Here is a 129,882-nt window from a genome sequence, read left to right on the forward strand (position 1 = left end):
CCGTGGGGGTAGGACTCTGGGTGGGATTCCATTTGCACGTCAGCCTTCCATTCTGTAGGCCCGAATAATATGAGGTGGGCAATCCATTTTCTACCGCTGAGAAAATTAGAGGGAAAAAACAACCACCAGAAACCGACCGCAGAACATTAACGCTGAATTTGAGTAGTGCTCTTCTTTGCAGACACTCAAAGCATTTCCCACCTCTTGGCTTCTAAATTCTCAAACATTCCTAGCAGGTGAGATGGGCCAGGTATTCTGATTCTCCCCGCCGCCCCCCCTTTTTTAAAACAAATGTAGAAATTGGGACCAAGTGCCTTTTTCCAAGCAAGCGGAACCAAACACAGCCGGACATTCTGGCCGATGACTTTTTCCACCGCGGTCTGTCGAGTAGCTGCTTTCCACTGTTTCCTTTTCAAAAGTTCAAAAGGTAACCCCTCCCACTCCCCCCCACTCCCCCAAATGAGAGAGAAAACAACTTAAATGCTTCATAGCATTTTTCTCGTTCTTGAACGTCCCACAGACCCTATGGCTCTTCGCTCCTGCTATTCCACAATCTAAAGATTCTCTAACATGGGAAATCGCAGAACATTCATTACTCGGGAAAGGGAAAGGTAGTAACAGCGGTGAAGGCATCAGGAGAAAAGAAATGTAAATAATGAAATCATCTTAAAAAGGACCCTTTATCGTGAATGACCAATTTGACTTGGATTTCTTTTCCCTTAAGTCTGTTCCACCCCATCATTCATTGTCACAGTTCCTTCAGGCCACTTCCATTTTATGAAGCTAAAAAATGCACGGTGGCTAATTACGGACGAGCTAGAAGGCTGATCTTCTCTGAACTGCATGTAGAAGAGATGGAGACTCCATCTGCTTAGTATACACTGCTGTAACAGTAACATGTTTAAGAGTTATTTATTTACAAATTGGTTAAAGAATCGCTCTCGTCTAAAGCCTCACATTCCCGTTACGATTCTTTTAGCGAGTTGATCCGTGCGCAGATTTTCAGGGCGGGTCCCAGCTTGATGTTCATCGCGCTCATTAGGTGGTCTTCCTTTAATAAGAGAAGAGCTTGGCCGTCAATCTCCTGTGCTCGGAATTCATCCGCAATGTCTTGACAACCTACGACGGGAGAGCACAGGGCAGGTATAGGAAAGGTAAACAGATTCCGTTCTTCCAGGTCTCGTTCCACCGTCATCAGGGAATTGCTAAAATCTTACTGCCCGCGTCTAAAACCGACAGCTAAAAATGGGATGAAATAGATTTAACTGTCCTCCAGCATTCACTTCGGAAAAAGGGTCCCAGAGATGAGAACTGTGCCAAACGCCAATACCCAGGAAAAAGTAAATGAGAGCGTCCGGATTTCTGCGAGCGTTGCTTCGCAGCCCGTACGCCGGAGCGGAGGAAGCGTGCTAAGGAGGCGATCCACCGCCGCGGGTTAGCGCTACGACATCGGCTGAAATTTCTGTTCTCGTAAGAAGGTGGCTCCTTGGAGGTTGCGCCTCTTGTGCAAACTGATGAGCCGTGAGAGCCGGAGGCTAGTAGCGGCCCGACGGGGATGACCTAACGTTTACCTCACAGGAAGAACTATTCCTGCCTCTCCCGTGTGCCCAGCAGTGGGCCAGTAAAAAGCTTAGAAGAAATATTAGCATATAATAGGGAGGCAAACATTTCACTAAAAATGACCACCATGATATTTTAAAGAAACTTCATTACCTTGTACCTAGACAAATTTTTTTTTAAATTCGACATTTTTTTCTTATATCGAATCCGTTTAAAGAGAGCAGTAACCATCTCTACTCTCACCAATTCTGAAATTCCTCTATCCAACCGCAACCTCCTCGCCTGCCTTGTCCGACTTCACACACCCAATCCCCGCAAACTCTCCCTTTCTTCCGGAGAGATCTCTGATCATTTGACCCCTTCCAATCGTCTAAAGTCGTAATGCCCCATCTGGTCTCCAAACCCCAACTACCTTCTCTTCATTCACAGATCAATGCCCTTAACCACACCTTCTTCACCAAACTCAATTTCCTCGTTCCCCCTCCCTCTGCCGATCTCGTACTGCCAAGCTGCAACACCGCACCGTCTCTAGTGCACGTCTCCTCTGCTCCTGGATACGAGCTGTGGAGCGCTGCTCACAGACATCCATTCATTCAATCGTATTTATTGAACGCTTACTGTGTGCAGAGCACTGTACTAAGCGCTTGGGAAGTATAATTTAGCAACAGATAGAGACGATCCCTGCCCACCAAGGGCTCACGGTCTTTCCAGACAACTGGCTGGGCCTGACCATCTCAAATTCATCCCCACTTCCTTTAATTCTGCTCAGTAAAAACACTTCTTCATCCTTATTGACTCCCTTATACTCACTGCCTGTGCCAACAGTTTCAGATGTGTAACTCCCTCCTCAAACCCCCATCCTTCCGCCCCATCATCTCTTGCTCCAGTGACCTGGCCACCTACTTAATCGATAAAACTGAAACCAACAGGTGCGAACCACTGGAAAATCTCTCCTGCTCCTGTGCAGTCCCTCCCTGCTCCTGCCCCCTTTTTGACTCTCCCATCCTTCCCAGCAGTACCTCGAGGAGATCTCACGTCTCCTCTCAAAGTTACCCCCTCCACCTGCGCCTCCAACCCCATTCCTTGGCACCTTAACCAAACACTGGCCCACCCCCTTCTTCCCTCCTTGACCACGTTCTTCGACTGTCCACTTTCCAGTGGTTTCTTCTCCACTGTTTTCAAACATGCTCGCATATCCCCATCCTACCCCTCAGGGTCCCACCTGGAGAGTTTCCAGTCCTCTCCCAGTCTCGACGACGGGAGGGAGAGTCAAACAGAGGCCTGTCCATTCCATTCCTAGATTGGCCGGGGGCTAGCGACTGGATGGCAATCTGCTACAAGTCCAGACTCCCCTGTGCTGGGCAGCGGCGGCACGGGAGAGAGTTGAGGGTGGAGACTCAAGTTTACTGTGCGCAAGGAGGCAATGGTCAACCGCTTCCAGATTTTTACCAAGAAAACTCTCTGGATCCACTACCAGAATGATTGCAGATGGAGAGTGGGGCGTTCTGGGAGAGATGTGTCCATAACGTCGCTAAGGCTCGGACGTGACTCGACAGCATAAGACAAGATCCCCATCCTACAGTAACTTTTCCTTGACCACAACTTCAGGTAACGCTCCATCTCCCTCCTGCCTTTCCTACCTTTGAGGAGTACGGAAAGTACTCCTCAAGCGCGTTGCTGACACCCACTATCCCCACTTCCTCTCTTCGACCCCCTTCAATCTGGCTTCCGATCCCGACAATCCATGGAAACTGCCCTCTCTAAGGTCACCAATGACCTTCTTGTCAAATCCAACAGCCTCTACTCCATTCTAATCCTCCTTGACTTCTCGGCTGCCTTTAACACCGTGGACCACTTCCTTCTCCCAGAGACCCTAGCTAAACTTGGCAATACTGACCCTGCCTACTCATGATTCTCCTCCCCTATCTCTGGTTGCTCCTTTCTCAGTCTCACACCCCCTAACTTTGGGAGTCCCTCAAGGCTCAGTTCTGAGTCCCCTTCACTTCTCCAATTACAGCCACTCCCTTAGAGACCTCGTTCGCTCGCACAGCTTCAACTATCACCTCTACACAGACGATTCCCAAACCCAGAATCAGTGGTATTCATTGGGCATTTACTGGGTGCAGTACTAAGCGCTTCAAAGAGTACAACATAACAATATAATGGACACATTCCCTGCCCACAAAGAGCCCTACCTCTCTCCTTCAAACAATCGTCCAATCGATCGTATTTATCACGCACTCAGTGTGTGCACGGCACCGAAATAAGCGCCTGGGAGATTACGGTGTAACAGAGTTGGTTCCCTGCTCACAAGAAGTCGGCTTTCGGGACCTCTCTACTGGATGTCTCACCCGACACCTCTGACTTAACATGTCCAAACCAGAGCTCCTCATCTTCCCCATTCTCCTGTCACCCCAGATTTTACCATCCACTATCCTCTGTCTCATGTGTCCGCGACCTCGGCCTTATCCTTGACTCATCTGTCTCATTCAACCAGCATATCCATTCTGTCACCAAATCCTACCGGTTCTACCTTCAAACCACTCTAGAATCCTGCTACCATGCCGACCCTAGCTCTTCTATCCCACCTTGACTACTGCATCAGCCTCCTTGCTGACCTCCCTGCCTCCTGTCTCTCCCCACTCCAGTCCATCATTCACTCTGCTGCCCGGATCATTTTCCTAAAAAAATGTTCAGTCCATATCTTCCCACTCCTCCAAAACCTTCAGTGGTTGCCCATCCACCTCTGCATCAAACAGAATCTCCTTCCCACCGGCCTTAAGGCATTCAATCAGCGCGCCCTCCCGTACCTTACCTCCCTGATGTCCCAGTACAATCCAGCCCACACTCTTTGCTCCTCTAACACCAACCTACTCCCTGTACCAACATCTTGCCTGTCTTGCTGCTGACGCCTTGCCCATTTCTTCCTTCTGGCCTGGAACACATTCCCCTCTCCTATCTCACAGGACTCCCCTCTTTCAAAGCCCTACTAAAATCACACCTCCTCTAAGACGCCTTCCCTGACTAGGTCCTCATTTCTAGGCCCAGATTAAGCCCCACTTTTCTTCATCTCCCCCTCTCTTCTGCATCGCCCTGACTTGCTCCCTTTGCTCCCCCCCACCAACCCAGCCCCACAGCACTTACATATCTGTAATTTTATTTATTTACATTGATGTCTCCCCGCCCCGCCTCCAGTCTGTGAGCTCGTTGTGGGCGGGGAGTGTCCCTGTTTATTGTTGCACTGTGCTTTCCCAAACGCTTGGTACAGTGCTCTGCACACACTAATGGCTTAAGAAATACGAAGGAATAAATGAATTTCTCCCATTCGCCCGCCCTTCTACATTGCCTATGTACTTGGATCTGTACCTCTTAAGAACCTGCTACTCATCCCAGCCCCACAGTACCTAAATATACACCCCCACACTCTCCTATTCCCCCTCGGTAATTTATTTTAATGTTTATCTCCCCATTAAGAGTATGGGCTCTTTGTGGGCAGGGAGCACGCCTACCAACTCATTTGTACTGTTCTTTCCCAAGTGCCTTGGTGGCACTCAAAAAATTCACACTGATTGATTGATTATATGGTGTAATAATAATAATTAATAATAAGTGTGGTACTCGTTAAGCACTTAGTATGTGCCAAGCACCGTTTCTAAATACTGGGCTAGATACAAATCAATCGGGTTGTACACAGTCCCTGTCCCCTCATGGGGCTCACACTTTTAATCCTCATTTTACAGATGAGGCAACTGAGGCCTAGAAAACTGAAGTGACCTGCCCAAGGTCACACAGCAGACACGTGGCAGAGCCCGGATTAGAACCCAGGTCCTTCCGACTCCCAGACCTTTGTTCTATTAAGCCACACTGTATGTATATTTGTAAGTCTATTTTTAAAAAAAAATGCTTCTACCTATTTCTCCTGGTGTTTGCTTTTCTGGTCAGGAATTGGAATCCTTTGTGTATTTAGTCTTACACTTGCAAAATCCTAACATTTATGGGCACAGGGAATTTTATAATGCTTTCTACATAGATAATAGAAGCATGAATGTTTCATGTATCTTGGGATTTTCCCCATCTCCCCCCCCAGAAAAGGATGGGGGAAGCTCAGCTGACAAATTTAACCTTACTAATGCCGGTTTGCAGTCTGCACCTCATAACCCTGAGCCTACTACAGTGCTCTGCACATAGTAAGCGCTCAATAAATACCATCGATTGATTGAGGGCATGTTTAGGGATCTGAAACTTGAGAGAAACCTTTTTTTAAAAAATATGGTATTTAAGCGCTTACTATGTGTCAGGCACTATACTCAGCATGGCCTAGTGGCAAAAGCACGATCTTGGGAGTCAGAGGACGTGAGTTCTAATCCCGTGTCTGACACTTTTGTCTGTTGGGTGACCTTGGGCATGTCACTGAACCTCTCTGGGCCTCAGTTACCGCATCTGGAAAATGGGGATTAAGACTGTGAGCCCCACGTGGGACAACCTGATTACCCAGTACGTGGCTTAGTGGAAAGAGCCCGGGCTTGGGAGTCAGAGGTCGTGGGTTCTAATCCCGGCTCTGCCCCTTGTCTGCTGTGTGACCTTGGGCAAGTCACTTCATTTTTCTGTGCCTCAGTTACCTCATCTGTAAAAATGGGGATTAAAAAATGAGAGCCCCATGTGGGACAATCTGATTACCCTATATCTACCCCAGGGCTTAGAACAGTGCTCTGCACATAATAAGCGCTTAACAAATACCATAATTATTAATTATTATTATTATTAGAATCTACCCCAGTGCTTAGAAGAGTGCTTGGCACATAGTAAGTGCTTAACAAATACCATCATAATGACCTTGTGATGGTGTGACAAGGGGCTCACAGTCTCAATCCCCATTTTACAGATGAGGGAACTGAGGCATAGGGAAATCCAGTGTGCTGTGACCCAACGTCACACAGCAGACAAGTGACAGAGCCGGGATTAGAACCCAGATCCTAGTGCTCTATCCACTAGGCCAGAGGGAATGGAGATTTTTAGTATATCTTTAAGTGCAAATTGAGTCACACCACTCCCCCCAACATCGCAGAAGCCTCCGTGGTCTCCCAGTTGTTTGTGACAAAGTAAAACCTTTGGCCCAGAGAATTAGGGCCAAATTTCATCTGCCTCTTCCACTTATCTATGTGCCCTTTTTACTCAATAAATGTGTGTATTTGTGTATGTGTGTGTATATATATCTTTATATATATGTATTTATATATATGTGTGTGTATATATATATGTATACATATAAATATATCTAGCTATATATCTATGGATATCACATCTGCTCCTGGCTTATACTTTCTGTTTCAGTCAAGTTGAACTATTCTTCATTCTCTAGATCCCTCCACCTGAGGTGCTTCTTCCTCCTCCACCCAAATCGTCCCCCTTTCCTCCTCCAAATCAGTCAACGGTATTTATTGAGCATTTACTGTGTATAGAGCACTGAATGTAGCTGCTTGGAAGACTACAGGAGTTGGTAGACACGGTGCCTGCCCTCAAGGACCTTTCGACCTAGCGCTGCCAAAAACCCATCTTCTCCATGAAGCCTTCCCAGACCATCCCCACTTGACTCTGATCACTCCAGATTCCCACTACCCTTCGTAGCTTATATGTTTCTGCCATTTTGTATAATTCCTTATGTTCTCCAATGCTATCGCTTGCACTTCACGCCTATTTGAATGTTTTTATATTTATGTTGGCTATTCCTTCCTCCTCCCCGCCCCCCTAATTAGAGTATAAATTCCTCCAGGATAGTAGATCGATCAATTCACGGTCGGACAGTGACTGTGGCCGCCACACAGTCTACTTATAAAGTGAGTGCTCATTCTCTGCCGCTGACTAAAAGAATGCTTTTGTTTGAGATGGAAAAGAAAAGCTGGAGGAGAGTCGGGAGACTCAGATTTTCTAAATTAGGCTAAAGTGTGAAAAGAAATATAAAAAATAGTTTGATCCTCTAGAAGTTGGTGCATATTAACAACATTTGGAGGCTACACACACCTGAAGAGTTGACGGGAAAAAAAAAACTGTGCCAACCCACAGGGGACACGATTGCCACTGACATTACAGATCTGTACTTTACTTAACTGTTCCAACTCTCTCTTTTGTGAATCCCATTCACTTTCCCATAAAGTGGTGGAAACTATATTTTCTAGTGTCCTCCTAAGTTGCCCTCCTTGTCAGATAGTCGTTTTCCGTACCGCATGTTCTAGCTGGACTTCCTCCCTTCTCTTCTTTTGACTTGCATAAGTTCTCAATGATAAGACTCTCTCTCCCTCTCTTCAGCACCCACCGAAAAAAACAACTGATGGCGTCCCCCCAGCTCCAGATATACAGTGAAAATGGGATTACTCACCACGGAGAAGTCCCTGTTTCCGTTCTCAGATGTAGCTCTCTCAACAAAACTGGGCAGACAGAAACTGACTAATCTTGCATCTAGTTGTGACTTCGTCCTTCATTTTAGGAAAGAATGAATATTCTTCTCTCTTCGGTCTTCTTTACAAAAGCACAGGAAAGAAAAGAAGAGAGAAAGACGGAATAGGACCCACACTTTCATCCAGACAGCAGGGCCAGCGAAAGGTCTGGAAGACTGTAAGAGCTACATTTGGGAATAGAAACGGGGGGCTCTCCATAAAGAGAAACACTACCTACCCAGCTTGATTCTGTACTTGCTCCTCTGCATACACTGATTACGGGTGGATGTGCGTAAAACAGTCAGAAAAATGAAGAATGGAAACTAAAGAAGATGAATTCTGGGGAAAAGCATGTTCTGAAGGCCATATTTTACAGCAGCGCCTTGTCTTTGGAACTACAGGGCAGAGCTCCTTTACACTAAGCACGGAGAAGAGTAATATGATGCGTATGGATCGGGGCAAAAGTGAAAATACCATAAACCTGCTTTCTGAGAATCAAGATTATTGCCCATAAGAAACTAATTATGGAAAAAGGGGTTTCAAGAATTTTGGTGTGCTTACAACACACAGAACAGGTGGCCAACAAAACTCAGATTTGACACCGGTGCCCCGGTCTACCTGCAGGTATAAACTTGCCTACGCAATCACTCCGCATGGAGCGCCTTATCCCCACACTGAAAATTCCGCTTTCTTGGCTCTCTGCCGTTATAAACTAGGAATGTGATAATTCTGCAAATTGGCAGTGCAGGAGAGAAATCTAATGACCACACGGATCCACCAAACTTTGACAAACCACTCAATCAATCAATCAGTGGTATTTACTGAGTGCTTCCTTTGGGCAGAGCACTGTGATAAGCCAGAAGTCACAAATAGACAGAGAAAGGGATAGAAATAGAGAGATAGAGAGATTACTCGACTCTGGATATAGCAGACTAGACTGTAACTGGATGTAACATTCAAAAGCTTCACCCTGCTTAGAATAAGATATTTTTACACAAGCCAACCAATTAATATACACATCTGCGGAAAAGATCACTAGCTCAGTATCTGTCTCCGCTCTTCCCCTTGTCGACGGTCCGGTCAACTGGTTTTGGGTCCAGTGGGTTCACGCTGGGGGATTTCAATCGCAAGCTAGGGATTGCTAGTAAAAACAGCTTTGAAAAAGATGTTTAAAAAGAAAGCTTTCAAATCATTCAGAGTCAACCAAAGCTTCCTGCCTCAAAGTACTCCGACAATTATAGTTGAGAAGATAGAGCGACGTTTGATACACACCTGTGTTCAAATAAGAGAGGCAAACCCTAGGAGAGAAGCACTTGGATTGCTCGGTGCTCAAGGGAAGCAGAACATACTGAATTCCAAGGTTGGATAGACAGTTCAGAATGTTTCCTCCTCTAGGAAGAATTTCGGGAGGAGAAGGGGATTTGACAAGACAACCGCTTGGAAGGGAACTTACTGTCTCAAATGTGGTCCAAAAGGAAACTAAACCAGAAGCAGGAATGATGAGAAAGACCGACATTTTGAAGTAAGATATAATGACACAAATCTGGGTGCTCAATGTCCGGGCCAGACCTCTGTGAGGTGAATCAACGGATTCTACGGGGAAAGGAAGGGAAGATTTCACAGTGGACTGCCAAAATGGAATTAGACCCACTCTTACTGACTGACCCCTCTTTTAAATACGAGGGAGCACACGAAATGCTCCAAGTAACACGATCTGGGAAAACCCTTCAAACTATTGCCAGGGGTATCGCATTTTCTATCCAAAAGGAAATTAAACGGACGAAAGAACAAAGCAAACGTGCCTACTTTAGCTTTTCTCCTAATGGGGCAGCTCAATTACTCTCCCAATACCAGCAGCAAGATCTGATATTAGAACTGGAGGGTCATACAAAGGGAAAACATTCCCATGTGTGATGATGTATAGGCATGAAAGTATTGAAATCCCCCCAAAATACCTCCTGGACCTGTTCAAGAAGGAGGAAAAATACCTAATATGTATTACTTTGAAAATGTAACTCGGAGTTTCCCTTAATTACTAATGTACTCCACGTGTAAGCTCGTCGTGGACGGGGAACTCGTCTACCAACTCTGTTACTTTGTACTCTCCCAAGCGCTTAGTACAGTGCCCTGCATACAGTAAGCGCTCGATAAACACCATGGCCTGATACTAACAATTCAGAAGGCTGAGGTGATTTGGGAGAGTGACACCAGACTGAAGCTAGAAACCAGACGGTTGGGACAACTGCCCCTATCTAGATGCCCAAAGTGATTCCCCAAGATGTCTATCCATGTTGAAACTACCCTCGAAAATACATTCTTAAATATAAAAATAACGCCCTCCTACAGAGACTCAAGAGCCTTCTCTAAGCCAGTTGGTTTCAGAGCCAAGATCTCTAAATCTGAATGTCAGACGGTTCTTCTCTCAGACCTCACCTCAGAGGAATCTGATTGTCAAAACATGTACATTGTCTATCAGAGATTTATTCCTCCTAGCAGTTGAGTCTTGCTTTAACTTGTAACTCGGGTAGGAGGGGCCCCAAAGTCAGGGTGAGAAGTGTCTGTGGCCCAACCTGATCGATCTCTGTTGTTGATTCAAGGGGCGGCCACCCTGGGAAGGCAACAAAAAGGTCTTCCCCAATTCTCCCGATGTCCCAAACGGTAGCGTTTTGACCTTGGTCAGTCCCAAATCAGATTAATTAGCAAACTCAGAGGATAATGATTCTCCTAAAGCGGTCGGGATGAGAGGCATTTTACGACGGCCCCGAATCTGAGAAGAGAGGAAAACACCAAGAGGAAATGGACTCTGGTTCACCACATCCAGAGGGGCACGTGAGCGGTAGGATTTACTCATCTTCTTTCTGATCTTCATACAGTGAGGCAGTTCCTCCCACCACCTCAATCGAGGAAACAAATGAACTAGCGTCCCAGGGAAAGCGGACGTGAAAGCTTGCGGTGGCCATTAAAGAGTAAGAGCAAAATGCATTCCAATTCAATCAGTCCTACGGCTGATGCAAGAAAACGAAGCTAAGAGGAAAGTACACTTGCCTTAAGCCTTAAAAAGGAAAACATTCCAATTACCCCTGGATCTTCTGTTTCAAAATCATCGTTTTCGGGGGCACTCGGAATAAGGGAATCGGGCCCTCTAGAGATGAAAAGGTTTTCCTTTAAAAACAAACTCCAACTTTTTATATTCTGAAAGTTCCTGAATATTCATTTGACCAAACTGCCGAAGAAGGAAACCTCTTGTCCTTTTCTTTCCAAAGAGGAGAGAGGGAAGAAAGAAAAGAGGGAAAGAAGGGAACAGACAAAGACAGACGAAGAGTAGAAGGGAGGGAGTGTCTGATTCGATCTCTCTACGGACCTCTTGAGAGAAGTCAGATTGGAAAAGAGGCGAAAAGATTAATTGTGTCCACCGACTTGGGGCGGGGGAGAAGGGGGACGGGGAGGAGGGGGTGGCGGGGTCACAGCAGAAGCAGGACTAGTCAGTTTCTATCGGATTCGGGATGGGAGGAGATACCCAGTTGTGCTGAGGGAGCAAGTGAGAGGAAACAAATCACATTTCAATAGCGACAGCCGTTTCTTCCGCTAAGCCCTGTGCTAGGCGTCCCTCCCCCCATGCCCCACGCCACCAGGGGGGTAGGTTCAGAGCACCCCGGCAGCAGCTGCACAACGAGAACCGGGGCAGGCTAAGCGGAGCCCTGAGCTACCTACCGGGCAGATTGTGGATGAAGGCCCAAACCTCATCAACCGTCCAAACCGACGGGTCTGTTTGCGCAGCTGGCAGCAGATCCATGTTATCGGGCATTTTCCGGATTCTCAGATCCCGAAGTTCCCGTTCCCTTTCCCTCTCGCTTTGCCTGCGCAGGCGAGTTGTCATGGCAGACGGCACTGTGTCTTCACGAGGGGTCAAGTCTTCTTCTGCAGATGGATAAGTAATTGGAAGCTGGAAAATGTAGTACAAGTAAAATACAGCATGGCGCTTTCCTTGCGTGTCTGAAAAGGGCATTGAAGGTTGAAGCGAGCTTTCTACAGACCTGCCTAAGGAAGTGTTCCCTCGTCGCCCCGTCCGGGCCGCTCGGCCGCCGACCTCGGTGGCCGAGGCTTTGGTTCTCGGGCTTCCGGTTCCAACGGCTGAGGGCGAACTTCTTGGAACAACTGACGTTGTACCTGGAAGGGATGCAATAACGCGAGGGCGGGGGCTTAGCTGCAAGTTCAGAAATCCCACCGCCGTTTTCCGGACAACGAATGCTCTATGGGGAAATGGGGGGGAACAAAAAAAGGACCAAGGTAATCACACGGTCCGCGTTGGAAAAAGGGGATTTCGAGCAATGATCACCTTTGCTTTCTTTGGCTGGAAATCTGTATTGGTGGGAGCCGAGAATTGGGGGAGTAGGGAAAGAGAGGGGCAGTACCTTTGAAAAACGGCCATTTTTACATGATGGTGAGATAATCTCATTTTTAAAATGTAGTGAAATGGGCACAAAACCCCTTCCTACTAGTAGATTTCTCAAAAGTCATGCTGCAACTAGGAAATGGGAACGCCACACCTTGATTTCCAAGTGGCACCTACTTTGCCCATCCCTGCTAAGAGGCAGGCGTGGTAACGCAGCAAAAAGTCACCTAGGCAAATTCTATTTTTGGACGCTTAGTCAGAGTGCCCTTTTCTGCCTTCACCAAAGAGATCTAATTGAGAGAAAGATACAAATACCTGATTTGATTCTTTCTATCTGACTACAAACGCAACTTTAGCAATTATTACTTCTGTGCTACCTAAGCCCGTAAGGACTCACAATCTCCCATACCCTATTACTTAAACATCGATTCGAACATGTAATAAATAGTTGAGGTATACTGGCACTTATATATAGTTATAATGATGATGGTATTTAAGCCCATACTCTGTGCCAAGCACTGTTCTAAGCGCTGGGGTAGATACATGGTACTATCCCATGTGGGGCTCACGGTCTTCATCCCCATTTTACAGATGAGGGAACTGGGAACCACGCTGCTTCTCTAATAGTTGGCACTTACTATATGCCAAGCATATTGTACATCCTCCTATTTTCCTTCTGTAATTTATTTTAATGCCTCTCCTTCCTTAATAACCCCTTGTGTTCTGCACTCAATAAAGACAGTGGACCGATAGAGAAGCAGGAAGGCCGAGTCAAAAGAGCAAAGGCCTTGGGGTCAGAGAACCTGGACTCTAATCCCGGCTCTGCCGCTTGCTTTGCTCGCTCAACCGCTCTGTGCCTCAGTTCCCCCAGCTGCAAAATGGGGATTCAATACCTGTTCTCCCTCCTACTTAGACTGTGAGCCGCATGTGGGGCCTGATTATTCTGTACCTATCCCAGTGTTATTATGGTGCTTGGCACATAATAAGCACTTAATAAATACCGCAAGCTTTATGATTATCCTTCAGTACTCGTCTAAATGAGTCTAAATGAGAAGCAGCGTGGCGCATGAGAAGCAGAGTGGCGCATGAGAAGCAGCGTGGCGCAGTGGAAAGAGCACGGGCTTTGGAGTCAGGGCTCATGAGTTCGAATCCCAGCTCTGCCACTTGTCAGCTGTGTGACTGTGGGCAAGTCACTTAACTTCTCTGTGCCTCAGTTCCCTCATCTGTAAAATAGGGATTAAGACTGTGAGCCCCACGTGGGACACCCTGATTCCCCTGTGTCTACCCCAGCGCTTAGAACAGTGCTCTGCACAGAGTAAGCGCTTAACTAATACCAACATTATTAAATATTCAATTTCCTAAATGTGTGGAAAGCTCGCTCCGTCTCCCAGGCTCAGGCTGGCATAAAGGGGCATGAGAATGGCCCCGGCTGCTTAATTTGCCTTTAGCCCAGAGGAGAGTAGAACAAGCTTTCCCTCCCGCAGCAAGTCTAAGTGTCCCTGCTCTGCATCATTCGACACCTTTAACACCGAAATTGGGGGCGGCCCTGGGAGGGGCGGTGATAAGGGCAGAACGATGACCATTCCAGCCATCAGATCCATCTGGTTCCTGCGTTCCGGTCCCTGAGGTAAGCGCTGCGGCATTCCCCGTAGCCCTGAAGCAAAACCCAAGATAAAGGGCTATCTGCCTCTCTCACATCTCATCCTTTTGCATTTTACTCTACACTACTAGAACACAGTTTCTTTCACGTTTTCTTCTACGAGGAGCAGCGTGGCCTAGCAGATTAAGCGGGGGCCTGCGATTCAGAGGACCTCGGTTCTAATCCCGGCTCCGCCACTTACCTGCTGCGTGACCCTGGACAGGTCACTTCACTTCCTCTGTGTCTCAGTTCCCTCATCTGCAAAATGGGGGTTCAATACCTGTTCTCTCTCCTACTTAGATTATGAGCCCCACGTGGGACTTGCTTATTTTGTACCTACACCACTGTTTAGGACTGAGCTGGCCCTTAGTAAGAGCTTAACAAATACCATGATGATAATGATGATTGTAATAACCATAATAATGTTAGTGGCGTATCCTATTAAAAGCAGTATACTCCACTTACGAAATAGATTGCTTTCCCTTCACCTAGATGGCCATTCGGGAACCTAGAACTTATTACTACCATTGAAAATGACTCAGTACCCATTCGAAACCACCGTGCACCGAAGAAAAGCTGTGTCTTTCCAGAATCGCTGGTTTTAGTAGTAAATTGTTTCTTCCTACTTGAAGCGATATTTTTTTTTTTCCCTCAAAAGCAGTCTCCCTAACTGAGGTTCAGGTCTCACTACACTCAATCACTCACTTTCTCAACTGATTCTTTCAAGTTGACTTCATTACTAAGAGACTAGATATATCAGCTGCTCTGTGACACCTCTTTGGTATCAGGAAAATTGTCATTTTGAATACCCAACAATCAATGACATCATACAAATGTGATCATTCAAAAAACCCCAAAAGATTCAGATCCCAACTTTAGGTTCTAAAAAAAAAAATCCCCTCAAACATCATTATTTTTGAAGCTCTATGATGTCCACTGCAATTGCTTCCATCATTTCAGATTAAAGCTCTGTTTTAGCCAAATAAAATGTTCAGTGTTCTTCTGTATCAATTTATAGACAATATCGCACATGCAACTTTCACAAGAGACTGATGTTGATGCTGCTGACATTTAATATTGACAAAACCATGAGCATGGCTGAACTTTAGAATTAATTTCACATTCTACTGCGATTTGGACGTACCAAAATCAGATTCTCTGAAACCAAGTAAAACCTACATTTACTTGATTGCTTGTTTATGCTAAGTAATTGCTCTACGGCCAAATGTAGTATTTGGAAAGTCTAAGGAGCACCAGAAATCCAATTCTGAAATAAATTATTGCTCTCCTCTCACGGTGCAAACCAGAAACTTTTAATTCATACCTATTCAAACCTTGAGAAACATCAAGAATTGTGAATACCTTTTGGCACAGGACATGGTGCAGAATCGTTTTGACCGTAGGAACTCATTAGCATATCCCATCTTGCCACAAAATTCACACTTCAGCAATTCACTGTCCATTTCCTCTAGTCCCTCTAAAAAAAAAAATGCAAAGACTGAATTATTATTCATAAATCCCAATTTATCCCTACGGGATGTTTCAAGTCAAAATAACAGACAAGTCCCCTTCTCCCCCGCTCTTTTAAAAAAGGAATCTTAAAAGGCATCAACCTGAAATTTGGCATTAAGGTAGAGGAGGCCGGAATATTGGGAAATTTCATTAACCACAACCACTGAAACACATACAAAACTTCTAAGGGATCTCCTGGGTGTCATTTCCTGAAGGGTTGAAAGTTAATGTCTGCGTTTTACTGAAACCGTTCTTCCCTAGGAATTTGGGGACTCATAATAATAATAATAATGGCATTTGTTAAGTGCTTACTATGTGCCAAGCACTGTTCTAAGCACTGGGGTAGATACAGGGTCATCAGCTTGTCCCACGTGGGGCTCACAGTCTTAATCCCCATTTGACAGATGAGGTAACTCAGGCCTTGAGAAGTGAAGTGGTTTGCCCAAAGTCTCACAGCAGACAAGTGGCAGAGCCGGGATTCGAACCCACGTCCTCTGACTCCCAAGCCCGGGCTCTCGTCACTAAGCCAAGCTGCTTCTCTGCACTGACTCATCTTTTGGTTTGTATACAGAGTTGGCCCTCAGGTTACCAAGGGGAAAAGACCTTTACTCGACTACGAACATTCCTCATCAAGTCTGAAATACGTTAAAGTCGGTACAAATCGGTTGGCCACCAGAAATCGGAGGGCCAGGCCCAAGAAGGGAACGATGTCACGGCACGATTTTCCCCCATCCCCCCGCGCAAGAAAATGAAAAGAGCCCGGAAAAGAAGTACCTTGGTCAAACGGTATTTAGAGTGCTCACTGTGTGCACAACACTGGATCAAGTGCTCGGGGAACATACTCGGGGAAGTGCTTCGGGAGATGGAAGTTGTGGTCCCTGCCCTCGACGAGCTACCACTCCTGTGCAAGTACTAGAAAGGCTTACCCAGGATGCGTAGGCCCCTTTTGGTGAAATGTTTGCTTTGGACCCTGAAGGATCCTCGGGTGACCCATAACTAAGCTTCTCTGTTTCAAATGCGACAGGCTCGGGCATGGGTCTCTCATTCTCACGCTGCCCAATTCATGTTTCTAAGCAGCCAGGCACCCTGAAACCGCACCAATCTTCATTCAATAGCATTTATTGAGTGCTTACTCTGTGCAGAGCACTGTACTAAGCGCTTGGAATGTACAATTAGACAATCCCTGCCCAATGATGGGCTCACATTAAACCTCTCACCCAAGGTCACTCCACCGGGAAATAAAAGGAGAGAAGCCACTTGAATTGGACTGATCGATGGCGTCTGTTAAGCGCTTACTATGTGCCGGGCACTGTATTAAGCTCTGGGTGGATACAAGCAAATTAGGTTGGACAGAGTCCCTGTCCCCCCCCAGGCTCACAGTCTCAATCCCCACTTTACAGCAATCTTTCACGTACGAGTCTCCTTTCAATTACTCCGTCTTTCAAAAATAACTTAAAACTTACCCAGAATGTAGAGGAATTCCAAAGGGGTTTTAAGAAAGCAGTACGTCGAGAAAATGAACCTAGGGTTCTAGTTTGCTTTAAAGTAAAAGCCACAATTGTATCTGGAACGATGAGAGACTTAAGGAAACCGGTCCACCTCATTTTACGTCCTGTTTTGCCAAGAGCTACAAGTTAGTGAGACAGGGGGTCACTGTAAATGCTGTTTCAGGGAATTGGTTCCTGGGAATTTTGTCAAGCTGAAAGCGTCTGTGGTTTAGAGTGGGCTAAAATAATAACTCTTTCTTTATTATCTTTCTCTTGCCTTTTTTCTCTCCCCTCCCAGTATTTCCCTCTTCTCTTTCCTCCGGGTAGTATATAGTAGCATGGCCGAGGGGGTAGAATACGGCCCTGGGAGTCAGAAGGTGGTGGGTTCTAATCCCGGCTCCGTCATTTGTCAGCTGTGTGACCTTGGGCAAGTCACTTCGCTTCTTTGGGCCTCGGTTCTCTCATCTGTCAATGGGCATTAAGACTGTGAGCCCTATGGGGGACAGGGGCTGTGTCCAACCCGACTATCATGTATCTACCCCAGGGCTTAGAACAGTGCCTGGCACACAATAAGTGCTTAACAAATACCATCATTATTTTTATGCTATATATATATATATAACAACATAATATATTATTAAATGCTATCGATGTCCGTCTACTTGTTTTGTTTTGTTGTGTCTCCCGCTTCTAGACTGTGAGTCCGTTGTGGGGTAGGGATTGCCTCTATCTGTTGCCGAACTGTACCTTCCAAGCGCTTAGTACAGTGCTCTGCACACAGTAAGTGCTCAAATACAAATGAATGAATATTATCAGTACTAGTAAAAAAACACCTGCTGGGGTTTCTGATCCCAGCTCCAGCCTTAGGACGAATACCATTGAATGAGCGACCGGGGGCAACTGTAGGAGTGGAGACAGTATTTATTGAGCACTTTCTAGGTGCAAAGCACTAAACACTAGGAAAGAAATGCATGCATGAGGTGGAGACATGAGAAGCAACGTGGCTCAGGGCAAGAGCTCGGGAGCCAGAGGACGTGGGTTCTAATCCCGGCTCTGCCACTTGTCTGCTGTGTGACCTTGGGCGAGCCACTTCACTGGGCTTCATTTCCCTCATCTGTAAAATGGGGATTAAAGACTGTGGGACAACCTGTTGACCCTGTATCTACCTCAGCGCTTAGAACAGTGCTCGGCACATAGTAGGCACTTAAATGCCATCATCATTATGGTCTCTGGCCTCCAAGGGGCTCGTAATCGAACATAAGGAGGGAAGGGAATAGTTGAGAACGGACAAAACTCGAAAGACAAGGTTAACGGTAAAGACGGAGGGAGGCGCGTGAGGGCCGGCGCCTCACCGTCAGGCCCACGGCAGACAATTCCCAGCTGCGGTTGTGGTGCCGACCGTCTTCGCGTTCCAAACCTGAGAAGGCCCCAAACACCCACGCTGCCCCTGGACGCGTCCTTCCCCACGCACTGGGAAGCAGCACGGCCTAGTGGATAGAGCCCAGGCCTGGGAGTCGGAAGGACCTGGGTTCATTCATTCACTCAGTTGCATTTATTGAGGGCTTATTGTGTGCAGAGCACTGTACTAAGTGCTTGGAATGCACAATTGGGCAACAGAGACAATCCCTGCCCAACAACGGGCTCACAGTCTAAAAGGGGAGACAGACAACTAAACAAAACAAGCAGACAGGCATCACTACCATCAAAATAAACAGAATCAGAGATATATACACATCATTAATAAAAAAGAGTAATAAATATGTACATATATGCACAAGTGCTGTGGGGAGAGGAAGGGGGTAGAGCAGAGGAAGGGAGTCGAGGCGATGGGGAGGGGAGGAGGAGCAGAGGGAAAGGGAGGGCTCGGTCTGGGCAGGCCTCCTGGAGGAGGTGACCTCTCAGTAGGGCTTTGAAGGGGGGAAGTGAGTTAGTTTGGCAGATGTGAGGAGGGAGGGTGTTCCGGGTCAGAGGTAGGACGTGGGCCGGGGGTCGACAGTGGGACAGGGAGGAAGTAGGCCCAGTGAGGAGGTTAGCAGTGGCAGAGGAGCGGCGTGTGCGGGCTGGGCTGGAGAAGGAGAGAAGGGAGGTGAGGCAGGAGGGGGCAAGGGGATGGAGAGCTTTGAAGCCAAGAGTGAGGCATTTTTGCGTCATGCGAAGGTTGATAGGCAACCACTGGAGGTTTTTGAGGAGGGTAGTGACATGCCCAGATCATGGGTTCTAATCCTGGCTCTGCCGCTTGTCTGCTGTGTGACCTTGGGCAAGCCACTTCACTTCTCTGGGCCCCAGTTCCCTCATCTGTCAGATGGGGATTAAGACTGTGAGCCCCATGTGGGACAGGGACTGTGTCCAACCTGATTATCTTGTATCTACCCCAGCGCTTAGAACAGTGCTTGACATACAGTGAGTGCTTAACAAATACTATTATTATTATGCAGTGTACTAAATGCACGCGAAATACTAGGCCAAGAAGAGACCGTTTCTTGCCCACATGGAGTTTACACCCTACCGGAGACAGACATAAAAATATTTACAGATAGAGTAACCAAAATAAACAACTGAGTAAATACTTGACTAACACAGGCAACTAAATGTTGAGGATGGGTATAAATAAGAGCATTAGTACAAGATATGGTCGATGGGTTTATACAGCTTGGGATTCTGGAAATCGATCGAGGAAGGCTTGTTGAAGGGACTGGGGGTTCCATAGGGCCTTGGGCATCGGATGGTGGCTGTGGTATACTGTTCTCTCCCAAGCGCTGAGTACAGTGCTTTGCACAAAGAAAGTGCTCCATAACTACGACCGACTGGTTTGTCAGATTTTGTGGGGAGGGAGTTCCGATGGGGGGAGCAAGGGGACAGAGGCAAGAGAGTCAAGAACGAGGAACGGTCAGAAGGTCGGCTTGGAAGAAAAGAGCGCGACTTGGAGAGTAGTAGGTAAAGACAGCGGCTATCTATGACGGGATATGGAAAGCTTGAAAGGAGTCTTAGCTTGAAGCGGACAGACACAGGGAGCCAGTGAAGGGATTCGGGAACAGAGGCGACGTGCGCCAACCGATGCTTCTTTCGATGCTCCTCATTGAGCGCTTCCTGGGTGCCAAGAACTGTACCAAACATTTAAGAGAGGAAAATGCAAGAGAGCTGGAAGCCCTGGGTGCCGAGAACTGTATTCAGCTTTTGAGAGAAGATAATGCAATAGAGCTGGAAGCCGTGTCCCTTGCCCATAAGGGCATTACAGTCTAGGGGCGGAGAGGAAGATCGTCATGAAGATCATGAAGATGATCTGTGCACCTGCATGGGATAGAGACTGGAGAGGGGAAAGGATGGAGGCAGGGAGACCAACGTAAAGACTGGCACCCTAATTTGGCCGGATGAGGCGCAGGGCTTATACCCAAGTGGTAGCCGTCCAGAGGGAGGGGTGGGATCAAGAAGATGTACAGGACACATTGGCATGATCTGGCAGACTGGTTTGACTGACTGATTGACTGACTCACACAGTGAGAGCTGGAGGACAGCAAGGAACCGACAATGACTCTAAGTTTGTGGGTTTCTGGGTCAGGGAAGATCAATAAATCCAGGGTATTTATCGAGTGCTTACTGTGTGCAGAGCACTGTACTAAGTGCTTGGGAGAGTATAGAGAACAGCGCGGTAGGCACGTTCCCTCCCCACAACGAACTTTCGGTCTAGAGGGGGATGACGGTTTCCTCGACCGAGAGGGAGAAGTTAGGAGGTGAAGTGATTTTAGAGGGAGAGATGAGCGGGCTTTTTGATTCATATGGCGTTTGAGGCGCCAGGGAGGCATCCAAGAGAGGTCCTGGAGGCATGAGGAGACGCGGGATTGGACATTACATGAAAAGTGGTGACTAGAGAGGAAGATTTGGAACGTGTTGGCACGGAGGAAGTAGCTGAAACCAAGACAGTGCATAAGCTCCCCAACAGAGTCCGTGCAGGGCGACAGGCTACTGTTCCCCCAAACTGACATTCTTCCTTTAGTGTGTTAGGCTCATCTCCCAGATAACTCCCAAATCTGGGTTCTAATCCTGACTCCGTCACTTGTCTGCTGTGTGACCTTGGGTGAGTCACTTAACTTCTCTTGGCCTCATCTGGAAAATGGAGATATTATGAGCCCCACATGGAACATGAACTGTGCCCAACCTGATTATCTACCCCAGTACAGTGCCTGGCACATAAAAAGCCCTTAACTATGATCAACTTCTATAGCCTTGGTATTTCTTGAGCGCTCACTGGGTACATAAGCACTTGGGAGAGTGCAATAACAATATAAGAATTGGCAGGCGCATCCCTTGCCCACAAGCCTATAATCCTGAATCTCCTCTTGCCTCCAAGACACATCCATTTGGATCTCCGCCGGCACCTCACCTGCAGTGACACGTGTTCAATGTTTTTTTTAACATTAAGAATTCCAAAGCCGTAATGAATTCATAAAAAAAGATCCCCTATTGAGAAGCAGCTTGGCCGAATAGAGCACGGGCCTGTGAGTCAGAAGGACCTGAGTTCTAATGCTGGCTCAGTAGTTTATCTGCTGTGTGACCTTGAGCAGGTCACTTAACTTCTCCATGCCTCAGACATCTCATCTGTAAAAACTGGGCATTGAGAGTGTGAGTCCCATGTGGGAAAGGGACTGTGTCCACCCCATTTGCTAGTATCCACCCCGGTGCTTAGTACAGTGCCTGGCACACAGTAAGCGCTTAACAAATACCACAGTTATTTATTTATCAGATCTAGCAGGGTAACATCTTTGGTTGGGATATGAGAGTGATCAATGGGGACAGGGCACGGGGGAGGTGCCCTCTCTCCCCTTCCCCAACTGAAGAATGAAGCTCCTGAAATTCCTTGTGGGCAGAGACGACGCCTACTAACTGTATTGTGCCCACCAGAGTGCTTAGAAGAGTGCTCTGCACCCATTAAGCGCTCAGTAAATACCGAGCAAGGATAAGTAGGATTAGTACAGTGCTTTGCCCACAGTAAGTGCTCAATAAATTCGACTGAATGAAGTACCTCAAAGCTGCTAGTCCGGAGTTTCTGCCTGATGCAGAGAAAAACGGGTATATTGAGGAGTGGAGAAATGTGTGCAAAATGCCATTTTAGAAAATGGATCTGGGTAGTAGGATGTGGTGGGGACTAGACAAGCTGAAACAGGAAAGTCAGAGAGGAGGCTGATAGAGTAGTAGAGTCAGGAGATGACAAGTCCTTGGACCAGGTGGGAGGCAGTTTGGATGGAGAGGAAGGGGTGAGTTGTTCAGATGTTGTGAGGAACTGGCCAAGATTTGGTACCTGACTGAACATGTGGGTTGAAAGAGAGGGGAAACAAGAATAATGCCAAGATGTGGGCCTGAGAGATGGGAAAGATGGTGGTGGTGTCAACTGTGATGGGAAAGTTCTGAGGAGGAGAGGCTACGGGCAGCAGGAAAGGGGGAATGACGAGTTCCATGTTGGGCATGTTAGTTTTAAGTTGCTGAGAGAACATCCCTGTAGCAATGTCCTGGAAGCAGGAAGAGCTGTGAGGTAGGAGAGAGGTTAGCGTTAGTGAGGTAGATTTCAGAATCATCTGTGTTGATGTGGTAGCTGAAGCCATGAGAACTAATGAGCTCCCCAAGGGAGTGGGTAGAGATTCTAGACGGTAAACTCGTTCATTCAATCAGTTGATCATATTTATTGATCGCTTACTAGGAGCAGAGGATTGTACTAAGCCCTTGGGAGAGGAATAATAATAATTATGGCATTTGTTAAGCGCTTACTGTGTGCCAGTCACCGTACTAACCGCTGGGTTAGATCTACATCTCCTTCCCTGTTCTCTCCCCCTCCCGCCAGGCTCGTTTCTCCTCCTGCCTCCAAGACATCTCCACCAGGATGTCCGCCCGCCACCTAAAATCCAACATGTCCAAGACTGACCTCCTTATCTTCCCTCCCAAGCCCTGTCCTCTCCCTGACTTTCCCGTCACTCTGGACGGCACAACCACCCTTCCCGTCTCACAGGCCCGCAACCTTGGGGTCATCCTTGACTCTGCTCTCTCATTCATTCCACACATCCAATCCGTCACCAACACCTGCCGGTCTCACCTTCACGACATCGCCAAGATCCGCCCTTTCCTCTCCATCCAAACTGCTACCTTGCTGAAACAATCTCTCATAATATCCCGACTTGATTATTCTATTAGCCTCCTTTCTGATCTCCCATCCTCCTGTCTCTCTCCGCTTCGGTCTATACTTCACTCCGCTGCCCGGATTATCTTTCTAAAGAAACACTCTGGGCACGTCACTCCCCTCCTCAAAAACCTCCAGTAGTTGCCTATCAACCTCCGTATCAAGCAAACACTCCTCACGAATGGCTTCCCAGCTGTCCATCCCCTTGCCCCCTCCTACCTCACCTCCCTTCTCTCTCCAGCCCAGCCCGCACGCTCCGCTCCTCCGCCGCTAACCTCCTCACCGTGCCTCATTCTCGCCTGTCCCGCCGTCGACCCCTGGCCCACATCCTCCCGCTGTCCTGGAATGCCCTCCCTCCTCACATTCGCCAAACTAACTCTCTTCCCCTCTTCGAAGCCCTACTGAGAGCCAACCTCCTCCAGGAGGCCTTCCCAGACCGAGCCCTCCCTTTCCCTCTGCTCCTCCTCCCCTTCCCATCGCCCCGACTCCCTCCCTCTGCTCTACCCCTCCCCCTCCCCACAGCACTTGGACATATTTGTACATATCTATTACTCTATTTTATTAATGATGTGCATATATCTATGATTCTATTTATTTTGATGGTATTGATGCCTGTCTACTTGTTTTGTTCTGATGTCTGTCTCCCCCTTTTAGACTGTGAGCCCGTTATTGGGTAGGGATTGTCTCTGTTGCCGAAGTGAAGTTTCCAAGTGCTTAGTACGGTGCTCTGCACACAGTAAGCGCTCAATAAATACAACTGAATGAATGAATAAATGAATACAAACATATCATGTTGGACATAGTCCTTGTCCCACGTGGGTCTCACAGTCTCAATCCCCATTTTACAGATGGGGTAACTGAAGCACAGAGAAGTTAAGTGACTTGCCCAAGGTCACACAGGAGACAAGCGGCAGAGTCAGGATTAGAAGCCATGACCTCCTGACTCCCAGCGCCATGCTCTATCCACCACACCATGCTGCTTCCCTACAATACAGCAATAACCAGACACATTCCCTGCCCAGAAGGAACTTACAATCTAGAGGGGGAGAGTGGCATTAATATAGATAATAAAATTGCAGATACGTACATAAGTCGTATGTACATACGTCGAGATCGTGGGCGCCATAAAATGGCTAGGAGGAAGGGTTTCAACACTTTCAGTTCCGCTCGTTGCGGACCCGGAATGCGTCGGTCAATTCTGCTAAACTGTACTTCCCCAAGTGCTCAGTACAGTCGTCTGCTCGTAGTACGCGCTCAATAAATGCCACTGATGATGATGATTGATGAAAATGGAAAGGGACCCAGAATTGAGCCTCGAGGGGACACAGAGGAAGAGCTGGAGAAAGAGGCTGAGAATGAGCGGCCAGAGAAGTAGGTAAAGAACTAGGAGAGAAGTGTGTCAGAGAAATAAGACAGGATCACGTTTCCAGGAGAGGGCTGCCAAGAGGTCGAGGAGGATTAGGGCAGAGTGGAGACCATCAGAATTGGTGAGGAGCCGTTCCAGTGGAGGGGAGGGAGGTGCGGAAGCCAGCTAACAGAGGTTTAAGAAGGGAGGTGGAGGAAAGGAAATGGAAGCAGCAGGTGGGAGCATTCGGACTGCAATAGCGGAGCGCATCCTGCCGCATTTCTCCCCACCTGCAGAAAGCCCCCGCCACCTGGCACCGGTCATCGATAGGGTTTTCCCACTGGACAAGGTCGGGGAGGCTCACAGACACATGGAGGACAATGGAAACACTGGCAAAATCGTCTCGGAAATACCTCTACCATCTTGAGGAGGGGAAAAAAAAGCCAGACACGGCAGGAAGACCAAGAAGGTCAGCTGGGGTAATTGATCTCAAGAAAACTACCTCATTTGGGGGGGGGGGAAATAGTTTTGTTTTATAAGATCTGAAAAATAAAAGCCACCATAAGCTCCTTGAGGGCAGGGAAAGGTGGCGGGCTTCTGTCATCATTGTTATTATTATTATTATGGTATTTCTTAAGTACTTACTATGTGCCCCGCACTATACGAAGCGCTGGGGTAATAATAATAATAATAATAATAATAATAATAATGTTGGCATTTGTTAAGCCCTTACTATGTGCCGAGCACTGTTCTAAGCGCTGGAGGAGATACAGGGTCATCAGGTTGTCCCACGTGAGGCTCACAGTTGATCCCCATTTTACAGATGAGGCACCGAGAAGTGAAGTGACTTGCCCACAGTCACACAGCTGACAAGCGGCAGAGCTGGGATTCGAATCCATGACCTCTGACTCCCAAGCCCGGGATCTTTCTTCCACTGAGCCACGCTGCTTCTCCAAGCAAGTCAGGTTGGACACAGTCCGTGTCCCACACTGGGCTCACGGTCTTCATCCCCATTTTCCAGATGAGGGAACTGATCTATTGAGGGAACTGAGGTATTGACGCCTATTTGTTTTGTGTTGCTGTCTCCCCCTTTTAGACTGTGAGCCCATCATTGGGCAGGGATTGTCTTTATCTGTTGCCGAATTATACATTCCAAGCGCTTAGTACAGTGCTCTGCGCACAGTAAGCGCTCAATAAATACGACTGACTAAATGAATGAATAGGAAGAGGGGAAAGGGGAGATAACTGGATGGTGCAGTGGGACAGAGGAAGGTTTTTGGTTTGTTTGTGGGGTTTTTTGGAATAGGAGAACTCTGGAGCATGTTTCAAAGCAAAGAGGCAAGGAACATGAGCAGTAGTTCAGTTTTGGAAAGGCCCAGTTTGATATATCCTTGCCACATGAATTCCCCAAGTGTTCATTTGTAAATTATCTTTGTGCGTGAAATTTTAGCTGGGGACACTGTTCTTTCAAAATGAAAGCTATGTAGGAAAGACAATAATGAATTACCGAAACAACTTGAGCTACAATTTTCACACGTTTTTGGAAAGGAGTAAAATGGAAATATGCAACCCTCGACAATCCTCCAATAACTGCCCAAAAAGAATGTTATCGGTCGAACTGTTTCTTTTATTCCCCTTGGGTACACATTTTGATGAAAAGAATATTTTTTATCCTTAGCCAGTTTTACCGAAATATTTTGATGAGGTAAATGTAAGCACGACTAGTCTTGTTTAGCAGAAAAATATATGGAAAAAACAGTTTATGGTACTTACTGAGTGATCACTGTACGAAGCGCTTGGGTGTAAACAACAGTCATTACACACCATCCCTGCCTTCAAGGATGTGTGGTGAGTTCTGTTTCTAAATAAATGCCCACTGTACATGAATTGATTTTTCAAGGCAATCGCAGTAGTGGTTATTAATACTGCAATACACGCTGCACTTCTGCTATCTATTTTTTGGAGATACAAAATGAGGCGCTTTCAAAACCGCTGTAGAGTAAGAACAATAATTTAGAGGAGTTGGGGGAGGAGGGGGTGATTTAATAAGGCGACTGACTGGCGCTGAGCCGGAAGGAAACGGTGAGGTACTTCAGAGTATCATGAGTCACGTCTGCATGAAGCCACAAGTATTTGAGGCCCAATTTGAGGCCCAAGACAGACCTTCCTCGGTATTAAACGAGAGGTGCCGGGGAGCGCGCTGAGCACATGCAGCTCATTCATTCAGTCAAGCATGTTTATTGAGCGCTTACTGTGTGCAAAGCGTGGGAGGGCACAATATGTTTCTGGAGCCACAGACCACTTGTTCCCTTTCGAACCCACCCAAGGGATTCGGGCAGCGGCGAGTCTGCCTGAACGACGGATTTCCCCAGCCCTGGAGGGGAAGGGGAGAGAAGAGGGCAGAGGGCGGCCCGTAGAAGCCGGACAGGTAGGCACTGGGGGAAGCGACGCAGAATCGCCAACACCTGTGGGCAACTTGGAGGCAATTCCCAGGACCTGCTCTTAAAATAGTAGTAATACCACCGATGAGATATTCTGAGTGCCTACCGGATGATCTGTACCTTCCAAGCGCTTAGTGCAGTGCTCTGCACATAGTAAGCACTCAATAAATACTATTGAACGAATGCAATACACTGTGCTAAGCCCTTTCTTCTTACAAGGGAAAAGACCTTTTCTGCACATGTTCGGGCTCATCCATGCTGAATTGTGACAAAAGGTTTCATCTGCAAAGCCTTCTAGAAGCAGCACTGCGCAGTGGCTAGACCGGGAGTCAGAAGGTCACGGGTTCTAATTCCAGCTCTGCCACTTGTCTGCTGTGTGATCTTGGGGAAGTCACTTCACTTCTCTGGGCCTCGGTTCCCTCATCTGTAAAATGGGGCTTAAGACTGTGAGCCCCATGTGGGACAGGGACTGCGTCCAACCTGATTTCCTTGTACTACCCCAGTGCTTAGAACAGTGCCTGGCTCACAGTAAGCGCTTCACAAATACCATCATTATTATTATTATTCTAACATTAGCTAATGAGATCATTTTTATGAGCGCCTATAAAGGGCAAACTTCTCCTTTTGAGCAAAGGTGGGTTGTAATGGATCTTGACAGGTTCCTCAGGTGTGGTGCTGGAGATCCCAGAGACCACAGTCAGAGAATCCCAGAAAGACAACCAGACTGACTTGAGCTCAAACCGAGCCCTCCCTCTCCCTCTGCTCCTCCTCCCCCTCCCAATTCCCCTTTCCCCTCCCCACAGCACTTGTGCATATCTGTATATATTATTTATTACTCTATTTTGTTAATGATGTGCATCTATGATTCCATTTATCTTGATGATATTGACACCAATTTTGTTTTGTTTTGTTGTCTGGCTCTCCCGTTTAGACTGTGAGCCCACTGTTGGGCAGGGATTGCCTCCTTCTGTTGCCGAATTGTACATTCCATGCGCTTAGTACAGTGGTCTGCACATAGTAAGTGCTCAATAAATACGATTAAATGAATGGATGATTGACAACCAGAAAGAAACAGCTGATAGACACCATCCCTGCCCACAAAAAGCTTCCAATCCTATTACAATTCAACATTGCTCTTCTCCCACCAACCTACTCACCGTGGCAGGCCTTGTTCTCTTTATCCTGCCAGTGACCTCTTGCTCCCGTCCTCCCGCCTTCACATCCGGCAAAACCCGACTCTCTCCATCTTCAAAGCCCTTCCAAAGCGCACCTCCTCCAAGAGGCCTTCCCCGATGAATTTCTCAGCACCCCGCCCTGAATATCCCCCTCCCACCACTCCAGCATTTCTGCCTCACATAAGCACATGAGAAGCGGCACGGTGTAGCGGATAGAGCACGGGCCTGGGAATAAGAAGGTCATGGGTCTAATCCCGGCTCCACCACTTGTCTGCTGTGTGACCCTGAGACAGTCATTTCACTTCTCTGGGCTTCAGTTAACTCAACTGGAAAATGGGGATTAAGACTGTGAGTCCTATGTGGGACAGACACTGGGTCCAACCCGATTTGCTTGTACCCACCCCAGTGCTTAGTAGAGTGCCTGGCACTCTCTCCCTCTCGCCAGTCTTGCATCTCCTCCTGCCTTCAAGACATCTCTACTTGGATGTGCTCCTGCCACCTCAAACTTAAGCCCTACACAGAGTTCCTTATCTTCCCTGTCCTCCCCATGACTTTCTCATCACTGTAGACAGCACCGCCATCCTTCCTATCCCACAAGCCCATAACCTTGGCATTAGTTTTGACTCCTCTCTCTCATTCAATCCACATATTCAAGCCATCACTAAATCCCGTCGGTCCCACCTTCACCACATCGCTAAAATCGACCCTTTCCTCTCCATCCAAACTGTTACTAGGTTGATACAATCACTCCTCCTATTCCTCCCGGATGACTGCATCAGCCTCCTTGCTGACCTCCCGTCTTTCTCCACTCCAGTCCCTACCTCACTCTGTTGCCCGGATCATTTTGCTACCAAAACGTTCAGGAACTCCTCGTTCCTCGAAAACCTCCAGCGGTTAACCATCCACCTCCGCATCCAACAAAAACTCCTCACCATTGGCTTTAAAGCAGTCCACCACCTTGCCCCCTCCTACCTCACCTCGCCGCTCTCCTTCTACAACCCAGCCCACACACTTCGCTCCTCTAGGGCTAACCTTCTCACTGTGCCTCCATCTCGCCTATCTTGCCGTCGACCCCTAGCCCACGTCCTGCCTCTGGCCTGGATCACCAACCCTCCTCAAATCCAATGGACAGTTACCCCCCCCCGACTTCAAAGCTTTACAGAAGGCACATCCCCTCCATGAGGCCTTCCCAGACTAAGCCCCACCTTTCCTCATCTCCCACTCCATTCTGCGTCGCCCTGACCCGCTCCCTTTGCTCTTCTCCCCTCCCAGCCCCAAGCACTTCCTTACATATCTCTGATTATATTTATTTGTATTCATGTCTGTCTCTCCCAGCTAGACTGTAAGCTCATTGTGGGCAGGGCATGTGTCTGTCTATTGTGGTACTGCACTCTCCCAAGCACTTAGTACAGTGCTCTGCACACAGTAAGCACCCAATAACTACAACTGAATGAATGGCACATAGTAAGCACTTAATACCATAATTAGTATTATTATTATCACTCACCCTCTGGTAGCTCTTAGTGACACAGTTTTAAACTCTGTTGTTTCCCCCTCCTTGTAGATTATTTGAACACTCGCTCTCCCGTCAGATTTTTCGGTCATGGAGGGCTGGGATCACGTCTTCCAACTCTTCTGTATTCTCCCCAAAGCACTTAGTATAGTGTTCTGCACAAAGTAGGTGCTCCAAAAACGCTCCTGACTGAATACTCAGTATTAGTTTTTGCAGCCCTCCTCGTCCCTTCCTCATCCTCTTCCTCATCCTCCGGCACGCAGGATACATCCAAGCCGCTCAACTTTAAACAACCCTTCGCATAACAAATGACCATTTGACTTTTAGGAGATTTCTGGAGAGACCTGAGGGGCAATGTGGCCTAGTGGAAGGATCACAGGGCTGGGAGACAGGAGACCCGGGTCCTACTCTCAGCTCAACCCTGGCATGCCGTGTGGCAGACAGCAGCGTGGCTCGGTGGAAAGAGCCCGGACTTGGGAGTCAGAGGTCATGGGATCGAATCCCGGCTCTGCCACTTCTCAGCTGTGTGCTGTGGGTAAGTCACTTCACTTCTCTGGGCCTCAGTGACCTCATCTGTAAAATGGGGATAAAGACTGTGAGCCTCACGTGGGACAACCTGATTACTCTGTATCTACCCCAGCGCTTCAAACAGTGCTCTGCACATAGTAAACGCTTAACATTATTATTACTTCCCCTGCCCATCGGTTTTGCCTTCACTGGTAAAATCAAGATGAGGTTCACCTACTCTCTCTATTATATTGTGAGCTCTGTGTGGTACATAAACTCCATTTGATCAATCAGTCAATCCTATTTATGGAGCATTAACTGCATGCAGAGCTCTGTACTAAGCGCTTGGGAGACTACACTGTAACAGAACTGGGGGATGCATTCCCTTAGGTTAGAGAAGCAGCGTGGCTCGGTGGAAAGAGCCCGGGCTTGGGAGTCAGAGGTCATGGGTTCGAATCCCGACTCTGCCACTTGTCAGCTGTGTGACTGTGGGCAAGTCACTTCACTTCTCTGGGCCTCAGTGACCTCATCTGTAAAATGGGGGTTAACTGTGAGCCTCACGTGGGACAACCTGATGACCCTGTATCCAACCCAGCGCTTAGAACAGTGCCCGGCACATAGTGAGCACTTAACAAATACCAACATTATTATTATTATTATCTACTCTATCTCTTCTATTGTGAGCTCTGTGTGGCAAATGAACTCTATTTGATCAATCAATCGTGCTTACGGAGCATTTACTGGGTAGAGAGCACTGTACTAAGCGCTTGGGAGAGTACCATATAACAGAATTGGTTGACACATTCCCTGCCTTCAGTGAGCTCTTATCTTCTATCTACCCCCCTGCTTAGCAAAGGGTTGGGGCATTGAGTAACTGCTTAATCCATTATTAAACTATGAATTCTGAGAATATTAAAACACTCCACTTAGGTGGATAAACACACGCATGAATGCAGCAATCTCATTAGGCAGCATGGTGAAAAAAAGATCCATCAGGTCAGTGAGAGTAACTGAGCTCTAAACTGTAAGCTCATTGCAGGGAGGGAAAGTCACAGAAGCAGCACGGCTTAGTGGAAAGAGCCCGGGCTTGGGAGTCAGAGGTCGTGGATTCTAATCCCGGCTCCACCACTTGTCTGCTGTGTGACCTTGGGCCAGTCACTTCACTTCTCTGTGCCTCAGTGATCTCATCTGTAAAAATGGGGATTAAAAAATGTAAGCCCCACGTGGGACAATCTGATTACCCTGTATCTACCCCAGCGCTTAGAATAGTGCTCTGCACATAGTAAGCACTTAACAAATACCATAATTATTATTATTATCAATAAAAACCACCAATGAGAAGCAGCGTGGCTTAGTTGCAAGAGCCCAGGCTTGGGAGTCAGAGGTCATGGGCTCTAATCCTGGCTCCATCACTTACCAGCTGTGTGACTTTAGGCATGTCACTTGACTTCTCTGGGCCTCAGTTACCTCATCTGTAAAATGGGGATTAAGACTGTGAGCCCCACGTGGGGCAACCCGATTACCCTTTATCTACTCCGGCACTTAGAACGGTGCCTGGCACATATTAAGCGCTTAACAAATACCATCATTATCATTATCAGGACATGATTCCTGGAAATGCGCCTGGAAATTTACAATCACGTAGCACTAAAGATTTGTGGGGGGAGGTTGGCTATTGTATTATATCGAGAACGACCAAGGTCCAGGGACACATTTGGCGGAACCACCCCACTCTCCCTACCCCCTAGGGCCCTGCTGCCCTGGAAAAATCCCGTGCAGGAGTCAAGAGATGAGGGGGGCTCGGAAGATCCATGCCGTTTAGTAAAAAGAGCACCGGTCTGGGGGTCAAGGAACCTAGGTTCTAATCCCAGCTCCGCCATACATATGCTATGGGACCACAGGCAGGTCACTTAACTGCTCTGTGCCTCAGTTTCCTCATCAGTAAGATGAAGGGTCAATACCTGTTCTCCCTTCCCCTTGGACTGGGAGCCCCACGTGGGAGAGAGACTGTAGCCAACCTGATGATTTTCTATCGACCCTGGTGCTTAGTACAGTGCTTGGCACGTAGTAAGAGCTTAAATACAACAAATGATGACTAAGTAAAAGTTCAAACTTTCTTCGAGTTTGGGGGGAAACAAGCGTGAGTTCTTTATGATAGTTCTTCCACCGATCTCTCTTAAGCAATCATAAAAAGGAAACAAAGAGAACAAAATAACATTCTGGAAGAAGACATTTCATTTTGATGCACAATAAGGTGTGGATATTAAGATGCTGTAAATTTAAACAAATTCTGCCGAGAGTGAGTGAATTTGATAAAAGACAATAACTCCGGTAACTCTCCCGCCGTAAACCCGGAAAAAGAGACGTGTGTCGGAAACAGATTACAGAGTGGCTCAAAACCGCGAGCCAAAAATCCATCTTCCAATGGGTGTATCGGATAAAGCCCACTAACCTTCGGCGATCATGTCTTCTATCTCTGTGTCGGATGAGTTGTCAGCGTGCTTGGTATTATTCTGGAGTTCTGGCTGGACACACATGGTAGTCATGACCTGACTTTCCAAGAGAGGCCTCTTTTTCACCGGCTGTTCTACTAGCAAAGACGAACGACTTACCTAGAAGGAGGATGACATAAATGAGGGACAGATTTCTTTCCTCCCCAAAGGATCATGCAGAGATAACCTTAAAAGTCCTCAAAAGTCGGGTAGCATTTGTTTTCTAATCGGGCAAATCCTGCCAGGATTTAACTAGGTATTTTAGAAGGTGCCTTCATCTTTTCGGATAAACCACCCGGTAAGTCACAGAGTATTCAGTTTTTAGATGTCTTCTATCTCCCCCGTCCCATTATGAGTTTATAAGCTTCTTGTGGGCAGAGACCACATTTCCTGCCCAAGTGCTTAGTACAATGCTGTTCACCCAGAAGGCGCTAAATTACCACTCCTACTACTATCTGGATGAGTCTAAAAGAATCAGTGCTTCTTCCGGGATGTTGAATTTACTCCCGGGAAGCAATTTACCAGAAGAACCTGGTCAGATAATGGTAAGATGTAATTTGTTACTTGTGGTCAGACTTACTGACAGTCCCCAGACCATAGTGAGCTTCATTCAATAGTATTTACTGAGCGCTTACTCTGCGCACAGCCCTGTACTAAGCGCTTGGAATGTACAATTCGGCAACAGATAGAGAGGATCCCTGCCCAATGACGGGCTCACATTAAACTTCTCACCCAAGGTCACTCCCCTGGAAAATAAAAGGAGAGAAGCCACTTGAATTGGACTGATCGATGGCATCTGTTAAGCGCTTACTATGTGCCGGGCACTGTATTAAGCTCTGGGTGGATATAAGCAAATTAAGTTGGACAGAGTCCTTGTCCCACATTGGGCTCACAGTCTCAATCCCCACTTTACAGATGAGGTAACTGAGGCATAGGGAAGTGAAGTGACTTGCCCAAGGTCACACAGCAGACAAATGGGCAGAGCTGGAATTAGAACCCACGGAATGACATGATTTTTTTTTTTTGAAAATGTGTTTACCACCTAATTAAACGGAAGAACTCTTCAGCCGCATTAGGTTAGCCTCTTGTCTTCTGATCATATTATTGCCCTCTTAACCCCGGAAAACTTCTTCAGTCATATTTACTGAGCGCTTACTGTGTGCAGAGCACCGTACTAAGCGCTTGGAAAGTACAATTCGGCAACAGATAGAGGCAATCCCTACCCGACAACAGGCTTCAAGTCTAGAAGGGGGAGACAGACGACAAGCTGACGGGCATCAACAGCAAAAGCAATTAGCAATTATCTTTTTCCTAAGAACACACTATGTCCAATCGGGATGGGCGCACACATATTATCAAAAGACCTTCCAGATGCAAGTCTGTTTAAATCATTAGGAAAAGTGGGCAGTTGCCCCGAGCACCTTGACCCCAAGGGTCCATCACAGCCTCCGAGCAGGTTCATCTCTGTCCCTATCTCCTCCATCCTTGTGCCAAAGTTAAAATAGCCAGAGAAGCAGGATGGATAGAGCCCGGGCTTGGGAGTCAGAAGGACCTGGGTTCTAATCCCGGCTCCGCCCCTTGTCTCCTATGTGACCTCGGGCAAGTCACTTCACTTCTCTGGGCCTTAGTTTCCTCTTCTATAAAATGGGGATTCATTTGTTCCTTCAATCGTATTTATTGAGCACTTACTGTGTGCAGAGCACCGTACTAAGCGCTTGGAAAGTACAATTTGGCAACAGATAGAGACAATCCCTGCCCAACAACGGGCTCACAGTCTAGAAGGCGGAGACAGACAACCAAACAAATGTGAGGCCCGGGGGGACGAGAACTGTGTCCAATCCGATTATGTCGTGTCTTCCCCAGTGCTTAGTACAGTGCCTGCACATAGTAAATGCTTAAATACTATAAAGAATAACTTATGGAGGAAACAGTACGCTCGCTGGGGAAGAGGGGGGGGATGTGTGCAGGGGAGGGGTCCTCCCAACTGTGGAATCCCCAGGCTTTCACTGCCCAGAGGCCAGCAGGACTCTGAGGTGAACTGCCCACCTGTCGGGTGGCCTCTAACAATATCTGATTCAGACTGTGACCCCAAGCGGAGAAGGGACTGTATCCAACCTGATTATCTTGCCTCTAGCCCACTGCTTAATACAGAGCCCGGCACGGAGGAAGCCCTTAACAAATACCACCATCACTATATCCTAGTTGCGCTTTCGTGTCGCTCATCTTATTTTTGCCCTCACGACGACCCTTTGAAGAAGATAAAAAGCAGGTATTATTTTCCTCATTTTGCAGATGGGGAAAAAAAAGAAATTTGGAGAGGTTAAGTGACTTGCCGAAGGTCACAGGCGGAGGGAGGACAGAGCTCGGACTTGAACCCAGGCCCTCCGGCTTCCAGACCGGTGCTCTTCCACAACCCTATCCTGGCTCCCCTATTCTGTGTCTGTCTGCTCGTCGAGGGCAGGGATCAAGTTCACGATTCTATTGCACTGAACTTTCTTAAGAGTCCAGTACAGTGCTCCGAACACAGTTACTCCTCCATAAATACCACTGATTGATCGATTGATTTTCTATGGGGAACCAAAAAATGCTGAATTGATATCTTCCTCTTTAAATTCAGAAGAAAAACTTTTAATTGTTAAAAAAAGATCTTACTTCTTGTAAATTTTCTGGGACAAGACAGTAGGAGGAGTAAAAGTTAGGTTAACAAAACAGAGGGTCAATTGAAAATGAAGGCAATAGAAGATGATGAAATGACCTACTGAGTGTACAATTCTCCAAGACAAATATTTTGAAAATGAGGAGGTCCAGAAGACTTCAAAAGAGCTAACTCAGCTTCCCATGAGCGTATCTACTATATATAGTATTTCTTAAGTGCTTACTATGTGTTCAGCACTGTTCTAAGCACTGAACTTGTATGATTTTTGAAAACCAAGGAAACCACATTCCAGGTCCGTGAGCATGCTCTATCTGCATTTGGCCTCAACTCCGGGATTACTTCAAAAAGTGCGCACATGTGCGATTTGGGGATCGCCATCTTATAATCATTTCTTCTTTAGTCGCTGGTCTAAGATGGTTAATCAGTAGTCTCTCTGAAAGGTAACCGAAGAGCTGGATAAGAGATATCAGGAGAAAATCACTTATTGGTTTTAAACCATCTGTTGTTTCAAGTTTTCGTTGTGTGCACTCATAATTATAAAACACGCATTCCAGCTCCTGCTCCAGATACCTGAATGAGAAACCGAGCAACATCATTCAGGTGGATTTCATGGACCCCACCTTACAATTTATCATGAAGGGCAGAGAGAAACTGCTCTATTCTCAAGCAATAGTTTTTCAACGTTTGCTCAATAAATGACGGTCCAACTATTTCATAAATTCACCTGACTTGGTACCGAAAAGAAGCATTAATTCAAGATAAATACTTGAGAAATGTTATCTAAATAGACTAGGCCTACTGGACCGAGCACGGGCCTGGGAGTCAGAAGGTTCTAAACCCAGCTCTGCCACTTGTCTGCTGTCTTACCTTGGGCAAATCAGGTCACTTCTTTGGGCCCAATTACCTCACTGGCACATTGGGGATTAAGACTGTGAGCCCCATGTGGGACACGGACTGGGTTCAACCTGACTAGCTCGTACCTACCCCAGTGTTTAGGATAGTGCCTGGCACACAGTAAGCGCTTCACGAACATGATTAACAATCACCTGAATTAATCCTTCACATTACCTAATAATAATGTTGGTATTTGTTAAGCGCCAACTATGTGCCAAGCACTGTTCTTAGCGCTGGGGTAGATAAAGGGTAATCAGGTTGTCCCACGCGAGGCTCACAGCCTTCATCCCCATTTTACAGATGAGGTAACTGAGGCCCAGAGAAGTGAAGTGACTTGCTTAAGGTGACACACAGCTGACAAGTGGCGGAGCTGGGATTAGAACCCATGACTTCTGACTCCCAAGCCCGGGCTCTTTCCACTAAGCCACACTGCTTCTCGTAATAACACACCTGAAGATTCTACCCACAAAGTATGATCAGGTAATTAGGAGAATGCAATCACTGCCCTTGTCTGCTGGGTGACCTTGGGCAAGTCACTTCACTTCTCTGTACCTCGGTTCCTTTGCCTGCAAAATGGGGATTTAATACCCGTCCTCCCTCCCGGGAGCCCCGTGCGGGACTATCTCGTATCTACCCCAGCGCTTAGTAGAGTGTTTGGCACCCGGTAAGCACTTAAATGCCACAACGATGATGATTACTTCTTCTCCCAAAAAAAAAAAAACCCTCACTTTTAAGAGTAACTTTATTTGACACTTACAGGAAATGGCTCCAGCCCCTCCTGAATCACGAAGCCCTCGATAACGTGGGTCAAGATCTGTGGTTTGACGATAGCCTGTGGGGGTTTGTTTTCTAGGCTTGGAATGCTATTAGGCAGAGATGTGCTGTTACTCCTCGTTGCGGCAGCTGGAAGCAGGAGAGGAGGAGGCGGAATGGAGGCATGCGAAGGATCTGACGGAGACTTAATCACCGAGGCGCTGACCGATGCCACTGCGGGAAGTTCCACTTGGTCTAGAAAAGGCAACGCATTTATCTTTAGTATTTACGCCCAGGCATGTCCTATTGCGCGGTAAAATAGAACAGATGCAGATAAGCGCCTATTGAAATCAACTTCCCCAACAGGATTGCCCCAGAATAAATTCCTGGAGGCTTAGCCAACCCACAGAGAATAATTGCCAAAAGGCTTCTTTTTCAAACCACAGCAGAAGCTCCCCCATATCTAAGCATTTTGCTTTAGAGAAACCAACACGAGGGTCACATTTTAGGACCCGATTTGAGAAAAATCAAGTGATGTAAATCTAGTGGGTGGAAGATTCTTCGTGACTCATTTATTTCATTGATACATCTGATAACGGGCAAGGCAGCCCTGAACACCTCAGAGAAATCATGTCAGAGTTCGCTTCTTAAGAACTTCAATTAAGGAGGGTTTGGGTACAAGAACAATGAGATTGGTTTACAACTTTCATTCTTATCTGGATTTATCCAACTGGGTCCAACCAAACAGAACATTAGAAGAGGGCAAATGCCATGACCAGGAGTCAGAGAAGGGTGGACCAGACGGGAATGAAGCAAAAAGGTATTTCAGAGATGGCGTGAACTGGTCGCCTCCCCCTTCGCTCTTAACTGCCTTAAAATTTGAGCCAGGGTAGGTAGGAGCAGTGGGAAAGGGAGAGAAAAGAAGGGAGTTCCATAGGGTCAGGGGTTCTCGGGCTCAAGCCTCTGGAATATTCCACAGCTGCTCTATTCAAGCCCGGAAAGTGGAAAACCCGGCACATCCTGTTGGCTTCCAGACCCAACACAAAATGGCCCTCACCTTTACAGTCTCGTTCTGGGTAAGGGAACGTGTCTACCATCTCTGTTGAATTATACTCTCCTATGTGCACGTGTAATACGGTCTTCTGCATACAGTAAGTGGCCGATAAACACCACTGATGATATTATGGCTGCTCAGCTAAAAATAAGTCCTCTACGTGGAGGGGAGGGAGGTGACAGTCTGTTCACCTTCCTTGTCTGAACCAGGGCTATCCGAAGCTACGAGGTGCCGAAGAAACAAATAGAGATGTGGCCTATGGAGAGAGTAAGAAGTACTTTTTCCTATTTTTGGAATCACGAAGTAGCCCTGGGGGGCAAGGGTCGGGTGGGGCAGAAAGGGAAGGGTTTCTCTTTAAACACTACCAAATGCCCACAGGAGTTCAGCCCATAATGTCGGGAGCCCCCATAATCTTCAAGGCCGAACTAGGGCAATATCGTTACCCGAGTGAAAACGAAGACTTCTCTGACCAGCCATGGCGATATTCTATAAAATGCCAAAATGCCAAAATCTCACTAGAACTTTTAGGCCTTGGTATGACTGTGGAGAGATCAAAATACATGTGTTTACCCCCAGATACCTAGGCACTCAAATGCACTCAATTGGTTAGGCAAAACAGTGAAACCGATACTCGAGAATTTTTAATCCATGCCTCTAGCAAAAATTAGTGAGATTTATTTTATCTACTGCTTGGAAAAAAAAAGTATTAATTGTAGTAGTCAGTTTAGATTGCAAAAAACTCTTTGGAATGCCAGATATTTACAGAACAGACTTTTCTAAGCCCCTGAAAGAAAAATATTTGAACAATTCAGATTTAGTGCCAGTAATAAACAGTTCTGACAACCGAATCTATATATTATAGAGTTACACATGAAATATTCCCAAAGTCCTAAACCGTCTGAGCTCTATTTGGGGGGGGCGGGGGGATTACAAAAAGAACTTTCATCACTGACTACTGAATTAGAGAATCGCAAAATTAAAATCTAGAGCAAGCAATTTGACGGGCCAAGTTTCACGTTTGTAATGGTCCAGTGGAGGTCACTGGGCTCCCTGATTATTAGGTGCATGGTAAAGAAATAGATATCCATAAGTCCTTCCATGATAGACTATATAAACCATCTCCACTTGAATGAGGTTTAAGGCTTTCCAGAAAAGTGACGTGATCCAATCTTCCACAGTAATACTAACAATGGGAGACTTGCAGAAATCAGCCTTGCCCTGTGAAGTGCTGGCCTTTTTTCTCCCTCCAATATTTAGGTTTGTGTTTCCCACTATCGGCTTTCCTGATGATGCCTCAGTTAACTCATCCCCATCTAAAACAGGGATTAAACCAGTGAGCCCCACGTGTGACAGGGGGTGTGTCCAACCTGATTATCTCCCCTCTAGAGTGTAAGACCATTATGGGCAGGGAACACGGCTGCCAACTCTGGTGCACTGTACTCTCCAAAGAGTTTAATACAGTGCTCTGCACATAGTAAACACAGTAAATACCACTGATGATATTGATGAAAGCACTACTTTACACTGAACTGATAAATGAGTCTATCAAAATGACAAATGTTTCAAGGAAAAAAAATAAATTACTAGGTCAAATGAATGACAAATTATTTCTGCCTGGTTGTGATTTTTTTCGGTCAAGATAAATTCCAGTTTCAGGGGTCTTAAACGAAATTTCTTCTGGACCGACACACTTTTTTCTCATCAGAAAAAAAAACAGTGCCACAAATCAAGCTGAAAAACTGTCTCATTCCAGGCAACTTGGACATTCACCTAGCAAAGGATCCTCAGGAGTCAGATCCTCTCCTCTTCCTACAGTTATAGCCGCTGGGGACAGGGTGGGGGGCGGCGGGGTTCTGTCCATCCGGGAACATTCATCCGACTCTTCCGGCATTTCTTCCTCACACACATCTTCAACTTGGTAAACCTGCAAAAGGAGAGCGTTGCTTTACAGTGATTTCTAGGTGACTTGTACAGATCAGATGAATTACGTTTCCTCAAAACCAAATTCTACCCGTTTGAAATACAAATCTCACACTTCCCTCCATTGTGATGGGTGGAAACCGAAAGGAACGATGACTGACGAGTGAATTTATGGGAGGATAATTCACTAAAAACAGAGTTTTTGCTGGCCGTGCTGGAATGCGCTGTGGTTGCAGAAAAGATGATGGTCAATGCAGCACACGCCAATTTGCAAACCTTCATTTTACTAAATATATTGAGAGGTGAAAGATTTTGGAGTATTGTGCTGAAAACCCTCAGTGACTTCAGATGTGAAAAGTGGATTTCAAAAAAGAAAAAATACTTTCAGTTGTGAATGTCAAAACAACCGTCTTGGTAAATTTTTCTTTCTGAGTAGTTTTTTAAATTGCCCCCTTCTAAATTATGCATTCATTACACATGCAGTTTAAAATACAGTTCAGAGTAGCTGTCCAACACAGAAACTCTCGGCACTACCTGACATAAATCGTGGAAAAAAGACTTTTCAGGAATGCTGGGGAATGGATTTAGAGGATTTGGGAGTCTAAATGTGAAGTAGGAGGTTAAGCAGTAGCTTTTAAAATTATAAATGAAATACTTGAGCATTTACAAAAATACACACTTAAATCTATAACCTCTAAGCACTTTGATTCTCACCCCACTCCCACCAAATTTATGAACACATCCTTATAATCTGCTGCTTCCGCTAACTGGAATTGATTTTAATATCTGCCTATTGCACAACACTAAAATTCTTGATGAAAGGGAGTGTAGAGAAGCAGCGTGGCTCAGTGGAAAGAGCACAGGCTTTGGAGTCAGAGGTCATGGGTTCGAATCCCGGCTCGGCCACTTGTCAGCTGTGTGACTTTGGGCAAGTCACTTCACTTCTCGGTGCCTCAGTGACCTCATCTGTAAAATGGGGATGAAGACTGGGAGCCCCACGTGGGACAACCTGATTCCCGTGTCTCCCCCAGCGCTTAGAACAGTGCTCGGCACATAGTAAGCGCTTAACAAATACCAACATTATTATTACTTTCCAAGTGCTTAGTACAGTGGTCTGCACACAGTAAGTGCTCAATAAATACGATTGAATGAACTCTACTGGCCTCTTCAAAGTAGGTAATATAGTGTTCTGCTCACAACAGGTGCTCAGGAGTTGAGAAGCAGCGATGGTCAGGGGAAAGGAGCCCGGTTTTGGTGTCAAAAGGACCAGGGTTCTAATCCCAGCTCTGCCACCTGTCTGCCGTGTGACCTTGGGCAAGCCACTTAACTTCTCTGTGTCTCAGTTACCTCATCCGTAAAATGGGGATTAAATCCTCCTCCTTTTGATTTAGACTGAGAGCCCTATGTAGGACAGGGAGGGAGTCCAACCTGATTAGCTTTTATCTACCCCAACACTTAGAACAAAAGCTTGACACACAGTAAGCGCTTAACATATACCATTTAAAAAAAAAGACATAGATTGGCTGATTAATTGACAGCAAGGCCTTATATATGAACTGTTCGGGAAGCAGCGTGGCCTACTGGACAGAGCACGGGTCTGGGAGTCAGAAGGGCCTGGGTTCTAAGGAGTCAGAAGGGCCTGGGTTCTAATCCCGGCTCCACCACTTGCCTGCTGTGTGACTTTGGGAGAGTCGCTTCACTTCTCTGTGCCCCAGTTTTCCTCATCTGTAAAATGGGGATTAGACCGGGAGCCCTATGTGGGACAGGGACTGTGCTCAACCTGATTAGTCTGTATCTAACTCAATGCTCGGTATAATGCCTGGCACGCAGTAAGCGCTTAAACATCATAAAAACAAAACAAAACAAAAAAACCAGTCATTTCTTTCTTTCGCTTTCAATGATTTAAGGGCAAAACCTAAGCATGTACTAAACACATATCTGCGTGAAATATGGGGAAATACAAAGTGATCTGTCCTTTGAGCCACTAAGGCATAACCTGTGCAACTCAGTTTTTTGAAGTTGTAACGGATTTATTGTGAAAAGCTATTTAATCCATCAGTGGCATTTACTGAGCGCTTACTGTGCACAGAGCACTGTACTAAGCGCTTGGGAAAGTACAATGCAATAGTGTTGGTAGACACTATTCTGCCCACAAGGAGAAATGAATTATAGGTAGGGGAAAGGCCTTAAAGCCTTTTGTTACTTTACAGTTTGATTTTAAGAGAGCTGTTAAAGAATTAGTGGAGAGAGATTTGGGGGGGCATGGATTATCCCGTGCTCTATCCAGTAGGCCATGCTGCTTCCCATACATATATAAATAAGGCTTAATATATATGAACAAGTTCATATATAAGGCCCTCCTATCAATTAATTAACCAATCCATGTCTTTTTTTTAATGGTATATGTTAAGTGCTTACTATGTGTCAATATGGATTATATTCAAAGATGGCTCGAGGAGAATGGAGGTATATGACACTTCGAATACCAGACTCGTGGCTCTTCCATAAACGTGTGTTTTCACTATGTGTTTTGCAGGGAAGCGGTAAAGGATTTAAGAAGCATTCTTCTGAACGTACCCTCCCTTCCTAACTCACACGACGATATCGTCCAGGAGGGTTGTGCACTTGACTACTGCAGTCAAGGCACGCGCTTCTTACGGGCAGGGAAGGTGTCTGCTAATTCTGCTGTACTGTACTCTCAGCGTGGCTCAGTGGAAAGAGCCTGGGCTTCGGAGTCAGAGGTCATGGGTTCGACTCCCGGCTCTGCCACTTGTCAGCTGTGTGACTGTGGGCGAGTCACTTCACTTCTCTGTGCCTCAGTTACCTCATCTGTAAAATGGGGATTAACTGTGAGCCTCACGCGGGACGACCTGATTACCCTGTATCTACCCCAGTGCTTAGAACAGGGCTCTGCACATATTTAGCGCTTAACAAATACCAACATTATTAGTATTATTATTATTTAGTACAGTACTCTGCACATGTGAAGCACTCAAATCATGGTTTGACTGACTGATACAATATACCAGATTGTACTGTATCAGATGGATACAATACAATCATACCAAAGTATGAGTTTTCCTTAATGCGGGTTTGTCCAAAAAAAGGCAACCTCCCGGGATGAAGGAGAATAGACTGAACACCACTAATTCATGCTTCAACTGATGTGCTTAAATAGGGCAATTTCATTATTTGATACGCTGCTAATATTTAAATCAAGTTTGAAATCAAGACTTATTTCTCCAGACTCCGTTTAATTTATGAACACTGGCCTGTCGATGACCTCAAACCTACATGATGATTCCTTCCCAGGTGGCCTATAAGCACGATTTACACACAAACAAATGAATCTTAATTAATTCTTCTTAAAGCCGACCAATACAAATGCATCCTTTCCAAACCATACCTATCTTCTAACTTACACGACAAGCCCAATCTGCACCAAAATACACTTTTTAGAGGAGATACACAATCTCTGCACTCAAAGAAATATTGTGTGGTCTTTGACAAACACAAGATACGTCACAAAGTTCTCCAAAGATGATGAATACAAAATCCTCAAAAACAAAGCTTTCAAATTTTAACAGATAATGATGGCGCATACTTCTAATACATGCCCTAACGTTAGGCCTTTCCGTCATTTTCTTTCCCAAAGAAAGGTGAAACAACCCAAGTGTTTCTGTAAATTGATTTACTTAAAAAAGAGAGAAAAATTATTATGAAACCCCAGCATTTTATGCTCTAAAGAGAAGGAACTGCAAGACGGTGGGTGGGAGGGGTGTAAATACAATCAGAAATTATAAGTACCAATTAGACTAACCAAAAAACAAAATGTCCTACCGGAGATTTACGAAATCTCTTCGTGGACAAATCTTTAGCTATTGTCTGCTAAATAAGAATTTATTGTTCCGATCGTTCATATTTAAAATCAGCCAACAGGGTTCACATTAAGGCATTGGGAGGACCTTGGCTGTGAGGGGAAGAGAGGTTGAGAAAGAATGGAAATGCAAAAGAACAAAGGGAGAAGGGGAGGCAGGATTTGCTTTTCTTTTTACTTTAGGGTTCAAGAGAAGGCTGATTTCCCTGCCTTCAGTCCTCCAACTCTGGCCCAGAGGCTCTGGGAGCCAGGCAGGGGGTGAGAAGGGGTGGAGTTGAGGGGATGGGGGTGGCGGTGAGAAGCAGCATGGCCTGGTGGATCAAGTACGAGCCCGGGAGTCAGGAGGTCATGGGTTCTAATCTCGGCTCCACCACTTGCCTGCTGTGTGACCCTGGGCAAGTCGCTTCTCTTCTCTGAGCCTCAGTTCCCTCATCTGTAAAACGGGAATTGAGACCGTGAGCCCCGAGTGGGACAGGGACTGTGTCCGATCCAATTATCTTGTATCTACCGCAGCGCTTTAGAACAGCTCCTGGCACGTAGTAAGTGCTTAAATACCAATGTTGTTACCATCGCTATTATTATCAGGCCGCCGAGAGAGGGAGCGAGGAAGGTTGAGTGGGTGAGCAGCGTGAGGGGAGCCAGGCTGGCTCAGCACGGCCAGCAGCCGGAGGGTAAGTTCATCCACGAGGGAGACCGAGGCCTTCCTCGGCCCCTCTCCCTTCCAGGGGCAAGCAGTCTTCACGCAACGAGGTAGCTGCCCGAATTTTCCTCTGCCCCCCGCAAGAAGCGGCGTGGCTCAGTGGAAAGAGCCCTGGCTTGGGAGTCAGAGGTTCGAATCCCAGCTCCGCCACTTGTCAGCTGGGTGACTATGGGCAAGTCACTTCACTTCTCTGGGCCTCAGTTATCTCATCTGTAAAATGGGGATTAAAACTGTGAACCCCACGTGGGACAACCTGATCACCCTGTAATAATAATAACGTTGGTATTTGTTAAGCGCTTACTAGGTGCCGAGCACTCTTCTAAGCGCTGGGGGAGATACAGGGTAATCAGGCTGTCCCACGTGGGGCTCACACACTTTTAATCTCCATTTTACAGATGAGGGAACTGAGGCACAGAGAAGTGAAGTGACTTGCCCACAGTCACACAGCTGACAAGTGGCAGAGCCGGGAGTCGAACTCGTGACCTCTGACTCCGAAGCCCAGGCTCTTTCCACTGAGCCACGCTGCTTCTACCGCAGCGCTTAGAACGGGGCTCGGCACATAGTAGGCGCTTAACAAATACTATCATCATTATTATTATTATCATCATTATTATTAGCCGCTGCCAGTGCCGACTGCTCTCAGCCCCAGATCGCCTTTTCAGACACCGCAGGCAAATCAGACCCACCGCCACCTTGGCTGCTCTTGTAACACTTTACTTGTTTATTGCCAAGTGCTTAGTACAGTGTTCTGCACACGGTTGGCGCTCAGTAAATACAACTGAAAGGCTTTAGTAGCCAAGGGACGACAGCGGCAACAAGGACCAGGGACTTACCAAGCCCGGGAACGAGACGTTTTGTTTTCATGGTATAAAAGCACTTACTATGTGCCAGACACTGTACTAAGGACTGGGGTAGATAGAAGCTAATCAGGTGGGACGCAGTCCCTGTCCCACATGGGGGTCCCGGGCTCAATCCCCATTTTACAGCTAAGGGAACTGAGGCCCAGAGCTGTGAAGTGACTTGCCCAACGTCACACAGCAGACGAGTGGTGGAGTCGGGATTAGAAACCAGGTCCTACCGACTCCCCAGCCGGTGTTCTCTCCGCTACGCTGCTTCTGTCATCTGTAGACTGTAAGTTCGTGTCTGCTGTACTGTACTCTCCCAAGCGCTTAGTACAGTGCTCTGCACACGGAAAGTACTCAGTGGAATGAATCTCTGCAGTCAGAATGCAGTGGGAAATGCCAGAAGGCCCCCAGGGCTGCCAGGGGCGACCCATGGGACAGGAAGCAGAGGGAAGGAGGGGCATCTTACTCTACTCCTAGACTTCTGAGATCTCCTCTTCAAGTGGAGAAGCAGCGTGGCTCAGTGGAAAGAGCACAGGCTTAGGAGTCAGAGGGCACGGGTTCTAATCCCGGCTCTGTCACCTGTGTGACTTTGGGCAAGTCACTTAGCTTCTCGGTGCCTCAGTTACCTCATCTGGAAAATGGGAATTAAAACTGTGAGCCCCACGTGGGACAACCTGATTCCCTTGTATCTCCCCCAGGGCTTAGAACAGTCCTCGGCACATAGTAAGCGCTTAACAAATGCCCCCCCACCCCCAAAAAGTACGCGGCGGACATCGAAGTCAAAACTGGCCCAAGCGAAAGGATAATGGTATTTTTTAGGCACTGCGTCAAGTACTGAAGTAGATTTAAGAAAATCAGAATGCCAGTTTCTTCTTTTCTACCACTTGAAACACACTGGGTAAATGAATCCAGCAGTTTATAAAGTGTGAACCATCGGGGGTCATCTCTGTCTGTCCCTCTCAAGCTAAAAAGGAGGCAGAGATGGCCGTCAAAAGCTCCCTAAGGGCCTTCCTACCCACATATTCTTTCCCAGTGCTCAGTATGGTGCTCTGCACACAGTAAATATTTAATTAATACTATAACTACATAACGGCGATAACGGAAGAACCAAGAGGAAGGTTAAGGATTATGGCAGAGAACAGGACGTCCTGGAGAAAGTATATCCACGGAGTCGCTGCGAATCGAAACGACTCGGCGGCACTTAATAATGATAATAATGACTGTTACTATCTAGCGATTCACTGAGACCCAAAGAGGGGAGAAAAACAGAACTGCGTAAACCAAAGCCTGGGCTCGGGGCTGGTCACTCATTCATTCATTCAATAGCATTTATTGAGCGCTTACAGAGTGCAGAGCATTGTACGAAGTGCTTGGAAAGTGCAATTCGGCAACAGATAGAGGCAATCCCTACCCAACAATGGACTCACGGTCTAAACGAGAGAGACAGACAACAAAACAAAACAAGTAGTCTGGCCTCAATATCATCAAGATAAATAGAATCATAGATATATACACATCATTAACAAAATAAATAGAGTAAGAATCACCTCCAACCTGTCCACTGGACCCCTGAATTCTGTGCCTGGGCCGGGGAGCCGGGGTTTAGGCGGTCAGCCCGGCCTCACAGCCGGGGCCAGGCTGGGCCATCTTTAGTCTGGAAGGGAGTCATTCATTCATTCAATAGTATTTAGTGAGCGCTTACTATGTGCAGAGCACTGTACTAAGCGCTTGAAATGTACAAATCGGTAACAGATAGAGACAGTCCCTCCCCTTTGACGGGCTCACGGTCTAATCGGGGGAGACGGACAGACAAGAACAATAGCAATAAATAGAATCGAGGGGATGAACATCTCATTAAAACAATAGCAAATAAACAGAATCAAGGGGATGTACATCTCATTAACAAAGTAAATAGGGTAATGAAAATATATACAGTTAAGCACATAGTAAGTGCTTAACGAATACCAGAATTAAAAGAATGTGCAGTCCAAATTTCCCCTCTCCCAAGAAACCTTCAAGTCTGGCCTGTCCATCTCCGCATCAGATGGGAACCCATTACCATCACCATTACTAGCTGTTACCGATTTGTACATTCCAAGCGCTTAGTACAGTGCTCTGCACATAGTAAGCACTCAATAAATACTATTGAATGAATGAATACAGGGTAATCAGGTTGCCCCATGTGGGGCTCTCACTTTTAATCCCCATTTGACAGGTGAGAGAACTGAGGCCCAATGAAGTGACTTGCCGGGGGTCATACAGCAGACAAGTGGCGGAGCCGGGATTAGAACCCACAGCCTCTGACTCTCAAATCCGGGCTCTTTCCATTAAACTACTGTTTCTCTTAGCAGCCTCTCCCTGAGATGAATAACAAGTGGGTGGAGGCGGGATGTGTTAAATCAGTACTCACCCCCGCCCTACCCCACCAGGTCAGAGGAGGAGGAGAGGCTGAGGCTGCAGATTTTAAAGAGCAACCCTGGAACCTCCTCTCTCTAGTGTTTCCCATCCCCCACAATAATAATAATAATAATGTTCGTATCTGTTAAGCGCTTACCATGTGCACAGCACTGTTCTAAGCCCTGGGGTAGATACAGGGTAATCAGGTTGTCCCACGTGAGGCTCACAGTTAATCCCCATTTTACAGATGAGGTCACTGAGACACAGAGAAGTGAAGTGACTTGCCCGCAGTCACCCAGCTGACAAGTGGCAGAGCTGGGACTCGAACCCATGACCTCTGACTCCCAAGCCCGGGCTCTTTCCACTGAGCCACGCTGCTTCTCTGATGCTGTAAAGGCAGCATCCATTTTAAGAGCCAGATGTACTGGCTGGACCTATCTTGTGGCAGTTACGTTTTTTGAATGGTAATTCTTAAGTGTTTACTACGTGCCCGCCACTGTTCTAAACGCTGGGGTAGATACAAGTAAATCAGGTTGGATCCAGTCGCTCTCCCAGCCTTAATCCCCATTTTATAGATGAGGTAACAGGGATACAGAGAAGTTAAGTGACTTGCCCAAGATCACACAGCAGGCAAGTGGCGGAGCGGAATTGGAACCCTGGTCCTTCTGACTCCCAGGTCTGTGCGCTTTCCGCTAGGCTTCGCTGCTTGAAGAACACCACCACCTTCATCACGCCCAACGTGAGGAGATGTTGATAAAACCAACAGAGGCCATGATTTGGGGGGTTGCCCCGGGCCCCGGAACTGCAGAGAAGCAGCGTGGCTTAGTGGCAAGAACACGGGCTTGGGGGTCAGAGGTGGTGGGTTCTAATCCCGGCTCCGGTGCTTGTCAGCTGTGTGACCTTGGGCAAGTCATTTAACTTTCTCTGTGCCTCAGTTCCCTCATCTGTAATATGGGGATGAAGACTGTGAGCCCTACTTGGGACAACCTGATTACCTTGTATCTACTCCTGCGCTTGGAAGTGTAAGCGCTTAACGGATACCAACATTATTATTGTTATTATTATTATTATTAACCGCTGCACTTATGCAGCCCTAAAGTGATTGAGGGAGGCGGAGGCAGAAAAAGGTGGGTAGAGACAGTCTGAGGGGCGCGGACTGACACTGCAGGGAGAGGGGGGATCCAGGAAGGTGGAGCCCCGAAGACCTAAAGGGCCTTTAGCACATTATCTTTGTCATTCCGCTGACATCCTAATTATCCATGCTTTTAATTTCTTCCCAAGGCCAATCACTCCATCCCCGCCCTCCTCCTCCTGTTTGAGAAAATAACACCCTTTGAAATGGGAAGCGTGGTACTAAGCAGATGGGGAAAAAAAAAGCTTCCAAAAAGGGACTATTACTTTGCTCTTAAAATTAAGGCAGGCGACCGCCTCAGGAATGGTGGTGGTATATATTATATATTATATATATATTAGAGAAGCAGCGTGGCTCACTGGAAAGAGCCCGGGCTTGGGAGCCAGAGGTCATGGGTTCAAATCCCAGCTCTGCCACCTGTCAGCTGTGTGACTGTGGGCAAGTCACTTTACTTCTCTGGGCCTCAGTTCCCTCATCTGTAAAATGGGGATGAAGACCGTGAGCCTCACGTGGGACAACCTGATGACCCTGTATCTCCCCCAGCGCTTAGAAGAGTGCTCGGCACATAGTAAGCGCTTAACAAATACCAACATTATTATTATTATAAGAAAACACACACGCACCCACCCCAGCACCCAACCACCGCCCGCTCCAGGCTAAAACGGCCCACGAGGCCGGGCTATCGGTGGCTTCTCTCTCTCCCCCCCTCAACCCCGCCACCCCCTTGTCCCCCAACACGGCCCGGACACAAAAAGAAGGGTCGGGGATAGACTGGAGGTGATGTGTTGTGTGCACACATGTGCATGCATCACTTTAAAATCTGGGGTGTCTGTCTCCCTCTCTAGACTATATATTCCTTATGGGCAGGGAATGTGTCTGCTAATCTCCCGAGCGTTTAGTATAGTGCTCTGCAGACAGGATGCGCTCAGTAAATACCAACGCAAGCTGCCCTCTCAAATATCACCAGTGAGCTCCTTCTTGCCAAATCCAAACGCCTCTAACTGGTCTCCTCTGCCCCTCCTTGACCTCTCTCCTCGGTTGCCTTCGACACTGTCGACCATCCCCTTCTCCTGGAAACGTCATCCAGTCTCAGTAGCACTAAAAATGTCCTATCCTAGTTCTCCTCCGGTAAATACCAACGCAAACTGCCCTCTCAAATATCACCAATGGGCTCCTTCTTGCCGAATCCAAACGCCTCTAACTGGTCTCCTCTGCCCCTCCTTGACCTCTCTCCTCGGTTGCCTTCGACACTGTCGACCATCCCCTTCTCCTGGAAACGCTATCCAGTCTCAGCAGCACTAAAAATGTCCTATCCTAGTTCTCCTCCTCTCTCTCTGGCCTCTCGTTCTCCGTCTCTTTCCCGGGCGCCTCCTCTGCCTCCCACCCCCTGTGGGAAGCCCTCAGGGTTCGTCTCTGGGTCCCCTTCTATTCTCTTTTTACCCCTACTTCCTTGGAGAACTCATCGACTCCCATGGCTTCAACCACCGCCGCTATGCAGGTGATTCCCAAATTGACATCTCCAGCCTTGGTCTCGCTTCGTCTCTGCCGTCTTTCACTTCCACCTGCCTTCAGGCCAGCTCGACTAGGATGCCCTGCCGAAACCTCAGACGTAACACGTCCAAAACAGAACACTTCAAACTCACACCCAAAGCCTCACCTCCCACTGCCTTTCCAGTCCCTGAAGACGGCACCGCCATCATCCCTGCTTCAAAAAGCCCGTAACCTTGGGTTAACACATAGTCTATCACTAAATCCTGTCGGTTCCACCGTCCCACCACCAAAATCAATCAGTCGTATTCAGAAGGTCGTCGCTTCTAATGAGAAGCAGCGTGGCTTAGTAGAAAGAGCCTGGGCTTGGGAGTCAGAGGTCCTGGGTTCTAATCCCGGCTCCGCCATTCATTCATTCATTCAATAGTATTTACTGAGCGCTTACTATGTGCAGAGCACTGTACTAAGCGCTTGGAACGTACAAGTCGGCAACAGATAGAGACAGTCCCTGCCCTTTGACGGCCTTACAGTCTAACTGGGGGAGACGGGCAGACAAGAACAAGGGCAATAAATGTGAGACCTTGGGAAAGTTACTTCACTTCTCTGTGCCTCAATTTCCTCTTCTGTAAAATAGGGATTGCGACTGTCCCCCATGTGGGACAGGGACCGCGTCCAACTCGATTTGCTTGTATCCACCCCGGCACTTAGTACAGTGTCTGGCACACAGTAGGCGCTTAACAAATACCACAGTCATTTTTACTATTTGTTGAGTGCTTACTGTGTGCGGAGCACTCTACTGAGCGCTTGGGAGGGTACAATAAAGCAACCTAACAGACACATTCCCTGCCCACATCAAGCTTACAGTCCAGAGGGGGAGACGGACATTAACATAAATAAATTACAGATTTATAAGTGCTGTGGGGCTGGGAGGGGAGATGAATATGAGGACCAAAAAAAGGCTTCTTGGAGGAGATGTGCCTTCAATAAGGCTTTGAAAAGGGGTAGTCAGTCAGTCAGATAGTCAGTCTGATATCGTCTGACTGATACGAAGAAGGAGGGCGATCCAGACCACAGGCAGGAAATGGGCAAGAGGTCGGCGGCGAGACAGACGAGACCGAGGAGCAAAGTGGGAGGGCTGCATTGTAGCAGGACAGCAGCGAGGTAGCCATTCCTCTACCACGCTACCGCTTCTAAATTAATCCAAACACTTATCACTGTATCAGCCTCCCTGTCTCTCGTCATTCATTCAATAGTATTTATTGAGGGCTTACTATGTGCAGAGCACTGTACGAAGCATAGGGATGTACAATTCGGCAACAGATAGAGACAATCCCCGCCCAATGACGGGCTCACAGTCTCTCCCCACTCCAGTCCATACTACACTCTGCTGACCGGATCCTTTTTCGACAAAAACATTCAGTCCCAAAACACCCTCCCTCTTCATAACCAACAATTACTCTCTCCATTTTAGCCTTTTTGAAGACTCACCCTCTCCAAAACACCTTCCCCAATTAAGTCCTCGTTTCCTCTTTTCCGCGTCATTTTGATTTGCTGCCTTTATTCGCCTCTCCCTCAGCCTCCCACCACTTATGTACATATCCATAATCTATTTAGTCGGATTAACGCCTGTCTCCCACTCTAGACTGTGAATTTGTTGTGGGCAGGAAATACGTCTACCAACTCTGTAACCTCTGCCCTCCTAAGTGCTCAGTACAGTGCTCTTCACACGGTAAGTGCTCAATTAATATGTTTGGCTGATTGAGGTACCCTGGACTCATCTCTCTCAACCCACATTTGTTCGTTCGTTCATTCATTCAATCGTCTTTATTGAGTGTTTACTGTGTGCAGAGCACTGTACTGAGCACTTGGGAAAGTAAGATACAATAATAAACAGTGACATCCCCTGCCCACAACGAGTTTACAGTCTAGAGATGAGTTTTCAGATTTTCAATCTGTCATTAAATCCTGTCAGTTCAACCGTCACATCACTAAAACCCATTTCCTCTCCATCCAAACTGCTACCATGTCTAATAATGATAATAATAATAATAATGATGATGATGGTATTTGTTAAGCACTTAGTACATACCAAGCACCGTTCTAAGCACTGGGGGAGCTACAAGGTAATCACGCTGTCGCACGTGGGACTCAGTCTTAATCCCCATTTTAAAGATGAGGAAACTGAAGCACAGGGAATAATAATAATGTTGGTATTTGTTAAGCGCTTGCTATGTGCAGAGCACTGTTCTGAGCGCTGGGGTAGACACAGGGGAATCAGGTTGTCCCACATGGGGCTCACAGTCTTCATCCCCATTTTACAGATGAGGGAACTGAGGCCCAGAGAAGTGAAATGACTTGCCCACAGTCACACAGCTGGCAAGTGGCAGATGCTGGATTCGAACTCATGACCTCGGACTCCCAAGCCCGGGCTCTTTGCACTGAGCCACGCTGCTTCTCGAGCGGTTGCTCATCCACCTCCGCGTCAAACAGAAACTCCTTACCATACGCTTTAAAGCGCTCAATCACCTTGACCCCTCCTGTCTTGCCTCCCGGATTTCCTACTAAAACCCAGCCCACCGACTTCGCGCCCCTACTCACTGCGCTTCCATCTCGTCTAACTCGTCGCCTTTGCCTTGCCCGTGTCCCGCCTCTGGCCCGGAATGCCCACCCTCTTCATATGTAACAGACGGTCGCGTTCAAAGCCTTACTGTGCTCACTGTGGCTCAGTGGAAAGAGCCCGGGCTTGGGAGTCAGAGGTCATGGGTTCGAATCCCAGCTCGGCCACTTGTCAGCTGGGTGACCGTGGGCAAGTCACTTCCCTTCCTGGTGCCTCAGTGACCTCATCTGTAAAATGGGGATTAAGTCTGTGAACCTCACGTGGGACAACCTGATTACCATGTATCTACCCCAGAGCTTAGAACAGTGCTAAGTGCTTCACAAATACTATCATTACTATTAGAGAGGCAGCGTGGCTCAGTGGAAAGAGCCCGGGCTTGGGAGTCAGAGGTCATGGGTTCGAATCCCAGCTCTGCTACTTGTCAGCTGTGTGACTGTGGGCAGGTCACTTAACTTCTCTGTGCCTCAGTTATCTCATCTGTAAAATGGGGATTATTCATTCATTCATTCAATAGTATTTATTGAGCGCTTACTATGTGCAGAGCACTGTACTAAGCGCTTGGAATGTACACATCGGTAACAGATAGAGACAGTCCCCGCCCTCTGACGGGCTTACCGTCTAATCGGGGGAGATAGACAAGAACAATGGCAATAAGCCTCACTTGGGACAAGCCGATTACCCTGTATCTACCCCAGCGCTTAGAACAGTGCTCTGCATATAGTAAGCACTTAACAAATACCAAATTATTATTATTATAAGCTCGCTGTGGGCCGGGAACATGTCTACGAACGCTGTAACACTGCACGCTGCTCCGCACGCAGTGAGCGCTCAAGAAATAAGACTGACTGAATTGAAAGGGCAGGGAAGATGGATGATAAGCGCTTACTATATATCAAGCCCTGCTCTAAGTGCTGAGGTAAATACATCATCACCAAATTGGACAGAGTCCCGTTGGGTTTGCAATCTAAATAGGAGGGTGAACAGGCTTTAATCCCCATTTTACAGACGCGCAAACAGACCCAGAGCGGTAAAATCGACGGGCCCAAGGTCACACAGCGGGCCAGTGGCAGAGTCGGCGGGATTGGAACCCAGTCCTCAGATTCCCGGGCCTGTGCTCCTTCCACTAGATCAAGGTGCTACACTTGAAAAGGAAGGGAGGGGAGAGAGGGAGAAAGAAAAGGGAAGGAAAGAGAATGGAAAGAGGAGAGGAAGGAGAAAAGATTCTTGCCCTCTGCCCATGTTTACACTGTGGCTCATCTGTTTATTCTGTAACTACATTATCATCCAATACTCGGCATATAAAGAGCTTAACAAATAGCAGAGATATTATTATTATTATGATTATTATTACAGGGAGAGAGCCCGTCTCACGCTTCCGTTGTACTTTCCCACACCCCCGGTACAGTGAATTGGGCTCAGGGGGCAGGCATTAAGTAGCTTCATCACCACCAGCCTTATGACACGATCCGGAACCAGGATGGGCCGGCGGAGCCGAGAGGTCCTGGAGCTTCGGGACGGTCCGGCGGCCCGGCCCAAAATGCATTCACTCACTCAATCGGATTTACTGAGCTCTTGCTCTGTGCAGAGCGCCGGACTAAGCCCTTGGGAGAACATAATGCAAAAATTATTTCACATTCCTGGCTCGTGATGAGCTTAGTTTAGAGAACCGCTGCAGCGGCGCCCGAGTGCGGATCCTCCCAGACTCCCACCCCCTCCCCGCTGGCCAGACAAGCTGTCTGGGAAGTCCGGGAATGGGGAGGGGAAGGGGGCAGACAGAAGCCTGGTTTGCCTCCACTATCCCCCCTTGGCCCACCCTTCTAAAATGCCTATGCACCGGGATCTATTCCCCTTAGAAACTTGCTCTTTATCTTACCCCACGGCACTTAAGTACATATCCCTATACTTTCCCAGTCTTCCCTGAGCAATTTATTTTCATAATAATGTCGGTATTTGTTAAGCGCTTACTATGTGCAGAGCATTGTTCTAAACGCTGGGGGAGATACAGGGTCATCAGGTTGTCCCACGTGAGGCTCACGGTCTAAATCCCCATTTTCCAGATGAGGGAACTCAGGCACAGAGAAGTGAAGTGACTTGTCCCAGGCACACAGCTGACAAGTGGCAGAGCCGGGATTCAAACCCGTGACCTCGGACTCCCAAGCCCGGGCGCTTGCCACTGAGCCACGCTGCTTCTCATGTCCTTCTCCCTCTCTATACTACAATAATACTAATAATAACGTTGGTATTTGTTAAGCGCTTACTATGTGCAGAGCACTGCTCTAAGCGCTGGGGGGCTCACAGTCTTCATCCCCATTTAACAGATGAGGGAACTGAGGCTTGATTTGCTTGTAGCGTGACTCAGTGGCAGGAGCCTGGGCTTTGGAGTCAGAGGTCACGGGTTCGAATCCCAGCTCCACCACTTAGCTGTGTGACTTTTGGCAAGTCACTTCACTTCTCTGGGCCTCAGTCCCCTCATCTGTAAAATGGGGATTAAGACTGTGAGCCCCATGTGGGACCACCTGATTACCCTGTATGCCCCCCAGCGCTTAGAACAGTGCTTGGCACGCGTGGCTCAGTGGAAAGAGTCCGGGCTTGGGAATCAGAGGTCATGGGTTCGAATCCCGGCTCTGCCACTTGGCAGCTGGGTGAGTGAGGGCAAGTCGCTTCACTTCTCTGGGCCTCAGTGACCTCATCTGTAAAATGGGGGTGAAGACTGTGAGCCCCACGTGGGACAACCTGATGACCCCGTATCTCCCCCAGTGCTTAGAACACTGCTCTGCACATAGTAAGCTCTTAACAAATACCAACATTATTATTATCACATAGTAAGCGATGAATAAGTACCATCATTATTACTGTATCCACCCAGTGCTTAGTACAGAGCCTGACGCAAAGTTACCGCTTAACCAATACCCCAGTCGTCCTTCTTATTAAGTGGCTCAGTGGAAAGAGCACGGGTTTAGGAGTCAGAGGTTATGGGTTGTGGGTTCTAATCCCGGCTCCGCCACTTGGCACCTTGGGCAAGTCACTTCACTTCTCCGTGTCTCAGTTCCCTCATCTGTAAAATGGGTTTTAAGCCTGTGAGCCCCACGTGGGACAACCTGATCGCCTTCTATCCTCCCCAGCGCTTAGAACAGTGCTTTGCATATAGTAAGCGCTTAACAAATGCCAACATTGTTATTATTATTGAGCGACTGAGTGATTCGGTTCCGGGGTCGCAGGTGAGTTTCTAGCAAGGGTGAAAGAAACCCCAGTGAGTTTGGGGGTAGGGAGGCAGGGAGCCACAGTCTGGACTAAAAGCTTGGCTCCATTCCGATTCCAGGGGTCTGGGTGGGCCGCACCTGCCCCACCCCAAACCTTCCTCCGTGGAGGACGACGACCCTCGTCCGGTGTCCTCCCCTGGGGTTGGCCCCCTCAGCCCCTCAAACCAGTGCGCTCATTAGCCACAGCGGAGCCGCATGTCGGTACCTATAGCGTGGATAGCGATAATAATAATAGTAATAATGTTGGTATTTGTTAAGCGCTTACTATGTGCCCAGCACTGTTCTAAGTGCTGGGGTAGATACAGGGTCATCGGGCTGTCCCACGTGAGACTCAAAGTTAATCCCCATTTTCCAGATGAGGTCACTGAAACACAGAAGTGACTTGCCCACAGTCACACAGCTGACAAGTGGCAGAGCCGGGATTCTGACGCCCAAGCCCGGCCTCTTTCCACTGAGCCACGCTGCTTCTCTACGATACTTTAGCCCTGGAAGATCTGTAAGACTGCGAAAGCGCTCTCGGCCTCATGAACCCTCCACTTCGGCCTCTTGTGGCCCAGGTCCCTCTGATATCTTCAATAATTTAAGGAGGGAAAAAGAACGTGGCCTGCGGGCGGGAGAGGGGGGTCTGATCATAAGCGATCCGCCGACTCTATCCAAACCGTCGTCTTGCAAAATTAGAAGAAAGCACCGTTTGAGACCAAAATCATCTAAGGGTCCTGAAAAGAGCAGTTTTTGGTAAACGCACGCTTTCTCGGCTCAATCACTGTTTCCCTTTAGCATCTGCGGCTTTGTTTCTATCCCGATAACCATCTCCTTTTAAAACGCTGAAATCCTCTCCCTTATTGTCTCTGCCGCTCAGGCATCTGTCGAGGTTTCTTTTTATTCCACGTTCAGAAAGTCAAATATAAAGTCGGGCCCAGAGAACTGATTTCCAAACAGTTGGGAAGGAAAGGAAGGGAAAGAGCCAATTAAGAAAACCGTACGGCCTAAAAGGAGCACGTTAAAATTTCCATATTCTTTACAGTTAAACTGCCGTTAATTTCTTTCAAACTGCCCGAGAGAGAGCGCCGACGCGACTGCTTCGCCGGCCAGACAGAAATCTCCAAGATATCTGGCACAATTTCAGGAAGTTTAGAGCCATGAAATTGCAAAATATATTCAAAACAACAATGCGGCGCCATCAAGAAGAAATGGAGGTTTTCGTCACAATTTCATCCTGGAATGTCGCGATGAGATTTTTGGAAGGCCGGGCATTTTTAAATGGTTTCTATTATAGAGCTGACAGAGATCGCCGCGATTTCGCCAATAAAATGTACTTTTCCCTTCTGTCTCCCTTTCCTAAATTATCTGAGGAATCGTTTCTTTATAGGTCTACATGGTCTGCCTCCTCACATTCTGCCCCTCTTGCAGTACGAGAAAGCCTTTCCTCATTTTCTGAGGACTCTGTCTTACAGGCTCATCAAATTTATTTTTATGCGCCAATCCAAATCTTCCCATTTTGAAGGGCTAAATGTCTCTCCCGGCTGGATAGCTGAAAATTAATGGGAAAGAACCTAAAAGCACCCCCTAAAACACGTCATTATGTAAAAAGGTATGGTAATTAGGGAAAATAAAATAAAGGAGTTTAAAAAAAAACAATTCAAGGTATGGGACTCAAAGAAAACAGGTGGTCCGAGAGACGTTCTGTGAGCAATCCAGGGATAGCAAAGACAGCTAAGCCTTTTTTTGGTTTTCTTATTTATCCATACGGACATTCAGAACTATTCATTTTAATTATTCAGAACTATCAATTAATCATTTCGGAACTCTTGATCCTCTGCCCTGAAAACCAATTCCTTCCTGATTTGATGGGACAAAAAGAAATTGAAACTGATTTTTACAAAATCAGGGAATATTATTGACACGCAAACTTAGTAGAAAGAAGACTGAAAGAGCAAAAACACATTTAGAGTGAATCTGAGTTCTGTAAAAACTCCAAACCTCCTTGAACCCCATTTCTGTGTTATTTAAAAAAGTTTTATCTGCAGTCTTAAAGGTCCCAAATTCTCCAGAAGCCTATCGAGAATACGTGTAGAGAACACGTATATTTAATAGTTAAGCTCCATATCTGATGGGTCTTTTGTCTTACATAGTATTTGCATTTAAAATGGAGAGTGACTGGAGCCGGATTAAGAGACGAGAGAATATTACCAAGTCCCTCAGAGCTCATTTCCTTGGGCAAGCACCATCGCTTCTCTGTGCCTCGGTCACCTCATCTGTTAACTGGGGATTAAGACGGTGAGCCCCATGTGGGACATGGACTATGTCCATCCTGATCGAGAAGCAGCGTGGCTCAGTGGAAAGAGCACGGGCTTTGGAGTCAGGGCTCATGAGTTCGAATCCCAGCTCTGCCACTTGTCGGCTGTGTGACTGTGGGCAAGTCACTTAACTTCTCGGTGCCTCAGTTCCCTCATCTGTAAAATGGGGATTAAGACTGTGAGCCCCACGTGGGACAACCTGATTCCCCTATGTCTACCCCAGCGCTTAGAACAGTGCTCGGCACATAGTAAGCGCTTAACAAATACCAACATTATTATTATTATTATTATTATCCTCTTGGATCTGATCCCACAGTTTTGTACAGTGTTTGGCACATGGTAAGCACTTAAATACCCTAAAAGCAAAAAATTAAGATCCACCAGGGTGTACCTATTGTACCTTGCCATGAATCTTGGGGGGGACAGTAGCAGAACCCTAACAAGAGGAACCATTATCTCTGAAATTTATTTCCATTTCTGATCCATTGAAACTCTCGGTTTCTAATATCAAGGGCAAAAGGATGAACCTCCACTGGGTGGTATCTTTAGAGAACAACTCCCATCCCCAAGACTCTTCACCTTCGATGCCAGGATTTATTTTTCTGTGTCATTCCTACACGCGTCCAGAGTTTTAGTGCTGTGACGTGCAGATTTTTATAAATTGGCAGATGAAAACATAGAGAAGATAGCCAAAGGATTAAGCATCTGCAGGTCTCTTGATAAGGTTTTTTTGCTTACTACTCAATCAACACTAATCGATAGTATTTATTTATTATCGGCTATTTTAAAAAGCCAATTGTTCAGAAATTTCAATCTGTACTGAGACTAGTGCGTAAACCACAATTTCGACGGGACCTTTCCTTGGCAATCAAAATTTGGAAGATTTTAGATTTTTAAAAATGCGTCGCCTTTTTCCCTTAAGAGATGAAATACTCAGACTGATAATTTAGAAGGGTGGTGGCCTACCCATCTCTTATGGGTATTTCCAAATCTGGGATCTGTTCTTTAGGACATCCTTTATTCACAGTATTCATTTTTATAAAATTCCCTCACAGACATACCAACACACTGATCAAACAAGTGCTCCTCCAGGCCCAGACTGCAGAATTTATACAACTAATAGGTCAGTTATATAAATCACACGTATCAGGGACACATAAGCCGACAGAAGGGATCTACGAAGGCTAATCACCTTAAGAGAAGAAACTCTGTCCAGATAACACTGGTGCAAATGCATTCCCTTGGGTCGGGGGGAAGGGGTGAAAAAAAAATCAACTATGTAAAGACAGCAGATGGATTTGTTTAAACAGTTCTAAAATTAATGGTGGGTTTTAATACCCACCATAGATTACCAAGCATGCAATTATTTCGCAACAAGCCGTTTTCCCACAGAGTGTGTTTAGCAGAGAGTCTCGTCTAGAGGTTACAAATTAAACTGAGCAACGGTGTGGCCCAGGGGACCCAGCACGGGCCTGGGAGTCAGAAGGACCTGGGTTCTAATCTCGGCTCCGCCACTTGGCTGCTGTGTGATCGCGGGCGAGTCATTTCGTTTCTCGGTGCCTCAGTTACCTCATCTGCGAAATGGGGATTCAGACCGAGACCCATGTGGAAAATGGGCCGTGCTCGGCCTGATTAGCCGGTATCCACCCCAACGCTCAGAGTGCCTGGAAATCAGCAAGCACTTAGTAAATTGTATTTATCGAGGACCTACTTTGCGCAGAGCACTGTACTAAGCGCCTGGGAGAATATAATATAGCAGAGGCATTCCCTGTCACAATGAGCTTACCAGTCTTGGGGCGGGGGGCGGGGCGGGAAGCACTTAAACCCCTTTTTTTCTTAAGAGTTTTTTTCTTTCCAACTGACACACGTCATTTCATTCATCCATTCATTCAGTCGTAGTTACTGAGCGCCGACTGCGTGCAGAGGACTGTACTAAGCGCTTGGGAGAGTACCACATAACGATAAACGGACGCATTCCCCGCCCCCGAGGAGCATCCAGTCTAGAGAGGGAGACGGAGATGACCAGAAGCGAATCGATCACGGCTCTGGACGTGGATCTGATGTACCTCCGTGGAGACCCCGGGGACGATCGAAAGGCGAGGAGGAGAGGGTTTCAACGCCTCGGGGTCGGCGAGGGCAAAATCCGAGGGCTTCGGGGGGGGCCGGCTGCTTACCACGGGCGGCTCGACGGGTGCGGCCGGCTGGACCTGGAGGTTGACGGCGACGGTCTGCGGGGGCGGGAGGGTCTGGAAGGGGAGCTGGACCAGGGCCTCGGCGGCCGGGAGCTCCTCTTCGGACACCAAGGCGTTCTGCACCAGAACCTGGCCCTGGGACAGAATTTCGGGCTGCACTTGTAGAGCTTGCATAGACTGCAGGGGCAGAGGCGGCAGCTGGCCCGGCGGGGAGGAGGCCGCCAGCTGCGGCGGGGTGGCGGCGGGGCCCGCCGGGGGGTGCTGGAGGCCCGGGTACTGCTGGGGGGCCGGCGGGGGGACCGCCGCCGCCTGCGGGCCCGGGGAGGCCAGGCCGGACGGCTGCAGCGACCCGACGTGGACCACGGGGGAGGGCGGGAGGGCCAGGTGGGCCGGGAGGGGCAGCGGCTGGCCCGGCGGCTGGACCTGGTGAGGGGCGGGCGGCGGCGCGGCGCCGGGCCCCGCCTGGAGGGCCGACGGGAGGAGGGGGTGGGACTGAATGAGCGCCTGGGGGTGGATGATGATGGCGGGGGACTGGCTGGGGGAGTGAGGGGGCGGCGGGGACACCACTACCGACTGCTGGGCCGCCGCCTGCGAGTGGGTGGGGGACAGCGGGAGGGGGGGCGGGTGGCTCTGAATCGGGGAGCAGTGCTGGGGCGGGACGCCGCCGGGGGCCGGGGAGAGGCCGTGGCTCTGGACGGGGAGGCAGTGCTGCGACGGCGGGGGGTCCGGGTTGGGGGGCGCGAGGGTCACGGGCTGCATCGGCGGCTGCTGCTGCAGGATCAGCTGATGATGGGAAGCCTTCGGAGGCGGGGGTGAATGGAGAGGAATCTGCTGATGTTTGATTAGAGAATGAGGTTGGATCGGAGAATACGAAGCTGCGGGAGAAAGAAATGACCGTTAGCCTTCGGTTCCGGGGGAGCGGAAACGCCACAGATCGGGCCTCGAGGAAGGGGGAGTCCAGAGCTATTCATTCGATAGTCTTTATTGAGCGCTTACTATGTGCAGAGCACTGTACTAAGCGCTTGGAAGGTACAAAAATCGGTAACAGATAGAGGCGGTCGCTGCCCTCTGACGGGCTCACGGTCTAATAGTTAACTACTGAACGAGCCTTCGGGGTGAGGAACGCGGAAACCCCGTAGAAGACTGTTACTTTTACCAGAAGTCACCAACAGGTATCCGGTGAAGCTGGGTCTGGATACGTTCCCAAACGAAGTGCGCTCCGGGCAACCGACTGTCATCGTCGCCAATCCGCACGTCTCCCTCTGGGTTGCGTCTCGACTTGCTGGATCGTGGATCGGGTTTAAATTGGAACCCCGATCTAAAGATTCATGAGCCGGATCCAAACTGGATCCGAACTGAAGCGAGGGTTTTTACGAGGCCGGGGAAATGCGGCACTCTTAAAGGAGGCTCGAGCGACAACCTCTCCCTAAACGTCCTAAACTCAGTGAACACGTGCACTTGTGTGAATTTAAAGGGTTCCTCGGTGACGGATGAGCTCCAACCCAGTCCCAGAACCTGCGTGAAGAAGCTGATGATGATAACGCAGTGGCCGACACAGCCCCGCGTGCCCTCTCTGCCCCTGCCGATCGAGTTCCCCGGGGAGCGTGGTTGCCACAGCAAGTAGGTGTGAAGGGAGGATTCACGTTCCGAACCTACCTTACGGCTAAAGCTACTGAAGTTGAGTACCGATCTTATGCCGGAGCACCTATACATCAGACTCAGATATATTTTGTGCAGTTCTACCGCAAGAAACTCAGATCTCATTTTAGAGTCCTTCTGGAATTTGTAGCTACTAAAAGAGAGTTTACACAAGCATTTCAACAGCACTGTGGGCATTAGCTGCTTTCGGATAACATCTTCTACTTGAAAATAGATTACGTTTTAGTCACGTAAATTGCATTTCCGATTCTAATGGCGATGAACACTTCAACTACTCAAAATCATCTTCCCTCCCTCCCCGTGCTTTCGGTATCCCGTACACCTTTCAGCATCATTTTAAGAACTACCGATTAACATCTCAAAAAAGACATTAGATCTGTCTTCCTCTCTAGATCGTGAGCTCGTTGAGGGCAGGGAATGTGTCTGTTCTACTGTACTCTCCCAAGCGCTTACTACAGTGCTCTGCACACAGTAAACACTCAGTAAATACGACTGACTGATCGGGGGGTTTGGAGGTCTACTCGGTGCAGAAAACGAGAACTTAGTCTGAAGTCAAACACTACATTATTGTAACAGTGGGCCTTTAAAAAGAGCTATATTTGAGCATTTATAAATATAGTTACAGAAAACATTAAATAAAAAGCTGAAAGAATAATATTACCTTCCATTTCAATAGTGTCATTCCTCTAAGCTCCTTGTGAGCTGGGAATGTGACTACCAACTCTATCGTATTGCGCTTTCCCAAGCAGTTGGTACACGCTCTGCAAGCAGTAAGTGCTCAATAAATACCACTGAATCTGTAGTTTATATATATAGATACACACATATATATATATATATATAAAATTGTGTGTATATACATAAATACATACATATAAATGCCTACTACTTTGCAAGGACAAATGATGTATACACACATACAAACACTACATAGACAGATATACACATAGATCCTAAACTCGTTGTGGGTACTCTCCCCAGCGTGTCCTCACAATAACCTTGAACAGTGATAAGCATTATTATCTCCATATTATAAATGGAGAAGTAGCATCTGTGGCTCAGTGGAAAGAGCCCGGGCTGGGGAGTCGGTGGTCATGGGTTTGAATCCCGGCTCCTCCGCTTGTCATCTGTGTGACTGTAGGCAAGTCACTTAACTTCTCTGTGCCTCAGTTCCCTCCTCTGTAAAATGGGGATGAAGACTATGAGCCTCACGTGGGACAACCTGATGACCCTGTATCTACCCCAGCGCTTAGAACAGTGCTCTGCACGTAGTAAGCGCTTAAATACCAACATTATTATTATCATGAAGAGGTTAATTCATTAACCTAGTCTCACAAAGGTGTAGGTGGAGCTAGAATCTAATTTACTTAATTCTGCCCAATAGACTGTGCGGCCTCAAATCCCTTACTTCATCTAAATGTTCAATTTAATCCACCTCTAAAAAGAAGTGACTAATACTTGGAGCATTCCCTAAGGTCATGGGATCTTATGCATAAAATAACAATCCTTTCTCCATTTTAATGAAGGAAGAAGTTTCCCAAAGGGTCTACCTTTCCACCTATTTCAATTCTTCTTGGGTGACCCGTGAAAGTGAATTTGGAGCTTTTCAATTCAGCTGCGGCCCAACTGAACCAGAGGACTCCACAGAATAATTATGAGGAATCTCAGGATTGGGAAACTGAATCTGCTCTCCCAGGTCAGACCCGTCAGAATTACGTACAGAAAGATTCCTCATTACTTGACTGAGCTACATTTCTTCAATTACAGTTGAAAATCATATTTTTTTTTACATTCCAAAATCTCTCTGCTATCCTGAGACATAACCTCGTTGTGGGCAGGGAATGTGCCTGCTAACTCTGCTGCACTGTACTCTCCCAAGCGTTCAGTACAGTGCTCTGCATGAAGTAAGTGCTCAATAAATGCCACCGATTAATTGATGAATGGGAAAGAGAGAGACGAAAGAAAAGAGGAACCGGACATGGATATCCAGAGAGCCAGAAACAGGACTAGGGTGTTCTCCCGGCAGCACTTGGTCTTCAGAAAGAAGAACAATAAAATAGGGAGTGGAGGAAGAGAGGGACAGGAGAACTTTACAAAAGTACAAAAAAATAGGGAGTGGAGGAAGAGAGGGACAGGAGAACGTTACAAAAGTACAAAAGAGTGAGGGGAGAGGGAGAGTAGAGATAAGAGGAAGAAGATGAGGGAATTGGCAACAAAGGAGGAAAGAGACTAGAAGGGTTCAGTGGAAGGGGACAAGTACGGGACAAAAGGAGAAGAATCAAAAAGGAGAGGGACAAGAGGAGACGGAAGAACAGGGAAGGGAGATAGTAAGAGTGATGAGAAAGATTAGAATAACAGGATTAAGGAGAGGGAAAGAGTCCAATAGAGAAGTAGTAGTGGTTGACTGTATTTATGAAATACCCACCGGGATAGGCACTGAAATGCTATCATTACCACTAATAATAGTATTTGTTAGGTGCTTACTCTATGCCAAGCACTATACTAAGAACTAGGATAGAGAAAAAAGTCAGGTCCCACCTAGGGCTCTCAGTCAAGGTGGAAGGGAAAAAGAGATCGATTCCCCACTTTGCAGAGGGAACTGAGGCAGAGTGGTGAAGTGACCGGCCCAAGGTCCCACAGCGGGCAAGTGTCAGAACCGGGTTTAGAAGCCAGGTCCTCTGACTTCCAGGCCCGGGCTCTTTCTCCTGGGCCACGCTGCTTCCCAAGTGCTAACCTGGCTACTAGGCCACTAGGGCAGTTCCTTATGGCTTTGTCGGACTGAGTTGCCAGAGCCTAAAACACCGCTCCTCCAGCCACGGTGTCCGGCTGTGTCCGGTTTTCCTTTTTTGTAATGACTTCTGTCTTTGCCTTTTCTGTTTTTACTTGCTTCATCTTTCCTTATGTGGCTGGGTCCTCGCTTTTCCTGCCATTATTCTTAGACCGTTGCCCTTTGTGGCTCAGGGACCATGTTTTGTTTTGTTGCCTGTCTTCGCCTTTTAGACTGTGAGCCGTCGTTGGGCAGGGGATCGTCTCTATCTGTTGCCGAACTGTACATTCCAAGCGCTTAGTACAGTGCTCTGCACACAGTAAGAGCTCAGTAAATACGACTGAATGAATGAATTACTACTACTATTATTATTTCTACAGAACAGGCAAGGAATAAATAGAGAAAGGGGAAGAGGGACAAACAGAAGGAGAAATGCGAAAATCCCATAAGTACTTCATGGGCATTATCAGCTTAGTCAATCCTATTAATGCTGAAAATCAAGCGCCTTAGATACGCTGAATTAATCTGCTGACCAAGGCAAAAGAAGAGACCCCTTTATCTTATTAATGAGGTCTCTTGCATAAGCCTGCTTTGTGAAAAACCTCTTCTAAACCTCAACTGGAGAAAAAAACGTTAAAACTGTCTGAAGGAAAGAAACCTAAGAAGAATCTCAAGATTCCAGGAGCAACAACCTCCCCTGACACGATAACTTTGAAAGAAAAACGCATTTACCCTACTTCTACTGGCATTTGGCTTTTTTTTCTAAATCACATCATTCATTCTCCTTCTGATAAATCATTTTTAAACCTTAAAGAAAATAATAAAGAATATTCACAACTTTTCGTGGGACTGAAGTGTTAGGTGGGGAGACTGGCTATTTTCTATTAATGAAACCATAAATGTTAACATTAGAACACTGAGCTCGTCGATTTATAGTGAGAGGAAATGAGCAACACGGCATATTGGTATAATAATTGGTGCTAATGCTGGAATTTTCAAAGTTCTTTTTCCAAAGGCCGTACTGAGATGTCTTAGTTTACAAACCTTGGATTGAAGAGAAGGATTTTAAAAGTCTCCTAAAGTCAAGAAACGCACACATTTCGCTCTGCTAACTTCTACAAAGCGTGTTGGGAACTAAGGGGATTTGTCGCTAAACCTAAAAAACGAAAGCAGGGTTTTCTTGGATAATCCCCAAAACGTACTGCAGATAGGAAGCTTCCATTTGAAGAGTACCACTAAATGGACAGAACGGGAAGAACCGCTTGCGGCGATCTAAAGGCCCGAGAGCAATTTCTCTGAAAAACTGAATGCTTAAAGGCAGAGAAGCAGCGTGGCTTAGTGGAAAGAGCCCGGGCTTGGGAGTCAGAGGTCATGGGTTCGAATCCCGGCTCTGCCACTTGGCAGCTGTGTGACTCTGGGCAAGTCACTTCACTTCTCCGTGCCTCAGTGGCCTCATCTGTAAAATGGGGATTAACTGTGAGCCTCACGTGGGACAACCTGATTACCCTGTATCTACCCCAGCGCTTAGAACAGTGCTCTGCACATAGTAAGCACTTAACAAATACCAACATTATTATTATTAAAGGGCAAGTACGTTCCCCGAAACGTTTCTGCGGACTAAGAACCGACCTTCTTTTTCTCACTGGCAGCCATTTGAACGAAAAAGGTCAACCCTACCTGGTGCTATTAATTGATGGATGCTTGAGGTCCGGGTGACTGCCGTACTTCGAGATTCCAGGCTGGGGCTCTCTCCTTTCTTGTGACTTTCTGGAGAAGGATCTCGTTGGCTGGTTTTGGAACTGGTTACTGTTGTTTTATTGTGACATATGGTCAGCGACTGAGCTTGACTACTGCTTTTCGGGGGGCCGTTTTGAGAACTAGATAATACACCCAGCTTCTGGCTGCGCAACGTTAAGTTCTGAACCTAAGAGCCACATAATAGCAAAGTCAGACACAAAACAGATCAACAATTTAGAGCGAATCATCATCACTATAATCGTCCTGGAAAAACGGGCAACTATTGCCTTTCCCCATTAGAGACCAAGAGGCTTGGAGAGCTTTGTTGCCCACAGAGGGGTAACCGCCATTTAACCGAAACGCTTCGAAGGGGCCGCTCCTGAGATAGAAAGTGACACCCGTTAACAGCAGTAAACTCAGCAAGACACATGCTAAAATAATGAACAGTTACTTTATCGCTACTAATGATAATTGCTGTATCTGTTGGGCACTTACTATGTGCCAGGCGCTGTACTAGTTACAAGCAAATAGAGTTGGATACAGTCCCTGTCCCACATGGGGCTCACAGTCTCGATCCCCACTTTACTGATGAGGGAACTGAGGCACAGAGAAGTAAAGGGACTTGCCCAAAGCCACACAGCAGACAATGCCTCTCAGAATGCAGGGGCAAGGAAGCTCCGGCTGCTCCGTCAATCGATAGTATTTATTCGTTCATTCAATCGTATTTATTGAGCGCTACTGTGTGCAGAGTACTGTACTAAGCTCTTGGGAAAGAAAATACAGCAAAAAAGAGACAATCCCTGCCCACACCGAGCTCACAGTCTAGAGGCGGGGAGACAGACACCAATACAAATAAACAGACATCAATATAAATAAATAAAATTACAGCCATTTACAAAAGTGCTGTGGGGCGAGGAGAGGGGGATAGAGCAAAGGGAGTGAGTCGGGGGGAGGGGAGACGGAGCTGAGGAAAAGTGGGGCTTAGTCTGGGAAGGCCTCTTGGAGGAGATGGGCCTTCAGTAAGGCTTTGAAGGAGGAGGGAGAGTCATTGCCTGGCCGATTTGAGGAGGGAGGGCGTTTCAGACCAGAGGAAGGACGTGGGCCGGGGGTCAGTGGCGAGACAGGCGAGATGGAGGCACAGTGAGAAGGTCAGTACCAGAGGAGTGAACTGTGAGAGCTGGGTCGTAGGAGAGAAGGGAGGTGAGGTAGGAGGGGGCAAGGTGATGGAGAGTTTTAAAGCCAATGGTGAGGAGCTTTTGTTTGATACGGAGGTGGATAGGCAACCACTGGAGATTTTTTGGAGGGGGGATGACACGTCCTGACCGTTTCTGTAGAGAAAAAATCCGGACAACGGAGTGAATTTTTTGAGCGCTGTGTGCCGAGCACTGTACCGAGCGCTTCGGAGAATACAGCAGAACACAGTTGTATAACAGTCTGAGCCTACCTTGACACTACCTCACACCTGACATTTCCGGGAGGGAATGGCTTCTCCTCTAAGCTGTAAGCACGTTGTGCTTAGGGAATGTGTCTATCAGCTCTGTCGTATTGCACTCTCTCAGATGCTTAGTACCCTGCTCTGCACACAGTAAACACTCAGTAAATACCACTGATTGCTTGACCGATTATTCTTTTTTCCTCCTTGCAAGAGGACACTCCTTCCGTGGCTTCCCTCACCACTGGAGCCATCTCCCCCGGGAGACCTGATGATCTTTTTATCAGTCAATCGCATCTATTGAGCGCTTACTGGACGTAGACCACCGTTGGAGAAGCAGTGTGGCTCAGTGGAAAGAGCACGGGCTTTGGAGTCAGAGGTCATGAGTTTGAATCCCAGCTCTGCCACTTGTCAGCTGTGTGACCGTGGGCAAGTCACTTAACTTCTCTGTGCCTCAGTTACCTCATCAGTAAAATGGGGATTAAGACTGTGAGTCCCACGTGGGACATCCTGATTCCCCTGTATCTACCCCAGCGCTTAGAACAGTGCTCGGCACATAGTAAGCGCTTAACAAATACCAACATTACTGAGCGCTTGGGAGAGTGCAATACAACAACGGACACATTCCCTGCCCAGGAGTTTACAGTCTACAGACTTTAACATAATTACAGATATGTACGCAATTGCTCTGGGGCTGGGAGGAGGGAGGAATAAATGGAAAAAGTCAGGACGATGCAGAAGGGAGTGGGAGAAGGGGAAAGGGGGGCTTAGTCATGGAAGGCCTCTTGGAGGATGTGCCTTCAATGAGGTTTGAAGGGGATTGGGGGGGTGGGCGAGAGTGACTGTATCTACCCCAGTGCTTAGTACGGCGTTTGGCACATAGTAAGCACTTACCGAACCCCACAGTTATTAAATCATGCTGGCTCCCAGTGGGTGCTCACACACATACGTGGGGAGGTATTTTTTAAATGGCTCTACCACTATACATTTCCTGTAAATGAGAAATTATTCCTAGCGGTGGAAGAACAAGGACAGGGAAAGAACTTCCACCCCCATCCCACACTAGAGGAAATAACATCCAAAGGGCTATCCATATTCCCTTGGGAGATGAAGTAGGTCATCGATGGTAGGCCTGCACCTTTTGAGGTGTTCCCCCACAACCTCACAGAAGATCTTCTCAAACTGAAAGTTGGGGGACAAGTCCTTAACTACTTTAAAGATCACATTTCAGAGGCTCACCAGAAAGCCCATCTTGACAGGACTGTTTTTGTTCGGGATACGGAATTTCCAAATAAGAACATTTAAACAAACAACTCTCCTCGGCGTAGATTTCATTCCTCAAAGCCCGTCCACTTTTGTTAATAGCATTTGTTAGGCGCCTACTCTGCGTCAAGCACTGTATTAAGCGCTGGGGTAGATATAAACTCATCGGGTTGAACACAGTCCTAATCCCCTGTTGGCAGATGAGGTGACTGATGCCCAAAGAAGCGAAGTGATTTGCCCAAGGTCACACAGCAGACAAATGGAGGAAGCAGAATTAGAACCCGAGTCCTTCTGATTCCTCAGGCCTGTGCTCTATCCACTAGGTGATCTATCCACTGGGCCAAGCCGCTTCTCCGTGTGATAGAAAATACGTTTTTACCGGGAAACGAGGACAGAAATACAGTCTAGGAGGATCGGCTTTAGAGCAGCTCAGCCCCTTTGGAAACTGACATAATGTGCATCTGTTCCTCAAAAAATAGGCTGAAATAGCAGCAGTTGTCGAAATAACTTTAGGTGAAGGTCACCTCTGCCACGTCAGAAACCAAGAGCACTTGGACCCCATCTTTTCTGAGTCTCGACAAGGTCCCGCTACTTCCCTAAATCTGGGGAAAGCCGTACCCGCAATCCTTGAACGGAACCTATCCCCGGCTTCATTAAGTAACAGCGTGGCCTAGTGGAAATATGGGCCTGGGAATCAGAGGTTGTGGGGTCTAATCCCGGCTCTACCACGACCGTTGTGTGACCTTGGGCCAGTTACTTCACTTCTCTGGGCCTCAGTTACTTCATCTGGAAAATAGGGATCAAGACTGTGAGCCCCAAGAGAGACATGGGCTGTGTCCAATCTGATGACCTTGTAGCTACCCCAGCACTTATAACAGTGCTTGGCTAACAGCAGCTTAACAAATATCACTATGATTGTTATTACTATTAATAATAATAATAAACCATAGGTTATTATAAATAGTAACTGGTAAGCCTAGGATTGAATCGTTCCTTCCTTGAACTGCCCTAGTCTAAGTGACCGGAGAATACGGGGGGCTTAGTTGCCTCTCCCCGAGACTTTCATGTGCCGCTGGGGCTTTTTCCTTTCCCAAACTCGGCACGTCTTGGATTTCATAAAACCTGGGCCCTTCCAAGGCACAAGGAGCCCAAAAGCACTGGGGCCCGATGACGTGAGGGAACCCAGACTACAACAGCCCAGCACAGGTTCAAGGGGACAAGGGCGACCTGAAAATGATGCAAGGGAAATAACAGGATTGGGAGGGTCCTAAAGGATTTATCCTGATTCTGGCCCTTTAAATTGGGGATTCTTTCAGAAAAAGGATTGAATTTGGCCGGATATTTCTTGAGAATTTGATATAAAGCATGGCAAGGTGAAGGAAAAGAAGTGAAATGTGTAAGCTAACATATTTTTTACTTATTTTATTTTTTTAAGGTCACATATTTTATTTTTATTAATGGCCGCCTCCCCCTCTAGGCTGTAAACTCTAATCCCAGGTCCGCAACTTGTCTGCTGTGTGACCACGGGCAAGTCGCTTCACTTCTCTGTGCCTCAGTTACCTCATCTGTACATTGGGAATGAAGACCGTCAGCCCCAAGAGGGACACGGACTGTGTCCACCCTGATTACCTTGTATCCATCTTAGAACGGTGCTTGGCACATAATAAGCCCTTAACAAATACCATCATTATTATTATTATTGTTGTTGTGGGCAGGGAAAGTGTCTAACAACTGTGTTGTATTTTATCTCCCGGCACGTAGTACACTGCTCTGCCCACAGTAAGCACTCAGTAAATATCACTGTTCCTGACGATGAAGATGGTGATGACGGACGATTGGGTACGCTGTCTTTTATACAGGGTTATTTTTATTATGGTCCAAATGCTTTTACTCGATTATCGTCTTTGCTTCAGACAGAACATTTGAAGGGATATCTGTGCTCCCCTCTCCTTCCGTTACCGCTCTGAGAACTCCTCACATTGCGTTTAGCTCAGAGGGAAAGGTAATCCAGGACTGTTACGGGGAGCCACCAAAAAGAGCCAGGAGAGAGGAGAGAGGTGCTACTCCTCACGTTTCATTGTGAGTTAAGATTTAACACCACTGTACAGTCAACACAACAGTAGCTACGTGAGTCTCAAATGACAACCAAAAATGCCATGTTGATACTAACGGGGGTAATACGTGCAACCAGCTAGAGGCCATTTTCCTTTGAGGAGTGAGTCATTTAGCTGTTTCTGACAGCTGCTACTGAACCCTGGCTGCTGAAACTGATTTTAAATGCAAAGTACAGTTCTGCTTTTTTTTTTTTAATTCTCCGTAGAACTTCAGAGAAGTCAGGCCTTCTAAGAGTTCTTTTCTGGCATCTCAGAGGATCTAAGAGATTTGTCTAAATAAATGAATCCCAAAAGCTTGTCTGGCGGCATATACGGCCCTTACCAAGCTAAAAGTCATACAAGCACCTCATTAAACGTAAGCTCGTCTCTAGACCGTAAGCTCAGCTTTACAGGATAAGATCGCTGAGGGCAAGGAATGCGTCCCTTGTACTCTCCCAAGTGCTTAGTACAGCGCTCTTCACACAGTAAGCGCTCAATAAATACAACTGACTAAACCACGTAATTGTTGGCAAGGTTAAAGGCTTCTTAAATCATTAAATCTTAAATCATTAAATCATTACCAGGACAGGGGTAGCGTCTACCAAGTCTACTGAACTCTTTCAAGTGCTTAGTACAGGGCTCTGCAGAGAGGAAGAGTTCAATAAATACTACTTTGGGGCTCGGGCAGGAGAGGGGGGTAAGATCGGAAACAACCCTGACTTGTTTCAAGAACAGTTTTTATTTCCTTGCTCTGGGAAAACCCAGCATCGCTCCGAACCAGATGTGGCCCAGCCCACCCGGGGTTTTCTTAATACCTCAGTGAGGTAGTCAGGTCTGATGCTTTTTACTCTACTCTGTCTAGTTTCTTCGTTATCTATTTTTGCTTTCTATATTTTTTTGCTTCTTATTTAGACTGCTTAATTAATCATTTAGACCTATCTTGGAGGGTTAAATACGTAGCACCTCTGAGGAATATTTCCTTAGACGCATACTTTTCACAAAATGACCGGGGTGCACGTTATGTTTTTGGAAACATATCTCAAATAAAGAGCAACAATCGTAATACGAGGCCCAGGCATTTGGATTTCGGGGGAAAAGACAGCTTCACTTTTAGGGAACTTATCTTGCTGTTCTAAATTGAATCAATCGATGGGTTGGTTGTTGTTGTTTTTTGAGCACTCACCACAGAGCACCGAACTAAGGGTTGAATGGAATGAATGGGGGCTGGAAATTTAAGCAGTTCCCATTTTATGCCCCAGAATTTTCCCAATTTCCAGAGCAGCCCACTATATGTGGGGAGGGGTGAGGTATGAGTACCACTCTTCAACTTCCTGAATCTATTTCCATGGCTCCACTTCTCCTCCTAACAAGTCCCATTTGCTCACAAGTCCATAATCTCACATCCCACAGTTTAAGAAGTTTCCCATCACAGAACAACCACGCTTCGGAGAGACTTAGTTTACTTTCACTGGAAAACTTCAAAATTTTGAATTTAAAAAAACCCTCCGGTTTGCATTTGGAAAAAAGACAATACATGTTGAACAAAGCTATTAAGCTAAATTAATTCGGCACTGAAATTAAAATAGTCTTCCCTTACCCTTTCAGCTTGCAAGGAACCATTTTATTTGTAGTTTCTCATCTGAGAATTAAACTTCTAGGGATATTGCAATTGGACAGAGAGCGGATAGATTGTCATTATGCTAGGGAAACATGTAAGCTGCTTTTTTACATTATAATGACAGAATGCTCCATTTCCCCAAAATTTTACAGATCACTGGCACTTGGAAATGAGGAAAGAGCCGAATACTTCAAGTGAAAAGTATTAAAGAAATGAGTTCAATTCTTCTCTGTTTTGAAAACCATAAAACTTCATACTGGGTCATTATGTGGGTAAAGGTCTCTGAAAATAGTGATGATCTGTCTGTATTTACAAGCCTGTCTCCTTCAAAATATTGGAAAGTGGATAGCAAAAAAGTCATGCACCTGTTTCTAGGACAGTTTCTTTCAAATACTGAATTACAGAGCTGGCATCCACTTAAATCAGTATCTTGAATATTTCATCAAACTTTTGTTCTTTGTGAAAATACAAAGAATAATCTACTTGACTGTGCATAATAAATCACTCAATCCAAAAAGTGACTCTGAAGACAAAAGCTTACTGTGGAGAGGGAATGTGTCTCTTATACTGTTAGAGTGTACTCTCCCCAGCGATTAGTACAGTGCTCTGCACCCAGTAAGCGCTCAATAAATACAACTGACTCGAATCACTGGAGTACATCATTAGCAATATCCGAGAACCAGCAATGCGCTAAGTGCCCCAAGAAAGCACATTTTATGATTCCCGTCCAATGATCTCACAATTTAAATCATCGACAACACTGGTCTAAAAACTGGGGATTTAAGACAAAACCCAAACATTTGAGTCTTCAGAAGGGGAAAAAAATATATTCATCTCTCTGCTACAGGGTGCATAATAGTCATCACTTTTCCACCATACTTTTTGGTATGTGCTTCCGATACCTGCGAGTCACCCAGTTGGTCGCCCTCTAATTCTACCGCCTCTTAAAAAAAAACAACCCCAAACATCCTGCAACCATTTTGAAACTGTTTTCCACCGAGAAGAAGAGAGGCCTTGAGGCTTGTCTTCTGGAGCCATCAATAGGTTAAGACTGAGAATGAACTGCAACAGAGAGAGACACACACAAATCCCAAGAGGTGCCGAGAAATGTTTTTTTCCCAGAGAACTACGGTAATCGCTACAATGCTCTGGGCCGGGCCTGAAGCCCTGGAGCAGCGCGGCTCAGTGGAAAGGGCACGGGCTGGGGAGTCGGAGGTCACGGGTTCTAATCCCCGCTCCGCCACTTGTCAGCTGTGTGACTTTGGGCAGGTCACTTGACTTCTCTGGGCCTCAGTTCCCTCCTCTGTAAAACGGGGATGAAGACTGTGAGCCTCACGTGGGACAACCTGATGACCCTGTATCCCTCCAGCGCTCAGCCAAGTGCTTTGCACACAGTAAGCGCTTAACAAATGCCATTACTATTATTATTCCCTCTACGTTATTTAAATCACAAGAAGGTTTAAAAAACGGACTACCGACGGATAGACGGGAACCCTCTTACGGGGTCACCGTCCGCTTCGAGATCTAGATTCTACGACCCGGGGGGCCGAATGAACCTGGCCGAGCTCACCTGAGTAGCTCCCGACTGACAGGAAGGTGACGACGACGACGACGAGACAACAGGAATGTCAGACTGTACAGCAGCCACAGTGGTAGCAGGGGTGAAAATCAGCTGTACAGACAGAAAGCAAAAAAACAAAAACAAAAAACAAAAAGAACCCTGAAGAAAATAATATGTCCCACACGAAATGCAAAGCAGGTAAAAGAGACTAAGGTTCGTGGGAAAAAAGACAATGCAAGGACTGACTTCAACTGTCCAAACTGGGCTAACTGCACTGATTGCCCTTGGACCCGCACCACAGAAACCCTGGCAACCACTTGCCTCTCCATGGCACGCACTGGCACTCCGCTGCGATCGTTTGGGCTCTCTGTGGATTTCGATGTAAAACTCCTACAGGAACTTTGAACTTCTCCTTTTTGTTTTTTTTTAAATGGTATTTGTTAAGCTCTTACTGTGTGTCAGGCACTGTACTAAGCGCTGGGGTAGATTCAAGGTGGTCAGGTTGGACCCGGTCCCTGTCCCCCATGGGGCGCCCAGTCTTAATCTCCATTTTCCAGATGGGGACACTGAAGCACAGAGGAGTGAAGTGACTTGCCCGAGGTCACACTGCAGATAAGTGGAGGAGCTGGGGTTCGAACCCAGGTCCTTCTGACTCCCAGGCCCGGGCTCTGGTCGCTGGGCCAAGCTGTTTCTTCAAGCTTCAGTTTGAAAAGCGTAGTCAGCGTACAAATTATATCAACTACATCATTCTGTTTCCCAATAATCCTGTGATAATAATAATGTTGGTATTTGTTAAGCGCTTACTACGTGCAGAGCACTGTTCTAAGCGCTGGGGTAGATATAGGGTCATCAGGTTATCCCACGTGAGGCTCACAGTCTTAATCCCCGTTTTACAGATGAGGAAACTGAGGCCCAGAGAAGTTAAGTGACTTGCCCACAGTCACACAGCTGACAAGTGGCAGAGCCGGGATCTGGGGAAGGGCGGGTGTTTTCATTCCACAGCTGAGAAAAGGGTAGCACAGAGAGTTCACGTCGATTACCTGAGGTCACACAACAGTCCAGTGTGGCGGGGACCGGACTAGAACCCAGTTTCCCGACTCCCGGCCCTGTTCTCCTTCCCCTAGACAACGTGGCCTAAATCGTCCTTACCTGTAAAAATCTACTCGCCATGAAGACTCGTCCAACTAATGCAAACGTATTCCCTCGTTTTAAGATACGTGCCCCCATTCTACCACTCACTTCTGGGATGTTTCAAAGCATTTGCTTACATTATTAATAAACGTTTTGCATTTCCCCAGTTCTTCAGTCGGTTGCTTTTTTAAATGGACCTTTTTAAAAAAACGTGAACACATACAAAATAAAAACAAGAATTCTATGAAATGCGTGAAAATTACACTTGGGAGACAGATTTGAAAGATCTTTGAATCTAGCAATCTCCGGAGAGACTTTTCCGCCACAGCACATTTAAAATAAGAGGATGCCTGAATCGAGAGCCTGAAAACGACAAACTTCAGATGTCTATGACAGTATTCCGCAGCAGTGGCATTATTTCCATCCTCTGAGAAAGAATTACAATCCTACCTTGCGGGAGGCTCGATGACTTCGCTAACTACGTACCCAGCAAAACAGTAACACTTGGCAACTTGAGACAGAATTAATAGGTGAAGCAATCATTGTGTTGTTCAGATTTTTTTTTTTTTAAAAAAAAAGGACTGTTTTAATAATAAAGCTGCCAATTACTACTGGGAAAAGCTAGCCCACAGAACATTTTGTTTAAAATCGCCTCTATCTGTAAAGATTGATTAAAAAAAAAAAAGTTGGCGGCTCATATCTTACCATTTGAGCTCGGAGGTACATTTGAGCTTGGCTTGCAGTTAAGGTAGGGGAGGTGCTCCCTAGCAACATAGTCTGTTGGGTAATACTGCTGCTGGTAGAGCTGGAAGCCTGCGAACGGCTTATTAACTGGGCAGGTGTAGGAGAGGTGGAGAGGTTGATCTATGAAAGAAAGAATATTCACTTTGGTCATTGCCTTCCATTTTCTGAAGCCAAAGTCATTCAACGTCGCCAACCTGTCGCCAGGCAACCGATTGATTTTAAAGCCTATCCACAGTATATTTCAATTTTCTACGCCAGTGTCACTGCTATTTACTTTTCTGTTGAAGAATCAACGGTAACGCCCATTCAATACTCCGCTCGAGACTTAGGACGCTGTGACCGAGGACGCGAAGTGGCGTGATGCATCCAATGACGTTTGGTGGGAGGGGGGTCGAAATGGGAAAAAAATACATCACACAAACAGATAAACCCCATAGAGCACGTGAAACAGAAATAGGTAAAGTCGCGATATAACTAGTGGGAGGCTCTGCTACAAGGTTTCTCAGAATTATGAAGAAAGTACCATTATTAAAAATACCAATTACCAAAAGATTTCATGGTATTTTCTGAAAATGGTATTAAAGCCGCTTTGGCTCCAAGTTGCCACAGTACTCGGATCTCGTCTACACGGTGAAGATCAATAGGTCGACGCCTTCCCTTAGCCAATCCGTGGCATTTTCTGAGTGCTCCCTGGGAGCAGAGTAATGGGCTAAGCACTCGGGAGAGTACAACGTAACAGAGTTGGCGGACACGTTCACGGTCCAGACGGGGAGATGGGCATTAAAATAAATTACGGATCTGCACCTAAGTGCTGTGGAGCCGAGGATGGGGTGAATATCAACGGCTTAAAGGGTACGGATCCAGGCGATACAGAAGGAAGCTCGTCTCGACGCTAAGCTGACTGTGGGCAGAGCACATCTACCAACTCTGCTGCATTGTGCTCTCCCAAGTACTTAGTACAGTGCACCCCATGAAGCGCTCATTATTGACCCTAAGTACTGATTCATTCATTCAATAGCATTTATTGAGCGCTTACTATGTGCAGACACTCTACTAAGTGCTTGGAATGTAGAATTTGGCAACAGATAGAGACAGTCCCTGCCCAATGACGGGCTTACAGTCTAATCGGGAGAGACAGACAGACAAAAACAATAGCAATCAATAGAATCATGGGGATGTACATCTCACTAACAAAATAAGTAGGGTAATAAAAATATATACAAATGAGCAAAAATATATACAAAGGAGCAATAAATACCACTGATTGATTGATTGAGGGTGAATATGGGAACTGTGGGCTTAGTCAGGGTAGGTCTCAGGGTAGGTTTTGAAGGGGGGATCGTGGTGGTCTGTCGTACACAAAGGGGGAGGGGGTTACAGGCCAGAGGGAGGAGGCGGGCAAGGGGTCGGCAATGAGAAAGACAAGAACGAGGTACCGTGAGTAGGTTGGTGTTGGAAGAGTGAAGTGCGTGGGCTGGGGCTGTCGTAGGAAATCGGTGAGGTACGACAGGAGGGGGCAAGCTGATTGAGTGCTTTAAAGCCGGTCGTAAGGAATTCCATTCATTTCATTCATTCAGTAGTATTTATTGAGCGCTTATTTTGTGCAGAGCACTGTACTAAGTGCTTGGAACGTACAATTCGGCAACAGAGAGAGGCAATCCCTGCCCAACGAAGGGCTCACAGTCTATACGGGGAGACGGCCAGCAAAGCAAAACAGAACAAAACAAAACAACATCATCAAGATAAAGAGAATCAAGGAGATATACCCCTCATTAACAAAATAAATAGGGTAATAAATAATATAGACAAATGAGCATCTGTTCGGAGTGGAAGACGGGCAACAATTGGAGGTTTTTGAGTAGGGGGAGGATTTGGACTTGGAGCGTTTATTTTAGAAAATTGATCCGGGGAGCAGTGTGAAGTACGGACTGGAGTGGGGAGAGACGGGAAGCAGGGAGGAGGCTGACACAACGGCACAGTGGATAGAGCTCGGGCCTGGAAGTAAGAAGGTTCTAATCCTGGCTCTGCCACTTGTCTGCTGTGTGACCTTGGGCAAATCACTTCACTTCTCTGGGCCTCAGTGACCTCACCTGTAAAATGCGGATCAAGACTGTGAGTCCCAAATAGGACAGGGACTATGTACAGCTCGATTTGCTCGTACCCACCCCAGCGCCCAGTACAGTGCCTGGCACATAGTAAGTGCTTAGCAAATACCATCATTATTATAAGTGCTGGGACAGGCACAGTAGCAGTTTGGATGGAGAGGAAAGGGGCAGATTTTTAGCGATGTTGTGAAGATAGAATTGACAGTTTTTGGTGGCAGAATAAAAATGTGGTTTGAATGAGAGCTATGAGTGTACCCCCAGTAGCGAACGAGTACAACGCGGAAATTCCAGAGATAAATGAGGCTCAAATTGCTGATGTAACCCAGGATGCGGAGGCCCCGCCGACATTACGACCACTAACTGTAAGGAATTTACTTCCCTCCCCACCCCATGCCCTGTCCGTTCCGACCCCGATACAGTTTCTCCTCTCTGGCCGGCATCTTGATGCTAGACAGACTTAAGATCCTCCTCTCTTTCCTGCCCCGATTCTCTGCTGCTTTCAGCTGAAGTAGAGAGCTTCACTCAGCCACTCCCTCCCCAGGCCGCCGGCACGATCCGGAATCCGCTTCCTCTGCTCCACCTGAGAGAACCCCAGAATCCCGGGAGGAAAAAGAGGAAGACTAAACCCACCTAAAAGCTCTGCCCCATCGACCTCGCCCCAATTCCGTGCCGCTCTCGAATGAAACCGAAGAAACGGACGTTCGGCTGCCGCTCCACCGGGGCTTCCCCAACCCTTCCATCCGCTTTATCCCAAAGCGGCAGAGAACCGTGCTGAGGTACAAGAGGCCGACTATACCTGCCTAAAATCTTCGCCCTTCCGCCTCAAGTGTCTTCTGCTGTCGGACAAAGCAGAGACACACCGTTCCCTGGTGGCACAGGAGGGGTTTGGTGTGGCTTTTGCGAAAGCTAGAACCTTGGCTCGACCGCCGGCTAAGATGTGGGGATTAAAAAGGCTCGTGGCAACTTTCAAGAAAGCCACTGATCTTTTAAAAATGACTGAAGATGATAACCTTGACTGAGAGAGGAGGCTAAAGGCATGGAGAGAGGTTCAAAAAGATTTAGCCTACTACAAGGTGCTTTACAAAGAAAAGAAGGCCATTCAACCCAAGCTGGAAACATTTACACTAAAGTTAAAAAAAAACACTACCAGTCAGCAGCGCAGGCTTCTTCTGCAGTCTTCTACAAAGACTAATACTTTCATAACTACTTAGACAATGTAATACAATGTTGGGAAGCAGCGTGGCTCAGTGGAAGAGAACCTGGGCTTTGGAGTCAGAGGTCATGAGTTCGACTCCCAGCTCTGCCACTTGTCAGCTGTGTGACCTTGAGCAAGTCACTTCACCTCTCTGTGCCTCAGTTACCTCATCTGTAAAATGGGGATTAACTGTGAGCCTCACGTGGGACAACCTGATCACCCTGTATCTCCCCCAGCGCTTAGAACGGTGCTCTGCACAGAGTAAGCGCTTAACAAATACCATCATTATTATAATCAATCAATCGTACTCATTGAGCACTTACTGTGCGCAGAATACCATACTAAGCACCTGGGGGAGTTCGCTATAACAATCTAACAGACACATTACCTGCCCACAGGGAGTGTACAGTCTATAGAGGGAGATGGACACGGACATAAATAAAGTACTGTGGGTCTGGGAGTTGGGGGATGAATAAAGGGAGCAAGTCAGGGCGATGCAGAAGGCAGTTGGAGACGAGGAAACGAGGGTTACGTCAGGGACGGCCTCTTGGAGGAGATGTGGCTTCAAGAAGGCTTTGAAGGCGGGGGAGAGTAATTGTCTGTGGAATACAAAGTAGGAGGGCATTCCAGGCCAGAGGCAGGATGTGGGCGAGACAGCGGCGGCGAGGTAGACAAAATCGAGGTTCAGTGAGTAGGTTGGCATTATCTTATCGATCCGTTGCATTTATTGAGCGCTTACTGTGTGCAGAGCACACAGAGCACTTGGGAGAGTACAACAATATAACAGACACATTCCTTGCTCGCAGTGAATTACCTCAATGGAGATTTAATTTGTTTAGTGGTTTAAGGAGACAGAATGCTGCATGAAAAAGAATGTCATGTGCTTCCAGAGGTTCTGGTTCAGATCCACATTTATAAATAAGTCTGAGGGACAAATACTCCAAGATAAAGAAGTTCATGATTAGATATGAACTCCCCCTCAAACCTCCCTCTTCCCCTTTCCAGCCCCAGCCCCTTCCTATCCCCCCCACATTAACGTTCATCCTTCCCAGCCACCTCCCAAGAGAGATTTCAAAATCTAGCCTTCCACCTGTGCCTCCCCCTTCCCTTCGCACCTCATTCCGACACTTGTGCCCACTTCTCTGCTCTCCCTGACAACCATCTCCAACTGCTCACTCTCCAAAGGCTCATTCCCCTCTGTTCTCAAAGACGTCCACGCAACTCCTATCCTAAAATCACCCTCCCTTACCTCCCCTGCACCCTGCAACTAGCGAGCCATCTCCCTCCTACCATTCTGGTCCAGACTCTTCCGAGCAGATTGTTTCCACCCACGGCCTTCATTTTCTCTCCGGCTCCCTCTCCGACCCCCCGCTATCAGCTTCCGCCCCTCCCGCTCCACCGAAACCGCTCTCTCCGAGATCACCGGTGACCTCCCTCCGTGCCAAATCCAAAGGTCTTGCCTAATTCTCTTTACCCTCTATGCAGCCTTTGGCCCGGTAGGCACTCTTCGTACAGTAAGCGCTCAATAAACAGCAGCGATCGATCGGCTGATCGGACTATCACCTTCTCCTGGGAACACTACTGGCCCTCGGTTGCTCTACCACTGTCCTCTCCGGGTTCTGCTATCTCCGGCTGCTCCTTCTCAGTCTCTTTCGCTGGCTCTTCCTCAGTTTCCCACACCTTAACAGTGGAGGGCGGGGGTGGGGGTCTCTCATGGCTTAGTTTTGGGTCCCCTTCTATTCTCCTTTTACACCCGCTCCTCTGGGGAGCTCAGCTTCAACCACCATCTCTACGTGGAGGAATCCTGACTCCACCTCTCCAGGCCTGACCGCTCTACTTCTCCGCAGTCTCGCATTTCCCCCTGCCTCCCCGTCTAGACCGTAGGCTCCTTGTGGCAAGGGGACGTGTCTGACCGACTCTGGGGGCAATGAACTCTCCCAAATGCTTTGTACAGTGCTCGGCACAAGCGCTCAATTAATAACGCTGATTGATTCAACGTGCTCTGCTGAAACCTCAAACTCAACATGTCCAAAATAGGATTCATCTTCCTTCTCAAACCCCGTCTTCTCCGTGACTTTCTCATCACCGCTGACAACACCGCCGTCCTCCGAGTTTCACGAGCCCGTAAGCTGGGTATTATCCTTGACTCCTCTCTCCTTCATCCTGCACATTCAGTCACTAGATCCTGTCAGTTCTATCTTCACATCTCCAGAATCCACCCCTCCCTCTCGATTCTGTTACCACTCTGGTCCAAGTTCTTGTCATATCCCATCTCGACTATTCCACCAGCCTCCCCACTGATCTCTCTCCCTCCATTCTTACCCTTCTCGGGTCCATACTTCACTCGGCTGCCCAGTTCATTTCTCTAAAACATTGTTCTGCACACAACTCCCCACTCCTCAAAAGCCTCCCTTTTTTATTAACTTTTTTTAATGGTATTTGTTACATTCATTCAATCACATTTACTGACAGCGTACAGTGTGCACAGCACTGTCCTAAGCGCTCGGGAAAGTACGACACAACAAAGAACGGTGACATATCCTGACCACGATGAGCTCACAGTTTAGAGTGGGGGAGACAGACATCAATACAGATCAATAAAATGACAGATAGGTACACAAGTGCTTTAGGGATGGGGGGGGTGGAAGAGCCAAGGGATAAATACTGTGTGCCAGGCACTGTACTACGCATTGGGATAGACGCAAGCTAATCGGGTTTCCCCTTTCTTTTTAAATCATTATTATTGTCGTCGAATCCCTTCCGATTCATAGCGACTCCATGGATCTACTTTCTCCAGAACGTCCTGTCCTCTGCCATAATCCGCAATTCGATGGTTCTTCCGTTATCGTTGCTACGGTCTCTATCCATCTAGCTGCCGGTCCGCCTCTCCCACGTTTTCCCTGGACTTTTCCTAGCTTACGGTCTCCTCCAGAGAATTAGTCGTCCCCACTGTGTGCCCAAAATATACTAAGTCAAGTTCCCCATTTTACAGACGAGATACCCAAGGCGCAGAAGGGAAGTGACTAGCCCAAGGTCACAGAGCAGACAAGTGTCGGAGCCAGGATTAGAACTCGGGTCCTTCGGATTCACAGACCCTTTGCTCTGTCCACTAGGCCACGCTGCTTTCCGGTTGCCCATCCATCTCTGCGTCACAGATAAACTCATCGCCATTGGCTCTGAGGTGTTCGATCAGTTCTCTCCCCGCTATTTATCCTCATTCCCCAACCACTACGAGCCAGCCTCCGCTCTTCCCTCCTTCGTCAACCTGGGCCGTATTCTCGTGTCTCTCTTCACTGACCTCCTGCTCACACCCTCCAACCCGCTTGGGACTTTCTCCCCCCTTCACCCGTGAAAGACCACTACTCACCCCTTCTTCCGAGTCCTACTACAATCACATCATCATTAGTGGTATTTATTGAGCACTTAACAGTGTACAGAGTATTGTATTAAGCCCTTTGGAGACTACAACTGAGTATATACAACCAATCCCTGCCCTCGATGAGCTTAGAGTCTAAAGGGGCAGACAGACAAGCAAATAAATTACACGTACGGGAAACCGAGGGTAAGGATGTGAACTTAAGTGCTGTGGGGGAAGAGGGGGCTTCGAGTGCTTATGGGGTACGGATTGAGGTACATGGTTAGCAGAATAATAATAATCGTGGTATTCGTTAGGCGCTTGCTGTGTGTCAGGCACTGTACGAAGCGCTGGGGTGGAGACGAGATTTTAGACAGGGAAGGCATCCTGGAGGAGATATTTTAGTAGGGCTTTGCAGGTGGGGAAAGTCGGCCTGCTGGATAAGCACCATTTAGCCTACACGGGACTCTACTTTCTCTGTTTCCCTCTCTCCCTCTAGACTTCCCTCTCTGTTGATGTACGTGCATCTATAATAATAATAATAATAATGTTGGTATTTGTTAAGCGCTTACTATGTGCAGAGCACTGTTCTAAGCGCTGGGGTAGGTGAAGGGTAATCAGGTTGTCCCACACGAGGCTCACAATTAATCCCCATTTTACAGATGAGGTAACTGAGGCACAGAGAAGTGAAGGGACTTGCCCACAGTCCCACAGCTGACAAGTGGCAGAGCTGGGATTCGAACTCATGACCTCTGACTCCCAAGCCCAGGCTCTTTCCGCTAAGCCACGCTGCTCTATGTATACCCCCGCCTAATAATAATAATAATAATGTTGGCATTTGTTAAGCGCTCACTATGTGCCGAGCACCGTTCTAAGCGCTGGGGTAGACACAGGGGAATCAGGATGTCCCACGTGGGGCTCACGGTCTTAATCCCCATTTTACAGATGAGGGAACTGAGGCACAGAGAAGTGAAGTGACTTGCCCACGGTCAGCCAGCTGACAAGTGGCAGAGCTGGGATTCGAACTCATGACCTCTGACTCCAAAGCCCATGCTCTTTCCACTGAGCCACGCTGCTTCTCTACCTCCTCAAAGTAAACTGCATTACTCGGTTTAGGTAAATAGGGGCAGAAAAGTAGAGGACAGGGTGGAATCTGTTTAAAGACAAAAAGGGGGAAGTAAAGAGGGGGGGGAGTTAGAGTATGTCAAACTCTAGGCGGTGTGATATTCTCTCCTAGATCATAGGGTGCGGGCAAGAGGAGAGAGACGGGTGTGTGTTGGGGGTGGAGGGGATGGAAAGAGAGGGAAGGGACGGGGGGAGAGACAGACAGACACAGACACGCAGCTCAAGTGACCCTTCTTGCCGAGCTTGCTCCCTCGGCAGCCTAAGCCCAGGCTAGGGGAGCCGAGCTAGCCAGCGGTGCCGCCCTCCGGGATTCCAGGGGAAGGCTGCCATTTCTCCTCCGCAGCTGCTCCCTTGCCGGCAACCTACGAAGAACGTCCTCTGTCGGCGGAGGCAGCCGCCTCTCCCGCCGTAGCAGAAGCCCGCGGCCCCGGGGGCAACCCCTGCTGCTGCCGACGAGGGTATCTGTTAAGCGCTCACTATGTGCCAGGCACGGTTCTAAGCGCTGGGGGAGGTACAAAGTCTTCATCCCCATTTGACAGACGGGGGCAACTGAGGCACAGAGAAGTGACCCGCCCCAAGTCACCCAGCTGACAAGTGGCGCAGCCGGGAAGAGAACCCACGACCTCGGACTCCCAAGGCCGGGCTTCTTCCACTAAGCCACGCTGCTTCTCACATAATAATGACGGCATCTGGCTCTGTGCCAAGCACCGTTCGAAGCGCTGGGCTGCTGCTGCTGCTCCAACTGAGAGGAAGTTCACCTGGACGGTTGGGAGAACGGACCAGCCCGACGTTTGCCTGAGATGAAGGAGGGGGTCCCGTGTTTCAGGGAGGGAGGAAGACCGTCTCTGTCGTCCCTCCCTGTATCCGTGTCTCACTCCGACTCGCTTGATTTTCTGCCTCTCCCCCCCACCGACTGATCTGTTCTCGCCTCTCTACTCACTAATCTAGTTTCAAGGACATCACTTGCCCGGGAACTTCACCTGAATGTGGCTACGGATGAACAGGCCGATTTAGGATCCGCAATCTCAGCTATATTACGCGCACGGAAAGACTGTCCCTTCTTGGATCGTTTTGATTAATACCAACTGGGCCTGGCGCTGTTTTCTCTTTGGCTTCCTTGTCTCGTCTTCTTTAGGATGCCTCTTCTCAAGAACTACTCGTTTTCATCAGTCTCATCATCTTCTGTTCTACTTACTGCTATTCTACACTACTTTTAAATGGTATCTGTTCTTATTATTAAAGGTAATAATAATATCCATTCATTCATTCAATAGTATTTATTGAGCGCTTACTATGCGCAGAGCACTTGTACTAAGCGCTTGGAATGGACAAGTCGGCAACAGATAGAGACGGTCCCTGCCCTTTGACGGGCTTACGGTCTAATCGGGGGAGACGGAGAGACAAGGACGATAGCAATAAATAATACTGTTTTTTAAGCACGTATTAAGTGCCAGGCACTGTACTGAGCGCTGGGGCAGATACGGGCTGATCTGGCTGGACACGGGCCCACATGGGGCTCACAGTCTTAATCCCCATTTTACACACGAGGTAACTGAGGAACAGAGAAGTGATTTGCCCAAGGTCACAAAGCAAACAATTGGCAGAGCCGGGAATAGAACCCAGGTCCTTCTGACTCCCAAGCCCGTAATAACAATAATAATAACAGTAGTAATAATTATGGCATTTGGTAAGCGCTTACTATGTGCCGAGCACTGTTCTAAGAGCTGGGGTAAATACAAGGTAATCAGGTTGTCCCAGATGGGGCTCACAGTCTCAATCCCCATTTTACAGATGAGGTAACTGAGGGACAGAGGAGTGAAGTGACTTTCCCAAGGTCACACAGCAGACAAGTGGCGGAGTCGGGATTAGAACCCACGACCTCTGACTCCCAAAGCCCATGCTCTATTAGGGCATACTGCTTTTACATTCTCTGTTGTATTGTTTGTATTCTCCCAAGTGCTTGGTATAGTATAGTAGGTAAGGGCTTGGCATATAAATACCACTGCTGGATTGATTAGGGGGTTATTAATTTTACAAATCGTTTAGTAGTAATTTGCAGCAATTTTAAATTGCATAAGCCTCCCTTCTCCAGAAAATCAGTTCGCCACGCCAGATGACAGGAAAGGGGAGAGAAGGATGAATTATTATTCCATGACGAAGCACAAGATCCTTTTAAATCTCAGGTCATTTAGGTTTGGGAGCAATATAGCCGGCGCTTAGAACAGCGCTCGGCACATAGTAAGCGCTTAACAAATACCAACATTATTATTATAGTTTTCAGGCATACAATTCCTCAAAATAGGAGTTTTAAACCTTTGGTAATACCTCAAGGAAAACACTGAATAGCGTTTTGGATGGAGCATAAAAAGCCACTACCAGTCCCCTCGGTGAACATAGCAGAAAGTGAAATTAAAAAATGCCAATACAGCAAGTGAAGAGAAAGAAACGGTGTTGGTATCGTCCTCCTAATCCACAAACAAAACCATGTGTAAAAAGTAATTCTACAGCAACCGTAAAACATATCCTCACCTATTTGTCGACTTCAATCCATCAGTAAATATATTGACAAGTGAGAAAGGATACTCTTTCACCGTCCAGCCGCCCAACAGGAATTTCAGAAAAGGCTGGACTAAGAAAATTGGTTTTCGCTGTGACTCAATAGTTGAGAAAATATAGCTCTGTTGTGCAAGAGGAAAGGGAATTCCAAACCCATCGGCGATCCTCAGAAAATGTTCAGAAGCCAGCTCCCTTTACCTTTCAGCAGAGCGTGATCTTTAGAAAGCGCTGTCAACATCCGAAAGCACTGGTAAACAGTATACTCCCGTATACAGCAAGAGGAAAGGGAATTCCAAACACATCGGCGATCCTTAGAAAATGTTCAGAATCCAGTTCCCTTTACCTTTCAGCAGAGCGTGATCTTTAGATAGCGCCGTTAACAACCGAAAGCACTGGTAAGCAGCATATTCCCATATACAGTGAGCCTTCATCATCTATCAGTCCATCAATCGTGTTTATTGAGCACTCACCGTGTGCACAGCGCTGCGCTGATCGCTTGGGAGAGTAGCACGGAAGAGAGGTGGCAGACACGTACCCCGCCCATGAGCTGTGCCCGATCTGACCGCTCCATCCGACTCCTCACTGGTTCCGGCCTCTTCCCTCATCAGTCTAAACTACTGCGTAGACCTCCTTAAAATCTCTCCACCTCTCAGAATCCTCTAATGGCCACCCATTTCCTTCCCCATCAAACAACGAGTCCTCACCACTGGCTTTCTCTTCCTTCTTACATACGGGCTCTATCCCCCCGCTACTCCCCGGCTCGCCACCCCTCTCTCGATTCCTTCACCTCCCTCTGACCCGTCGCCCACTCCGTTCCCCCTACCTGGAACTTTCTCGCCCTTCAAATCCTGCAGACTGCAGCTCTCCCCATCTTGAAAGCCCTCCTGAAGCCTCCTCCGGGAAGGCTGCCCCGGTTAATTTTCCAACCCCAAGTTCTGTCAACCCATCGGCTGCCCTTGGCAGTCCGTAACGACCACCCACCCTCAGCACACTGGGATGCTATTTACGCTACTGATTTCTTCACGGACGCATTCAACTGTAGGGGCTTCCCCAGTCAGTGCTCTAGGTCAAAGAGCACTAATAATAATAATGATGCTGGCATTTGTTAAGCGTTTACTATGTGCAGAGCACCGTTCTAAGCGCTGGGGTAGATACAGGGTAATCAGGTTGTCCCACGTGGGGCTCACAGTCTTCATCCCTGTTTTACAGGTGAGGTCACTGAGGCCCAGAGAAGGTAAGTGACTTGCCCACCAGTCACACAGCTGCCAAGTGTGACAGCCGAGATTTGAACCCATGACCTCTGACTCCCAAGCCCGTGCTCTTTCCACTGAGCCATGCTGCTTCTCTAATGAAGAGGCTTCTCCCACCCTTATGCCCACATGAAGGTGACTCTGGACAGTTGCCATTTACGTGCTGGGAATGTGCCTGCTTTTGTACTGTGCTCTTCCAAGCACTTAGAACATTGCTGGGCACACAGTAAGTGCTCGTTAAGTACGAATGCATGAATGCTCAGGCTCCTAGGTTGGGGAGGGCCTTCGCTCCTGCTCTCCCGATGCTTCCGACTCTGGTTCAACTTTCTTCACCTCCCTTCTGTGTCGCCCTGACTTGCTCCCTTTATCCGACCCCCCCTTCCAGTCCCACCGCACTTACGTGCAGCTCTCTAATTTATTTACATCGATGTCCGTCTCCCCCCTAGACTGTAAACTCACCGTGGGCAAGGAATGCGTCCGTTATATTGCACTCTCCCAAGCGCTCAGTACGCGGTCTGCAGACGGTAATCGGTCGGTCGTATTTACTGAGTACTTACGGTAAGTGCTCAATGAATACGATGAACTGACTTACTGACTGGCTTCCCAGCCCCGAGCCCCTGGCTCCCACCTCTGCCCTAGTTACTTCATGCGCTGAATCACATTTATTGAGCACTTACTATGTGCAGAGCACTGTAGTAAGCGCTTGAAATGTACAATTCAGCAACAGATAGAGACAATTCCTGCCCAACAACGGGCTCGCAGTCTAAACTGGGGAGCCAGACAACAAAACAAAACAAGTAGTCAACTCCTCCGTCACTCTCCGTTCCACCCGACCCCCTGCCAGAAGCAAACACTTCCATTCCATTGAAAACGCCGGGGAAGGCCAGGGTATCTGCGCTGGGAGGTACTGGAAGAAAGGGAAGCTGGCACTAAAGAGTGGTGAGAGAATGCCAAAAGGAGACCATTACCAAGGAGAATTTCTTATCTCTGCTGTTCTCTTGTTACTACAAGTTATGTCTGCATTCTTCTTCTACTTAGTAGTATTTGTAAATCACTTATAATAAGAAGAAGAAGAACGGTATTTGTTAAGTGCTTGCTATGTGCCAAGCACTGTTCTAAGAACTGGGATAGATACAAGGTCATCAGGTTGTGCCATGTGGGGCTTACAGTCTTCATCCCCATTTGACAGATGAGGTCACTGAGGCCCAGAGAAGTTAAGTGACTTGCCCAAGGTCACACAGCAGACAAATGGCGGAGCCGGGATTAGAACTCATGTCCTCTGGACTCCCAAGCCCGTGCTTTTTCCACTAAGCCACGCTGCTTCTTGTCCACCTCCCTCTGTAAATTCCTTGCAGGCAAGGACCGGGTTTTTCCTTGTTGCATTTTACAAAGCATTCTGAGCATTTTTCTGCACCCAGAAAATGCTCAATAAATTCAACTGACTGATTATACTCTTGTTCATACGGTTGCACATCATTCGTGTTGAGAATAACGTATGCCCAGCTGCTGGAGAAGGAAAAGGACGGGAATAATAATGTTGGTATTTGTTAAGCGCTTACTAGGTGCAGAGCACTGTTCTAAGCGCTGGGGGAGATACAGGGTAAGCAGGTTGTCCCACGTGAGGCTCACAGTTAATCCCCATTTTACAGATGAGGTAACTGAGGCCCAGAGAAGTGAAGTGACTTGCCCACCGTCACACAGCCGACAAGCGGCAGAGCCGGGACTCGAGCCCATGACCCCTGACTCCAAAGCCCAGGCTCTTTCCACTGAGCCCAGGAAAAGTGGGGGGAAGGGAAAGGAAGGGGTAGAAATGGGAAGGGGAAAAGTGAAAGAAAAAGGATGGGGGAGAGAAAGGAGGAAGTGCACCCATATGAACAAGGGTATACTCAATCAGGTGAATTTATTGAGCATTTTTGGGGGGAGAAATGCAAGAAGGAAGGGGAGGAAAGGAAGAGAAAGAAACAAGGGAAGGAAGTCAACGAGGGAAGGGAAACAATCAATGGTTTATTGAGCAGTTACCATGCAATGCCTAGTGTTTGGGAGAGTACAGGAGAGTTGTGAGATACGATGCCTGCCCTCGAGGAGGGCATTAAATAAAGAGGGCAATAAACCAACTACATTTTAAAAAAACTACAGGTAGAAGAAGCAACAGAGTATAAAGATTTGTACATAAGTGTTGGGGGAGGGCGGAGCAGTAGATGGATGGCGTATCCAAGTGATGATGGCATTTGTTAAGCGCTCACTATGTGCCAAGCACTGGGGTAGACACAAGGTCATCAGGTCGTCCCACGTGGGGCTCACAGTCTTAATCCCCATTTTACAGATGAGGTCACTGCGGGCCAGAGAAGTGAGTGACCTGCCCGAAGTCACACAGATGAGAAGTGGCGGAGGCGGGAGTCGAACCCATGACCTCTGACTCCCGAGCCCTTTCCACTGAGCCACGCTGCTTCCCACGTTTCCAAGTAGGAGGGGGCAAGGTGATGGAGAGCTTTAGAGTCAACGACGAGGACCCCTCCACGTGAACGTCCCGCCAGAACCTTAAGCTCGGCCTGATCAAAACTGAGCTCAATGTTTCCTTCACTCGACTTTCCCATCACAGTTGGCAACACTACCTCCCTTTCTTCTCCAAAGCGCATATGATCCTCGAGTTCTCGCTCTCAATCGGATTTATTGCGCACTTAAGCGCTTAGTACAGTGCTCTGCACACAGTAGGTGCTCAATAAATACGACTGATTGAACCGATGAATGCAGAGCACTGTACTAAGAGCTTGGGAGAGTATAATATGTAACAGACACATTCCCCGCCCACAACCAGTCTACAGTCTAGACGCTAATAATATAAAGGAACGACAGATATGCACATAAGTGCTGTGGGGCTGGGAGGGGGGGATGAATAAAGGGAGCGAGTCAGGGAGACGTAAAAGGGAGTTGAAGAAAAGGACAAGAGGGATCAGTCAACTCTCACACCGAATTCTCACATTTTCAGTCGTCAACCCTAGCGTAGCAGATTCCTTGCTAACCTCCCTGCCTCCGGCCTCTCCGGTCCCTTCTTCACTCTGTTGCTCAGATCATCTTTCCAAAATGACATCCGTTCCTCAAAAATCTCCACTGGTTACCCATTCCTCTCTGCATCAAACTCCTGACCGACAACTCCGTCTTTCCTACCTATCTTCTACCTTCTGGCTAACTCCCACTCTCCAGTCTTCCCAAGCTTTCCTTCTCACTGTTCCTTGCTCTCTACTCTCCCGCTTGATCAGTGCCCTTCCTCCTGCCTGGGATTCCTCCCCCCTTCACGTCTGCCAGACCACAGCTTTTCCCATCTTCAAAAGCCCTCCTGAAATCCCACCTCCTTTAGGGAGGCTTTCTCCGATTCCTTTTTCTCTACCCCGTCCCACCCCCTCCCAACTCTCATTCAGCACTCGCACCTCCTCGGCATTTATGCTTCCCAAGCCTCCCGTGAATATCAATTTACAAGCTCCACTAAACTCTCATCAACGTATCTATCTTTCCTTTCTTCTCCTGTCCCCCGGTAAATTGTTTTGCGCACGTCTTCCCCGTTCGATCACAGGCTTCTTGAGGGAAGGCCATCAGGTCTTCTTCCTCACTTGCCCTCTCCGCAGTGCTGAGGGTAGAGTTCCACACCCAGGTGCTCAAAAAAGGGCCCGGTTTGGGATTCCAGTCCCGCTCAGTGTGACGGCTGTCGTCCCGAAGGCTGGAGACCTGTCTGGCTCAGGCACTCTGCCCATCCGCTGTTTGGGCAGTGGGATCTTGGCGGAGAGATTCCCAGCCTCGACATCTGCCCGGCGAAGGCTGGAAACCTCCCCTTCCTGAAAAGCACCGCTCAAACACCCGATACATCCGCGGGGCCAAACTGAAAGATGACCAAACTGAGCCGAGAGTGGCAGAGACTCAAAATCAATCTCACCGAAAGACTGAAAACAAAATTCTTCGAGTTCAAACGTTCTAGTGCGGGTTTGGCTGCTTGGTTCATTTTGTTGTTTTGTTTTTTTCCATCACTTAAAACTTCTCTTGCGTCAATTTCCCCGGAGATATAGAGATTTGAAAACGACACAGGTAATGATTGTAAAGCACTCTGTAAAGCCAGAATAGTCTTGAATTGTCATTCGGTGACAAAATGCATCCACATTGGAAGCACTTAGGGCAGACATTCTATTTTTTGAAATCAAAAATATAGACAAAAAATAAAGCGGGCCTGGAGTCAAACAAGATATTGATAGACTGTAGTTCTACTTTTCACAAAGGTACAAATGCCAGGTTTACGAAAGAGTTTCTTTTTTTTTTAAAAGCGTCTTAAACTGAGGAAAAAAATAGCAGATGATTGTATTTTACAGGTTATACTATTGAATAGTCTTCCCTGGGAAATGACAGCTTTATTCCTTTAAAATTACCCTAGAAAAATCCCCTAATTACATCTCAAAAATGAAAGCAACTCTCCCGAAGTGAAAGAACCGGGACAATGAGGGACAAAGCATTAAACTGCACGGAATGCAGAAGTAGTGTGGCCTAGTGGAAAGAGCACAGGACCTGGGAGTCAAAGGACCTGGGTTCTAATCCAGATCTGCCACTTGTCTGCTGTGTGACCCTGGGCAAATCACAGCTTCTCTGTACCTCACTCGTCTCACCCACAAAATGGGGTTCAGACTGTGAGCCCCACATGGGACATGGACGCTGTCCAACCTCCTTAGAGAAGCAGCGTGGCTCCGTGGAAAGAGCACGAGCTTGAGAGTCGGAGCTTGTGGGTTCCAACCCCGGCTCTGCCACTTGTCCGCTGCATGACAGCGTGGTTCAGTGGAAAGAGCCCAGGCTTGGGAGTCAGAGGTCATGGGTTCGAATCCCGGCTCTGCCACTTGGCAGCTGTGTGACTTTGGGCAAGTCACTTCACTTCTCTGGGCCTCAGTTACCTCATCTGTAAAATGGGGATTAAGACTGTGAGTCTCACATGGGACAACCGGATAACCATGTATCTATCCCAGTGCTTAAAACAGTGCTCTGCACAGAGTAAGCATTTAACAAATACCAACATTGTTATTATTATGACTTTGGGCAAGTCATTAAACTTCTCTGTGCAACAGTTTCCTCATCTGTAAAATGGGGATTAAGACTGTGAGCCCCATGTGGGACCACCTGATTACCTTGTATCTCCCCCAACACTTAGAACAGTGCTCAGCACATAGTAAGTGCTTAACAAATACCAACACTACCAGTGCTTAGAACAGTGCTTGGCACACAGTAAGAGTTTAATACCATAATAGTAATAATGATGGAATTTGTTAAGCACTATGTGCAAAGCACTGTTCTAAGCGCTGGGGAGAATACAAGGTGATCAGGTTGCCCCACGTGGGGCTCACGGCCTTAATCCCCATTTTACAGATGGGGTAACTGAGGTACAGAGAAATGAAGTGACTTGCCCCAAGTCACACAGCTGACAAGCGGCAGAGCCGGGATTTGAACCACGACCTGTGACTCCCAAGCCTGGGCTCCTTCCACTGAGCCACGCTGCTTCTCTATTATTATTATTAGCATGTGTATCTACCCCAGAGTTTAGAATAGTTCTTGACACACAGGAAGCACTTAAAACGAATATTTTTTAAAAAACCGGCATGGAAGAGACCACTTTAAAATACATAACATGACACCACTGAAAGAGAATATGCTCTATGGAACAAACCTGCACCAGAGGAAGAATGGATAGATGCCCCTCCTTTCTTTGATTCTACAAATTCTACAAGAATTCTACCAGATTCTACAAGAAACCTCTTGCCTTTGGATTCTAACTTACGGCAGAAAGGTCGGCCTTCATTTTAGGTCAGCTCCCGGTGGCTCCGGAGAAGGCATTTTCCAAAGTTCTACTGACCTAACTAGGCAACGTACGGAATTCAACTCCCAACGGTAGCTAGCCTATAAAAACAGCTTCCTTAATTAATGAGTAAAAGGGGTGAGGAAGAGAAAACTGATTCACAGCCCAATGGTCTGGAAAAAGAGTAATTAGCGACGATTCCACCAGAAGGATGGAAACGAAACCAGATATGACCGAGACACAAACCGTTAAGATGTAATTCAAAAATATTTAGAATGTTCTTGTCACGTAAAGCAGAAATACAGTACGGCTGAAATAAATTCTATCTTCTAGTCGATGGGACACAATCGATATTTGCATGTCAGTTCTCACAACATGCACTGCATGCTACAACGCCTATTACGTAAATAGGCTGTCTCCTGACTCAATTATATCACAATTATATACTGATTATTTGTTGGTGTTTGTAAGTCGCTATCTATTAAGAGAGTAAAACCCAGATGGGAAGTAATTTAACCAAGCTAGACATGAAAGGAAGTTCAATTTGAGCTCGATTCGGATCAAGCTATTTTCCGGTTGTAAGGTCGTCCTCTGAGAGGAGCATCGATAACAATAATAGTAAAAATGATGATGGTATTTGCTAAATAATAATAATGGCATTTGTTAAGGGCTTACTATGTGCCAAGCACTGTTTAAGTGATACAAGGTCATCAGGTTGTCCCACGTAGGGCTCACACTTAATCCCCATTTTACAGATGAGGGAACTGGGGCACAGAGAAGTGAAGCGACTTGTCCAAAGTCACACCGCTGATAAGTGGCGGAGACGGGATTAGAACCCGTGACCCCTGACTCCCAAGCCCGGGCTCTTTCCACTAAGCCACGCTGCTTCTCTTACTCTGTGCAAAGCACTTTACTAAGCGCTGGGGTAGTCACAAGATAATCAGGGTGGACACAAGTCACTCAGGGTTCACAGTCTAAGTGTGAGGTAGAAAAGGTATTGAATCCCCATTTTACAGATGAAGAATGGAAACAAAGAGAAAGTTTAGTGACTCATCCAAGGTCACACAGTCACTCAATCACAGTTATTGTGCTTTTATCGTACTCAGCGCTTGGGAGAGTACGACAACAACAAAACAGACCCATTCCCTGGCCACAACTAGCTCAGTCTAGAGAGGGAGACAGACATTAATATAAATAAATTATAGTTTTGGACCTAAGCACTGTGGGGCTGAGGGAGGGGTGAATAAAGGGAGCAAATCAGGGTGACAGAGAAGCAAATGGGAAAAGAGGAAATGGGGAAGTAATCGGCAAGGGGTGGGGCCAGAATTAGAACCCAGATCTTTTAACTCCCAAAGTGGTGTTCTTTCCGCTATGCCACGCTGCTTCTTTCAGACTAGAAGGGGAAAGTACAGCAAGCAATAATTACTCTATTCTTAGAGGAAAAGATACTGATATCTGATCAAAGTGCCTAAATCACTCTCTCAGTGTAACTTTAGGCACCAGAGAACTGGGTCACTCTGAAGGAAGGCTACCTAGTAAAGGAAATCTCAGCCTCCCTTTTCATACAACTCCAAATTGCCCTGGCTAAAGCTTTCATGTGTGAAAAGTGAAATGGGAACTAAAATCAACAGATTCATTCATTCAGTGGTATTTACTGAGCGCTTACTATGTGCAGAGCACTGTGCTAAGCGCTTGGAATGTACAGTTCGGCAACAGATAGAGGCAATCCCTGCCCAATGACGGGCTCACAGTCTCATCGGGGGGAGACAGACAGCGGAGCAAAACAGAACAAAACAAAACCAAGACAACATCACGATAAATAGAATCAAGGGGATGGACACCTCATTAACAAAATACATAGGGTGAAAACAATACATACAAATAAGCACAGTGCTGAGGGGAGGGGAAGGGGGAGGAGCAGAGGGTAGAGGGGAAACAGAGGAAAAGGGGGCTCAGTGTGGGAAGGCCTCCTGGAGGAGGTGAGCTCTCAGGAGGGCTTTGAAGAGGGGAAGAGAGTTAGTTTGGCAGAGGTGAGGAGGGAGGGCGTTCCGGGACAGCGGGAGGACGTGGGCCGGGGGTCGACGGCGGGACGGGCGAGAACGGGGGATGGTGAGGAGGTGAGTGGCCGAGGAACGGAGCACGCGGGGCGGGCGGTAGAAAGAGAGAAGGGAGGTGAGATAGGAGGGGGCAAGGGGATGGAGAGCCTTGAAGCCACGAGTGAGAAGTTTTTATTTCGTGCGGAGGTTGAAACGCAATCCAAAATGAATAAGGCATATCAAATTTAATTAAAAACTGGCAGAGCTGGTTAATAATGAGGTGGTTTTAGAAAAAGGACTTTGTTAAGCGCTTACTAGGTGCCCAACACTGCTCTAAGAGCCGGGGTAGATACAAGGTAATCAGGTTGTCCCACTTGGGGCTCACAGTCTTAATCCCTATTTTACAGATGAGGTCACTGAGGCCCAGAGAACTGAAGCGGCTTGCCCAAGATCACGCAGCAGACAAGTGGTGGAGCCGGGATTGGAACCCAGACCCTCTGACTCCCAAGCTTGTGCTGTTTCCACGAAGCCATGCAGCCAACTTTAAGATGGCTTCCTTACAAAAATATGGCTTACTGGTTTTCAGAATGAATCTCAAGAAGAGCTGAGCCACGACGACGGGCCTTTCAATAATCTGTTCAAAGCTCACCGAATTACAGCTTTGCAGCCGGGACACTCACTAGACATTTCCCCCGTTCATAAAACGTGCGCTGTTTCCCGTGTGATGAAGGCACACTGACTCAATATTATTCATCACTTGAAATACACTATCGATGTGAGGTGCTGTATTTTCCAATTGAGTCACCATTCTTTTATTTTCTGCCAGTTCTTTCCTTTTATTTTATTAGGGAAGTCCTAATTTCTTACAGGAAGCAGCCACCGGAGTGAAGGCGGCCACTGGATCCTCTGGGAGGCTGCTAAGCAGAGTACGGCAGCAGACTCGGAGAGACTCAAGGTCGACAGAGTTGGAGTGCCGCCCACCCTCTTCTGTGACAGAGATGATAACGACAATGCTGGTATCTGTTAAGCGCTTACTATGTGCAGAGCACTGTTCCAAGCCCCGGGGTGGATACGAGGTCATCGGGTTGTCCCACGTGGGGCTCACAGTCTTAATCCCCATTTTACAGAGGCCCAGAGAAGTGACTTGTTCCCAAATCACACAGCTGATAAGTGGCGGAGCCGGGATTAGAACCCATGACCCCCGACTCCCAAGTCCGTGCTCTTTCCGCTAAGCCACGCTGCTTCTCTTATCCTGGGTGGGATCCGGCTCCCTGAGCAGCTCCATCACAACAGTAATAATTCCAATAATATTTGTTAAGCGCCTATGTGCCGGGCACTGTACTAAGTGCTGGAGTGGATACAGGTGAATCAGGTTGGACCCGGGCCCTGTCCCACATGGAGCTCACAGTCTCAATCCCCATTTTACAGATGAGGTCGCTGAGGCCCAGTGACGTGACTTGCCCAAGGTCACACAGCAGACAAGTGGCGAGGTAGGATCAGAACCCAGATCCTTCTGACTCCCCAGCCGGGGGTCTATCCACTAAGTCATCAGCGGCATCTATGGGCCGCTCTCAATAGCAAGACAAGAGCCCGAACAATGAAATTCGGGAAGCTCACCAGTCATCGTGGGCAGGGAATATGTCTGTCACGTTGTTATACTGAACTCACCCAAGCGCTCGGTACAGCGCTCTGCACATGGTACTTTCCAAGTGCTTAGTATGGTGCGCCGCACACAGTAAGCGCTCAATAAATATGACAATGAATGAATACGACTGACTGACCGACTTAGCTCTGAAGCGATGTTCATCTTCCAGCTACACCGGGTAGGACAAGTGAGGAGAGCGAACAGGATCCCCAAACAGTCGCCGTTCGGCCAGCGGAAACCGGGAAACGGAGGGCAAGGAGGGCTAAGGAAATGTTTTCGAGGCCCGGGAAAACAAGAGTCCCAGGCGATGCCGCATCCCGGCTGAAGACCGGGAGCCCAGTGCTGAGGGCAGATCCTCGTGGCACACGGCTCTCATAAAAAGAAGTGCCCTTTTTTTGTAAAAAGCTTCAGATGAAACGCGAAACAAGAACAGAGAAAACAACGCCGGGCCCTGCAAACGTTAAGTATTCCACAACAGAGGACCGGTTTCTAGCATTCGTAATAATAATAATGATGGTGTTCGTTAAGCGCTTACTATGGGCCAAGCACTGTTCTAAGCGCTGGTGGGGCAGGGGAAATACAAGGTAATCAGGTAGTCCTACGTGGAGCTCACAGTCTTAATCCCCATTGTACAGATGAGGGAACGGGGGCGCAGGGAAGGCAGGTGGCTTGCCCCACCTCACCCAGCTGACAAGGGGTGGAGCTGGACTTAGAACCCACGATCTCTGACTCCCAAGCCCGGGCTCTTTCCATTGAGCCACGCTGCTTCTCAATGCGTAAGAGTCATGACGCATATGAGTCGAGCATTAGCCCTTTCCAACACACAAGTACTCACTGGTGATTTCACCGTGACAGATACAAAGGACAACTCTGTATGCTTTGGGAGTATTGGCGGGGGGAGGTGTTGCGTGTGTTGGAGGGGGGATTCCTATTACTTTCAGCTCCTCCATGCCCAGCGAATTTGCGCGAATCGTGTTATTCTAAGGGAGAGTTTATCAAGCATTGTTTATTCCACAAGACTTCCAGACGTCAGACCGACAGCCAGAGGCAGAAATATTTGCTGAGCACGGCACGTGCTTCGTCAGCACAGACGAACTACACCTTCCATATACAGTCAGTTCTTCCACTGTGCACATGTGTACGATGCATTTGGGACGGAACAGGGCTAGGGAATTAGGGAACATTTTTTTTCCACAACATACATCTCTCTGAATGGAATGCGAATGCTGGAGAAATGGTTGTGAATACAGGCACGGTGTCCGTATCCATCTATAACCTGCACTTTGCCTAAAAGGGAGAGGAGGGAGTTTCACTGAGAAAGCAACTGGAGAACTGAGTATCTTCACCTCTCAAGCATTTCACAAAAGCAGTCTATTCGAGAAACCTCGTAAGCAAGAACCCAAAATGTTTCCATTCCCCTATTTTTTTCAACCAGAACGCTTCCCACCTAGAAGGTACATACGCGGTCGATTTACTTGCGTAAATTGTAAATCTGTAAATTGTAAATAAGTAAATTGCGACGCTTCAACACCTGCCGCTATCAGAACGTTTCCGAATCGACGGCTGACTCGGGGGCTCCGGCCTGCCGGAGGGCATAAACGGACTAATTCTTCATAAGCGTTAAACTCGAGCGTTGAATTCTAAACACCGAGCCGTTCGAATGAGGGAAGATCGGGAATTGACGAGAGACACTTACGGAGGTCTGGGACATGCTCGACTGCTGTGTGACGCTCCCCGAAGGTGACGTCGGTGGTCTCCCGCTGGATATGCTTGCCTAAAATGGCGAGACAAGCGTGAGGTCCTTTTGAGAAACCATGGCGACAACCGATGGAGTTGCTGAGGTTATAACCCAAATTAAAAGCTGCCGGACACGGTGAGGTGGGACGACTTCATTTTAACGTTACAGTGGTATTAATTTTCACAGAGGTGGCAAATCACACAGGTGGAAATCAAGGGATGAATTCCGCTTCATCTTCTACATCACATCCTGTGTCATCAGATCGGCGTCAGCACCGTTCTGCAGACTGTCAGAACCTCGTAGGTGAAATAGCTCAATAAAGTCAATTTTTTTTTAGGGGTACTCATTAAGCGCTCACTATATGCCAGGCACAGGAGTAGATACAAGCTAATCAGGTTGGACACAATCCATAACCCACATGGGGCTCGCAACCTTCAACCACGTTTAACAGGTGAGGTAACTGAGGCCCAGAAAAGTGAAGTGACTTGCCCCAGGTCACACAGCAGACATGTGGCAGAGCTGAAACTTGAACCCAAGTCCTGCTGACTTCCAGGACCGTGCTCCATCCCCTAGGCCACACTGCTTCTCCGTCTCCATCTCTACAGAGGAAGTGGAGCCGAACCGCAAATTAAGGCATTTCCATCTCTTCACACGTGGGACCCAAGAGATTAACTGCAAAATCGATCAACCAGTAGCATTTATTGATCGGAGCAGAGCACTGGACTAAGCATTTGGGAAAGTGCAACAGAGATAGTAGCTCTGACCCCTGCCCTTAGGGAATCTACGATCTAGCATCGGAGGCATTAAGATAAATTCCAGGTTGGAGGAGTGGAGGATGCAATAAAGGGTAAAGAGGGGTAAATAAATGTAAAAGGGGTGCGCCGGTGGGGAGAAGGTGCGTACACCCAAATCTTAGATGATGCCCAAGTGTTAGGGTGGAAGAGATTAATCAGTGAAAGCCTCCTGGAGGAGTATGATGTCAGAAGAGCCTTGGTCTGCAGGGATGTGAAGGGGGCGGGAATCCCCAGAGAACCATAGGCGCTCAGTACAGTGCTTTGCACACAGTAAGCGCTCAATAAATACAACTGAAGTGAACGTAAGGAAGACATCCACGACCGGAGAGATGAGAGGGAGGCCGGGGCGGGGGTGGTTGGGGACCGTACCAAACAAGGGCGTGGATTTGGGGACCGACGACACCCTGTCAGATCTGCAATGTTAAGCCAAGAGATCCCGGACCTGTCCGAGGTGGGTTAAGCCTCAAATTACGTTCTATTACAACTGTCCTTCGGACTAAAAATAAAGAATTCCTTTTCATGTCGTAAATAAACCCACTACGACGTTTTTAGTAGAAATCTAAGTCCGGGTTTTCATAGGCGTTAACTCTCCACTGGTGATCCCGAAGTTCTGCTGCTCGATTTAGGAGCCCCTTCAGAAGGAAGATAAAGCCTACTGGATAGAGCATAGGCCTGGGAGAAAGTCACGGGTCATGACATTAGAAGGTCACGGGTTCTAATGCCCGTTCCGCCACACATCTGCTGTGTGACCACGGGCAAGTCGCTTAACTTCTCTGGGCCTCAGTTACCCCACCTGTAAAATGGGGATCGAGACTTCGAGCCCCACCTGGGACAGGGACTGTGTCCAACCCTATTTGCTTGTATCCACCCCAGCGCTTAGTACAGTGCCTGGCACATAGGAAGGGCTTAACAAATACCATAATTATTAATTATCATCATCCCTGGAGAACACCGGACAAGCGGCTCACCAAATTTAAAATCGCTTCGATTCGTGGGTCTCCGCATTACTTTAGTAGGAGAAACAACCGTTTCGGTACTAGTCAAGTATCGACATTTTCACTTTCAATGACCCTCCGCGTACGGCTTAACTTTCAGGACTGCAAGTTTTCCACTCTCACCTGGACGGCCGCCAGGCTCTGAAGTTGGGTATTGCTTAAGTGCTGCTGCTGAAGCGCCGCCGTCTGCAGCATTAAATGCTGCTGTTGGGCTGCATACATCTGCTGAAGGTACTGAGCGGCTGAGCTAGGGGGACGATGCAAAGCCTGCTGAATTACCTGGGGTAAATCAATTGGATATTTAGTCAAACTGCAAAAAAAAAGGGGGGGCTCATTAATTGCATTAAATATTAACCAGTTACATAAATGAAACAAACTATTTTTTAATCCTTTCAATCTTTGATCACACTCCACTTCAAGAGACTCACCAGCAAATTCTCAGGCTTGACTCACTCGTGCAGATTAAGATGTCTACATGGCTGCCTTTTCTGCTCCCTCTGTGTTGCAGTGGTCCAGCTTCGGGGGTAAAATCTCTACTGCCTACACTTGTATTTTTCTGCTGGGGGCAGGAGAGCCCGCATATATGTCCAGGCTGGTCATCGACATACCTCCCATTTGATAAAACACTATGAATATTGGAGAGATGGCGAACCTAACTGAGGCTCTCAGATTTCTGGAGGAGATTTAAACCAAGAGGAGCAGAGAAAAATCTGTTCAAAGGAGGCAATTACCAGGGGGTTACAGATGAAAGGCCTCTGGTCTTCTGGCAGATCCTCCCCTACCAAGCCACCAACCACATGCCCTGACGCTCCCTTAGCAGATGAGGGAAGCCCGGGAGTTAAAACTCTAGGTTCACTTAGACTGTGAATCCTCGGGGGAGACAGGGACTGTGTCCGACCCCATTATCTCGTATCGTCCCCTGTATTTAAGTCCCTCAAGACTGTAAGCTCGCTGTGTCACTGTTTATTCTTGTATTGTACTTTCCCAAGTGCTTAGTATTACTACTAAGATTATCATGGTATTTGTTAAGCGCTTACTATGAGCCAAGCACTGTTCTAAGCGCTGGGCTAGAGTCAAGCTCATCAGGTTGCCCCACGTGGGGCTCACAGTTTTAATCGCCATTTTACAGACGAGGTCACCGAGGCACAGAGATGTAAAGTGGCTTGCTCAAAGTCACGCGGCAGACAGGTGGCGGAGCCGAGATTAGAACCCACGTCTTCTGACTCCCAAGCCCGGGCTCTTTCCACTGAGCCACGCTGCTTCCCCCACAGCACTTCACAGCAGAGGGGTATTCCCGTGTTCAGTCACGGCCAGTTGTTGGCAAAGGCGCCCCCCGACAGCCCGGGATATGATTTTGGTTCGGGCCGTGCTAATCGCTCGCCCTGTAGCCAACCTTCCGGGGCATCCCCTCGAGATGTGCGGGCTTAGTTCGGTGCTCCGCACAGAGTAGCGCTCAATAAATACGCCTGAATGAATGCTCGGTACGGAGCACGCGCCTGACAAATATCATTACTACTAATCTTATTCATAATCATCACTCACGATGGTATCTGATCGTACGATATTTAAGGACCTAAATTCTCAAGCACTGCTCTTTTTGCTTTCAGTAGCCCTGCGTGAACGGTTTGATTTTCGGCCCCGAAAACTTTCCACTCTCACCCGGACGGCCGCCAGGCTCTGAAGTCGGGGACCGCTTAAGTGCTGATGCGTTCGGATGATAGGCATACGATACTCCCTGCCGTCCGGAGGAAGGAAATCGGGCGGGGCCCCCCAAAAACATGGAGGAGGAGAGGCAGGAACGCCCAGTCTGGCTAGCTCGGCCTCACTCGCCGCGAATACGGAGGGTGCTCTTCCGCCGAAGCTGCGCCGGGGAAAGAGCAGTGCTCGGGGAACGAGGACACCGAGGTTCTAGTCTCGTTCCGCCGGCAGCTGGCTAACGTGGGCCGCGATCCCCCCGTGCGGCATTCCGCCATCTGTTGCCGCTCCATCCGCTACTCACTTGTTGCCAGCCGTGCCCCAGGAGGAACACGACAGGCGGGACAAGGGGGTGGAAGCAGCACGGCGGAAGCTACGAGAGCTAAAATCAATCCCTTGGGAAGGTTCTCAGTCCTTAAGACTCGGGACTTAGGCTCGGGATGATGACAATAATTCGTTAAGCGCTTACGACGTCCCGGCCACCGTACTAAGCGCTGGGGTATTGCAATCGTTTTTGTCCGTCTGTCTTCCCCGATTAGACTGTGAGCCCGTCGATGGGCAGGGATTGTCTCTATCTGGTGCCAAAGTGTATATTCCAAGCGCTTAGTACAGTGCTCTGCACATAGTAAGCGCTCAATAAATACTATTGAATGAACTGAATGAATACAAGCAAACTGGGTTGGACACAGTCCCTGTCCCGCGTAGGGCTCACGGTTTTAATCCCCATTTTATAGACGAGGTGAGGTCCAGAGAAGTGAAGTGACTTGCCCGAGGCCACCCAGCAGACAGGTGGTGGAGCCGCGATTAGAACCCATGACCTTCTGACTCTCAGGCCCGGGTTCTAACCACAAGGCCACGCTGCTTCCCATCGTTCCTCCACTGCTCATCCTTCGTTCCTCATGGAAGACTGAATCCTATATCCTTTCTGCCCCTTATTCCTGGAGGATACAGGACTGAGACTCTTCTTCCCTCCGTGCCTCAGGCCACGGAGTCAAGACTCTTTCAACTGTTTCCCTTACAACTACCGGGATTTCCAGGAAGATGCTCAGTCCCTTGGGAAAGTGGTCCCAGTGGCTGTAACCCTCTGTTTCTCAGGGCATAATCAAATGGGAAGCAGCGTGGCTCAGTGGATAGAGCCTGGGCTTCGGAGTCAGAGGTCATGGGTTCGACTCCAGGCTCTGCCACTTGTCAGCTGTGTGACTGTGGGCAAGTCACTTCACTTCTCTGTGCCTCAGCTACCTCATCTGTAAAATGGGGATTAACTGTGAGCCTCACGTGGGACGACCCGATTACCCTGTATCTACTCCAGCGCTTAGAACAGTGCTCGGCACGCAGTAAGCGCTTAACAAATACCAACATTATTGGTATTATTAAATGAGAAGCAATGTAGCCTAGTAGAAAGAGCATGGGGCCTGGAGGCAGAGGACCTGGGTTCAAATCCAGCTCAGCCATTTGCCTGCTAGGGAACGACGGGCAAGTCGCTTATCTTCTCTGGATTTCCGTTTTCATATCTGCAAAATGAGAATTCAATACTAGCTCTCCTTCCTACTTTGGCTGTGAGACCCATCGTCTGACCTGATTATCCAGCATCTACCTCAGTGCACGGGTTCTAATCCCAGCTCTGCCGCTAATCAGCTGTGTGACTTTGGGCAAGTCACTTAACTTCTCTGTGCCTCAGTTACCTCATCTGTCAAATGGGGATTAAAACTGTGAGCCCCACGTGGGACAACCTGATCGCCTTGTATGTATCTCCGAGCACTTAGAACGGTGCTTTGTACATAGTAAGTGCTTAACAAATACCATAATTTATTTTTTATTTACAGGGCTTGGCACATAAGTGCCCAACAAATACCAGTTATCATTAATAATAGTGACTGCAGTATTTGCTAAGCACCTACTCTGTGCCAAGCACTACACTAAGCAACGGGGTAGATACTAGATAATCGGGTCCCACAGGGGCCTCACAGTCTAAATAGGAAGGAGAACCGTTCCCGAATCCTGATTTTGCAGATGAAGGAACTGACGCACAGAAGAAGTTAAGTGACTTGCCCAAGGTCACACAGCAGGTGTAACAGGCAGAGACAGGATTAATACCCAGGTCCTCTAACTCCCAGGTTTACAACTCTTTCCACTAAGCCACGTTGCTTCTCAATATGAACAACAGTAGTTACCACTTATAATATGCAGTTCATATGCATCCCCTACTCTGCTCAAATTTTAAAATAAAGCAAGCTGGGAAATTTAATTAAGCCGTGATACGGTTCCATATTTTTATAACATAGAATATATTTCTATTTCTGGTGACGTCTCCCCTTATCCAACCTGTTACCCTTTTTTAATGGAATTTAAGCCCTTATTGTGTGCCAGGTCCTGCACTGAGTGTTTGGGTAGGTACAAGCTAAGGTTGGACACAGTTTATATCCCACACGGGGTCAGAGTCTTGAATCCCCATTTTACAGATGAGGAAACTGAGACGGAGAAATGAAGTGATTTGCCCACAGTCACAGAGCAGACAAGTGGCAGAGCCGGGATTAGAAGCCAGGTCCTCCTGACTCCCAGGTCTGTGCTCTACGCACTAGGCCACGCGGCTTCACTAGGGCAGTGTACGGCTCTCGCTAAAATTTACAGCGAGTGAGGTGACTGAAGTTTGTGGTCAGCGGCTTTCCGAAGGGTGACTGGAGAACTGTCAGCAGCTGGAGGTGGACCTCATGGTCTTCCCTTTCCTGAAAACCGCCCCCACACTTCCCTACCCCCGCATTTCCAACCAATTATCCTCCTGATCACACACCAGCTGGCATCGGAAGCACGGAACGAGAGGGGCAGGATGAAGTCTGAGGACACAGAGGCCTGCGGCTAGAGAGAAACATCACAATTCCACTTGTACCTACGGTTGAATGGCTGCAGTAAAGCGGACAAGGAATGGTTGGCTTTGGCTGGGAGGGAGAAGGGCGGGGGCAAGTGACTCCTTCGTTCGAAATGAAACCTTTAAAACCCAGTCTGCCCAACATAATCTGAAATACCTGCACCGCATGCCGGTCAGAGCCGCTATAAACAGAGATCTGGGGTTGCTGCGTCCGAGAGGAGGAAGTAGTGATGGTGTTGGTGGTGCTGCTGTTAGTAGACGTAGACCCGGAAGATGCCGTGGGATTTGGTTCGCTCTCCATTGTGGCACAGTGTTCCTTAAACCTGGCAGAAAAGGCAAATGTCGCATTTTAGACAAGCACCTGCCGTTCGGAGCTTCTGAAGTTGCAGAGGATAATGGGCCGCCATGCTGAATTTCCAAGAAACCCTCATTGGCTACGGATCGTGGCTAACCGCGGATATGGAAACTGTTCCGATAAATTTCCTGGGAAGGATAACTTTGCGGTGATACAGGGCAATCTCTCGAAAGTAGCTGGAAGAGCTGAGAGACATTAGCGACTACCGCTGGTGACAGGTACTTAACCTCCTGGATGTGAAAGCTCATCTTCTAGACTGTCAGCTCACTGTGGGCAGGGAATGTGTCGCTTTATTTTTATACTGCACTCTCCCGAGCGTTCAGTACAGCGCTCTGCACACACTGGAGAGGTGGTGGTTGGATTCTGCGCCGGCTCTTCCGGGTCATGTGATAATATTGCCCGGTCTCATTCTCACCTTCCCTTGTGGGTCCGGGGGTCTTCGGAGGGTAGATGCTAATCACTCCCACTCCTCCTCCTGGGCTCTCAGATCCTAAGAACGGGAGGCCCGTTCACGGAGGATCAGCCAGGAAAAGGACGACAATGTGTGTAAAGAAAGCCAAGGTGCGGGGAAGCCAGACACGCAACCAAACAGTGGAGAATGCACGAGTCCGGGAGTCATAAAGACCTGGATTCCCAGCCCGGCTCCGCCGCTTGCCCGCTCTGTGACTCTTTGTAAGTCGCTTAACTTCTCTGTTTCCTCTCTGTAAAATGGGGATTAAATAGCTGTCAGAGAGCCCAGTGGGAGACAGGGAATTGTAACCAAGCTGACCATTTTGTATACACCTATTCATTCATTCAATAGTATTTATTGAGCGCTTACTATGTGCAGAGCACTGTACTAAGCACTTGGAATGGACAAATCGGGAACAGATAGAGACATTCCCTGCCCTTGGACGGGCTCACAGTCTAATCGGGGGAGACGGACGGACAAGAACAATAGCAATAAATAGAATCGAGGGGGTGAACATCTCATTAAAACAGCAGCAAACAAATAGAATCAAGGCGATGTACAACTCATTAACAAAATAAATAGGGTAATGAAAATATATACAGTTGAGCCGATGATTACAGTGTCGAGGGGATGGGAAGGGAGAGGGGGAGGAGCAGAGGGAAATGGGGGGAAAAGAGGATTTAGCTGGGGTAGAGGGAGTAGAGGGAAAAGGGGAGCTCAGTCTGGGAAGGCCTCTTGGAGGAGGAGGTGAGCTTTATACCTAGGGCTTAGTATATAGTAAGCGCTTAACAATTACCACTATTATTAATATCTGTGGGATATTAGGCTCCAGACCAAACTAAAGGTCTACAGAACTGCGGTACTGTCCAACCTTTTCATCGGCTACATGACCCGTACGTCACAGAGGCACCACGTCCAGCCCCTAGAGCAGTTCCATCGGGGTAATTTATGGGCCAGACTCCATAAAATGACAAGACCAGATCACGAATAACGAAGTTCTGGATTAACGAAGTTCGAAGCTACGCTCACCTTAACGCAGGTACGCTGAGTAGGACACATGGGGAGAGCCAACAACGACAGCATACCCAAACAACGGAAGAGGTGAAATTGAGAAACGGAAAACAAGGAGAGAGAAGAGGCTTTGGAGTACACGGTAAAACAAAGCCTCAGAGGGGGCCGGATCCCAGCTGAAAATGGCCAGAGGCAGACCAGGTTGGATCTGGATAAGTAGGGCTTTCGAATAACAGCTTCAGAATGAACTAGAGACAAGGAAGCAAGAGAGAAAACGTCGCCAAGAGCTGCAAACATCAAACGCTGCAACATAATAAGAGGCATTCTTTCGGTGTGCATCAGGTGGCCGGGACTGCGGGTCCCACATTGACCTTTTCGGTCACGTTCCGACACACGCACAGCTGAATTTCATCATCTGTGGTGTCTTCTTTAAATAGCAAGGACAACTACGGGTAACCTAACAGACCACTCTGGTCAAGACCGAGGAAGCTACTTTCATTAGCTGCCTTAGGTTTCTTCTTGCCTTTGCCTCACAGAGAATAAAATATTAGCCAGGATTGACTCTGACCTTTGGAAATCTTGAAGTATCATTTATAGCTGCCTTTGCTGTGTGACCCTGGGCAAGTCACTTAACTTCTCTTTGCCTCAGTGTCCTCAACTGTAAAATGAAGAATAAATGCCTTTATTCTCTCTTACAGGTGAACTCGATGTGGGACAGGCCCTGGGACCAAACTGATGACCTTCTATTGACCCCAGTTAAATTATGTGCTTGATGCATAATAAGTACTTAAATGCCACAGATATTATTATTAATAACCTCTAGAGAATGTAGAAATTTCTCCATTTGACAATTTTCTGAATTCTGTAACAATTTATATTTTCTTATGTGACAAAATGCTTCTAGAACTCTGATACTAACTAATCATTTCAGCTTGAACTTTTTCTATCCACAGTAAGAATTTCAGTACCGGGAGGAACTGCACTTTATTTTTAGAGGGGTAGGAAACCACCACCACTGCAGAAAGGACACCTGTGGTTAGCCACATTGGGAACATCTCTTCTCGAGAGACAAAACAAATCCGACCCTCTGCAAGTCAGCTACACTGATACGACTAAATCAAGGGCTCCTTCTACTATTTCTCAACTGAGAGAAGACTCGGTCAGGACGATATTCTGTACAATACTATTCCTCTTTTCAGGTCCCGGTCAACTCAATGTGCAATTTTTATGTGTATACAGTATTGTCAAAGCCAAAGCAATATACAAGAGCCTAATTATAAATATACAAGAGCCTAATTATCTGTGACTGCATCTATATTTAGGATGAAAGGTAAAAAAAACACTTTCACCAAACCTGATGGAAAAAAAAATCACCGCTAACAGCCCTCATTTTCATTCTAGTATATTAATAGCATATTTTACCTGCCTATAATAATAATTATAACTATGGTACTTGTTAAGCTCATACTAGAGGCCAAGCGCTGAGGTAGATCCACGTTAATCAGGTTGGAGCCAGTCCCCGTCCCACCTGAGGCTCGCCCTCTTAGCCCCATTTTTCCAGATGAGGTCAAAGAGGCGCAGAGAAGATAAGTGGCTTGCCCAAGGTCACCCAGCAGACGTGCTAAAGTTGGAATTAGAACCCAGGTCCTTCTGAATCTCAGGCCCAGGCTCTATCCACTCAGCCACGCTGCTTCTCTGCACCTCCAACATTAATTAATCCTAGCATTCTCCCCAGGCCGGTGGTATTCATTTCGAAGAGGGGAAAGGCTGAGGCGTCTTTGCCTCACCCCTAACTACAGGAAATGCAGTACAGTGAAAGAGAGTATAATACTGTGCAGAGCTCTGTACTGAGCGCTTGGGAAAACGATCTAAACTCTTGGCCTCCATTCAACCCCGTCCTTCCTCACATCCCTGATCTGCTCCAAGGCAGCTCACAACTATTGCCCAAAGACGGGCGTGAAAATACTCAGCACTCAATCAATGGTATTTATTGAGGACTTTCTGCGAGTAGAGCACTGGACTAAAGGTTGGGAGAGTACAAGAGCGGCTTTTTTGGGTTTTGCTTTTTTAATGGCATTGGTTAAGCACTTACTCTGTGTCAAATACTGTTCTAAGTGCTGAGGTAGGTAAGATAATAATAATAATAATAATGTTGGTATTTGTTAAGCGCTTACTATGTGCCGAGCACTGTTCTAAGTGCTGGGGTAGACACAGGGGAATCAGGTTGTCCCACGTGGGGCTCACAGTCTTAATCCCCATTTTACAGATGAGGTAACTGAGGCCCAGAGAAGTGAAGTGACTTGCCCAAAGTCACACAGCTAAGTGCCCGAGCCGGGATTCGAACCCATGACCTCTGACTCCAAAGCCCGTGCTCTTTCCACTGAGCCACGCTGCTTCTCTAAGATAAATAGGTTGGAGTTGGTAGACATGTTCCCTGCCCACAACAGACTTAACGCAAACAATGAATGGCAAGACTTGGGCAGTATAATTTGGAGGGAGAGTGACAGCTCAAGAAAACAGAGCCATCCCAACGGGGTGATGGCGCTCAGTACAGTGCTCTGCGTAGAGTAAGCCCTCAATAAATACCATCGATCGATACCTGTAGTGACGACTGGTCAGGACGCACAACATCGATGGTATTTAATAATAATAATGTTGGCATTTGTTAAGCGCTTACTAGGTGCAGAGCACTGTTCTAAGCGCTGGGGTAGATATAGGGTAATCGGATTGTCCCACGTGAGGCTCACATTTAATCCCCATTTTCCAGATGAGGTCACTGAGGCCCAGTGAAGTGACTTGCCCACAGTCCCACAGCTGGCAAGTGTCAGAGCCGGGAGTCGAACCCATGACCTCTGACTCCGCAGCAAAGGCTCTTTCCACTGAGCCACGCTGCTTCCCCATTACTGAGCGTCTACTGTGTGCAGAGCGCTGTAGACTAAGCGCTTGGGAGACTATGACACGGGAATATGAGAGACAGATTCCCGGCCCAAAGTGAGCTTCCACACAAGGCCTAAGAAGAAAAGTGGACACAGACGGAGCCGTTTCCGGCGGGAACGCCGGTGGGACAATCACTGAGGCCGGGGAAGGAGATCGCTCCACAATGTACGATCCTTGAGGGCAGGGAATGTGCCTGTTCTGTTGTTCTACTGTACTCCCCCACCCGCTCAGTACAGTGCTCTGCACTTAGTAAGCGCTCAATAAATATGATTAATGAGAATACCCCCTTCCCTACCCCCTGGGGGAAACACCCCCTGGTTGGAGAAGCAGCAGTTAAGAGAAGCAGCGTGGCTCAGTGGCAAGAGCCCGGGGTTTGGGGGCCAGAGGTCGTGGGTTCTAATCCTGGCTCCGCCACTTAACTGTGTGACTCTGGGCAAGTTTCACTTCTCTGCGCCTCAGTGACCTCATCTGTAAAAGGAGGATGAAGACTGAGAGCTCCACGTGGGACAACCTGATTACCTTGTATCTCCCCCGGCGCTTAGAACAGTGCTTGGCACAGAGTAAGCACTCAACAAATACCATCATCATCATCATCATCGTCTGAGGGAATGGGGGGTGCACACCCATTCCCTACCTGCGGGAGTGAGGTAAACACCCCCTCCTCAAGCCCTGGGGGGAGGGCAACATCTTCCTTCTCACCCAAAGTGGGGAAACAACTATTCATTCATTCAATCGTATTTATCGAGCGCTTACGATGTGCAGAGCACTGGGCTAAGCGCTTGGAGGTACAATTGGGCAACAGAGAGAGACGATCCCTGCCCAATAACGGGCTCACAGCAGTGCAGCTCAGTGGAAAGAGCCCGGGCTTGGGAGTCAGAGGTCGTGGGTTCGAATCCCTACTCCACTTGTCAGCTGTGTGACTGTGGGCAAGTCACTTCACTTCTCTGGGCCTCAGTGACCTCATCTGTCAGAATGGGGATTAAAAAATGAGAGCCCCACATGGGACGACCTGATGACCCTGTATCTCCCCCAGGGCTTAGAACAGTGCCCTGCACCTAGTAAGCGCTTAACAAGTACCACAATTTCTTTGACCTTGGGCAAGTCACTTCACTTCTCTGTGCCTCAGTTCCCTCATCTGCCAAATGGGGATTCAAACTGTGAGCCCCACGTAGGACAACCTGATCACCTTGTATCTCCCAGCGCTTAGAACAGGGCTTTGCACCTAGTAAGCGCTGAACAAGTACCACCATTGATTTTTCTTTTATTTTTATTTAAGTGCTTAACAAATCCCAACATTATTATTATTAAACGGGGGAGACAGACAGCAAAGCAAAACAGACCACAACAAAACATCGTCATCAAGATAAATAGAATCAAGGTGCTGTACACCTCATTAACAAAATAAATAGGGTAATAAAAATCTGTACAAGTGAGCACAGCGCGGAGGGGAAGGGAAAGGGGGAGGAGCAGAGGGAAAGGGGGGGGGTAAAGGGGCAGCAGAGGGAAAGGGGGGAGCTCAGTGAGGGAAGGCCTCTTGGAGGAGGTGAGCTGTAAGTAGGGTTTTGAAGAGGGGAAGACAGTTTGGCAGAGGTGAGGAGGGAGGGCGTTCCGGGACCGCGGGAGGATGTGACCCGGGGGTCGACGGCGGGACGGGCGAGGCCGGGGGACGGCGAGGAGGTGGGCGGCGGAGGAGCGGAGCGTGCGGGGTGGGCGGTGGAAAGAGAGAAGGGAGGAGAGGTAGGAGGGGGCCAGGGGATGGAGAGCCTCGAAGCCTAGAGTGAGGCGTGTTTGTTTTGTGCGGAGGTGGAGAGGCAAAGCCCAGGCCCGCTGCAGGGTGAGGAGGGGGCGGGCGAGGGTCCGGGCGTCCGGTCCCGGGGCTCCGCGCGCAGCCGCGCAGGCCCCAGCCGGGGCCCAGAGGGGCGGGCAGCGGCGCGGAGCGGCGGGCCCGGATGGCGGGCTCGGCCCGGCCTCCCCCGGCCTCCCCCGGCCTCCCCCGGGGCTGTGGGTGCAGAGCGCACCGCGGCGGGTCCGCGCCCGGCCCTCGCTCCCTCCCTCGCTCCCGCCCGCCCGGCGGCCGCCCCTCCACTTACTCCGCTTCCGCCATCTTCTCTCCTCCATCACTGAGGCGCCGTGCGCATGCGCCCCGCCCGGGAGCGCGCGCCGGGGCCGGGGCGGGGACGGCCGGCCTCGCCCGCTCCGCCGACCCACGTGACCCCGCGTGACGTCAGCCCCGGCCGCCCCCCACCATTCATTCATTCGTTCGTTCATTCATTCATCCCTGCCTCCCTTCCTCCCCCCTTTCCTTCCTTCCTCCCTCCCTCCCTCCCTCCCTCCATTCCTTCCTTTCCTTTCCTTCCTCCCTCCCTTCATTCCCTTCCTCCCTCCCTTCATTCCCTTCCTCCCTCCCTCCTTTCCTTCCTTCCTCCCTTCCTTCCTTCCTTCCTCCCTTCCTTCCCTCCCTTTTTCCTTCCTTCCTCCCTCCCTCCCTCCCTCCCTTCCTTCCTTCCTTCCTTCCTTCCTTCCTTCCTTCCTTCCTTCCTTCCTCTCTTCCTCTCTTCCTCCCTCCCTTCCTTCCTCCCTTCCCTCCCTCCCTCCTTTTTTCCTTCCTTCCTCCCTCCCTCCCTCTCTTCCTCCCTCCCTCCCTCCCTCCCTCTCTCCCTCCCTCCCTCTCTCCCTCCCTTCCTTCCTTCCTTCCTTCCTTCCTTCCTTCCTTCCTTCCTTCCTTCCTTCCTCTCTTCCTCCCTCCCTTCCTTCCTCCCTTCCCTCCCTCCCTCCTTTTTCCTTCCTTCCTCCCTCCCTCCCTCCCTCTCTTCCTCCCTCCCTCTCTTCCTCCCTCCCTCCCTTCCTTCCTTCCTCCCTTCCTTCCTCCCTCCCTTCCTTCCCTCCCTCCTTTTTTCCTTCCTTCCTCCCTCCCTCTCTTCCTCCCTTCCTTCCTTCCCTCCCTCCCTCCTTTTTTCCTTCCTTCCTCCCTCCCTCCCTCCCTCCCTCTCTTCCTCCCTCCCTCCCTCCCTCCCTTCCTTCCTTCCTTCCTTTCTTCCTCCCTCCCTTCCTTCCCTCCCTCCCTCCTTTTTTCCTTCCTTCCTCCCTCCCTTCCTTCCTTCCCTCCCTCCTTTTTTCCTTCCTTCCTCCCTCCCTCCCTCCCTCCCTCCCTCCCTCTCTTCCTCCCTCCCTCCCTCCCTTCCTTCCTTCCTTCCTTCCTTCCTTCCTTCCTTCCTTCCTTCCTTCCTTCCTTCCCTCCTTCCTTCCTTCCCTCCCTCCCTCCTTCCCTCCTTCCTTCCCTCCCCCCACTCATTCGTTCACTCCATCCACTGGACTGAGCGCTTGGAAGAATAGTCATAATAATAATGACAATACTAATAATAATGTTGGTATTTGTTAAGCGCTTGCACTTGGAATAATGATGATGATAATAATAATGTTGGTATTTATTAAGCACTTGCGCTTAGAATAATAATAGTAATAATTATTATTATAATGATAATGTTGGTATTTGTTAAGCGCTTGCGCTCGGAATAATAATGATAATAATAATAATAGTGGAAAGAGCACAGGCTTGGGAGTCAGAGGTCATGGGTTCGAATTCCGGCTCTGCCACCTGTCAGCTGTGGGACTGTGGGCAAGTCACTTCACTTCTCTGTGCCTGTTACCTTATTGGCAAAATGGGCATTAAGATTGTGAGCCTCAAGTGGGACAACCTGATGACCCTGAATCTAACCCAGCGCTCAGAACAGCGCTCTGCACATAGTAAGTGCTTAACATATACCAACATTATTATTAATAGTAATATTAATTAGTATTGTTATTAATATTATTATTAATAATGATGTTGGTATTTAAGCACTTGGAATAATAATAGTAATAATAAGAATAATAATGTTGGTATTTGCAAAGCGCTTGGAATAATAATGATAATAATAATAAGAAGAAGAAGAATGTTGGTATTTGTTAAGCACTTGCGCTTGGAATAATAATAATAATAATGATGATAATAATGTCGGTATTTGTTAAGGACTTACTATGTGCAGAGCACTATCCTAAGCGCTGGGGGACATTCAGGTAGAGAAGCAGTGTGGCTTAGTGGAAAGAGCCTGGGCTTGGGAGTCAGAGGTCGTGGGTTCTAATCCCGGCTCCGTTGCTTGCCAGCTGTGTGACTTTGGGCAAGTCACTTCATTTCTCTGGGCCTCAGTTCCCGCATCTGTAAAATGGGGATTAAAAGTGTGAGCCCCACGTGGGACAACCTGATTACCTTGTATCCCCCCAGTGCTTAGAACAGTGCTTTGCACATAGTAAGCACTTAAAAAATACCACCATTATTATTATTACAGGGTAATCAGGTTGTCCCACGTGAGGTTCACAGTCTTAATGCCCCTTTTACAGATGAGGGAACTGAGGCCCAGAGAAGTGAAGTGACTTGCCCACAGTCACACCGCTGACGAATAGCAGATCTGGGATTCAAACCCCTGACCTCTGACTCCCAAGCCCGGGCTCTTTCCACTGAGCCACGCTGCTTCTCATGCTAATGATGGTATTTCTTAAGCGCTTACTCTGTGCCCAGCACTGCTCCAAGCCCTCGGGGGGGCGGGGATACAAGGTGAGCCCATGGGGCTCACAGTCTTCATCCCCACTTGACAGATGAGGGAATGGAGGCCCAGTGAAGAAGATTCATTCATTTATTCAGTAGTATTTATTGAGCGCTTTCTATGTGCAGAGCACTGTACTAAGCGTTTAGAAATGTACAACCGGGCAACAGAGAGAGACCATCCCTGCCCGATGACGGGCTCACGATCTAAACGGGGGAGACAGACGGCAGAGCAAACAGAACGAAACGAAAACAAGACAACATCATCGAGATAAATAGAATCACGGAGATATACACAGCATTAACAAAATAAATAGGGTAATAAATAATAGATACAAATGAGCACAGTGTTGAGGGCAGGGAAAAGGGGAAGAGCAGAGGGTCGGGGGGAGGGAGAGGGAAAGGGAGGGCTCAGTCTGGGAAGGCCTCCTGGAGGAGGTGAGCTCTTAATAGGGCATAAGAAGAGCGGGCAGAAGAAAGGAAATTATATCGTCGTGGTATGAGGCAGAGGCTCTGGAGGACCAAATTGGCCAGCGTAATAGTAATAATAATTGTAGTTGTTAAGTGCTTACAACGTCCCACATGGGACTCGCCCTCTCAATCCCCATTTTACAGATGAGGCAGCTGAGGCCCGGAGAAGTTAAGTGACTTGTCCAAGGTCACACGGCAGGCACTTGGCAGAGTCAGTATTATTCATTCAATAGTATTTATTGAGCGCTTACTATGTGCAGAGCACTGTACTAAGCGCTTGGAATGGACAAATCGGCAACAGATAGAGACAGCCCCTGCCCTTTGAGGGGCTTAAGGTCTAATCGGGGGAGACGGACAGACCAGAACGATGGCGATAAATAGAGTCTAATAGGGTATTAGAACCCAGGACCTTCTGGCTCCCGGGTCCGTGCTCTCTCTGCTAAGATGTGCTGCTTCTCTCCTTTCCCACCCATTAGGAGTTGGAAATCAACCAGTCGATCGTAGTTATTGAACACTTACCGTATGCTAAGCGCTTGGGAGAGGCTGTGTGACTGTGGGCAAGTCACTTAACTTCTCTGTGCCTCAGTTCCCTCATTTGTAAAATGGGGATTAAGACCGTGAGCCTCGCGTGGGACAACCCGATGACCCTGTATCTACCCCAGCGCTTAGAACAGTGCTCTGCACGTAGTAAGTGCTTAACAAATACCAACACTATAATTACAACACAACAATATAACGGACACGTTCCCTGCCCACAGCCAGCTGCCGGTCTAGAGGAAATGCACAGCAGATTGGTCCTTGAACGTGGTCCCAGCGTGGTGCCACCGGGGTAGAAAGTGAGGATCGGGGCCAGTGAAGTGGACTTCCTAAGGGAAAAGGAGCCACAGCGGGCAAATATCAGTTGGAGGGGGGGAAGGAACCAATCAATCAATCATTCGATCGATCAATGGCTCCTATTGAGTGTTTAATAATGTTGGTATTTGTTAAGCGCTTACTACGTGCAGAGCACTGTTCTAAGCGCTGGGGTAGATACAGGGTAATCGGGTTGTCCCATGTGAGGCTCACAGTTAATCACAGTTAATCGCAGTTTACTGGGTGCAGAGCACTGTACTCTTGGAAAATAATAATAATGACAGTATTTGTTAAGTGCCTCCATGTGCCAGGCACTGTTCCAAGCACTGGGGTAGATACAAGATAGTGGTATTTGTTAAGCGCTTACCCTGTGCCAAGCACTGCTGTAAGCGCTAGGGGAGATAGAAGGTAATCAGGTCGTCCCGCGTGGGGCTCACGGTCTTCATCCCCATTTTACAGACGAGGGAACTGAGGCCGGAGAAGTGAAGTGACTGGCCCAACGTCACCCAGCAGACAAGTGGTGGAGCTGGGATTAGAACCCAGGTCCTTCTCTGACTCCCGTGCTCTATCCACTACGCCATGCTGCTTCTCTAATAATAATAATAATGTGGGCATTACTCTGTGCCAAGCACTGTTCTAAGCACTGGGGTAGATACAAGGTAACCAGGTCGTCCCATGTAGGGCTCACAGTCTTCATCCCCATTTGACAGATGAGGGAACTGAGGCACAGAGAAGTTTGGTGGCTTGCCCAAAGTCATACAGCACACAAGTGGCAGAGGCGGGATTAGAACCCATGGCCTCTGACTCCCAAGCCCAGGCTCTTTCCACTGAGCCACGCTGCTTCTCTATGAGCAATGCGGCAACAGAGAGAGACAATCCCGGCCCAACAACAGGCTCACGGTGTAGAAGGGTAAGACACACAACAAAACAACACAAGTAGTCAGTCATCAATACCATCATTTATTCATTCATTCGATCATATTTATTGAGCACTCACTGTGTGCACAGCACTGGACTAAGTGCTTGGAATGGGCAGGGATCGTCTCTGTTGCCGAACTGTACATTCCAACCGCTTAGTACAGTGCTCTGCACCTAGTAAACCCTCAATAAATACTATTGAATGAATGAATGAAAGTACAATTCAGCAACAAAGAGAGACAATCCCTACCCAACAAGGGGCTCGCAGTCTAGAAGCAGCGTGGCTCAGTGGAAAGAGCCCGGGCTTGGGAGGCAGAGGCCATGGGTTCTAATCCCGCCTCCGCCACTTGTGTGCCGTGTGACTTTGGGCAAGTCACTTCACATCTCTGGGCCTCAGTGACCTCATCTGGAAAATGGGGATGAAGGCGGTGAGCCCCACGTGGGACAACCTGATGACCTTGTATTCTCCCACCCCCCCCAGCGCTTAGAACAGTGCTTGGCATATAGTAAGCCCTTGACAAATACCATTATTATTAGAAGGAGAGAGACAGACAACAAACAAAACAAGTAGACAGGCATCACTACCATCATTCATTCATTCAGTCAGTCGTATTTACTGAGCACTTACTGTGTGCAGAGCACTGTACTAAGCGCTTGGAAAGTACAATTCGGCAACTGATAGAAACAATCCCTACCCAAAAATGGGATCACAGTCTAGAAGGGGGAGACAGACAACACAACCAGCCAAGTAGACAGGCATCAGAACCATCATTCATTCATTCATTCATTCAATCGTATTTATTGAGCGCTTACTGTGTGCACAGCACCGTACTAAGGTCTTGGGAAGTACAATTTGGCAACAGATAGAGACGATCCCTACCCAACATCGGGCTCACAGTCTAGAAGGGGGGAGACAGACAACTAAACAAGTAAACAGGCAGCATTAAGAGAATTAAGGCAGCATTAGAGAAGCAGTGTGGTTCAGTGGAAAGAGCCCGGCCTCGGGAGTAGAGGTCATGGGTTCTAATCCCGCCTCTGCCACTTGCCAGCTGTGTGACTCTGGGCAAGTCACTTCACTTCTCTGGGCCTCAGTTACCTCATCTGTAAAATGGGGATTGAGACTCTGAGCCCCACGTGGGACAAGCTGATTACCTTGTGTCTCCGCCAGCGCTTAGAACAGTGCTTGACACGCAGTAAGTGCTTAACAAATACCACACCCCAATACCTTACAGCATGGCATAGTGGATAGAGCACGGGCCTGGGAGTCGGAAGGTCACGGATTCTGATCCCCGCTCAGCCACTCGTCTGCTGTGTGACCTTGGGCAAGTCGCTTAACTTCTCTGTGCCTCAGTTCCCTTATCTGTCAAATGGGGATGAAGACTGTGAGCCCCACATGGGACAACCTGATGACCCTCTATCTACCCCCCTGCTTAGAAGAGACCTTTAGACTGTGAGCCCATCGTTGGGCAGGGATTGTCTCTATCTATTGCCGAATTGTACATTCCAAGCGCTTAGGAGAGTGCTCGGCGCACAGTAAGCGCTCAATGAATACGATCGAATGAATGCTTGGCACATAGTAAGTGCTTAACAAATACCATATTTATTATTATTATTATTATCCAGAGAGAGAGAGAGAGACGCACACACACATAACCACCCACAGAGAAGTGGTGGTTGGCTATAGACATCAGCAACTTTTTAATGATATTAATTGCGGTTTTTGTTATGCACTTAAACTCCTCCTCTAGACTGTCAGCTCACTGTGGGGAAGGAATGTGTCTGCTCATTCATTCATTCGTTCATTCAATCGCATTTTTTGAGCACTTACTGTGTGCAGAGCACCATACTAAGCGCTTGGAAAATACAAATCAGCAACAAAGAGAGACAATCCCTACCCAACAATGGGCTCACAGTCTAGAAGGGGGAGACAGACAACAAAACAAAATGAAACAAATAGGCATCAATATATTGTTACACTGTACTCTCCCAAGCACTTAGTACAGTGCTTAAGCGCTCAATAAATATGATTGAATGAATGAATGACAAGGCTTCAGCCCAGCCCCCGACTTGTGCTGAGGGAACCCCAATCCACATCCAGTTCCCCTTTTTAGACCATAACCTCATGGTGGGCAGGGAACGTGTCTGTTGTTATATTGTACTCTCCCAAGCGCTTAGTACAGTGCTCTGCACACCGTAAGCGCTTAATAAATGACATCACCTGACTGACTCCCAGTTGTGCCACAGAGACCCTGGCATCCGTTCAGCCCGTGAGGACTCTCCAACTGCAGCTGCAGGGACGAGAGATGGAGCTGACATCTTGGCTCCTCCTCTGTTTCTTTGTATTTTTAATGGTATTTGTTAAGTACCTACTACGTGTCAGGCATCGTACTAAGGACTGCGGTAGATACGAGGTTGGACACAGTCCATGTCCCGCTTGGGGCTCACCATCTTAATTCCCATTTTACAGTTGAGGTAAAATGAGGCACCTCTCCTATGAATTAACGCCTGACGGTGGCGGGAGAGTCTGCGTACGCCGATGAAGCTTAGAGCTATGCCACTGAGAGATGCTCTCGCTAATTCTCTTCCCCTCTTCAAAACCCTACTTAAAGCTCACCTCCTCCAAGAGGGCTTCCTAGACTGAGCTCCCCTTTTCCCTCTGCTCCCTCTACCCATCCTTCACCTCTCCGCAGCTAAACCCCCTTCTCCCTCCTTTCCCTCTGCTCCTCCCCCTCTCCCTACCCATCCCCTCAGCACCGTACTCGTCCGCTCAACTGTATATATCTTCATCACCCTATTTATTTTGTTAATGAGACGTTCATCACCTTGATTCTATTTATTTGCTATTGTTTTAATGAGATGTTCTTCCCCTCGATTCTATTTATCGCCATTGTTCTCGTCTGTCCGTCTCCCCCGATTAGACCGTAAGCCCGTCAAAGGGCAGGGACTGTCTCTATCTGTTACCGATTTGTCCATTCCAAGCGCTTAGTACAGTGCTCTGCGCATAGTAAGCGCTCAATAAATACTATTGAATGAATAATGGAAAGGACCAAGCGGAAGTGTCGGAGACAGTTGATTCGCCTGTGCTGGGCAGCAGCGGCCAGGGAAAGAGTCAAAGGTAGACGATCAAATGATCAAAATGTCGATCAGAGGGAATGGCAGAGACTCAAGTCTTCACCACCTCTGTATTTTTACCAAGAAAACTAAGGATACACGTACCAGAACGACTACAGATACGGTGCTGGAAGATGACCCCCTCAGGTCGGAAGGAACTTAATAAGCTACTGGGGACGAGCAGACGGTGTCTCAGAGTATCGTGGGTGTTTATGACGTGGTCGGAATAAGGCCTTCGGGACCTCTGATTTCCGATGTCGCCTTAAGAGAAATGAATATCCGAATCTGAAAAGATACCCTTAGAGATATAGACTGGTGTCCCATTAGTAAGGATGTAAGACAAGAATGTATCTTATCCCCTTATCTGTTCATCCTTTATTTTTTGTCTTGTCATACTGGCGACTTATTTCCGACCGATAGCGACACCAGGCACACATCTCTCCCAGAACGCGCCGTTCTTCATCTGCAGTCGTTCTGGTAGTGGCTCCATAGACTTTTCTGGGTCAAAATACAGAAGTGTTTACCGTTGCCTCCTTCCGCGCAGTAAACTCGAGTCTCGGCCCTCGATTCTCTCCCGTGCCACTGCTGCCCAGCGCAGGGGAGTTTTGACTTGTAGCAGATGGCCTGCCACTCGGTAGCCACTGGCCGAGCTAGGAATGGAATGGACAGGCCTCTGCTTGACTCTCCCTTCCATAGTTGAGACTGGTGGAGGACCGGAAATTTTCCAGGTGCGACCCTGAGAGGGGTCATCCTTTATACCGAATACGTGAGAGAAGCCGGATTGGATAATAATAATAATAATAATAATGTTGGTATTTGTTAAGCGCTTACTATGTGCCGAGCACTGTTCTAAGTGCTGGGGTAGACATAGGGGAATCAGGTTGTCCCACGTGGGGTTCACAGTCTTAATCCCCATTTTACAGATGAGGGAATTGAGGCACAGAGAAGTTAAGTGACTTGCCCACAGTCACACAGCCGACAAGTGGCAGAGCTGGGATTCGAACTCATGAGTCCTGACTCCAAAGCCCGTGCTCTTTCCACTGAGCCACGCTGATGAAGACATATGGGGAGTAAAGATTGGAGGAAGGAATATAAGCAATCTTCATTATGCTGATGATATTATCCTACTAGCAGAAATGAAGAAGATTTGAAGGATTTATTACTAAAGGTGAATAATAATAATAATGGTATTTGTTAAGCACTTGTATGCCAAGCACTGTTCAAAGCGCTGGGATAGATACACGGTGTAAGCGGGTTGTCCCACGTGGGACTCACAGTCTTAATCCCCACTTTACAGATGAGGTAACCGAGGCCCAGAGAAATCAAGTGACTTGCCCAAAGTCACACAAATGATAAGTGGCGGAGCCGGGATTAGAACCCGTGTCCTCTGACTCCCAAGCCCAGGCTCTTTGGAACCGAGCAAAAATATGGGCTTACATTTGAATGTCAAGAAAACAAAGATCACGACAACTGGAAGTTTTAACACATTTGTAGCGGATGGAGAGAAGATTGAAATAGTTGACAGTTTTTCTCTCCTGGGATCGATAATCAATAATAAAGGATCTAGTAGTAAAGAAATACGCCAAAGATTAATATTAGGAAGACTTGCTATGCAGAGCCTGGAAAAAGTCATGAAATATGCTGATGTAACAATTGCCACAAAAATACAAATTGTCAACTTTATGGTGCTTCCGGTGACAACCCGAAAGCTGGACAGTTAAACAGCAGGACAGAAAGAACGTCGATTCTTTGAAATGTGGTGTTGGAGAAGGCTTTTGCGAATACCATAGACTTCCCAAAAAGCAAGTAAATGTATTATGGAACAAATTAAGCCAAAGTGGTCTTTGGAAGGCCAAATGACTCGACTTAGATTAGCATATTTGGGACACCTAATCAGGAGGGCTAATTATCTGGAGAAGACACTAATGCTAGGAAAAGTCCAGGGAAAACGTGGAAGAGGCAGCCCGGCAGTTAGCTGGCTAGAGAACATAACGATAACGGAAGGACCGTTAGAAAAGCTTTGGATTATGCCAGAAGACAGGATGTTCCGGAGAAAATATATCCATAGAGTCTCTATGAATCGGAAACGACTTGACGGCACTTGATAATAATAATAAAAAATGAGGCACAGGGAAGTTAAGCGACTCACCTAGCCGTCAGTCAGTCAGTCAATTGTATTTACTGAGTTCTTACTGTGCACAGAGCACTGAACTGAGCACTTGGGAGAGTACAATTCAACAATAACCAGACACATTCCCGGCCCGCGGAGAGTTTACACAAGTGGCGGAGCTGGGATTAGAACCGAGGTCCTCAGAGCCTCAGGTCCGTGCTCTATCGTCTAGACCACGCTGCTTGTCCCTCATGGGGCTCACAGTCCTAATCCCCATTTTACAGATGAGGTATCGGAGGCACAGACTACTGAAGTGACAACGGGTGGAGGAAGGCCAGCGGGAGGATGTGAGCAAATGGTTGGCCGTGGGATGGACGAGACTGAGATACAGAGAATGAGTTGGTGTTAAAGGAGCCAAGTGAGCGTGTTGCGTTGTAATTCATTCATTCATTCAATAGTATTTACTGAGGGCTTACTTTGTGCAGAGCACTGTACTAAGCGCTTGGAATGGACAAATCGGTAACTGATAGAGACAGTCCCTGCCCTTTGACGGGCTCACAGTCTAATCGGGGGAGCGGATAGACAAGAACAATAGCAATAAATAGGAACGAGGGGATGAACGTCTCATTAAAACAATAGCAGATAAATAGAATCAAGGCGATGTACATCTCATTAACAAAATAAATAGGGTAATGAAAATATATACAGTTGAACGGACGAGTACAGTGCTGAGGGGAGGGGAAGGGAGAGGGGGAGGAGCAGAGGGAAATGGGGGGAAAAGAGGGCTTAGCTGAGGAGAGGTGAAGAGGGGATAGAGGGAGCAGAGGGAAAAGGGGAGCTCAGTGTGGGAAGGCCTCTTGGAGGAGGTGAGCTTTAAGTAGGGTTTTGAAGAGGGGAAGAGAATGAGTTGCAATAATAATGAGGGTATTTGCTAAGTGGTTACTATGTGCCAAGCACTGTTCTAAGCGCTGTAGTGGGAAATCAGCAAGGTAAAATAGGAGAAAGTGAGCGGATTGAGTGCCTTAAAGCCAATGGTGAGGAGTTTCCGTTTGATGCGGTGGTGGATGGGCAACCACTGGAGGTTTCTGAGGAGTGTGAAGGGCATGGACTGAATATTTTTTAGAAAAATAATCCGGGCTACAGAGTGAAGGACAGACTGGCATCTCCTGGGTTCAGGATATAATAATAATAATAACGGTATTTGTTAAGCGTTTACTGTGTGTCAGGCACTGTACTAAGCACAGGGGTGGATACAAGCAAATCGATTTGGACACAGTCCCTGTTCCACGTGGGGCTCACAATCTCAACCCCCGTTTTACAGATGAGATGACTGAAGCCCAGAGAAGTGAAGTGACTTGCCCGAGGCCACACAGCAGACAAGTGGCGGAGTCGGTATTTGAAGCCATGACCTTCTGACAACCAGGCCCGTGCTCTATCCACTGGGCCAGGTTGCTTCTCTAACCTGGGTGCGCATTTTACGGCAGGTTCTTCTTAAAATATCCCAGCTCTACCACTTATCTGTGGAATGACCCTGAATAAGTCACTTAACTTCTCTGGGCCTCAGTTCCCTCATCTGTAAAATGTAAGACTGCGAGCCTCCTGTGGGACAGGGACCGTATCCAATTGGATAAACTTGTATCTACCCCAGCGCTTAGAACAGGGATTGGCACATAGTAAGTGCTTGACAAATACCATTAAAAAAACCTAAAAAAAAAGTTGATTTTAAATTTACTAACTTACTTTATATAAAAAATAAGGACTTCCCACAGGTAGGGCCGGCGGACATCTTGCAGGCTTCGGGGCCTGATCTGAACTATTCTTCTGCCCTAACTCCATATATAATGGTGCAGGCTACTCTCCGGCTCTAGAAAAAGAAATTAAATGTATAAAGAGATCTTGAGGGATTTCTCTTAGACGAAGCAGCAATGTTTCACTAATAATGAACGTCCTTCTGCCTCTGGATAAAATACTTTTCAGAGAGGAAATACACCTCTTTCGGTACCGAGCTCGGAAAACTGGGTTTGTAGGTCAGATGATTTCAAATACAAATCCTTTGTTTTCTCCTGTAATTGGCAGCACCCTGTGGTGCAATCCCGGGCTGCAAACCGAAAAAGAAAATTTCCATTTAAAATGTATGGTCCGAAGATGAGGAGAGGAAAGGAATTTCCCAAACTGATGGAGTAATATGGTTATAATACGCAGGCTATATAAGCGTAATGATACTTCGGATTTAAAAGTCGGCTTTCATCCGTGGACTTCAAAGCATTTTGCAAACCATAATTTATTTTCACAGCATTCTGAGGTCAGTTAGCGTTGCTATCCTCAAGTTATAGATAGGGAAGTAGATGCGGAGAAGAGAAAATGACTTGTTCATAGCCACAGAGCAAAGCCAAGATTAGAAATGGGGGGTCCCTATCTCCCCAGATGAAGTTCGATGAGTAACTCATGCTTCCTCTTAAAGTTCACCTAACTTTCTTTTTCCTTTTGAGATGGCTGAGAACTGATTTTTATCTCAAGGCTTTATTAGGTTGAAAATGAAAATTTAAGATAACATCCCTTCAATTAATTCTTCCTCTTATCAAACTTCTTAATGAAGTGCTTTTCTAATGTTAACTAATTATCCTTCAAATGCCTCTGAAGGGCAGAGATCCGAAGCCGTGCAGCCTAAAGGAAAGCGCACAAGCCCGGGAGTCAGAAGACCTGAGATCTAACCATGGTTCTGGCACTGACCTGCTGTGTGACTTTAGTCAGGCCACTTAACTTCTCTGTGCCTCAATTCCCTCATCTGCAAAATGGGGATTCAATATCTGTTCTCCCTCCTATTTAGACTATGACTTTCATGTGGAATCTGATTGTTTGCTACCAAGAGCTTAGTAAAGTGCCTTAGAGCTTAGCACAGTGCTTGGGACACAGTAAGTACTTAACACATTTAATTTATAACTAGTATTACATTATCATCATTATTACCAATATATGCTTGGCACATAGATTATGGTATGGTATAATTACCATATTATAATCAATAATAATGATTATTATTATCATCATTTACAGCTGAAAGTGATTTTCCAGCTGCAGAAGCTAGATATTTTTTCAAGTTGCCCAAGATCACAAAAGATGCCTTAGCATCAGATTCAGAGTGCTCTTGAAATCTATCTTTCATGCAGGTTGACAGCCAAATTTTACACTTTTGAAGACAAATTCATTTGACCTCATGTTTAATCAGCTTTAAGACTGAGGAACTGTCCATCTTTAGCCCACAGAGTAGAAAGTGAGGGAGCGGCTGGCTCTGAGCAAGCTAGTAGTCCGTCCTGGTATATCAATCAATCAATCAGTGGCCTTTAGTGAGCTCTTACTATGTGCAGAGCACTGTACTAAGCACTTGGGAGAGTACAGTACATCAGAGCTGGTAAATGCATTCCCTGCCCACAGTGAGTTTATAGTTTAGAACATCTTGGAATGTTCAAGAACGCCATTTTCTTTGGCGAGAAGGCCTTCTTTGTTTTTTGGTAATCACTAATAATAACGATGGTACTTGTTAAGCGCTTACTATGTGCCAAGCACTGTTCTAAGCACTGGGGGGATACAAGGTGATCAGGTTGTCCCACGTGGGGCTCACAGTCTTAATCCCCATTTTCCAGATGAGGGAACTGAGGCCCAGAGAAGTGAAGTGACTTGCCCAAAGTCACACAGCTGACAAGCGGCAGAGCCGGGAATAGAACCCACGACCTCTGACTCCCAAGCCCATGTTCTTTCCACTAAGCCATACAGCTTCTATAGTAAATTATAGTCCCCTAGACTGAAAGCTCCTTGTTGTTGTGTTATGCTTTCCAGTCGTCTCCGACCCATAGCGACGCCGTGGACACATCTCTCCCAGAGGGCCCCATCTCCATCTGCAATCGTTCTGGTAGTGGATCCAGAGAGTTTCTCGGTAAAAACACTAAAGTCGCTGACCACTGCCTCCTTCCGCGTAATAAACTCGAGTCTCCGCCCTCGACTCCCGTGTCGCCGGTGCCCAGCACGGGGTGAGTTTTGACTCGTAGCAGATGGCCTGCCGCTCGCTAGCCACTGGCCAAGCTAGGACTGGACTGGACAGGCCTCCGCTTGACTCTCCCTCCCGTAGTCGGGCCTGGTCGAGGACTGGAAACTCTCCAGGGGCGACCCTGAGAGGGCGAAAGCTCCCAGTGGGCAGGAAACATGTCTACCCACTCAGCTGTATTGTACTCTCCCAAGTGCTCAGTACAGTGCTCCGCACATAGTAAGCCCTCAAAAAATACCACTGATTGATTAGAGGTCTAATAACAGTAACAGCTTTTTTGTGTGCCCTTCAGAAAAGTGTCTGGAAACCCACCCTACATCTCCATTCTGCAAACATAAGGAAAGAGCCCGGGCTTGAGAGTCAGAGGTCATGGGTTCGAATCCCGGCTCCGCCGCTTGTCAGCTGTGTGACTTTGGACAAGTCACTTCACTTCTCTGGGCCTCAGTCACCTCATCTGTAAAATGGGGATTAAAACTGTGAGCCCCACGTGGGACAACCTGACCACCCAGCGCTTAGAACAGTGCTTTGCACCTAGTAAGCGCTTAACAAATACCACCTTTATTATTATTCTACGGCTATAAAGCGGAGAGAGAGGTCTCTGTTTGGAGATGAGGAGGAATGCTTTTGTGGCATTCGACCATTAGACAAAACCTCAGAGGAAACCAAAGGCCTAGAACTAAACTGCTAGAGTCCTAGAGTGGTGTAAAATCAATCAGTCCGTCAAAGGGCAGGGACCGTCTCCATCTGTTGCCGACTTGTACATTGCAAGCGCTTAATACAGTGCTCTGCACATAGTAAGCGCTCGATAAATACTATTGAATGAATCAGTCATATTTATTGAGTGCTTACTGCGTGCAGAGCACTGTACTAAGCAGTCGGGAGAGTACAGTAGAACAGAGGTGGTAGGCACGTCCCCTGCTCACAACGAGCTTACAATCTAGACGGGGAGACAGATGCTCTTACTCGTTCACGCCAACACTACTGGCTCTCAAGTGGATAGGAGGGTAAACCGTTCGTCTTGTTCTACACTGGACGGTGCAGTTTTTAGATGTCTCATCCCCTGTCCAGTAACGAGAGGACGTCTCGAGGGTCGTCGCTTGCTACCGAAGTAAACGAGAGGCAGCGCTGCTTAGTGGACAGAGCACGGTCCCGGGAATCAGAGGACCTGGGTTCTAATCCCGGCTCCGCCACTTATCCGCTCGTGGGCGAGTCATTTCACTTCTCTGGGCCTCAGCTACCTCATCTGTCAAATGGGGGTTAAGACTGAGTCCTAGATGGGTCGGCGGCTGAGTCCAACCCAAGCATCTTATTTCTACCCCGGCGCTTAGTACAGCACCTGGTACATAGTAAGCACTTAACACACGCCATAAAAAAAGGAAAGAAAAATTGTCCATCCAAGAAAACGAGTAACAGGAATGGAAAGCATTGCCTTAATGCTAAATGTGACAACTTCAGACACAGATAAAATTTATACGTTTCCAAGTAATGTGTAAACCTCAAGTCAAATGGAGTTAGAGACGCTATTTTTCCACGTGCCTGCAGCCAGTGGAAATGAGATATTCACTGATTTGGGTGATGAGGAGGAGGAGAAGAAAAAATGGAGGAAGAAGAATTGAAGAAGGAGGAAAAGAAGGATCGATGGAGTACATAGAAGAATTATTTGAAGGTAAAAGAGAGGCTCTTGGACGATTGTTCTCAAGGATGCTTCCCATGCACTGTATATTTTGGTTTGTGGTTAGAAGGTTGAGAACATCAACAACAAGCCACAGGCTTTCAAGGTTATAGGATGAATCTCTTTCTGGATCTAGCAAAAACCACTCGGGACAGGACTTTCTTTCATCCCGCTTCAAAATGGATGGGTTGGAGAAGAGATGACTATCTGAATTGAAGCTGACTAGACTCTAAGCTCCTTGAGAGGAGGGCTCATGTCTACCGCTTGTATTGTGCTTTCTTCAGCACTCGGTAGAGTGCTCGTCACAAAGTAAGTGTGCAATAAATATCATGGCTCTGATTAAAGATCAAAGTATGACCAAATAATAGTGCTTTCGAAAGTCTGTTGCACGAGCAATTGGAAGTTGATGGGATTCTGCTCAGCAAAGTGAACTTACTTTTGAGGTCCGTTTTGTTCGGTATAGCAGCAATCAACTTGGAGACTCTTGTTCTATATCACCATCTCTCCACCGGTCATTGAAAACCTCGTGTTTTTTTCATTCCTATGACAGATATATCGATTTTGGCATCCTTTCCAAAATCTTAGAACGAGTCGTCTACAATCGATGCCTAGAATTTCTTAACTCCCATTCTCTCCTAGACCCCCTCCAATCTGGCTTCCGTCCCCTCCACTCTACCAAGACTGCTCTCTCTAAGGTCACCCATGACCTCCTTCTTGCCAAATCCAATGGCTCCTACTCCATTCTGATCCTCCTCGACCTCTCTGCTGCCTTTGACACTGTCGACCATCCCCTCCTCCTCCGTACCTTATCTCACCTTGGCTTCACGGACTCTGTCCTCTCCCGGTTCTCCTCTTACCTCTCTGGCCGATCATTCTCGGTCTCCTACGCTGGAGCCTCCTCCCCCTCCCATCCTTTAACTGTTGGAGTTCCTCAAGGGTCAGTTCTTGGCCCTCTTCTGTTCTCCATTTACACTCACTCCCTCGGTGAACTCATTCGCTCTCACGGCTTTGACTACCATCTCTACGCAGATGACACGCGGATCTACATCTCCGCCCCTGTCCTCTCCCCCTCCCTTCAGGCTCGCATCTCCTCCTGCCTCCGGGACGTCTCCACCTGGATGTCTGCCCGCCACCTAAAACTCAACATGAGCAAGACTGAGCTCCTCATCTTCCCTCCCAAGCCCGGTCCGCTCCCAGACTTCTCCATCACCGTGGATGGCACGACCATCCTTCCCGTCCCGCAGGCCCGCAATCTCGGTGTCATCCTTGACTCGTCCCTCTCGTTCACCCCACACATCCTATCCGTTACCGAGACCTGCCGGTTTCACCTCTACGATATCGCCAAGATCCGCCCTTTCCTCTCCACCCAAACGGCTACCTTACTATTACGGGCTCTCGTTATATCCCGGCTAGACTACTGTGTCGGCCTTCTCTCTGACCTCCCTTCCTCCTCTCTCGCCC

At 47.7% G+C, this 129,882-nt stretch overlaps 1 protein-coding gene and 1 long non-coding RNA gene across 4 annotated transcripts; one reads left to right on the forward strand and one right to left on the reverse strand.

Moving 5' to 3' along the window:
* Positions 1-479: 479 nt before the first annotated feature.
* Positions 480-112,826, reverse strand: PHC3 (polyhomeotic homolog 3). 3 transcript variants are annotated; one of them, XM_029059152.2, is made up of 15 exons: positions 112,760-112,826; positions 106,073-106,238; positions 101,481-101,636; positions 99,527-99,604; positions 76,707-76,865; positions 74,880-74,981; positions 66,844-67,090; positions 60,723-61,615; positions 39,786-39,939; positions 36,966-37,216; positions 32,619-32,778; positions 15,386-15,500; positions 12,026-12,158; positions 11,703-11,934; positions 480-1,119 (listed from the first exon to the last, which is right to left on the reverse strand). In XM_029059152.2, the coding sequence occupies exons 1-15, from the start codon at positions 112,771-112,773 to the stop codon at positions 965-967; spliced, it is 3,015 nt and encodes a 1,004-aa protein (XP_028914985.1). In that variant the 5' UTR covers positions 112,774-112,826; the 3' UTR covers positions 480-964. The 3 variants fall into 3 exon arrangements, with proteins under 3 accessions (XP_028914985.1, XP_028914993.1, XP_028914999.1); XM_029059160.2 differs by lacking the exon at positions 112,760-112,826 and adding an exon at positions 107,751-107,943 and having other exon boundaries at positions 897-1,119; XM_029059166.2 differs by lacking the exon at positions 74,880-74,981 and having other exon boundaries at positions 897-1,119.
* On the forward strand, positions 16,036-37,295 carry LOC120638605. The gene is made up of 2 exons (XR_005660338.1): positions 16,036-16,321; positions 37,062-37,295. It is a non-coding gene; the product is annotated as an uncharacterized LOC120638605 (long non-coding RNA).
* Positions 112,827-129,882: the final 17,056 nt, after the last annotated feature.

This window comes from Ornithorhynchus anatinus, chromosome 1 (genome assembly GCF_004115215.2).
Source record: "Ornithorhynchus anatinus isolate Pmale09 chromosome 1, mOrnAna1.pri.v4, whole genome shotgun sequence".
NCBI lineage: Eukaryota > Metazoa > Chordata > Mammalia > Monotremata > Ornithorhynchidae > Ornithorhynchus > Ornithorhynchus anatinus.

Bases quoted from the DNA above. Each gene is read 5' to 3' on its own strand.
- PHC3 (XM_029059152.2), bottom strand. The intron at 39,940-60,722 runs GTAAGCAGCCGG...CTCCTTTTGCAG, and splicing joins CACCCGTCGAGCCGCCCGTG to GTTTACCAAGTTGAAGATGT. The intron at 12,159-15,385 runs GTATTCACAATT...CATCCCTTCCAG, and splicing joins ACCATGTCCTGTGCCAAAAG to GTACAACGTCAGTTGTTCCA.